The following is a 144,179-nucleotide window of genomic DNA, read 5'->3' as shown; positions in this document are numbered from 1 at the left end:
ATAAGGTAGTCTTAGGGTTGATCACGGGCGAATGGCTTGTGTTAGCACTTAAATGATCCTGACACCATGCTTGATATTGTGTCAGGATGATCAAACCACATTATTTCTATTACTACATTGAAATATATAATGAAATAATTTAACTCACCATAATGCAGGATCAGTGGGAACCCTGAGCTTGTCACTTGCCACCAGATGCAGCGTGCCACCGTTGCCTGCCTCCAGATGCAGCGTGACATTTGCCACTGTCGCCTGCCACCAGATGCAGCGTGTCACTTGCCAGGTCGCCTGCCAGCAGATGCAGCGTTTCACTTGCCATGTCGCCTGCAACCAGGTGCAGCGTGTCACTTGCCACATCGCCTGCAACCAGATGCAGTGTGTCACTTGCCACGTCGCCTGCAACCAGGTGCAGCGTGTCACTTGCCACGTCGCTTGCAACCAGATGCAGCATATCACTTGCCAGTCACCTGCCACCAGATGCAGCTTGTCACTTGCCATGTCGCCTGCCACCCAGATGCAGAGTGTCACTTGCCACCAGAAGCAGATTGTCGCTTGCCACCAGATGCAGCTTGTCATGTGCCATATCCCCTGCCACCAGATGCAGCTTGTCACTTGCCACCAGATGCAGATTGTCACTTGCCACTGTCACCTACCACCAGATGCAGCTTGTCACTTGCCACGTCACCTGCCACCAGATTCAGTTTTTCACTTGCCACCGTCACCTGCCACCAGATGCAGCTTGTCACTTGCCACTGTCACTTGCCTCCAGATGCAGATTGTCACTTGCCACTGTCACCTGCCACCAGATGCAGCTTGTCACTTGCCACTGTCACCTGCCACCAGATGCAGCGTGTCACTTGCCACTGTCACCTGCCACCAGATGCAGCGTGTCACTTGCCACTGTCGCCTGCCACCAGATGCAGCGTGTCACTTGCCACTGTCACTTACCACCAAAGAGAGGGCAGGGAGAGAAAGAGAGGGGGGAGAGATAGAGGAGGAGGCAGGGAGAGAGAGGGGAGGTGGAGAGAAAGAGGGGCTGTCGGCTGCTTTTTTAATCTTCGCACCTTAACATCCCCTCCACAGATGCAGCACACTGGCATGGAGAGAGGGGCAGGAGAAGGGATGTGTGTGACAAGCTCAGGCATGCTGGACAGAGCAGTGTGTGGATCCCCTCCTTCAAGGACAGTAGCACCGAGTCGGCTACCCGCACAGTAACACCAGGGATGATCAGGAGGATGGAGCGGCAGCGACTGTCGGAGGACTTCTGTTCTCACCCACCACTTACTGTATCAGACACTTATTACAGAGCCAAAGGAAGTGCTCCAAAACCCTGTTGGCTCTGTGATACAGGTTGTGGATGGGCCGGCAGAGAGAAGCCGCCTGCAGCTACAGCAGCAGCAGCAAAGAAGTCTGAAGTTTCCTGAACCCTGAAGCTCCAAGCACATGCGCCGTGCCTCTCTTCCGAATGCCACCGTGCCTCTCTTCCACATGCCTCCTGTGCCTCTCTTCCAACATTGCGCCCATGCCTCTCTTCCACATGCCGCACACCCTACCCTCTGGCCCAGTCCACTTCTAATTTGCCGCCCCTATCAGAGTGCTGTCTGGGTCCAATGGACCCACCGGGACCCATGGTAGGGCCGGCCCTGGCTATATACTGCTGATGCGAAAAGGTATTTAGCAGTTTATATTTACTACAATTATTGCATTTCCATGTTCTGTGTACTGTGGGAGACCAGATACAGTGAATGCAGGGGCCTGGGTTTAGTAATACTTGGAGGACATGCTCATGCTCAATACCCTCTAGTTCTTCTACTCTTTTCACAATCGATGTGTAAGGGTGGGGTGCGTGTTGTAATAGGCAGATGATACCTCCTCCATATGATTGAAGGCTCTAGAACGATTGGGCTAAAGGACTTTTATGGTACAGCATGAACTGACAAACTCTTATAAAAAAATTACATCCATTTGATTCTAATTAACTCGTTGGGCGCCAAGTGTGGGTCACATAGGAGGTCTACCCTGGGGTGGGTTCTTTTGGGCTACCCAAGGCGATTAACAGGGTAATTAATTATAGCACAGGGGTTACACCTTGCCTTAAGGCATGCTCATCAATGCTGGGACCAGGCAAGGGCTGCCGTCATATGAAAGTTAAACATTAAGGCAGTTCCCTAATTCAGAGATGAGCCACTTGTGTGCAGTGTTATATGCAGATTTCCTCCAAAGATAGTGTCCCATCTCCTACACATTTGAACAGGTGCTTGTGTTGCATTGAGAGGGACACGCACAGCCTATGCCCACTCCACAAGTCACAGCACCCCGTTACCTCACTCCCAGTAACAGAATCTGGTCTTACAGACCACCTAGTGCTGACCCCATAGGTGTTCACTTAACTCTCGTTCCTATCTACCCAGTGATCAAGCCATAACTCTCCGTAACGCTTGCCTGCTCCCGGGGACTGACGGAGATGGACAGCTAGGGAGGGAGCCGTAACACTGGACCCCCTGGCTACTGGAGAACCTGTCACCTTACCAGGTACCATGCCAACGACTGATTGCAGTTTAAGGCTCCATGTACACGGGACGCTGGAAATGGCCGTTTAGGAGCAGTTGGGCGTTTTTTTTAGAAGCCCCTGAACCCATCTACATTTTATCTTATCTGTCCATGTACACCAGGTCGTTTGCGGTCGTTTGCGTTCAGGGACTTTTTTTAGAACGCAATTATTTGCATTCGAACGTGTGTTTCCCGGCGTTTCAAACGCAAAAACGCGACCGAACGCGTCTGAACGCGACCGAACACGATGACCCGCGTTTGGCGTTCACGTTTTTCCATTTTAAAGGGGAATAATTTTTTTGACCTCTAGGAACGGTTCTAAAAGCAAACGGCCACAAACGCCCGCTAAACGCGGGTACAAACGCGACCGAACGGACGTTTCAAACGTCCTAAAAATTCCAGCATTCAAAGGGACTTTTAACAACGTCCCGTGTACATGGACCCTAAATTTTTATTGTTGTGATGTTACTAAAACTTTTGCGTGCTGTAGTAGACTCAGACCATTGTATAAGTGCCAGGACCCTGCATGCACCCCTTGAGTAAATTAAGACCAGGCTTTGTGCTGTTAAACAACTTTTACTGAAAGTTCAGCATGGCAAGTATTAAAATGGCAAAACATCCTTTTACCTCAGCGTACCTGCACAGATAAAGTCCTTATAGGTCCTCATGGGTAAAGTCCATAGCTGGCATGACTTCACTTGACTGGAGAAGTTCATGACTTGGATGTATTCCGAAGGCCAGTGCTTCATAGACGAACTGCAAGTCTCTGCATGTCCTGCAAGGTTCCTATTCTTAGCACATGCTCTCTTGAGACCTGATCCTCTGCCTTTTATATATCACAGGACAGGAGGCTAGACCCCAAAAGACCACAAACATGAGCAGGGGATGCAAAGCAGAATTAACCCCCCTCCTCAACCTGGGAAACCAAACTAGTCTGGCTAAAATGAACACAATAGGCAGCCTGCCCACAAATTAGACATAGGCTGTTCCTTTCTTTCCAAATTGAAATTCGGACAAAGTTTTCGTTATTCAGAATTTCCGACGTATCCAAATGACTAAATTACAATAGTAATGTTTTAAAAGAATCCAAAAAAACGAACCAAAATTTAGATGAAATTCGATTTGAATTTGAAAACAAATTTGAATCGAATTCGAAAACAAATCTCAATCAAAATCGAATTCGAAAAATTAGAAATCGATTTTCTAAAAAAAGAATACAATAAAATAGAATATAAAATAATAAAGCAATAAAAAAAAATGAAAGAATAATAAAGAATAGAAAAAAGTTTAATAAAATAAATAAAATAGAACATGACCGCCTTCTAAATTCGAATTTGAATAGAATAGATTAGAATAGAATCCAAAACAATGGAATCCAAAATAATAGAAAATAATAGACTAGAAAGAGAGAAAATAGAATAGAAAAACAATAGAACAGAATAAAATATAAAGAATATACCCATCTTCAGAAATTCAAATTTTGAATAGAATGAATTTGAATAGAAAAGATTAGAATAGAAAAAAATAGAAAAGAATAGAAAAGAAAATAAGAGAATAGACTAAAAAATTATTGGAAAACAATTATATAGAATAGAATAAAATAGAATATCACCGTTATATTCTTTCTATTTTATTTTATTCTATTCTATTGATTTTTTTATTCTATTCTATTCTTTTCTATTATTTTATATTCTGTTATCTTCTATTCTATTCTAATCTTTTCTATTAAAATTTGAATTTATTCTATATGAAATTAGAATTTTGAAAGATGGTTATATATTCGTTTTTGTTCTATTATGTTCTATTGTTTTTCTATTCTATTATTTTCTATTATTTTCTCTCATTTTCTAGTCTCTTCTTTCTATTCTATTCTATTATAATCTTTTCTTTTCAAATTCAAATTAATTCTATTTGAAAGTAGATTTTCTTTAGATAGTTATATTATATATAATACAAAAGACTAGAATAGAAAAGCAATAGAATAAAATAGAAAGAATATAACAATTATGCCACATCAACATTTGTCACAGTGTACCATTGTTCCATCAACATCTGTCACAAGGTGCCACCAGTACCCCATGCACATTTGACACAGTGCACCAGTGCCCCATCTACATCTGTTACAGTGTACCAGTGCGTCGTCAACATCTGTCACAGTGTACCACCAGTGCCCCATCTACATCTGTCACAGTGTACTCTTGTCCCATAAACATCTGTCACAGGGTACCACAGTGCTCCATGCACATCTGTCACAGTGCACCATTGTCCCATCAACATCAGTCACAGAGTACAAGTGCCCCATCAACTTCTGCCAATGTGTACCATGGCCCCATCAATGTCTGTTACAGTGCACCGGTGCCCCATAAACCACTTGCCTACAGTGCAGTTTCACCCCCTTCCTGCCCAGGCCAATTTTCAGCTTTCAGCGCTCTCACACTTTGAATGACAATTGCGCAGTCATGCTACACTGTACCCATATGAAATTTTTATCAATTATGTCACACGAATAGAGCTTTCTTTTGGTGGTATTTAATCACCTCTGGGTTTTTTATTTCTTACAAAAAAAAAGAAAAAAACAGAAAATTAAAAAAAAAAAAAAAAGTTTTTTTCATTTTCTGTGAGTACATTTTGAAAATAAATACATTTTTCTCCTTCATGTGCGCTAATAAGGTGGCACTGATGGGCACTGATAGGCTGCACTGATAGGCTGCACTGATGGGCACTGATGAGGTGGCACTTATGGGCACTGATGAGGTGGCACTGATGAGGAGGTACTAATATGCCGCACTGATGGGCACTGATAGGCGGCACTGATGAGCACTGATAGGCGGCACTGATGAGCACTGATAGGTGGCACTGAGAGGCGGCACTGACAGGTGCCACTTATGGTCACTGACAGGTGGCACTGATGAGCAATGATGGGCAGCACTGATGGACACTGATGGGCAGCACCATCAGTGCCCACAATTAGTGCCCATAGTGCTGCCAGTCAGTGCCCATTAGTGCCTAGGTGAGCAGGCACTGATGGGCACTGACTGGCAGCACTATGGGCACTGATTGTGGGCACTGATGGCGGGCACTGTGGGCACTGATGGTAGGCAGAATTGGCACTTTATTTACATTTTGGGTAATCAGGGCACTGATGATCAGTACCCTGATTACATGTCCTTGTCTCCCCTGTGAGGAGGAGCCGCTGATCGGCTCTCCTCGCCTCACACAATGACAGTGTGAGGCGAGGAGAGCCGAATAACGGCACTTCCTCATTTACACAAGACCGGCTGTGATTGGCTGAACAGCTGATCACATGGGTAAAGAGTCATGTCATTGACTCTTTACCGAGATCGGGATTGCGCCATGTTGCTAGGACAGGGGCGCACGAGAGAGGCTGTTCTGGTGCGCCGTCATATGATGGCGTCCCAGAACAATAGCTACACCGCTCCGTCGTCATTTGGCGGTGGTTAACATCTGTCACAGTGTACTATTGTCCTATCAACATCTGTCACAGGATTCCCCTAGTGCCCCATACACTTCTGTCTCAGTGCATCAGTGCCCCATCAACATCTTTCGCAGTGTACCGGTGCCCCCATCAACATCTGTCACAGTGCAGAATATAATCCAAAACAATGGAATCCAAAATAATAGAAAATAATAGAATAGAAAAACAATAGAATAAAATAGAATAGAATAAAACAGAAAGAATATACTGTAACTTAACCATCTTCAGAAATTAAAAATTTGAATAGAATGAATTTGAATAGAAAAGATTGGAATAGAATTGAAAAGAAAAGAATTGAAAATAATAGAAAAGAATAGAATAGAAAATAAGAGAATAGAATACAAAAGCAATAGAATAGAATAAAATTGAAAGAACATGACTGTCTTCCGAAATTCGCATTTCAAATAGAATAAATATGAATTTAAATAGAATAGGTTTAAAAATGGAATTGGAAACAATGGAATTCAAAATAACATAAAATAAGAGAATAGAAAAGAATAGAATAGAATACAAAAGAATGAAATAGAATTAAATATAAAGAATACAACCATCTTCAGAAATGCAAATTTTGAATAGAATGAATTTGAGTAAAAAAGATTAGAATAGAAAATAATAGAAAGAATAGAATAGAAAATAAGAGAATAGAAAAACAATTAACATAGAATAAAATAGAAGGGATAAAACCGTTGTATTCTCTCTATTTAGTTTTGATTCCATTCTATTGATTTTCTATTCTATTCTATTCTATTCTTTTCTATTCTATTCTCGTATTTTCTATTAAAATTCGAATTCGTTCTATACAAAATTCTAATTTTGGAAGAGGGTTATATATTCTTTCTATTTTATTCTATTCTATTCTATCCCATTGTTTTTCTATTCTATTATTTTTTATTCTCTTATTTTCTATTCTATTCTTTTCTATTATTATCTATTCTATTATAATATTTTCTATTTGATTTTTTTTTCTATTTGAAATTCAAATTTCGAAAGATGGTTGTATATTTTTTCTATTTTACTCTATTTTGTTCTAATTTTTGAATTGTCAGACAGTCAGTATCAATAGCCTAATACAACAGCTGCATTTAAATGGAAAATAATTTAATAAGTTTTCACAATTGAATACTGATTCAATAATTTTTTTCAAACTTTTTTCAGATTTTTTTGAATTCGGTTGAATTTTTCTAAATAAAATTTGAAAATGAAACTAACGAAACAAATTCCAAAAACGAATGACTCGAATGTAAAGAATTTAACAAAACTAATTTATTTAAATACTGATTAAAAACTAAACAAAAATGTGTTTTTCGTCCTGCACATGTCTACAATGCTTACACCATGGTGCAGGGGCATAACTACAGGGGTTGACTGTGTGGCTCCCCTGTACACCTGAATAGGAGGGGCGGCGGGGGCAGTATGTAGAGAAATCTCTGTCCTCCTTTTTCCTCCTGTAGCTGCAGGAGGAAAATTGAGGAGATTGGTTCCTCTGTATGCTGCCCCAGCCACTCCTCCTATCCAGTTCACTTGTGTTCTGCCGTCTCTGGTCCCCCGTGTGCTCCCCTGGTCCCCCCCCACTGTGCGCCCCCCCCCCCTCTGTGCTTCCTTCCTTCTCCTGCCAGCTGATGCAGGGGATGTGTCACAATAGAGAACCAGGAAGGGGTCGATAAATATGTAATTTACCAGCTCCTTCCTTTTCTGAATGGACAGAGTCATAGTCAGTGACACTGTAAAAAATAAAGTAAAATGATAAAAAATAATACAATTTAAATACCAAAAATAAAAACTGCTGACACCAGTGGGTAAACTTCCAGGATCGCAAAGGTCACACTTGCAACCGGGCCCTGACATTCCACCACCGTGGGGAGGCCCCAAGAGAGCAGGAAGGGGGCCCACTGCAGAACTTGTGAAAGGGTCCGGCAACAAGAGTAAAGGGCCTCAGGATCAGTGGGAAGAGCCCCTAGCTTGAAAGGAAGGGCCCCGGCAAGGGGTCCGGGGGGCCCTTCATGGTTTCTTGTACTGGGGCCCTGAAGGCTCTAATTAAGCCTCTGCCATGGTGTCTTTATAATCTTCATAACGTCCTTCCCAAATCCACCATCCGTGAGTTACACCTTCTACAAGGGGTACACAGAGCAGTTTAGCAGAAATGTAGATCTCTAACACATAGAAGGTCATAGAATCCACAATAGCAGATTCTCTCTTCCAGGCCTACTTCTGATCCCCATTGCAGGCTAAAGCTCCGCTCCAGGTACTCTGGGAATCTGGGTTCCCGACCTGGCCGGCAGGGGGCAATTGGGGGGAGCAGGGACAGCTCGGTCGGGGCTGCCTGGAGGAGGACAGTCTCCAGTGGGGCATGGAACCGGCCTCTGCTCAGACACAGTTTACACCATCCATGCTGGGGGAGAGGCCTGTGCTCTGTCCTCGTCTTCATCCCACACTCAGTAGGTCAGCAGTGAGGACTTTTCACTTCTCTTTACCAGGAATCCTTTAGGCATGTCTGGGGCAGAAGTGGTGCAGCCTTTTCACGGGGGAATCAGAGCGGCCCAGGGGGCAATTGCCCCCCGGCCCCCTGGCCCAGTCCTCCCCTGGGTACGATGGATAAGTGCTTTATATAAAAATCCTACAGCTATGGTTAAGGTAAATGGGGAACTATCATCAAAATTTTAAATGAACAGGACGAGACAAGGGTGCCCTCTCTCGCCCCTGTTGTTTACTGTACCGTATATTATCATTAGAACCATTATTGGCAAAAATAAGACAAGATAGAGATATAGGTGGATTAGAGGTGGGGGAAAGATGAGCATAAGGTCGCTGCATATGCAGACATTATTTTGTTCTATATTACTAACCCCAGAATTACTCTCCCAAATATTGTAAAAGTGCTTAAAGAGTACAGTGAGTTATCGAACTTTGAGATTAATCCTATAAAATCGAAAATTATGAATATAGATATTGTGTGTGTTCCTGCTATGGGCCTCTACTTGATGTGCCACATCCCAAAAAGGAATATACAACAAAAAAGTTCCCCTAGGGGTGGGACTTTATAGGCACATATTTTTAAAAATTTTGAAAACACAGATCATAGATAAACAAGAAAGTTTTTTATTGAATACAAAAATTAGAACAAGTACAACATTAGTTGTTAATAAGTTAAAAAACAAACAATGCAAGCGATAATGTATGTATGATGAAATGACTCAACCAACAGGTCCAGGCTATCCGACGCGTTTCGAGGTTTTTTAGACCTCTTCGTCAGGGATCGTACTGGAATACTATCTGTAAGTGTTGAAAAGAGCATGTATAATATACATAGTCTTAGAAAACAACATATGCATAGAAAAATAACATTATGAAAAATATAGTGGTGATTTGCACTTACATGGTTGGTTTTCAAGGAAACAGACATAAAAGCTTGCTGGTTTTTGGTTAAAAACAGGAAAGAAGAACTACGACCCAAGCACTGCCGTGTGTTCATAGAATAGAATTTTCTCCAATGCACAAATTATAAGCACTATGTGAAATGGGGCCGATGACAAGAAAGTGCCCTCTACTTCTGAACAGCTGGAGTCCAATTATTGCTTAGCGGGATGGACCAGGCAGTCATATGCCCAAACTGCAAAAACCAAAAAATAGATGAGATATTAAAGGGGCATCATATGAGATATTAAAGGGGGTAATCATGTGCTGAATGGCAAAAATGGATAAATTGCCACAAACCACATTTTATATCTAGCTTCCTGTGGCATTAAGGCCAAGGGGTTTGTATCATATTATTATATATGCCAAAGAAAACTGTATTTGAAGAAATGAACCTGTAATGCTCCTGCGTTTTACGTATAATGTGGATTTTCAGCTGCAGAAATATTCCACTTCAGTAGTCATGTAGAGAAACGCTGAGACACCAATCCCAACTCTCAATGACTCATCATGTGTGGATGATCTCAATTCAGCAAGTAAATACACACACTTAATAAGATGTTTCCTAGAGTGACTTATGTATATAGTAACACAGTGATGATAGGCTGAAGAGACAGGTTGGGTAGAGATGGTAGATGACAGACACTTGAAAGGAAATGTTCTTGAAAGTAAGATAGTAGCAGATGGGATGCAGATAGGTTTAGCAATCATGTATGGTAGCAGATGACAGAGTAGCAGGTGGACATACAAGAGAGATCAACCCAGTGCAAGAACAGGTGGTAGTAGGCTCAAGAGCTAGCAATCTTAGATAATGCAGATGTAGTAATAGTCCTTAGTATGCAGAGCTAGATAGTGTAAGCTTTAGTATAAAGGTTATAGAGGTTTCCCCTGTGGGGTACTTATCACTAATAGCAATGTAGCAGAGGAGAGGTTCGGCAAGAGCGGATGATCCGGTAGCGGGATACAGGGATCAGCGCAGCGTGGTTCCGACAGCGAGGTATGCTTGCAAGCATGAGAGCTTCAAGACAGGTTAGCATCAAGGCACAAAGCAGTTTGAACGAACACATGTGAGTGAGAGCCGGCGATCTAAATAGCCATCCAGTCCGGCGCTCAGTGATGACAGCATCAGTCTTAAAGGTGTATGCGCACCTTACCAAAAGAGAATGGTGGGGCGCATACACTTATGAAAGAGTAATTAGGGTACCCAAAGGTACCAGAACATTACAGAACCACGGTAGACAATATGGTTAATGATAAAAATAGATATAGATATATATAGTTACATTGGGAACCAAAGCCAAGATCAAAGGTAATGGCTACAGCACAGCTGATTGTATCTCTGCAGGTCAAATCAAAACTAAAGACTTAGGCTTAATATCCCACAGGGGCTTGGACAAATTGTTGAGGTTGAATGAAAAAATCCAAAAGGCAATGCCCCAAATATAGAAAAGAAAAAGCATTCTTTTTACCTTGGAATGTTATTAGGATTAGGATCAAATGCTGCATGGACTCCTTCTCCCAGCGGTGGATCGCACAAATGATCACCGCTCCCAGAACTTTTTTGTTGTATATTATGAATATAGAGTTAAAGAAGGAGGAAGAACAAAGGCTGAAAAAATATTTCCCCTTTACCTGGGTAAAATCAAAATGAAAGTATCTAGGTATATATCTAACTCCTTTAATAAAAAATCTTTATCACACCAATTACTTACCCCTATTGAATGAGATAAAAACTAACATTAGAAAAAATGCAAATCATTGCATATCTTGGATTGGAAGGCTTAATATGGTTAAGATGCTTTTGTTACCTAAAATTCTGTATATATTTCAAATGTTACCAATTGATATCCCTGCTGCATTTATTAGGACTATTAAAACAATGTTAGGCTCCTTTTACACGGGCTTTCCGATCCGGTCCACCTGTCAGTTTTTCAGGCGGACTGGATCGGATGCTCCATGCAGCCCTATGGAGGGGCGGATGTCATCGGAGACATCTCCGCTGATACCCGCTACTATCCGTTCCTGTCCGTGAAATCCAGACGGATGGAAACCTTATTTTCTATCCGTCTGGAGGATCAGATCGGATAAAATCGAATGAAAATGGACAGGCGGTCCCTTATCATCCGATCTCCCATAGCGGAGAGCGGGGATCTGACAGCTCCGTCTCTGCACACAGAGCCTTACTGAAATACATATGGCAAGGAAAGAAGCCCAGGGTGCAGTATTCGGTTCTCACTAGAAATAAATCACAAGGAGGGTTGTCAGTACCAGACATAGAAAGGTATTACAAAGCGGTAATAATTTCACAAATGATAGAATGGACAAAGGGGAATTTAGGGAAAAGATGGTTAGAAATTGAAAATACACAGAATAACATTCAATTAGATAAAACTCTATGGATTCCACCAAAATACTGAGATACACAGCAAGAAATGCCTGAAATCACCTTCCAGCAAGACAACGACCCTAAACATACAGCCAGAGCTACAATGTAATGGTTCAGATCAAAGCATATTAATGTGTTAGTATGGCTCAGTCAAAGTCCAGACATAAATCCAATTGAGAATCTGTGACAAGACTTGAAAATTTCTGTTTACAGACACTCTCCATCCAATTTGACAGAGCTTGAGCTATTTTGCAAAGAAGAATGGGCAAAAATGTCACTCTCTACATGTGCAAAGCTGGTAGAGACATCCCCAAAAAGACTTGCAGCTGTAATTGCAGTGAAAGGTGGTTCTATAAAGTAATGACTCAGGGGGGTGAATACAAATGTACGCCACACTTTTCACATATTTATTTGTAAAATAAATGTAAAACAGTTTATCATTTTCCTTCCACTTCACAATTATGTGGCACTTTGTGTTGGTTTATCACATAAAATCCAAACAAAATACATTTATGTTTTTAGTTGTAACATGACAAAATGTAAAAAAATGTCAAGGGGTGGGAATACTTTTTCAAGGCACTGTACATGTTGCTCCTTCCAGAAATCCAGTGAATTTCAAATCTATTCCTCTGCAAAGGTCTTCTCGGCTGGGGTGTAGAACATCTCCTCTTTATGTTAGGGTGGTAAAGGGGAGGCCTTCTGTAATTCTAACACATTCCGGCCCTAGGGTGACACCTCTTATAAGTGGGCCCGAGGCCTAAGGTAACCGGTGAGGGAGAGACCACACACAGTTCTTCATAATTATAATTGCCTGGTATATTACATATATACCGTAGATTAAGTGTCGGTTCACACTATGGCGATCCGACTTAGGGGGCGACCTGTGAAGTCGTGTGCACCACGACTTTGGCGCGACTTACACGGACTTCATAAAATGAATATCTATGCAAGTCGCCTCCAGGTCGCCCCGAAGTAGTACAGGACCCTTTTTCTAAGTCAGAGCGACTTGTGTCGCTCCTATTAGAACCGTTCCTGTACCACACACTGACCAAGTCGCCTGACAAGTCGTACTAGTGTGAACCGGCACTTACTGTAATAAATTAGGACATTTCTTGTAGGCACTGATACATAGCAATGCAACAATCGTAACCCCACAGTATTGTACTGAAATACAGCTTCCACTGGAGGGTTGGTGCTTTGCTGTGCACTGAGTGGCACTGCATGGCTACTAAGGGGAGCCCCAGGTGGCTATTTCGGATACCGGGTTGCTTCCCTTTTGCAAGCGCAGTTCCTGTTCTGCCCCAGGAACCTCTCCCTGCACTAATCATTTATCTAGCCACAGGAGACCTTATATATAGGGTTCCTGCGGTCTACAGAGGCTGCATCATCCAATCAGACAGCTGGCTTCTCTGAAACCCTGATGGACTCCACAAGGGGGAATTCCCCTTACAGAAGTAACTCCATCCGTAATAATGGCACAATACTACCTACGGGACAGAGGGGAGCTCTTCACCTGCCTGCACATGGCTCCTACATAGATACGGTATGGTGAGTGTTGTCACCCTGGGACAGAGCAGGATTACCAGAATACGGTCAGGATCACCAGGTGATAACAAAGGACCTTCGAATAGAAAAGGAATGCAGTCACCATATCTGAGAACCAGTAAACTGCAATATATTGAATTTTTATTCTGAGGCTTAGATACACTTTATTGCTTTGACATGTTTTGCTAAAGAGTTCATATTGATCCTGTGACATGTAAAGAAATCACCTCTTACCCCACCCCATAAATTGTAGACATGCAGAAGAAAAGGCTAACTGTGTCATGTGAGAGTTATGTAGGACATCCCTCGAGAGAATTCCTGAGATAATCCTGCAGGGATGACTTCTTGTTAATCTTTACTTTTATCTCCTTTAATACATACAGTCAGCCTATGGTTTCCCCGCTGGTCACATGAAAATGAGATAATAGACATAACATTCTTTATAAATACTTCATATACCTTGTTCTATAGATATCAAGCAGCAAAAAAAGGTGCACATATCTTACAAAAAGAAGTCTTTTTTATGGAAAACCAAAACCTGGCACAGACACTGGCACATGATAAACCAAAGATGAAACCAACCAACTAAAGAAATATAAAGTGCGCATAAAGCCAAAGTTTGTTTTGCTGTTTTTGGAGAAAATGTGGAAGTGTTAAAACCTCTTTCAGGTTTTTATTTCTGTTTTCCAATTGGAAAGATTAACCTTCTCCATTTCTCTTCTTGACCACTGTCTTCAGTACAGAAAGTGATGGGAAATCCAACATTTTGGATTTGTCACGGAGCAGAATGTGGAGGGATTGTTTTTTTTTTCTTACAAAATTTTCAGTTTTAATATCCACCAAAAACAGAAAGGTAAAAAAAGATAAGAATATATGACAAAGATGGTAAAGGGTGCAAGCTCAAACCCGCAAGCACCCTATGGCAATGGGTATATAAATTACAAATCCAGAACAGGTACAATAGACACATCCAAAGAAGTCTTCTTGGATGGAATCTTAACCATTCCCTAACCTATTCGAAAACCTAAAAAAAAAATTGGCATACACTTAAAGTACGATATAACCTGTTGAAGGGGCCAACCCAAAATAATAATCACCAACTGCTGCCCCTTTAAATGTGAATCACATTAAACTAAGTGCAAAAAATAAATAAATTATAAAATAAGGCGCTGTCGGTGTACTATACAAATCAATAGTGATAATCAAACCTGTGAATACACAGAATATATAATAATTCAATCCAATTGTGAAAAACACTCAAAAAACCTGCAAAAAAATGCAAAAAATTATGAAAAATATAAAATACAGTTTGCATTCGATGAGTAGTGCTTTTCCATTCAATGATCCCGACCACTTTCACACGTGCTTGTTGAAAACCATCTGTGGGCTCCACCACGTGAAGTAACAAATAAATATGCTCACCAAATTTCTCTCGTCCAAAAGGACCATAAAGCCTTATCCAGTAGGGGTCACCCAGGCTGTCCAAAAGTTCTTCTCACAATGTCACCATTCCAGAGGCGTAACTAGAACCTTCAGGGCCCCGATGCAAGAAACCATGAAGGGCCCCCCAGACCCCTGGCCGGGGCCCTTCCCTTCAAGCCCGGGGCTCTTCCCACTAATCCTGAGGCTCTTTACTCTCATTGCATGGCCTTTTATTATGGTCCCGCATCAGGATCCTTTCACAAGTTCTGCAGTGGGCCCCCTTCCTGCAATCTTGGGGCCTCCCCACAGTGGTGAAATGCCAGGGCCCAGTCGCAAGTGTGACCTTTGAGATCCTAGAAGTTCACCCACTGTTTTGCTACCGGGCCCCCTGTAGCATGGGGCCCGGTAGCGATTGCAACCCCTGCAACCCCTGTAGTTACGCCCCTGCACCATTCACTCCACTCCCAAATTCCTCTCCAATGGCAAATATCATATGCACAAAAGGCAAAAAAATATATAGAATAATAGTGCGATCCTGTTTATTAAAATATATATCTCGTAACACAAGGACAAATGGTTGGCAGCTTATATAGTAGGTGCCTTGACCGGCACAGGCTCGAGTAACGTATTGTTGTATCCCACATCCCTTTTTCCAGATGACGCCAACTGATCGGCAAAATGCATTGAGGTCCGGTAACCATTGAGGTCACATCCGGTCTCCCAGTGGAACGCACGCCGGCCGGCTGAGCGGAGCAGAGCGGAGCAGAGCGACAGGGGCTGACGGATCTAGTGAGTCTATTTATGGGATACAACAAAACGCTACTCGAGCCTGTGCCGGTCAAGGCACCTACTATGTAAGCTGCCAACCATTTGTCCTTGTGTTAGGAGATATATATTTTATTAAACAGGGTTTAATCTCTGCAATGGGACACAGATGGGGAAAAAAATTCTCACAAGGGTTATAACCTTCCCTTGTTCTATCCAAAATGAAAAAAAAAGTTTTGCCTATAGTTCTACTTTAAACATTTGTAGTGGTGTTACTTTATACCCCGTAGTGTTTCACAGACCCTGGTTCTTTATATACGCCAGAACCAACATGCACACCCTTGAACAACTTCAGACCAGGCTTTGAACGGATAATGTAACTTTACTGAAAAAATTGCAGCATAACAGTTCAATATGAACAACGTCTATTTCCTAACCCTAACTACAGTAGTGGGGCTGCCCAGGCATACCTCCATGAGGTGAGAGTCCATCTTGGCATTCTCCATGGCTTGGCTGTCTCTAAAAGTCCCGGTGTCTTCAGCGGACTGCAAGGCATAGCAGTCCAGATACACAAGCAGAACAGAACCAACCAAATCGGCTAGGAAGAAGACCCTGGACCTTGGCGTTCCCCCTTTTTATAGCACAGGTAGACTGGCTAGGACCAAAAAGCCCAGGACCAGAACTTACAACAGTTAACCCTGTTGTTGTGCCTCATACCTTTGACTTTTAATAGTTCCCATCTATCTGTGGTTTGCTCAATGCAATCCCGGTTCAGGGTCCCACCAAGGGGTAATCCACTTCAGGGCAACGCTACATCTCTCTATCTATGGTCCCTTTCTGTCCCTTGACCAGTCTCCAAGGAAGAGCTCTCAGGACCCACCTCCTCCATCCTAAATATCCCAACTACGGGGTGCTCCATGGGTCAAACAACCAACACAGCACAACAAGTTAACCCCAACAATACCAGCAGACACCTGCCTACATGCTGGCTGAACAAAGAAACTAACTAGTGTATGTGGCCAGCTTTATTCTCAGTCCTGGTCTGAGACATGCTGCTCTATATGTTGTAGACTGCGGACCAGCTGAGCGTAAATAGTACAAAGTGATGATGGCTTTGGAAGAGCATGGGAAAAAAGTTTTTTCTTCTTTTTTTCAATTGCTGGTGTCCCTAATGTAGGATCCTTTAACTGTTTTCAACCTTTCGCATGTGTTCCTAAATCTTACCTATACTACAACTTTATCCATGAAGCAAAACAGTCTAGTAACCCATAGCAGCAGATTTTAGATATCAGTAAACAAGCAAGCACTGATGGTAGCAGGTTACTGAACTTACTCTTTGACTTACTAAATGTATCACGTTTCAGTTTCAGGCAGCGAATATAGTCATTATTTCAGGCACTTGGATACGAAGGACCCTGTACCCTTTACACTTGTTTATGTTGAAAGAAGAAGGGTTTCCATATTCCGAAGGTTATTTCTAAGGTTGGGTGATGGATTATAGATATATAGTTCTTTATCTATATAGATAATGCACAGGAATGCATTATAGCACGATATGGATTGAAAGGCATGCAAGTATTGAGGAATTTCCTGGAATGAGGCTGATCTCTTGAACGGTGATTTCAGAAGAGGTGGAATGAAAGGAAGTTAGGGGTCAATTCACACTGATCTTTCTTAGTGCGTTGCAATAAAACTGAGGCGCTCAAGTGCACTGTGTTAAGGACCAGGCAGTGATCTCCTCCTCAGGGACAAGACCCCTCTGCTCTAAGTCTCAGTTTATACACACTCCCAGCCACCATCTGGGCACCTCTTACCAGGGATTGGCCAGGACTGAAAAATATTTAGTTGATGTTTAGGGTCTCCCAACCCACTTTCTTCCAGAACATTTCCTAGATAGACAGGGGACATTTAACCCTGCAGGCAGTGAAACACAGAACCCATCAAAACAATCACATGAAGCTCCACTGATTACAGTGAGCCAGAACTAAATTTGCCTACAAATAAAATGCAGCTCCACTGAATACATTGAGCGAAAACTAAATTTACCCAACCTAGCACCTGTCTAGGAGGGTGCTACACATGTTGATGCATTACCCCGCTGCAACACATGTTGCAATTGCATTGGGTGAGTGCATTGGAATTCCAATAAAATGAATGGCACTGCAACACACTAACACAAGAAACATGAATTAACACACATTACGGCAACACACCACACTGGGGAGGTGTGAAGTTAATTTCTAACTCCATTTACAATGTTTTACTTTCTTGTACAAAAGTTTTTATTAAAGGAAAAGCATAAACATACATCAGAGCAAGGTATGTGCATACAATGCGAAAAATGGAACATATGAAACAGGTAGCAGCAAAACAAAATACAAACATAGGGCGTGAGCCAATCTTAAAATGCTGTAAACTAGATGGAATTTGGCAGCAAAAATTTGTAAAGCGGGGACCAAAAGTCCCCCAGTGACACATAGTGCAAGAAACAACAAGTGGAGCAATCCGAGAGTGTTCCATTTGTGCCGTTTCAGAATTATGCGATGTGGGAAGGCTGCGAATTCGCAGCCTGTTCCCGCATCGCAAACGCACCCCTGGCTGTTCACACTGCCATATGCGATATGCTGGGGGTGTCAATGAAATCTTAACGACACCGCCAGTTTGATCGCATATCGCAGTGTGATCTTTACAGTTCGCACAGGATCTGATCGCACAAGTGTGAACCACTGTGCGATCCGATCCTGATGCGGCTGCAAAAAAGGGTCCTGTGCGTCTTTGCTGCGGGTGCAGTGCAAATTTAGCCATACAAAGTGTATGGCTAAACTCGCACCGCACAGCCGATTGCATGTAATGAAGGAGCAGTGCGCTCCGACATTACATGCGATCGCCGCAGCCGCACATGTGTGAACCGGCACTAAATCAGATATAGTCATGGTCGTAGAGTACCAAGCAAAAAGAAAGAGGGATACAGAAAATACAAAGGGAAAAGAAGGGAAAGATGAAATGAAAAAGGAAGACAAACAAAGAGGGAGAAGACAATAGAAATAGACAAAGAGAAGAGTGGGGAAGGGAGAGCAGGTCCTGCAGGGCGAGCACTTGGGGGGCATTAAATGGAGAGGAGAGTGGTCTGAAATCTAGAAGGGGCAACATTCGAAATCCAGGGATCCAGTATGTTTTACTTTCATGTGGATAGAGTAAAGAAAGTTTAAAGCCTCTTTTAGGCCTTTATTTCTGTCTATGTTGGGGTTTCAGCTTTCTTCAGGGGTGCCTTCAGCATTCTTCAGGGATGCGTTGGCAAAATACCTAAAAGTTGCCCAAAAATTTTATACAAGCCATTGGGTGGATCAAGCCTGCCTTTTAATAAAAGTAGTTGTAAACCTCAGACATGAAATATGAACAAAGCATACCTCTATAGTGTGTACTTGTCTCAATTAAGAGCACTAAGTGTAATTTCTGTCTGCTGCTTCCTTCCTCTGCTGTCAGCATTAACCACTTCTGAAAAGTTTTCCTGACAACAAGAGACAAATGGTGGCAGGGGAGGGACCTGCAGCTGATTGACAGCCTCAGCTCTGTTCCTGTGAGCTGTGTGGAAGGGGGTGTGTCCCTACTGTCCAATCAGCACTTGGACCTCTCCTCACTGAGCTCTGCAGAGTGTAACTTCAGCTCTCCGTCCCCTTTTTTTTCTTGACTCTCAGACAAGCTTTAGAAATTCAGCACTTTGAATGGATGTAAAGAAGAGAAGACTGCAGATGAACAGGTACAACTTATGTAGGAGGATTTGTTTCATCTCTGCGTATCACCTCAGGATAGTCCCTTCACTGGCTTTACAGTATGTAAAGGCCCGTACACACCATCAGAAAATCGTACAAAAAATACTGCTTTTGAAGCAATCGTACGATAATTATGAAAATCTATTAGTACATAGCTTTCGTCTGAAATTTTCCTAAGGGACAAACATGAAAATTTTTCACGTACGATACCAGATCGTACATTTTTAGTTTAATCAGTACAGTTTTCATCCAAAAATGTAATACAATATATTACATCACAAATTTTTATTCTGTCATACCAGAATGTTTGTACCTTAGTAACCTCTTCATTATCGATATGGCGATTATCATGCAAAAAAAAAAGGACAATCATTCCTCCAATAATCTCATCATGTGTACTAGGCTTAAGGGTTGACAACTACTTTAATCAAAGCCATGGGCTTTCATTGTGCACCATTACAACCTTCTAGTTGCTAAAGTCCTAAAGACCAATGATGTCATCAGTTAATAAGGAGGATGTCCGACGCCTTGTTTGCTTTTTCCATTAGCACTGGAGCAAAGGTGTATTTGCTTTGGAACAATAAATCACTTAATAACATTTGGTGTCCTACATGTGTGGCTGTTGCAGCATTGTTTAAAACTATTAGTTTCATTTTTTACAGTTTATTGTAGAATGAGGTGCCTTGAGATTGTGCATGTGGCACCCTCCTAGGTAGGTGCTAGAGAGAGTATAGTTTTGGATCCTGTCTGCTTACCAGAAGGATTGCAGTTAATCTATATTGTTCTCTGACTACCAGAGAGCAGGATCTATTAGCGAGGTCTGCTCAATGTGCTCAGGTGTCTGTCTGAAGAGTGTTCACACTGGTCCAATAGGGAGGCATGTTGGACAGTGGGAGGAAACCCGGCCAATGAGTGCACATGCATTTGATACAGCCCTGTTGATTTGGCAGAGGAAAGTGCCTCAGTGCATGCTGAAATACTGTATAAAAGCCAGGAGCACATGTGCTCGGGGTCTTTGGTCTGGATAGTGGAGTCCCAGAGGGAGGGGGCAGCTGTCTCCTCCTCTGTAGAGGTGCCAAAGGGCTAGAGAGGAACTGAACCCGGAGGTCCTGTGAAGCTGACTGGAAGGGGAGACACTGAGGAATCTGATTTTGCAGTACATGTAGTACAGATCTGTGTCAAGGGGCCTGACCTGAGGGGGGTCACCCCTGCAGCTAGAAGAGTCAGTGGATGGGTGTCAGTAAAGGGGATGCTAGAGAGTATCCTGAAGATAATGTAGTTCACCAAGTCTATTGCTGGAGAGAAAAAGGAAGGAGACTTAACCCTTTCCATATATGTGGCAGTATGATTTAAGCCGTGAGACTGCTTCCACAAGCAACCTGGTGAGGCCAAGTGAGAGTTGTCCTTATCCAATGTACATAGTTCCAGTGGGAGTATCCCACTATTTCCTTCTCCAATCCAAGTTCCACAATAAATACCAAAAACCAACACCGCTGGACTGTTTATTGAGCAACGAGCCATTGGGAGTAAGAATGAATGTGTGAACTGTACCCTAAGTGACTGTGTGCTGGTAATCAGAGGAGGCCCAACAAGTCATCACACAGCAAGCCCTATGGGGACAATGCTACATGCATAATTTTAAAGGGTGCCTTGACTGAAAAAAGGTTGAGAAACACTAATCTAGATGACGTACTTTTGCTTGCTCAGTCACAAGAGACACTGGTTAAACACAGCAACAAAGTGATAATGACTCTGGAGACTTTTAGTTGGATTGTGAACTATCAGCGTCAATTCCTGTGAACGTCATTTGATTTGCACTGAATAGCTCAGATTACCCAAGGCATTACACAACACCTCTGGCGATGGATGCACAGAGAAGATCTGTTTTGAGTCACTCGGTGTCACTATTTACTCCCCACCCCATGGGCCATAGTTATAGAAGATGCCAGTGGTATAGGCTGGGGAGCATGCTGCTAGTACATAACAAAGAATATTGTGTTCAATATGATTGAGGAAAGGGCTGCATTCTGCAACAGGAAAGCTTTCAAACGCCTTCTCCTGGGTCAACTTATGCAACTCAGATTGAATAATAACCTTTATCAAGAAACAAGGAGTCATGAGGGGTTCAACCTTGCCTCAACATGTGTAAACCATAGTGATATGGGCACAGGTATGGAATACTGCAGAACATACCAGTGGTATACTTTCCAAGGAAACAAAACATACAAGCGTCTCTCCTCTCCAGTTATTTTTCATATTTCCTTGCATGGCATCAATACTAGGCTTTATTATTGCATAAACTGGCACTAATACAAGGTTTTATTACTGTGTAAACTGGCATCATTACTAGGCTTTATTACTGCATAAACTGAAACCAATACTAGGCTTTATTACTGTGTAAACTGGCACCAATCCTAGGGGTTATTACTGCGTAAACTGGCACCAATACTAGGCTTTATTACTATGTAAACTGGTACCAATACTAGGGGTTATTAATGTGTAAACTGGCACCAATTCTAGGGGTTATTACTGAGTAAACTGACACCAATACTAGGCTTTATTACTATGTAAACTGGTACCAATACTAGGGGTTATTAATGTGTAAACTGGCACCAATTCTAGGGGTTATTACTAAGTAAACTGACACCAATACTAGGCTTTATTACTGCGTAAACTGGCACAAATGCTAGGGATTATTACTGTGTAAATTGGCATCAATACTAGGGGTTATTGCTGTGTAAACTGGCACCAATTCTGGGGGTTATTACTGCTGTATAAACTGGCACCAATACTAGGAGTTATTACTGCGTAAACTGGCACCAATACTAGAGGCTATTACTGTTTAAACTGGCACCAATACTAGAGGCTATTACTGTTTAAACTGGCACCAATATTAGGGGCTATTACTTCATAAACTGCCACCACTACTAGGGGCTAGGGATGAGCTTCAAGTTCGTCGAATGACTAACAAATGTTAGTATAGGTAAAATGTTTTAGCTTGGCTGCCAGCCTAGCCTGTGTTTATCCTAGGTCGGATGTTTGATCCAGGGAGGGCTAGTATGACTCATTAGGCAGCATCTCTGATACCTCCCCCTACTTCTAGAAACTTCCAGAAGAATGGGAGGGAGGTTAATAGGAGTTGCCTGGAGTATATATGAGGGCCCTGACCAATCCCGAACAGATGGGTTGGCAGGGGGCAGCCCCCCCCAAATACCCAGGGTCAGCCCAGCTGAACTGGAGAGTTTGGATGGAAGTTGGATATGGAGTTCTATGAGGCTGTCGGGGGCCCTTGAGGGAGCTCCTCAGTCTGATGGAGGGGGGGTGACCTCAGGCCTGGGTGCTGGAGGAATCCTCTGAAAACCCAAGGAGGAGTCCTGTCCAGTAGCACGGGAGGAGGTGTGAGGACAGCAGGTGCCAGAGAGCATGTCCAGGAGATCTCCAAGGGCAAAAAACAAGTGGGCTGGTGAGTGTTACTGGTGAGAACTGAGAGGCAGCCTGAGAGGACTGGGAGCAGTCTTCGATGGATGCAGAGTCAGTCTGGGAGGACTGTGGAAGCTTAGCCAAGAGGGCTAGAGAAAGGGGCAGCTGCAGCCAGATGGACTGGTGTTGGGATCAGTAGCCACAGGAGGACAGTTGGACACTAGGACTTTGCAACACAAGCAAGGAGCCTGCAGCCCCTGCCTGTAAAGGGCATTTGCTACCAATCTGACTGAGCCCTATTGTCAGATCACCTAACAGTGCGCCAGCTGGTCCTGAGAGTTGTAGTGCTTCAAGCAAGTGCTGTGCTGGAGAAAGCTGAGGAGTGTGTAAATTGATTGTACAGAAGAAGTTGTCCCTGGAAAGGTTTTGCTAAAGTCAAGTGGGCATCCCATAATACTCTTAACCCCATCCAAGTTGAATACGCCTAACAAAATAAAAAACAAAGCTGCAAGGACTGTTTCTTGACTTCTGAGTGCTGTGGAAAATTCTGTGCCTGGCTGTGCAGGGAGGGGGATACCGTATTCACCAGTAGTACCTGCAGGGGTAGCGCTACACTAACATCAGCTAGTTAGTACATCAGCTCCTCCTGAGATGAGCCCTGCTGAGTTGAACAAAAGAAAAAAAAAAACGACTAGTGTATGAGGCTTTGAAGCAGACTTTATGGTCGCATTTGCACAACATTCAAGTTTCAAAGTTGAAAGCATTGGGACGTAGAGACCCAAATTGCAGGGTTGTCCTGGTACCTTTGTTAAACTTCAAACCAAAAGTCTCTTTAGTAGGGATGGGCCGAACATTGCCCTGTTCGGTTTGCAGCAGAACTCCTAAGCAGGGGAAATTATCTAACACAAACAGAGAACCCCACTGAAGTCTATTGGAGCCGAATAGGAAAGATCAAAAGTGCCCATTTTGAAGGCTTATATGCAAGTAATTGGCCATAAAAAGGGGGTAGGGGTCTGGGTAATGCCCTAGGGGACATGTAAAAAAAAAAAAAAAAAGATTGTTTATTCAGGAGCAGTGATCTTAATTATGCTTAAAGTGCAACAATAAAAATGAAAAATTCCTTTAAATATAGTGCTTGGGGGGTCGCCTAATGTGCCTGTAAAGTGGCACATCTGTAGGATGCATAGAACAAAACATGCTACAGCAGAAATGACATTTCTAAAGAGAAAAAAACGAGTCAAATGCTATTTAAAATAACTCACAGTTACAATTGCCGCCACCCGGATATTGAAAAAATTAAGAAAAAAACGGTGGCATTAGAAGGGGAGGGGCCTAACTTTTAATATTGGGACACTTACCTGTCCTGGAATCCAGCGATGTCGGCGATGTCGGCAGCTCAGCCGATGTTTCGGTCGGCTGTTGGTGCTGCCGCCGCCATTGCCGGTAAGGGAACCCGGCAGCGAAGCCTTGCGGCTTCACGGGCGGGTCCCTACTGCGCATGCGCGAAGCGTGCTGCACATTCGGATTGGCTCGGCGTTGGGGGAAGGAGGAGGGGGCCAAATGCCTGAGGGACAGCGCCGATGTGCTGTCTCCCAGAAGTGGGGAAGGGTACCTGTCAAAAACAGGTACCCGCTCCCCCCTCCCCCCTGAAAGGTGCCAAATGTGGCACCGGAGGGGGGGAGGAAGAAAATGAGCGGAAGTTCCACTTTTGGGTGGAACTCCACTTTAAGTTTTGGCGTGGGGTTCCCCTCCAAATCCATACCAGACCTTTCCCCACTCTGTTTTTTTTCTTCTGCAAATTTGTGTGTTCGGCAAACGGCCAAACCGGCAAATGTTCGGCCCGAACTCATGCTTGGGCTGAATCGTTCCCCCATCCCTACTTTTTAGATTCTATATAATTTAAACCAAAATATAATGCCATTCTTATGTGTATTATTTTTAACCTCTCCCTCTCTGTAGTCCTGATGAAGGGATACATGTTGACTTTACTATGTTGTCTTTTCTACGTTGTCTGTGTTGCCATTATTTGAATGATTAAAGACTTTGGACTTCTGTCTGACGCTCTTATTGACCTGACTACAAGTATAATTGCCAACATACTCAGAACACTTCTGATTGTAAAATACCTTTCTCAAGAGATGAGAAATCAAATCAGCACACACATAATGAAAATCATATCATGTTACCCAACATACACCGAAGAGACAGTGCAGCAGAACTGCACACTTGTCTCTTGGGTTAACGCAATCTCTCTGAGGTCATCATACACTGAACATCAGTCAGCCACATGACAAGTGCTCACAATTCACAATGCTGCATTATGAAACCCAGCATGACTCTACTACTTCCGTGTTTCCCCTAAAAATAAGACCGGGTCTTATAATAATTTTGGCTACAAAAGACACACTAGGGCTTATTTTCAGGGGATGACTTACTCAAGTACGGTATGTATAACAATCTACATTTATTCAAATACAGTTATGTCATCATGACGATCTTAAATTGGTTGAAACCCTAAAAAAAAAAAAATATATATATATATATATATATATATATATATATATATATATATATCCTTTAAACCAGGCATGTCCAACCTGCAGCCCGGGGGCCGCATGTGGCCCAGAACCTCAGGCAATGCGGCCCACTGCCCCCTGACAATTTTTTATTTTTTTTGCTGGGGAGGCAGCCTTGGAGGGGATCATCCACTAGTTGTGTTAAATTAGTGCTGGGGGGGGGGGGGGTGGGGGGGCATGGCGGCGTTTTATTACTTATATACCTTACTATAGTATATATTTTATATGCGGCCTGAGAAAATTTCTCTATACTCAATGTGGCTCAGAGAAGCCAAAAGGTTGGACACCCATGCTTTAAACCATGATAGACAGCACAGTGCTTCTTCTGTGTCCTTTAACCCTCTCTATGTTCTAAAAAAAACCTGGAATAAAAAAATAAAATGTTTTTAAAAAGTTTCTGTGTCTCCTGTGTTCTCTCCCTCTCTCCCCCTATCAGCTCAGGAGTCAGAATTGTGACATTCTGTAATCCCAAAAATAAACCTTGGTTAACGCATCGTAAAATTATGTAATCGGTTTTGTAAAAAGAATATATATTATACAGTGTTTCTCCTTTTGTAAATTTATAGTGAAAAACACCTTATTTACAGCGCTGCTGGGCGCTCACGTGGCTTGCCTGAGTTCTTCTTCCCTGCTCCGAGCACTGAAGAGGGAGAGGCCGCTGACTTCAGCTGGAAGGAGAGGAGATCTCCAGCGGGTCACGTGAGCGCCCGGCGGCGTGGTAAAAAAGGGATTTGCCACAATAAAGTTACAGAGGGAGACTCACTGCACATTACATAATCTTTTTACAAAATAGATTACATGTTTTTACAACAACTTTAACTAGGGCTTATTTTTGGGGTTGGGCTTATATTGCAGCCATTCCTGAAAATAACGCTAGGTCTTATTTTCGGGGTAGGGCTTATTTTTAGGGAAACAGGGTAGCTAAGGTTCATGCACATTATGCCTTTTCATGTTTTATCAGTGATCATGCATTTTCCTACACTGCCATTGTTGTGAATGGACCATATACAGTAATGTGCGTCAATGCCTCAAAAATGGACAATGCCCCACAATGCATCACATTGAACCAGCACCATTTTAAACCAGTGTACTTGCATTGATGTGCTTAAAGAGGTTGTAAACCTCCCAAAAATAAATCAAAAAAATAAAAACCTGAAAGGCAAAGGCATAATGAGCTAGTATCATGTAAATAGGGTACATAATAGCAAAACAGACAAATGCCGTAAGGATAGATACACTCATCCTGTCTGCCTGTATCTGATCCCCCTCTGATCAGATACGGGCAGACGGGATGGGTGTATCTATCCTTACGGCATTTGTCTGTTTTGCTATTATGTACCCTATTTACATGATGTGGTCATTTTTGGGTTAGCCACCCTATGGTTTTGTCTTTACATGTTCTATATATGTGTCCTTTGTCCTTTTGCTATCTTTGCAATAAAATTGATATTTTGTATATAAAACTATTACTACTATTTTTTCACTGCTATTATAGCAGCAAATGATTGTCTAAGACCTTAAAAGTCCCATTGGGGGTTCTCCTCTGGCCTTTTTTTTTTTTCGGGATGCGATCTTAACCAACTCACTATTTCACCAACCAATCCCTTTCTACTGTTTTTATTTCTGAGACTGATGGTATGATGGCAGATGGCCAGGTGGGGAGGGGGGACCCCCCCCCATCCCACTTCCCTTCCTCCCCCACCCCCCCTTTTTTTGTTTTTTTTTTCCTATTGATTTTGTCCTAAGCCATGCTATGTCACCTTCTGTGATTTTATAACTGGACTTGTCACATTACATTCTTGATTCTCCTAAATAAAGAATTCATAGAAAAAAAAATTCAGCCACAGATTACAAGGAGTTAAAGCGGAGTTCCGGGCACAGATCTCATTTTTTGATGAACATACCCCCGGGACAGTCAGGGCTAGCACATTCCACAATGGCTAGCCTCTGATCTGTCCCGGTTCGCACTTACCTGCAAGAAGAAATACTTACTTTGAAAATTTCTTCCACAGCGTTTCCATCTCTCTTGTGGGCAGCTGAAGCCGGCGCGGTCCTCTTCGGTGTCTTCTTCCGCGTCTTCTTCCGCGTCTTCTTCTCCCAGAATGCGCCGCACCGGCCCCTCTCGTCACTTCCGGTGCGGCGTCGCATTCCTAAACAGCTTCTGGGCATCGCCCGGAAGTGACGTGCGGGGCCGGTGCCGTCGCATTGATTCCTGGGAGCGATGACGTTCAGCTCCCAGGAATCATCACGAGGCAGGAAGTGACGGGGTGAGCCTCGGCGCTGGAGGAGGAAGTACCCTGAGGTGAGTATTTACGATCTTCGATTACAAGGTGAGTGTACAAAAAAAAAAAAAAAATAACTATCCAATTCCTTTTCAGGTTATGTGTAGCTAGCGAAGGGGCACAAAAAAAAAATACCGATTTTGTCCCCGGAACTCCGCTTTAACCATACAAAAACACACAGAGGGTGCACCAACCTAGTGCATTATCCTGAGACAAATCATTTTTTTGTGTTAAAAACATGGTAAGTATTATACTCACAAAAATTGCAAGTTAAAAAAGCGCATCACAAATCCCAGCTTCCAAATCCCAGCATCCAAATAGCATCAGAGTATACAAAAGAAACTGAAGACCCACGTGGGCTGACGCGTTTTGAGGATTTCCTCTTCCTCAGAGCCACATAAAATGACTATCTGCACTCTTCTTAAGTCATTTTATGTGGCTCTGAGGAAGAGTAAATCCTCAAAACGCGTCAGCCCACGGGGTCTTCAGTTTCTTTTGTATACTCTGATGCTATTTGGATGCTGGGATTTGGAAGCTGGGATTTGTGATGCGCTTTTAAAATTGCAATTTTTGTGAGTATAATACTTGACATGTTTTAAATACAACAAATTATTTGTCTCAGGATAATGCACTAAGTCGGTGCGCCCTCTGTGTGCTTTTTCTATGGTTGCAGTGTTGTAGACTTCCCCAAGTCTTTGAGGGCAGCAAGACCGTGGCTGTCCACTTTCTAGTCCATTGGAGACATTAACCACTTCCCGACCACCTGCCGCCTTTTTACTGCGGCAGGGTGGCTCTCCTGCACAAACCGACGTAGACCTACATCAGTCGCGCGCGGGAAGCTAGGGGGCGAGCGTGTGCCGCTGGCGGCGCGCTCCTGCCCCCACTCGGCAGAGGGGAAGCCGATGCATGTGTCAGGTGGCTCTGATTGCCACCTGACACCCGCGATCGCTCCCCGTTGAGAGAGAAGGACAGTCGGCTGTTGTAAACACAGCTGACCGTTCTTCTCCCTAAAATGATCACAGAGCTCCTGTGATCCTTCTATATAGGATCACAGGTCTCTATGATCATCTCACAAGCCACCCCCCACAGTTAGAATCACTCCCCTAGGCTCACATTTAACCCATTGATCACCCATAAGGTTAAGCCCCTCCCTGCCAGTGTCATTATTACAGCAGTAACAGTGCATATTTTTAGCACTGATTACTGTAGTAATGTCACTGGTCCCCCCAAAAGTGTCAAAAATGTCAGTCAGGGGTCCGATCTGTCCGCCACAATGTCGCAGTCCTGCAAAAAAAAAATCGCAGATCGCCGCCATTACTAGTAAAAAAATAAAATAAATAAAAATGACATAAATCTTTCCTGTAGTTAGTAGACACGATAACTTTTGCGCAAACCAATCAAAATACACTTATTTTATACGCGATTTTTTTTACCAAAAATATGTAGCAGAAAACAAATTAGCCTAAAATGTTAAAAAATGTAGATTTTTAAAAATTTTTTTTGAGAATGTCATATAGCAGAATAAGAAAAATATTGTTTGTTTGTTTTCTTTTCAAAATTGTCGCTATTTTTTTATTTATAGCGCAAAAAATAAAAATCGCACAGGTGATCAAATGCCACAAAAAGAAAGCTCTATTTGTGGGGAAAAAAGGACATCAAATTTATTTGGGTACAGCGTCGCACGACCGCGCAATTGTCCGTTAAATTCACGCAGTGCCGAATCACAAAATAGGCCCTGGTCAGGAAGGGGGTAAAATCTTCCGGGGCTTAAGTAGTTAAAATACACCTATAATAAAAGTTATAGACCCTTCATTTCTTTGCAAGTGAGCAAACTTACAAAATCGGCAGGGGATCAAATAGTTATTTTCCTACATATTTGTTCTTAGGTTTATATGGGTTTATATGGGTTTTAAGTGTTAAATGGTGATTGGTCTGACTAAAATAACACAGTGCCAAATCCCAAAATAGGACCTGGTGATTATGGGGGCAAATCCTTCCGGCCTTAAAGTGGTTAATATACCCATCTGGACGTCCTCACACAGGAGACTGGCTTTAAAATCTTCGCACACTGGTACAGGACGCCTGAACTTTTACATAAAATGTCGGCGGACCTCCCTTCCCTTTGCTGGCGCTGTCATCTTCATACAGGATCTCTCCTACATATCTGGTGGGATTGTCCGCGGATCCAACCCTTCTGGAGGACGATACACGCCCTCATTACCCGTATCACTACCTATACACCGGATCTCAGCCCGGCACAATTCCTCCTCCATCATTCTTCCCTCCCCCAGCGGACGTACAGGAGGTCTTTGGTCTTTCATTTGATCTCTGCCGCCAACATGTGCGTTCCATGCCTATGGCTGTCTCCCTCCCCACCCACTGTAGCTGATTGGCTGCGGAGGGTTGGAAGGATCGCCCGTATGGAAGATCTCACTTTTCAAGCTCTTGACACTCCCTCCAAATTTTATGACATTTGGGCCCCGTGGATCGATTTTGCTGCATTGGATGAACACCGTCGCCTGATGAATACTTAGTCTGACATAAGCCTGCCACACCCCACCTGCTCCTCGGTCGTCTTCCGGGGGAGTGTGCCCGCACTCCTCTTCTCCTCCCTTCCCCATTTCCGATCTCCCTTCTACTCTCCCTACCTAGCGTGCTCTCTCTATCCCTCTATCCCCTCTTTTTATGCTTTCGCTCTCTTTCCACACTGTCTCCTGACGCTCTCAGCGTCCTCCGCCCCCACCTGCTTTCCCTGAGACTCCATTCTCCCCTACCTCCTGTTGCCTACCGTACCCCTGCGCAGCGATGGGCGGTCTATATGCATGTATGGCTGGTGCGCCCCCGGCCCTGGACACAGCGTGTTCCCCATGGGGGTGTCCGCTTCGGGGGTGCCCCATCCAAGGCATTCATTTTTCTGCCTCCTGGCCGCCCCCGTCCTCACTTCCCCAGTTTGAGGGGTCGGAATTTTCCCCTTTCCTCATTACTCCCCTACCCCGTAATTCCCAATACCCCATATGATTGCACTGAACCCCATAGCACATTGGTTTCGGCCCATGCGGCTGGGATATGAACCTAAGCCGCAGCGGCCCTCCGCACTTGCAATACTATACTGAATTCTTGGCCACGTATTTAACGAGGCCGGGTCACTTTTGCTTTGTTTATGCCTCAGTATCTTCCGCAGATGGCATCTCCCTGCTCCTTGATACAGTCTATGGTTATTTTGGATGTATACTGTTATTTGTACTTGTGTCTGCTGACTGTACTATATTGCCATCACTTGTGCATTTTTATTCTTCTCAATAAAACGTTTATAAAAAAAAAATATACCCATCTGGAAGAGGCCATTTTCCTGGGCGCAGGAGGCATTGTGTTTGTGACTGTACCAGGAGGTAACAGTACTCTCTTCTATAGTTGGAAGACCTGCCTTAGGGCCCTTTCCAACGAATGCGCTTTTGCCTTCCCCTTTTGGATAGAGCTCCGCTTTAAGTAGGTATAGTAAAATTTCAACTGATAATGAGCAATTGTAGCAGAAAGAAAATGCAAATTTAGGAAAGAATCCATTATTTCTACAACTAAGGCTGAATTACAAAAGGTTTCTGTAGGTAACTCTCTAAATAGAAAAAAAAATCCAGTTTCATAATCAAATTTACTCACACTTTTGTTTGTTCTTTGAACTGTCACAATACTATGTCCTGGAGATCATCCTGAATAGTCATAACTGATAGGCCACCAAAACTATGTAAAGAGGCCAAGCAGATAATAAGAGGAGTTACTTATTAATCTCGCCCATCCAATAAAACTGGACTGTAAAATTTCCTTACAGACAAAGCAGCAAACGCCTAGACAGACTGCACTACCCCGGCCGACATGGGCAACTTCCATGTAAGACCTTTAAATACATTGTAAACTATTTTTTAACGCTTAAAACTTTGTTGTGGTCACTATCTTTATCTATATGTTACCATTATAGGCGTTATTTTAACCTCTAAAAAATCTTTGTGGTTCTTTATATGTGAATTTATTCAAATGACTGCTTGGTTAGTTATCACATTTATTATTTAATTGGGTAGAACTCTTGCCTTTGTGCTGATGTGTTTTAGGACCACGGCATCTTTTCAATTTGCTGCCACGTCTCTCCTCTACTCATTACTATGAGGTGGTGTATTCATATTCATTGTACGGGGACCACTCTCTATTCTCTATCATAAGCATTCATTGTTATTTGGTTGTTAAAGGGTGTCTGTGGGGTCTACAGAGTGCCCACCGATTTACTTTTACCAAATTAGGCTGTTTTATGGCAGATGGGTTGTGCTTGGATAGCCTTACAGGCTAAAAGATAAAAATATATCCACTTGGTGAAAGTTCTCCTTTATCCTCTATCTATCTATCTATCTATCTATCTATCTATCTATCTATCTATCTATCTATCTATCTATCTATCTATCTATCTATCTATCTATCTATCTATCTATCTATCTATCTATCTATCTATCTATCTATCTATCTATCTATCTGTCTATCTGTCTATCTGTCTATCTGTCTGTCTGTCTGTCTGTCTGTCTGTCTATCTATCTATCTGTCTGTCTGTCTGTCTATCTATCTATCTATCTATCTATCTATCTATCTATCTATCTATCTATCTATCTATCTATCTATCTATCTATCTATCTATCTATCTATCTATACAATATACACTATAGTACCAAAAGTATTGGGACGCCTGCCTTTACACGCACATGAACGTTAATGGCATCCCAGCCTTAGTCCGTAGGGTTCAATATTGAGTTGGCCCACCCTTTGCAGCTATAACAGCTTCAACTCTTCTGGGAAGGCTGTCCACAAGGTTTAGGAGTGTATCTATGGGAATGTTTGATTATTCTTCCAGAAGCGCATTTGTGAGGTCAGGCACTGATGTTGGAGAGAAGGCCTGGCTTGCAGTCTCTGCTCGAATTCAGCCGAAAGGAGTTCTATTGGGTTGTGGTCAGGACTCATTCATCCATGTCTTTATGGACCTTGCTTTGTGCACTGGTCCAAATCATTTGGTGTATTATGGTGTTGTTTTTCAGGGGTTGGGCTTGGCTTCTTAGCAGGGCCGGATTAAGAGCATCATGGGCTTGGTGCTGAGGATTTTGAAGGGCCTTAAGGGCCGTGATTTGGCATGCACCCAGAGGAGGAAGGGTGCAGCCATGCATGCCTAATTCCACATGGGATGCTGTCTCTGAAGCCCATAAACACATCCATGCATCGGCAACTGTCCCTCCTTGTCCGGCCTTCGTGCTGTGTGGGGAGGTTCTGAGGGAGCTGCCTGGGGAAGCGAGCATAGAAGCCAGACTTCTGTGTTTACAAGTGACAGAAGAGCGGTAACAGTGAATATGGCCAACCTGGGGCCTATATAAAGGTAGGGGCCTGGAGCTGCAGCTCCAATAGCCCCTACGTTAATCTGGCCCTGCTTCTTAGTCCCAGTGAAGGGAACTCTTAAGGCGTCAGCATATCAAGACATTTTGGACAATTTCATGCTCCTAAATTTGTGGGAACAATTTGGGGATGGTCCCTTCCTGTTCCAACAGGACTGTGCACCAGTGCACAAAGCAAGGTCCATAAAGAGATGGATGAGCGAGTCTGGACCTCAACCTGATAGAACACCTTTGGGATGAATTAGAGTGCAATCTGTGAGCCAGGCCTTCTCTCCAACATCAGAGCCTGACCTCACAAATGCGCTTCTGGAAGAATAGTCATACATCCCCATAGACACACTCCTAAACCGTGTGGACAGCCTTCCCAGAAGAGTTGAAGCTGTTATAGCTGTAAAGGGTGGGCCAACTCAATATTGAACCCTACGGACTAAGACTGGGATGTCATTAAAGTTCATGTGTGTGTAAAAGCAGGCGTCCCAATACTTTTGGTAATGTAGTGTAAATATATAATAATAAGCAAAGTTTATACAAATCAACAATGTCTTTTTATGGAATTTTTAATCAACAGCAGCAGGAAACTTTATGAAGTTTGTTAAAATGAACAGATAATTTGATTCTGGCCCATTAGAAATGGGCGCTAAAAACGTTAATTTAATTAAATTGCTGGCTTGATAGTATTTATTGCCATCATAATTTAATATTTATTGCTGTAATATTAGGACTTTGAGCTGAAGTTTAGGGTAGGTTTAGATTTAAGGCAGCCCATAGATGATTCATTCTTTTTTCTTTCAACTATCGGGTTGAAGGAAAAAAAAAGGACTTGATTCCCCCACCCACACATTCGATGTGGATGGGTAAATCCTCCCGCTTTGTCTTTGTAGTCTGACAGAGGGGAGACTTCCCCGCCATCAGATTACAGAATATGCTGATCAAAACTGCCAGCTACAGCCGGCGGTGCTAAATGAGCAGAAATTAACCAACAGGGTGGTTGTGTGTAAGACGATTGGTAGATTGTCTTCTGTACAACTACTCTTCCCATACATTGATTTAAATTCAGCTGGCCCCTGCCGAACTGGCCACATTTTAATCCATGTGTGGCTGGCTTAAGAATTGGATTTAGGTAAAGGACAAAAAAAATAAAAAATGTGTATTCTGATAATGCATGTACTAATACTATTCATTGATGAATTCCTTTTTTTTTTTTTTTATTTCACATGGCTTTTTAAGATTTTTTAGGGCTTGGAGCAAGATTTAACTGTGGGGGAGTGCTTACAAAATGTAATTTTTTTCTATATTTTACTGATATAAATTCAAATTTTACATATACATTGATATACTGTTAGATTTAATGCACTGAGGGTATCCAGAACTAGAGTGAATTCCAAACTGGTAGACTAAAATAGGCAATTTTGTACAGGAGAAAGTCACGTCTTTTGTCTCCCTCGCAACACAATGCCTTGTGCATGTAGACAACTGCTTGGTAATGACAGTGGTAGAGGTAGCTATGGGCTCTTGGATATTGTTACAAATCGTCCGCAATAAACAGGAATGTGTGTCCTCTACAATCACAAGTATTCTTGCCTGGCTTTTGCCTTGGATGCTTAAGAATCTCATTTGAAAGCAGTCTCTTTTTTTTGGTTGTCTGGTCTGTTTTCTCGGTAATGTTATATTGGGCAAGAAATTAACCACTTGCCGACCGCCACAAGTAGATATACTGCGGCGGTCAGCCCCTCACAGGCAAAGTAACGTAAATAAACGTCACTAGCCTGTGAGGCTCTGGGGAGCGAGCGAGCGCGCGCCGCCGGAGACGCGCTCCCGCGCGGTCACGGACCCCCGCTCGCGTGACCGGCGGACCCGATGTCCACCGGTCACTCTGCGATCGTCGGTGCAGAGGGAGAAAGTCAGGCGGCTAGTGTAAACAAGCCGCCTGTCATTCTCTTCTCCCCTGTGTAGAAACACTGATCATACGGTTCTACTATGTAGGACCGTTGATCATTGTTCCTACAGCACAAGCCACAGCCAATCACAGTTAGAATCACGCCCCTAGGGACACACACAGCCCCTCCCTCTCAAATAAAGTTAACCCCTTCACTACCAGTGTATTTTTGCAGTAACAGTGCATATGTATAGCACTGATTACTGCAGTAATGTCACTGGTAACCCCAAAAGTGTCAAAAATGTCAGTCAAGGGTCCGATCTGTCCGCCCTAATGTCGCAGTACCGCAAAAAAAAATCGCAGATCGCCGCCATTACGCGTTAAAAAAAAAAACAACAAAAATGACAAAAATCTTTCCCTTAGTTAGTAAACGCGATAACTTTTGCGCAAACCAATCAAAATACGCTTTTTGCAATTTTTTTTACCAAACATATGTAGCATAAAACAAATTGCCCGAAAATGTTAAAAAATTTAGATTTTTACATTTTTTTGGGGGGAATTTCATATAAATAAAATGTGAAAAATATTGTTATTTTGTTTATAGCGCATGATCAAAAAATCGCACAGGTGATCAAATACCACCAAAAGAAAGCTCTGTTTGTGGGAAAAAAAGGACGTCAAATTTGTTTAAGTACAGCGTCGCACGACCGCGCAATTGTCCGTTAAAATCACGCAGTGCCGAATCGCAAAATACCCCCTGGTCAGGAAGGGGGTAAAATCTTCCGGGGCTTAAGTGGTTAACATTGTGTTAAAGCGTATCTTCACCCTCTGAAAAGATTTCCCTCCAATCCACCCCTCCTCCCTTCCCCTACATGAATAGCGCTGTCTTCTTTTTTTTTTTTTTACCTTTTTTTAGTAAAAAATGTGCAGCCCCCAAGCATGTAGGCAAATTATGTGCACAGTGTTTGCTGTGCCTCTTGGGATTTGCATGCTACATATCCCAAGAGGCATCCCAAGAGTGATTTGGAGGCACGTTGGCTGAAAGCGGAAGAGACGATGGGCCTCCCAATGTCACAAGCAACAGGGTGGTGCAAGACCAAATTATGGCAGAAGACAAAAGGATCTCAGCAGGGCAACACTGGATATTCTGGGTGGGTGAGTATCTATAATGTGCACAACGGACTACCCTGTAAGCAGGGGTAAAAAAAAAAAAAATGGTGGGTCGGGTGAAGACCTGTAGGCAGGTGAAACCCAAAAGTTTCAGAGCTACAATAGTAAATGGTTAAGACAACTTCTGACAATTAGTATGAATGGGTGTGTTTTTAAGTGGAACTTAACCACTTGCCGACCGCTCACTCGAGCTCTACTGTGGCAAAGTGGTTAGTTATCGTCCAGCGACGTAGACCTACGTCGCTGGACTCCTCCCCTTGCGCGCCGCCGGAGGCTCGCTCCCACTGTATTCATTCACAGCAGGAGTCGGGCCAGGGGAGGAGCGGCGATCGCCGCTGCTCTTCCCCGATCGTTGGGGAATTGAGTTTGGAGATCCGCCCGCTTGTGTAAACAAAGCGGGCGGATCTCCTAAGTGACAGGCAGTGACAGATTGCAGGGTTCAGCATAGCTCAACCTGCGATCTGTCCCTGTGTCACTCAGTCACCTCCCCCCACACACGTTAGTAACCGCCAGGCATACATTAACCCCTCCCTCTCCAATAAAATTAACCCCTTCCCTGCCAGTGTCATTTTTACAGTAACAGTGCATATTTATAGCACTGATTACTGTAGTAATGTCACTGGTACCCCCAAAAGTTTCAAAAATGTCAGTCAAGGGTCCGATCTGTCCGCTGCAATGTCGCAGTCCTGCAAAAAAAATCGCAGATCGCCGCCATTACTCGTTAAAAAAAAAAAACACTAAAAATGACAGAAATCTTTCCCTTAGTTAGTAAACGCAATAACTTTTGCGCAAACCAATCAAAATACGCTTATTGTGATTTTTTTTTTTACCAAACATAGGTAGCAGAAAACAAATTGGCCAAAAATTTAAAAAAAATTTTGATTTTTTAATTTTTTTGGGGGGGAATTTCATATAAAAAATGTGAAAAATATTCTTATTTTTTCAAAATTTACGCTTTTTTTGTTTATAGCACAAAAAGTAAAAATCGCACAGGTGATCAAATACCACCAAAAGAAAGCTCTGTTTGTGGGAAAAAAAGGGCGTAAATTTCGTTTGGGTACGGCGCCGCACGACTGCGCAATTGTCCGTTAAAGTCACACAGTGCCGAATCACAAAAAGTGGCCTGGACGTAAGACAGCAAAATCCTCCGGTGGTAAAGTGGTTAAAGTGGAACTGTAGCAGGGTGCAGTGGCATAATATGCAAGTATGTATAGCATTATGGCAGAGTTACTAGTTGCCACTAGTATTGCCTGTAACCTCTCTGCAGCTGATCTTTTACTGACTTACAATGTCTTGTCCTGGACTATGTTTTTGCATTAAAGCTGCCATTTTGGGGCAGGGCATGTGTTTTTATGCCAACCTCAGTACAACCAACCTGCCCATAGATGGGTCGAAATTTGGCAGGCTCCTGCTGAACCGTCCGAATTTCAATCTGTCTAGAAACGATTTGCTTAAATTTTGAAAACAGCAAACAAAAGGGTAAATAAATGCTGTACATTGGTATAAAGGTAGCAGTAGCTGCAGAAACCACTCTTAAACCCTGCCCGTTGTCACCTCATTATAGTCCAGTAGTAGTGGTGGTTCCCAACCTGTGTGCCATGACATGCAAACAAAAGGGTAAATAAATGCTGTACATTGGTATAAAGGTAGCAGTAGCTGCAGAAACCAGTCTTGAACCCTGCCCGTTGTCACCTCATTATAGTCCAGTAGTAGTGGTGGTTCCCAACCTGTGTGCCATGACATAACAGGTGACGTGCCACCTGTTTACTACATACCAACCATTTTTTTCTCTCTGCCATCCATTCAACATTGGTTAATGCCATTCTTAATGCCGGTGGGGTATGAGGGTATGAAGTCCACTTATCCCCCCCCCCCCCCATGTGGAGGGATCTATACTGGACTCTACCATGCCCTCTACCCTGTTTGTTCCTCCTCTGTCCCAAAGCAGACATGGGAACTACATAGTAGCATGGATGGGAACTTAAAGTAGAACTGTGGATAGGCTATGGACATTTGAATATTTACATATTCTTAACAAGTAGTAAATTAGCTTTAAACAAGCCACCCCTGACCGGTGTAGCTGAAACCGCTGTAGAAATTTATCCTCAAAACTGGCAGCAGAAGCTATCTAGTTTTACTGCCACTGTAATAATGGCCAACCCATTTATGGCTCCAGTTATTAGATAAAATAAATCTTTGATCAAGGAGGGAGTGCACTTGATCAGATATCAGACACATATCAGAGGGTGAAACAGATGGGACGCATAGTGTTATTAGCAATAGACAGTTTAACGACAGATGGAGCAGGTGCAGACAGGGGTATGATGAAAAATGATATGTACAATAATATGTATGCACAAGGGATGGGTACAAAATATTGATCCAGGACATCTGTAAAAATGCTGGGACTGGCCCTAATAGCAAAGAAAGTTTGGTTTTAGTTTTAGTTTAGGGTGGGGCTTAATAACTCATCAGGCCTCCCCTTATATCAGGGAACCTGGCAAGGGGTCCCTTCATACACCAGTGCAAACATGGCATGATAAGCCCTGCAATTTAGCACAGCATACAGCATAAAATAAAGCAAATACCTTTCTAAATATTGAAACTTCTGGGATCTGAATACCAGGAATTCTTAATGGCCACATTATATATGGCCATTATGTGTAGCCAGGGCCAGGACAAGGGGTGGGCAGGAGGAGTGGCTGCCCTTGCCATTGTGCCATCATGTGAGGTGGAGGGGGCACTGTGAGTAGATAGTAGAAGAGTAAATGTGTTGGGAGGGGGAATGTAGGGGGTGGCAGGGGGTAAGAATAGTTCTAGCAGGGGACATTTGGGTCGAAGTGCTGGGAGTGGTGATTTCGGGGGATTTGTGTTGGGATGGGAGAAGAGGATGTTTGCTAGTGGGGGGGGGGGGGCTTGTGCTAGAGGTCATATGGTAGTGGGGGGGGGCATTTTTTTGGGGGGGGGGGGAATTTGTGCTAGTAAGGATGAATGAAGAGTATTTGTGCTAAGAAGGGAAAATTTGGGGGGGGGGGGAGTATTTAAGCTGGGAGGGGGAATTTGGAGTGGCGAGGGGGGAGGGGATGTGTATTTGGAGGGAAAATTAAAGGGTTGTGGATGTGTGCAAGGAGGGTGTTTTTTTTTTTTTTTTTTGGGGGGGGGGGGCGATTTTTGTTAGAGGGTTGAGGGATGAAGTGCTGGGAGGGGACATTTCAGCAGGGGGGTGGATTTGTCCTGGGAGGAGGGGGAATCTATGCTTGGGGGTACGCATGTAGAATTGTGTTAAATTTTGGGGGGAATTTTTACTAACATATAATACTCATACATCTTGGGGGGGGGGGGGGGCACTGTTTGGAATGTTCGCCCTGCGCTCTAGATGACCTTGTCCTGGCACTGTGTGTAGCGGCCTTGAGAAAAACTGCTACACACGGTCTGTATTCAAACTGGCATTATAACCCATATACAATTTCAGAGAGCTGAAGCCCTCCTTTCTAATTCACCTGCTCCCAATAAATTAAAAAAATAAAATTAAATTAAAAAAAAGATCTTGGTACAAGCTGCTGTATGCTGCAGTTTTAGGCCCCATTCACACCTGAGCATTCCAGAAAAACGTGACAAAACGCACATTGCGCTTGCAGTGCCATTAATACCTAATGGGGAAAACTGCTATTAATGCTTAACAGCACCTTTAATGTGGCTAGCAGACACGCCATTAATCCTTAATAGCACCCCAAACGTGGCTAGCAGACACGCCATTAATCCTTAATAGCACCCCAAAGTGGCTAGCAGACACGCCATTAATCCTTAATAGCACCCCAAACGTGGCTAGCAGACATACCATTAATCCTTAATGGCACCCTAAACGTGGCTAGCAGACACGCCATTAATCCTTAATGGCACCCCAAACGTGGCTAGCAGACACGCCATTAATCCTTAATAGCACCCCAAAGTGGCTAGCAGACACGCCATTAATCCTTAACGGCACCCCAAACGTGGCTAGCAGACACGCCATTAATCCTTAATAGCACCCCAAACGTGGCTAGCAGACACGCCATTAATCCTTAATAGCACCCCAAAAATGGCTAGCAGACACGCCATTAATCCTTAATAGCACCCCAAACGTGGCTAGCAGACACGCCATTAATCCTTAATAGCACCCCAAACGTGGCTAGCAGACATGCCATTAATCCTTAATAGCACCCCAAAAATGGCTAGCAGACACGCCATTAATCCTTAATAGCACCCCAAACGTGGCTAGCAGACATGCCATTAATCCTTAATAGCACCCCAAACGTGGCTAGCAGACACGCCATTAATCCTTAATAGCACCCCAAACGTGGCTAGCAGACATGCCATTAATCCTTAATAGCACCCCAAACGTGGCTAGCAGACACGCCATTAATCCTTAATAGCACCCCAAACGTGGCTAGCAGACACGCCATTAATCCTTAATAGCACCCCAAACGTGGCTAGCAGACACGCCATTAATCCTTAATAGCACCCCAAAAATGGCTAGCAGACACGCCATTAATCCTTAATAGCACCCCAAACGTGGCTAGCAGACATACCATTAATCCTTAATGGCACCCTAAACGTGGCTAGCAAACACGCCATTAATCCTTAATGGCACCCCAAACGTGGCTAGCAGACACGCCATTAATCCTTAATAGCACCCCAAAGTGGCTAGCAGACACGCCATTAATCCTTAATGGCACCCCAAACGTGGCTAGCAGACATACCATTAATCCTTAATGGCACCCTAAACGTGGCTAGCAAACACGCCATTAATCCTTAATGGCACCCCAAACGTGGCTAGCAGACACGCCATTAATCCTTAATAGCACCCCAAAGTGGCTAGCAGACACGCCATTAATCCTTAATGGCACCCCAAACGTGGCTAGCAGACACGCCATTAATCCTTAATAGCACCCCAAACGTGGCTAGCAGACATGCCATTAATCCTTAATAGCACCCCAAACGTGGCTAGCAGACACACCATTAATCTTTAATAGCACCCTAAACGTGTCTAGCAGACACACATTTTGTCACGCAACAAAATGCGCGAAGAACAAGCCAAAATTGACAATAGGAAAACTTGCCAAGCTCTGCATCTGAAAACGGCGCAGGAGCTTCTTTGGTACATATGTCACACATAGGGCAGCCGACATCCAACTGAATAGTCTACCTATGCTGTTGCGTAAAAAAAAATGCCCAAAATGCGCATTAGCACAAAGTGCAGATGTGAATGAAGCCTGATACAGAAGTAAGTGTCGGCCTGTATAGGCCCCAAAAATGAGCCCACATGGGTTTACCTGACAGCTAAGAATGTAGTATTCGATTGCTTGAGGAACATTAGGCATTCACAGGTAACAGAAGTAAGTGTCGGCATGTATAGGCCCCAAAAATTACCCCACATGGGTTTAGAAGTACAGGAGTGAAGGAACAAAAGGATGAAACATGAGCTTGGCCTGTATTTGTACAAAGCAACAAAAAGAAAAGTCAGTGCAGTATTGCAGTTCTCTCTTGTTAAAAAAATCAAATAGAACTTTACCTTTGTGTAACAATACACTTTTCACTAATATAATAATGTTCCTTCTTTTTTTTCCCCCTGTCTTCTGATTGAGATCAATTAACCTACTTGTTCACCAAAGTCCGTAAAGTTATTTCAAAGTTTGCAATCCAGAGGGGTCAGCCGCCAGCCGCCAGCAGGGATTATACTAGTTATGTATTAATGATATCCATATTGTGTTGCATGAGATAAATGGTAGGAAAGTACGCTACTGACCACACAGAGAGACCAGACCTCTATGCTGGTTTATTACTCATGTTTGCATAAGATTAGCCTAATATGATCATTATTCCATAAACAGAGTTCAACTATGTACCCTGCGATAAGTGTATCAAGCTGACACTGAGGAGTATCACTCTCTACAGGTTATTTTGGAAAGTAGAAACAGTTTCAATGGCTCTGTAATATGTTCCGTTGGTTGGACAGCATGACTTGACTGCTAGTTTTATCCCAAACAAAAACAGACATTATGTTAAAGTAGTCAAATAGGTCTGATAGAAAGGTGGGTGGAACTTGATCCCCAGAATCAATGCAATAGATTGCGGTTGTGCCGTTGTGGTGCTAGCCCCTGAAGTAGCCGCTGATAGATTTGAGTCCTCTGCTCTTTCCTCTGCCCTAAACAGAGCCCCACTCCAACTGACACCAACAAATAACCTTGCCTGGGGAATCTCCCGGCAGCTTCACAAGAAAAATAAATACCAGCTGTGATAAATGGAAATACCCAGGTTGTATTGGAAGCAAGAAAACAGTAAAGCAATACAGCAGTTTAAACGGTTAATCAATAGGCACAGTGAATCAATATAATACAGACAAGTACCCTTTAAAGTGTGGCCACCTATGTCCTGCAGGGCTGAGGAAATAAACAATAGCTCTCCAACTGGGAGACCACTCCTTAAGTGAGACATGTAAGGATAAACAAGAGAGCAAACTGGCTAGCTCACTTGTAGGCCCTCAGTCAGGAGAGTCTAGGTTTTAGTCTGACAAATTAGTTAGATCCCCTGCAAACTAGTATGGCTAGCAGGATAAACCCTGATTATGACGCAGTCTGAAAACTGGTTCTTCTGTCGGCTTATTTGGGGTCCTTATGTTGGCGTGCATTGTAAGATGCTGTCCCTTTAAGATTTGGAATGAAGAGGATAGTTCGAAAACAGACCCCCGCAGACGAGGGCTCCTATCTGAGCTCTATGCCCACCTCCTGTCTGCTCAGGAGACCACAACGCCCACGTACACGGCTAAGTTGGAACGGGACCTGCACATCACGCTTGATGATGCGGACTGGATACAAATTTGGCAGGCTACCAAATCGGCATCCCCAAATATTGTTGCACTCAAAACTAACTACAAGGTCCTTACCAGATGGCATTTGGTCCCAACTAGGATCTCTAAATACGTACCTCAGTACTCACCTCGTTGCTTCTGGGGATGCGAATCTCCAGGTACCCACGCACATATATGGTGGGAATGCCCTGTGGTGCGAGCCTTCTGGTCCGAAGTATACAAAACCCTGTCTACCATGTTTGGCTCCTCTCTTGCCCCTGACCCGGCATCTGCACTCCTGAATCGCAAGCCACCCGACCTCACCCATAGTCAATTTAAACTCTACCTGCAGGTCACCACTGCAGCTAAACAAACCATTGCGAAAGCATGGAAAACCCCCACGCTCAGTCACCTGACTATGCTGAACAGAGTCACCCAAGCTATGCTACATGCTAAAACGGAAGCGATTTTGTTGGACAAACTGACCCCATACGAACGGCTCTGGAGGCCTTGGATTGACAATTGCCTGCCGCCAGGCCTTGACGATAGCCTTGTACTCACTTGATTTAGCGTCCTCATTACCAACCCTATATTCCCACCTGGGCCCCTATGGAGGTTCGAGACTCTCTCCGGGCACCTGCTCTTACCACCTCCCCACGACCCTCTCCTACTCATCCTGATTTCCTCCCAGCCCCGCCATCCCCCCCCCCCCCACCCGGCCTCCAGCACACCTCCATTTAGTGCTAGCCCTCTATGACGGAGCGCCGGGACGACCCCCTATATACAGTATGTGTCACATTGTTACTTGCTACTTGTTTGTTATATGCAGCCGTTTTGTATTTCTATGCGACTTGTACTATCAAGGCATGTACCTAATTGTGACGGGAGTCACTTTGGGCATGGGGGTTGTGGACCCCAAATTCCTTTAGAGAGGTCGGGGGGCACGATGCCCAGCCTTATGGGGCTCTCTTATGTTTAAGTCACCATGCATCTGTTATGGATGCAGGGTGACCAGGAGGGTGGTGAACACTGAAAATATGGTTTGGACTACTACAAATGGGACAGTCACATTCAGGAATAATGTCTCCCTTGTAAAATGACGATGTTATTCCCTGTACAGTATGAGGTCTCTGAACAGGAAGTCCATCTCCTAATATGGTCATTCCAGGAAGTTCAATGGGGAGACGGGCTGGCTAACAATGTTGCTTTTTGTCTGAGGTGGCTTTCCATTCACCTATTGTCAGGTGTGCTAATGACCTCACCTGTTGTCTGCTAAGGGATGTATTGACACTCAGAGTAATGTGTATTGAGGGCTCGTTAGGGAACCATTGTTCTGTGTCCCTGGGGCTTCTGTCTCCTTGCACATGGCAGTCCTTCTGGTCAAGCTATCTGACCAATCACTGCTGACTCATTTTCAATTCCTCATTTGCATGGCTAAGGAGGACCAGAAGGGGAACTGCAGGTACTTTACAATTGACCGATAGGAAAGCGGTTGTTGGGGACAGGATGTTCCAAATTCTGTATAAAAGTGTGCTGTGTTCTTCCAATAAATGGTCTTCCTGTTTGAACTTACATACAGCCTGCCTGGTGTGTGTTCTAATGGATTCCGGACGGCACATAGCTGTAGTTTGGATCCCGGATCCTTGGTTGACTGAACCTTCAGACATTGCGATCTGCAAGCTGACTCACTAGAAACAGAGGAGTGTCGGGAGAGCGGACAGAGCGAGCAAGGGTCTCGTCACACTAATCTTTCAACCGCCTGTTTCTGTACCGCATTTCTTTTGCCTTTAATAAAAACCGTTTGAACAGAAGAGGATAGTTCCCTTTAAGAGGCAAAGTTGTTGGTACAGGTCACCTTAGGAGATGAGGCTGTTGACACAGTTTACTATAAGGTATAAGTTTGGCAAAAGTGCCTTCTTTTATTGGCCTAGGCCGATGTGGATTCAGCCACATGGAAAAGCAGAAAACAAAAGGTTAATTCAGTTCAGCAAACTTCAGACAGTGGTCATGATGCCAACTTAGGGTTGGCAGTATCCAGCAATAATGGGTACTGGTGTATTTGTCTCTGCTAGAGGCCAGTGCTAAAAAGCGTTTGTAACCTTGGAAAACCTGGCTGACATACAAACTAGTTGTAACTGGCAGCAAGGATGCATGGGTCAATAACCCTCTCATCCAGTTCTATTACGTCAATCAAAGAAGCGACAGGCATCCTGTGGTGGGGGGCCCCCTTTAATATTAAAGATGTGGCTGTGGTGGCTGCAGCAGACAGGTCTCCCTGAAGCAGCTCTTTACACTCGGTGTTCAGCTTGACAGTCACCTTCTCAGCTTCCCTGGCCTTTTCTGTACTCTCCAGTGCAGAACTGCATGACTTGTCAAAAGCTCTCATATATTCCTTCCTCTTGCAAAGTCTCTCTCCAACTCCCTTGTGTCTTCCCGATCTTTTTCATTTATATGCTCCCACCCTTTCTTGTTTGCTCATGGGCTTTGTAGTCTAATTTCAGCTAAACTGTGAAGAAAGTTTTGCTTTCACCCTACAATTCCCAGAAGACCCTGGATACCTGCATTAAGGAATGGCAAGTAAAAGTGCTGAATGCCACCATCTTGTGGATGAATAAAGTTCTGCATTCTCAGTAACAATGCCTAGTGTTACTCTGTACTGTGGAGAAGATAGATCAAAGTGTGTTTGGACTGAGCAGGGAGCTCACATATGCAAAAGGGTCCTAGAAGCCCTTCAGGTTAGAAAGTGGGAGTTTAAAGGATATTTATTACAATAAAATTGTAGCACCCTCTATTGTGCTAAAAGTAGTGTAGGCATGGAGTGTAGATTGTGGTAGAGTAGGCAAATTTAGTTTAGCTCAGGGCTAAGCCTGAGCTGTAGAATATGGGTCAGGGTTCAGTGACTCAGGGCTGGATAACTCACCTGGCAGCTCTCTATGGCACTTCCCCCTGGTCTGGAAGACTGTAGAAACGTCTAGAACTAGAGGGTGGGACTAAGGAGGGACTGCCATGCATATTTATGAGGCCTCAGCCAATCCCCAGTAATGGGCTGGCAGGGGGTATAGCTTACCACGTAAACAGATGTGAACCAAGCCAGCAGGGGCAGTCAGGTGGAAGATGGAAATGCAGTGCTAAGGAGACTGTCAGTGGCCCTCAGGGGTGCCCCCTAACCTGGGGGAAGGGGACCTTGGGCCGGGGCTTAGGTGCTGTATGATTCCTACTAAAACACAGAGGAGGAAGTCTTCCTGGAGCAAAAGAGGATAGAGTGAGTAGCACTGTGGGGACTACAAGGGGAGAAGACTGCCACATGTAGTCAGTCTCCCTTGAAGACAGTGGTGTGCTTAAGTCTTCAGGCCTTTCCCTAGAGATCTCCTGAGTGTGGGCTGGTAAGGAATAAGTCAGGTGGACTGGTGTAAAGGGGCAGATGCAGCCAGGTGGGTTGGCATTGCCTGAAGAAGTGTGGCGGGCTCAGTGACCACAGGAAGGAAGTCATGTGAAAGTTCAAGCTGTGCTATCGTTAAGGGACTGCGAGTTCTTGCCTGTAATAGGCCGTTGGTTAGTTGACAGTCAGGCCCTGTCAGCTCCCCTCAAGGAGTAAACCAGCAGAAACTGAGTAAGGGCTCTTTCACACGGGCGATCCGATCAGATCCGCCTGTCAGTTTTTTAGGCGGATCTGATCGGATCCTCCATGCAGCTCTATGGGGCAGCGGGTGTCAGCGGAGACACCTCCGCTGACACCCACTGCCATCCGCATCCGATACTGTCAGTGAAAACCCTATTTTTCCATCCGTTCAGTAATCGGAGCGGATCTGATGAGAGCGGACAGGCGGTCTGCTCTCATCTGATCCCCCATAGAGGGCAACGGGGGCTGAGACACCTCCCTCTCCGCTCTGCAAGCGGAGACGGAGCTGTCATCCGCCGGCTCAGCGGGGATAGCGGATCGATCCCCGCTGAGCAACACGGATCCGCCTACGGAGGCGGACCGTGTGAAAGAGCCCTAAAGGAGAAGGAACCAAGTGTGTGCAGGTGGCTGGAGAAGTGGAAGCTGTATATAGAGACTGTACATAGAGACTGTATTTAGGAAGTTGTCCCTGAATTTGTAGAACTTTTCAGAAAAAAATAGAGGTTTTGTAAAAAAAAAAAATCAGTATGGAGTAGTTTTACAAATTAAAAGTAATTTTGTTACACTGGGTGAAATGCAGTGCATATTAAAGTATTATGCTTGAAATAAAAGTACAGCTTATTCATTAAATAAACTAAGCTTCCTTTTTAAAATTGCATTTTTTATTACAAATGGAATAACAAGGATTGTATATGTTAAGAACATTTCAACTATACATGAGAACAGGTAACCATCCAACTTTCTCTCGTAATAATGTAAATGCTTTCTGCTAATATGCATTTTCAGTTATTGACAATGCTGATCCAGAAGCATATATTGCTCTTGCAGGAGCTTGATGAATGTCCTCCTGATTTTCAGGAGTCCATATCTCCATACATGAAGGGATTGTGTATTTTTGGGAGGTCGTGCTTTGTAAAACGTCTTTAATTTACACTGACACACTGCATCTCAGATCTCGGTAAAGAGCCTACTGACGAACTCTACAAAGAGCAGATCGGTAAAGCAGATCTATGCAGAATTGTATTGCCTCAGAAAGTTTTATGTAGGGTCCCAAAGTGAACCACAGGGGCCCCTCACCTTGCAAGACCCTCAGAGGGGGTGCAGTGGTTATGTATAATAAATTTAAATGACATTAAACAAGCGTAGAATTAGGTAAAAAATGATTGGTAGTAAACATAACCCCAAATGCAGCAGCCACCTCCCAACTGGAGATGGTAGTTGTCCCAAAAGTCCCTATCACTGAGGGAAAGGGAGGGCCAGAGTCAACAGAGTCCGCCTGTTGTTCATATAGAGAGCAGAGTATGTCATAACCAAACCGCAAGTTGGAAGCAAATACACGTGTACAACTTGCGGTTTGGTTATGACATACTCTGCTCTCTATATGAACAACAGGCGGACTCTGTTGACTCTGGCCCTCCCTTTCCCTCAGTGATAGGGACTTTTGGGACAACTACCATCTCCAGTTGGGAGGTGGCTGCTGCATTTGGGGTTATGTTTACTACCAATCATTTTTTACCTAATTCTATGTTTAATGTCATTTAAATTCATTATACATAACCGCTGCACCCCCTCTGAGGGTCTTGCAAGGTGAGGGACCCCTGTGGTTCACTTTGGGACCGTACATAAGGCGATACAATTCTGCATAGATCTGCTTTACCGATCTGCTCTTTGTACTTGCTAGCAATACTCTCTTTCCTCTTGGAATACCTCCCTCTGCGGGAGACCATTAGTGGCTACACCTGCCTTGCTGCTGGACTTTCATGTTTCAGACCCTGAGGCCCACTTATTACACCCGTTTCCATAAGGCCTCTTTCACACGGCCGCTCCGGTTTTTTGCTCCGCTGCGGGACTTTTTTTTTTTCACGGAGCGGATGACACTTGTGTCATCCGCTCCATATGTCCGCATATCATCCCATCCGTTTGCGGATGATTTACGGACATAATGTAAGTCTATGGGCATTGCGGATGTCAGCGGATGACACCGCTGACATCCGATTTTGCTTCCTTTCCGTTTTTTGAACGGAGGAAAAATAGGGTTCTGTTCCCTTCCAAAAAACGGAACAGAACTGAAAGGAATAAAATCGGATGTCAGCGGATGGTATTCCGTTGACATCCGCAATGCCATAGACTCACAGTATGTCTGTAAATCATCCGCAAAAAAATAGGATGATTTGCGGACATACGGAGCACCCGTGTGAAAGGGCCCTTATTGTTTCATCTGCAGAAGATTCATTATACTACGCTAATATTTTCTGAGGAATCCTGCTCTTTGGCCAAACCGGTCAAAATTTATTTAGCGTTTCAAGAAATCATTTTTTACACTCTGCCTATTTGGAAGGCATGAAGTCTGTACATTGTGTGTGTGTTTTTTCATATGCATTTTAACGTTATTCAATAAAAGTTTTTGGAAAATAAACTTCCTTTTTAAATGACGATCTGTGTTATGATAATCATTATTATCTCAATGAATTAAGAAAACGCACCTTAAAAGTCCCACGATACTTGAGAGTTGGTCTTTTTTTGTTTAAAACATATTTGCAGCATCCAGGGTAAGTGCCTGACTTTATTAAAACCATTAGATTACCAGAACAACCAGACAACTAGAATTTTTAGAAGCAGAGCTTGCTATGGTGGCCCATACATTTCTCTCAACAAAGGTTACATGCTTACTTTTGCAATGAAAACTTCTGCTGATATACCCCATAGCAGGCAGTCATGTGAAAATGGCCTAGCTATTGGTCATTTGATCTCAGCTGAAGAGGTGCATCATTATTCAAAAAGGGCCCTGTGACAGAACCCACTGTCACTGTGTGTTTTGGAGGGGACTGTGCGCAAGCCTCCTACCGACAGACTATGGGCCAGAAGATACTGGAGACCTGGGGACATGCTGGCATTGAGTTAATGTAATGTAATGCTACAGCCCTTCTTCCCCCATCCCCCCACCTCCTGTTTCTGTGTCTAATTGTGTGGATTCATGACACATAGACAATGGTCTGGACTGGATACATCTCTCCGCAGGGGGTGTGTATTGAGAGACTGCCTGTTTACGATAAGCTCATTAGGTTATCTGTAGCCTGTTTCAATGTACAAATGTTCAGTTCCCATTGGTTGTTCCTTGTCCCCTTCCCCCCTTTGGCAAGGTTAAGGGGAGTGTCCCTAACTGTATGTCTTGGAATTTAATAAACAGTTTAAGCTCTGCATGGTTAACCCTCAACACCTGTGTGGATTGTCTCGTGATTGAGGGGTTAAGGGCTGGATATGGCTTCTCCGCAGGCTGTGGGTGCGTATGGAGGACAGGAGACACAGGTCCGGCGGATGTGCCCTCCTGGGGTACTAAGATCCGTTACAGGCCCCAAACGGGTTGAACCTTCCCTTCAAAAGAACCTTCCCTTTTTTTCACTTTATATTGATAAAAATGTATTTTCCATTCTGTGTATTTCATTGACCGCAGAGGCTCATGGTGGTGTTATTCTCTTAGTTATCGTTTCCAAGAGTGCACTCAACAGGAAAGAGGACCAAAAAAATACAGAGCAAAGTCCCTCTCTCTTTCTGACATCTAAAGAGACCTTAGGAAAATCTTGTGTAGTGGGACCTATCTAGTTAGGAATTAGTATCCCGACTCTTGGTCTGGAGTCTGTTGGGAATGGAGGCCCTGTGAGCAAAGAAGATAATGTAATCGTATTGTTCCTGAGTTTTGTAGTTTGCGGTCTTCATCACACAGAGAGTGGAGTGTGAAAGACTCAGAGGAGTGCTTGACAAAATGTGGTAGGCGACAGACAGTGTAAATCGCAAGGACGATGGTCAAGACGTAGCCGTTCAAAAGTCATTAGAGTTAAGATTCCTACTAAGCATTGACAGGGACCCTATAAAAGCTTTAGCTGCATCGCCTGCCAAAGCTTTAAGGGGGATTAGTCATTAACGCAAGGTTTTTAATTAGTGTGATTCACACAAAAGGTGTGAATGGGCAGTTATTTATTTTGTATTTGTGTTTTTTTCCTTTTTTTCTTCTTAATTATGTCATTTGTATGCTGTCTCTTTAAAATATTTGTTTTACTTTTTTCCACTGTCTTTTTTTTTTCTTTCTCTAACCCACAAGAGCTATTTAAAGCAAATTGTACCCTTAAAAGCCACCTTAAAGTGGGTCTAAAGTCAAGATTTTTGCCTGAACATTGCCCAAAAAAAGCAGGCAGAGGACAAAGAACTAGTCACCAATATAGTCCTATATGGACTTACTGACTTGCCATAGCTTGTTCTGCACTGTTCCCGTGTGGAGGCAGCCATTTTGTCAGAGACAGGGCTTTGTTTCTCATGTTCCCTCATGTCAGACCCATCCCTATGATGACTGGTAAGGTATTATTCAAAAAGGAGCAGGAGAGGTGGAAAAAGTACAGATCCACTGAATGAAAAAAGAAGAATGGAGATACTTGCACTACAGGTCCTCTGGTATACCATGTCAGAGCCTCCCCAAGTCTAATTACTGGTGAGGGAATAATCAAGAGGCAACATTAGAGGTGGAGGAGCCACACATCCACAGAATGAATGGAAAAGAATCAGGAAGATTCCTGCACTGTAGGTTCTCAGGTACACCTCCCTCTCCAGCAAAGAGAACAGTGAGCAGCACAATAGTGACATCACCAAACCTCACTCCAAATCTGTTTAGACTAGTAGTCAGAGCCACCATGCCTTAGATCACAGGTGTCAAACACAAGGCCCGCGGGCCGAATGCGGCCCTCCAGGCCATTTCATGTGGCCCTCGCACCTCTCCCACAGTCTCTGCCCCCACTTTGTCTCAGTAGCCGGCAGAAGAGAGGACAAAACTCCTTTGCCAAATCCTGCGCTTCTCTGTGCTGCTGCAGAAAGGCTGGTCTTTGCCCCCCCCCCCTTCTCAGCAGTCTGCAGCAGAGAGGAGGGCAGAACTCTTCCTACCTCTCTGTGCAGCCGCAACAACACCTCCCCTGGTCTCGGCATTCAGCAGTCTCTTGAAGCTGACTTCAGCCCTCCCTCCTCTGGTCCTCCCCCAGACCTTGCACTTTTTTCTTCCCAGATCCACCTTCTTCTTCCTGGCAGTAGCACAAGGTAGGGGGGTGCATTTTGATGTAAGGAAAAGTTGGTGACTCTTGACTTATGATGGTGGGGGGGCTCCTGACATCTCATGTAAGGGTGTAAGAGGGTGTGGGGTGCTCTGGACATCTAATCTTACAGATATATCCAGCCCTTTGAGGACAACCATAATGCTGATGCGGCCCGCAATGAAATTTAGTTTGACACCCCTGCCTTAGATGATCACAAACTGCGGGTATACAGTGATGAGGTTCCAGAACAGGATTGTGCTGCTGATGTTCTAAAGGAATTCAAGACAAAAAGTAATTTTTTCTTGAGTTCAGGTCAAGTTTATTGTTGTCTGTCGATTGACCCATTTTGCCAATTTCGTTAAAATTTCAGTTTCAGATTTTTAAAACAGCTAACATGTTTAACATTGTTACAGGTTACAACATGTTATATTTATTCTTCCTATTTTTTTTTTTTTAGCCAACCATTCGGCACCATCATGATTTTGATGCAGAACGCGATGCTAAGAAAATCTACAAGGCTTGTAAAGGAATGGGTAAGTGTAGCCAATGGCTTTCTTAGCTTCCTGCACTGAATACTGAGAGCCAGGGCTTTTTTCAGCTGGAACTTGGTGGAACTCAGTTCCACCACCTCTGGCTCAGGCCCTCTGCTCCTTGCTCACCACTATTACTTGTAAACACAGAAGTCCTGCTTCTGTGTTTACAAGTGACAGTTTGTCTCCCAACGGCTCCCATAGATCTGATCTCATGAGCGGCTCCCATTTAGTGCAGGATGGGGACAAGGTGCCCAGGGTTCAGTGCAGATGCCTACACCCCCACTAGATGATCTCTCTGCAAATTAGTGAGGCAGAGTCACCTACAGTGTGAGGAGAGGTACTAGAACCAGCTGGATGTTTCAACTTAATAAGGCAACAAAAGTAAGACATGGGGAAGATGGGCGAGCTTTTCAGGAAGCGGGGAGAAGATGGGGGCAGAGGAGGGGGGTTGCATGCAGAGGTCAGAGCTGAAGAGGGATGAAAGTGAGATGAAGATGGGGGATGCAGGGATAAGTAGCTGTTAAAGAAGGCTGAACTCTGCACTTTGTATGCAGCACACCCCTAAACTCTACACTATGTACAGTACATAGCGCACCTCTGAAATCTGCATGTAGTGCACCCCTAAACTCTGCACATAGTGCACCCCTGAACTCTGCACTCTGTGTGTAACCCCCACCACTGAACTCTTCATTTGTTACCTAATGCACTCCTGGTATTTAGTGCTCCTTTAAGATCCTCCCACTGTTAGTAAAATTTAACCACACCCACCATTTGATGCAGTTTGGAGGGTGTGTATGTGGGGGGAGGAGGTGTTTTGCTGGGGTCGTGGTTGAGTTCCTGCACCTATTTTCCAGGGAAGTAAACCCTGCTGAGAGCACTGTAGAAGACGTTGTATATTCACAGCCTTAGCGATTAGGCCTGTCACACACCGTTTGACCTGATTGAACAATATCCTTTAGATTTACTAAAAGACATATGGACAAAAGTACGTAGTAGTGAGCCGCTTGGAGCCTGAGCCAGCCGCTTCAGCCCCCTCCACAGCCCGGCATTTCAGTGCTGGAAGGGCAGTGCAGAAAGCCAATGACTGACAGTCACCAGCTCTCTGCTCACAGAGCTCTGAGAACTGATCGATCAGCGGTCTTTGATCACTTGGTACTCAGTTCTAGAGCTGGTGGGGGACAAATGCAGCATTGGACCGATGCTGCATCCACCTAGGTAGGTATGATTTTTTTGAAAAAGCCCAACTTCTCTTTTAACACTCATCACCACAGTAAGAAGCTTTCTTCTCTCTGGTCACCAATGTACAAGCCACTAACCTTGGATGGACTGGTTTTAGCAGGGGTTCCCCGAGATCTGCAGATTATTTAAAGGGCTCCTTTAGGGTAAAAAGGTTGACAAGGGCTGTGCTAGAGGAACAGAGAGGCATCACTGACTCCCTGCTGATCCCTATAGATTGTTGACTGGTTGTCATGTTTTGTTATTTACAACCCAACCTAATCATGTCATAGGATCACCATTAAAAAATAGAGGGAGAGTCTACTCAGTGGTGACACAAACAGAAACATAACAGGTGTTCCAACCTTTCTTTGCTGTATCCACAATTGGAAACAAAATGCTACATACACTTTGCACTCCTTGGCTTCGTTGTTGGCTTTGGTTAATTTTACATAAGAATAACACTTTTAAGCCCCGTACACACGATCAGATTACCGAACGATCTGTCGTCCTTTTTTTGGGTCATGCTAGTCTGATGTGGAAAGTGAAGAGGTTATTTTGATTCGAATTTTCCCGTACGACAGAATTCTACTTCAGAAGTGATGTCATGTTTTGGATTGCTTTGTATGTGTTCTTTCGTCTCTGAGCATGCCTAGTCTTGCTCTTAAGATTTTTTTCCATCGAAATCTGTACTAATGAGACGAAAATCGGACGTTGTATTACGGAGGACAAAAATTTTATAGCCTGCACACCAGGATTTTGTCAGCCGAAAAGTCGGAGTTGGCTGTCGAAAGCACCATACTAACAATCCAAAAATCGGCAGATCGGTCGTCGGACGAATTTTCCCTACAGATTTTCTTATCGTGTGTACGGGCCTTAAGTCTTTCACATAATGGTTTTCTCTGTTTTCCTCTAATTTTTCTAATTAAAATGTTTTATCTGGCATCACAGGAACTGATGAAAAAGCCATTATTGAAGTGCTGGCAAATAGGTCCTCAGACCAGAGGCAAGAACTTAAGCAGAAGTACAAGGCAATGTATGGAAAGGTAGAGTAACTTTATTTTACAGCATACTGGAGATATTGTTCAGAGTTATTCTCAAAGATGTTATAAAAGTTATCTACCATGGGTACCACTCAGGGAAGACCTGTGACATTAACTTCTGGCTGGGGTGCTGTGGATGGGGTTTGTCCTTGTCCCAGGAATCCAAACTTGTAATAAAAAAAACTAATGCTGCACATCTGCCAAATCCTTTTTTTTTTTTCTTGTTCAACCTTTATTCCATTGTTTCCTGTAGATAGAGCATAATACCTCTGCCCAGAACCTACTCTTCCTCCTAATGTATTTTACCACAATAGGTGCTAAGTCAAAGGGATAAAAAAAAAGTATTTGGTAAAGCTGCAGCTTTTTATTTTACATTATTGCTTTTGCCAAGTTTGGTCAGTTTACAGCCCCACTTTGCACAATAATGAATTGCTACTTCATTCTGGGAATTCACTCAAGAAGCAGAACTGTGAATGGTTAGTGAACACATATGTTGAACTAATATTTCAGCATTTACCTTAATTTAATATGACACTCACAAATGTGCAACCTTTTCAAATTTGTATTTTTGGCATTATCTTTAGGGTCTATTTATACTATAATGCAGTGCACTGCAGTTTATGAGTTTCCTTTTGTTAAGGCGTGTTGCCTTACATAGCGCATTCATTTTGAATGAGCTCTTAACACACTTCAAAACATGAAAAATAGGCCCTGCATGATTTTCTTAAGCATTTAGAGCAGGGGCCTCCAAATTATTCAAAGAAAGAGCCAGTTTACTGTCCAGTAGACTTTAGGGGGGCCGGATTGTGGCCAGTGGGGGTAGAATATGTCCTGGACCCAGCATCAGTGAGAATAATCATGGCCTCAGGGTTGGTGGTCAGTAGGAGGAGGAATAGTCCCCCATCATTGGTGTCAGTGGGAGGAATAGTGCCCCATCATTGGTGTCAGTGGGAGGAATAGTACCTCATCATTGGTGTCAGTGGAAGGAATATTACTCCATCATTGGTGTCAGTGGGAGAAATAGTGACCTATCATTGGTGTCAGTGGGTGGAATAGTGTCCCATCATTGGTGTCTATGGGAGGAATAGTACTCCATCATTGGTGTCAGTGGGAGAAATAGTGATCTATCATTGGTATCAGTGGGAGGAATAGTGCCCCATCATTGGTGTCAGTAAGAGGAATATTGACTCATTGCTGGTGTCAGTAGGAGGAATAATGATACAAATTATACATAGAAACACTTTTTATTTTTTTTTTTTACAAAAGATTTTATCAACGTTTGGTGAGAAAACAAAGCTACAAAAACCAGCATGGAAATGTACATATAGTACACACAGGTTGGGTATGCAGATTTTGTAAATAGCCAGAAATATACAAGCAACAATAATATCCGCAGCGCTAAATCAAAAATACATGAAATAAACATACACAAAATTATTCTAAATGTCACATAAAGTGTAATCCCATAGCGCAATGTCCATGCAATTGCGTAAAAAACAATCAGGCTGAAAAAAAAACATTCCATTAAATATGCCCTGTTGCGGGATGTTGGGAAAACCAGTCAGGGATCAGCATTGCTGGAGCAGAGCAACACCCCTAGCTGCCAGTGAGGGTGGGAGCGAGGCTAAGGGTAAGGAAAGACAGGTTCTGGTGGTAGGGGACTCAATTATTAGAAGGACAGAGAGGGCAATCTGTCAAAAAGACCGTAAGTGCCGAACTGTTTGTTGTTTACCGGGCGCTCGGTTTCAGCACATGGTCAGCACATTTCAGCACAAGGACCCAGCTGTCATGGTACAAGTGGGTATCAATGACAAAGTTAGAGGGAGATGGAGAGTCCTATAAAATGATTTCAGGGACTTAGGAGCTAAATTAAGGACCTCCAAGGTAGTATTCTCAGAAATACTGGAGAACTGGTATTCGGCTATCGGCTCTTTAGTAGAGATGGACTGCACCAAGATAGGGAGGGTGCAGCCGTACTGGGAGAGAAGATGGCCAAAAAGTTAGAGGGGCTTTAAAACTAGGTGAGCAATGTTCAGCTGGCGTTATTGGGGGCATTAGCAGTAGGGTGACCAGAGATCCAAAACCCAAGGTAGGTAGGCTGACAAATTGAAAGTGCAGCCTCATAACATCTAACGAGGATATAGTATGCAACCGGACAAATTGAGGAGGCTTGTATGCCAATGCTAGAAGTTTTGCCAACAAGATGGGAGAACTGGAGCTGCTAGTGTATAAGATGCATTTTGATTTTGTGGGATTTTCGATTACTTTATTTGACAGCTCCTTTGATTGGCTGGCAACCATTCCGAGATATTCCTTTTATCACAGAGATAAAGAGGGTAAAAAAGGGGAGGGTATGTCTGTATATCAAGAACAATGTGCAAGTGATTATGAGGGACGATATCACAAATGGAGCTAGGGAGGAGGTAGAATCCCTATGGGTAGAGCTTCAAAGGGAAGGTACTATGGGCAAAGTAATATTGGGTGAACGCACTGACAAGAAACAAGGTGTTACTAGACCTACTGATTACTAACAATACAGACCTGATAACAGATGTAGAAATATGGGTCAACTTAGAAAACAGTGACAACGGGTCAATTAGTTTTGGTATAAATCATAGAAATAGGAAACACAAGGGTAATACAAGGACACTCAATTTCAAAAGAACCAACTTCCCTAAACTGCGCTCTTTGTTAGACGATATAAAATGGGATAAAATCCCAGGAACAAAGAACACGGAGGGAAAATTGGAGTGGTTTAAGAACATACTAAATAAAGGTATTGGCCAGTGCATTTCAAAGGGGAATACATTTAAAGGAGCTAAAATAAACCCTGGGTGCCTAAACTCCAATGTAAAAATGCATAAAACTAAAGAAAAGGCCTTCAAAAAAATACAAGTCTGAGGGGTCATTGGCAGCATTCCAACATTACAAAAAATGCAATAAGAAATGTAAGAGGGCAATCAAGGTGGCTAAAATAGAACATAAAAGGCACAAAGCGGAAGAGAGTAAAAAAAAAAACCCCAAGAAAATCTTTAAGTATATATATAGTAAGAAAGTGAGGCCAGAACACATTGTCCCCATAAAGGACAACAAAGGGAATCTGGCTACAAAGGACAGAGAGAAGGCTAAGGTGTTAAATCAATTCTTCTCCTCAGTCTTCACAAAAGAATTGGGGGGATACAGTAACCTAGACTGTAATGTTAAAGTTAATAACACGTCACAGGAAGCACCCTCATGGTTAACAGAAGACAGACTCAGAACTAGACCTGAAAAATGTAATATAAATAAGTCACCGGGACCAGATGGCTTACACCCGAGGGTCCTTAAAGAACTCAACCAGGTGATAGCCAGACCATTGTTCCTAATTGTTATGGATAGTCTACTGACGGGAATGGTACCAGCTGATTGGAAAAAAGCCAACGTGGTACCAATATTTAAAAAAGAGCCGAGATATGTCCCTGGGAAATACAGGCCAGTTAGCCTAACATCAATAGTCTGCAAATATTAGAGAGGATGATAAGGGACTATATACAAGACTTTAGTAATGAAAACTGTATCATTAGTAGTAATCAGCATGGATTCATGAAAAATCGCTCTTGCCAGACCAATCTATTACCTTCTATGAAGAAGTGAGCTGCCTTCTAGATAAAGGAAGGCATGTGGATGTGGTGTATCTGGATTTTGCAAAGGCATTTGATACTGTTTACTGTACAAACTAAGGTACATAGGTATGGACCATAGAATGAGTACCTGGATTAAAAGCTGGCATCAGGGGCGAGTCCAAAGGGTGGTGATAAATGGGGAGTACTCGAAATGGCGAAATGGTCTGGTGTGGAAAGTGAGGTCCCCCAAGGATCTGTCCTGGAACCAATTGTATTTGATTTATTCATAAATGACCTAGAGGATGGAATAAACAGCTCAATCTCAGTATTTGCAGACGATACTAAATTAATCAGGGCAATAACTTCTACGTAGGATGTGGAAGCCTTACAAGAAGACCTGAACAAAATAATGGGGTGGGCATCTACATGGCAAATGAGATTTAATGTTGAAAAATGTAAGGTAATGTATTTGGGTGGCGGAAATACGAACGCAAGTTACTCACTAGGCGGAGAGTCTTTGAGGGAATCTAAGATGGAAAAGGACCTGGGGGTCCTAGTAGATGACAAGCTGCTGCAAGCAAAGCCAACAGAGTACTGGCATGTATAAATAAGGGGATTCACTCCAGAGATAAAACAATAATTCTCCCACTCTACAAGACTCTGGTCCAGCCGCATCTCGAGTATGCCGTCTAGTTCTGGGCACCGGTCCTCCGGAAGGATGTGCTGGAACTGGACAGAGTCCAGAGAAGGGCAACAAAGCTAATAAAGGGACTGGAGGATCTCACGTATGAGGAAAGACTACTAGATGGACTGGTGTCTTATTTCAACCTCACTATGTATCTCTTTACATTGGTAGTCATTGAGGGATTCTTTTTCATTGGTGGTCAGTGTGAATAAAAATTGGGTAAACTAGTGCTGCTTCCAATACACAAAGCATATGAAATATAATAATATTATATATTTCGCCCCTCCCACTGCGTAAAGCAGAGGACCGCTGAGTGATGTCACATCCGGTAGTTGGAACACATGCCGCAGCAGCGTTCACCATGAATTTTACAGCTTGAAATTGCTTTTAACTTGTAAGTGTACTTGCATTTAAACTTTCAATAAATGAGACAGTATTACGCTATGGGAACCTCTCTTTTATTTCCATAATATTTCCTGCTGAGAGCCTTTGTGTCGGAAGGTGAAGGAGAGGAGTCATATCCATCCATTGTGATTTAAAAGCACTATATGCTAGCTTAAAACATACTGTTGGGGAGTGGGGATTTCAGGAGGGGAGCACAGAGTGGCACACTGAATCCACCAGAAGAATTTATCAAGCACTGGCACTTTAAAGGCACTAATGGGCTTAATTAATACACTAGCACTTTATTAAGCACTGTTTATGTAATATTATTATATTTCATATGTTTTGTATATGTGGAAGGAGCGCTAGTTTACCCTATTTTTGTAAACAACATACGAGGTACTATCACCTTCTTATTTTAGCAGCTAGGTAATTTATAATGTGTATATACCCGCGCTAAGGTGCTATATAAAGTGCTTGATGTCTGTGTCCCCCAACTTCCCAAACACACACTATTTGGGGGACACAGACATCAAGCACTTTATATAGCACCTTAGCGCGGGTATATACTTTGTACACACTTTAATAGGTCAGTGGGAATAGTGTCCCTTAAGGTTGTCCCTTTACATTGGTGGTAAGTGAGAGAGGTGTCCCCCTACAATGGTAGTCAGCGGATGAAGGGTATCCTTGAGGTCAATGAGAGAGGGGCCCCTTTGCATCTATTGGCACTTTTCCACTGCAAGTACCGGCTCGGCTCTACTCGGCCCTGCTTGGCCCGGTTTGCTTTTCCACTGCTGGTACTGCTGGTACCGCATGGTACGGTGTTGGAACGGTTCGGTACGGTACTAAAGTTAAGTGGGTGGGATAACAACGGGGTGGGTGGGATTCTCTGACCAATCAGTGGCTAGTAGTGACTGCATGCAAAGGATTGTGGGATATGGTACCAGTTTGGTACCTGTTGGAACCACAATCGAGTAGGTACTGTTTTTTCAGAGCCGTACCATACCGTACCGTCCGGTTCCATGCAGTGGAAAAGCGCCGCCGTACCGTACCGTATCGTACTGAACCGTTCCTACACTATACCATGCAGTACCAGCAGTGGAAAAGCACAAAAGCGTGCCGAACCGTTCGGTTCCATGCAGTGGAAAAGCGCCATATGTTAAATGTGAGGAATAATATGCCTTAAATTGTTGATCATTGGAAAAAGCATAATTTCATTGGTTGTCAGAGGAAAGAATGCCCCCCCTTACAGACAATAAGATCATTGGTGTAATTTGTTCTGGCAAATTATGTTGGCCCCAGAACTATGCAGGCACCATTAGATGGGGGGTGAAATTGCCACTGTTTAAGGAACCCGTAGCAACCTCGGGGGGAAAAGCCTGGTGAAGATTTGTTGCTCTAGACTAGCGGAGAAATCTCCCTATTTAAATGAAAATGATCATAAAAATGAAGGATGAAAGCATGTAAGAATATGTAAAACATTACAAGAAACATTGTTGTAATAATTTAGCAATTTATTAATTTCCTTAGATATTACCTGTAGATTTTGTTTTAAATAATTCTTGATTTCTTAGGAATTAGAAGGTGTGATGAAGAGTGAATTGAGTGGAAACATTGAGAAGACTGTCCTAGCACTGCTGGACCGACCTTGTGAGTTTGACGCTAAAGAGCTGAGAAAAGCAATGAAGGGGGCTGGAACAAAAGAGTCTGTGCTGGTTCTAATCCTGTGTACAAGGAACAACCAGGTACGGTATGGACCCAATTGGAAATGCCACAATCTTCCTAGGAGAAAGAGCTTGTGTTGATCGGCAAAACCATCTGGCTTTCAAATACATTCTGATTATGTTTGAGACTAGTTTACTATGTGCCTTGGTGGTGACTGGTGTTCTTCCAGTGTGGAAAAACGCCAGTCACCACACTAGAATGAACAAGTCCTAAGTCCATTTAAAATAAGTCCATCTACGACTGCCCAATTAGACATGTGCAGAACGCAAACATTTGTTAAGTTTTGGATAGGTGCGTTATGTTACTAATTTAGTTTTGTTAATTTGTTTCAAAATTCATTTAGTTTCATTTAGTTAAATTTCGTTTATAAATTTTCTAACGAATTCCAAATTTTCTGAACGTTTCAAATTCGGATCGGTCAAAAAATGATCGACCGATTGGAATTCTGTGTGAAGAATAGCTGGTTGTTAAGGAGTGGGCCGGGATACCAGCCGCTACGTCCTTAACAACCGATGACAGGCTTCCCCACTGACAGCTAAATGTAAACAAAAGAATGCTCCAGGTGTAGATCCAACGTCAATCACTATGCCCAACGCAAACCTGGAACTGAAAAAAGTTAAAAAAAACTCCAGTCTCGTCGAACTGCTCCGATCCATATTTTGGCCGATTGGAATTCGGATCGTTCCGAAAATTTGGAATTCGTTAGAAAACAAATATACAAAACAAAATTAATGTAATTTCAACTAAATGTGTTGCTATTTCATTTGGAGATTTGGATACATCCGAATCTCTGAATAACCAAATATTACCTTGAATTCGGACTGAAACAAATTGCACGTGCCCAATTTCCCCACAGAATTAACGGCACTGACACCATGTTAATGGAAGAGAAAAAATAAGAGATCTACTGGCAGAATCAACACATAATACAACTTTTACTAGAAGGGTCCTTTCACGAGCTTTCCGCCTGGCGGACTCTGTTTTGCTCAGCGGGGATCGATCCGCTGATCCCCACTGAGCAGGTCGATGACAGATCCGTTTCCGCTCACTGTGCAGAGACGGACCTGTCAGAGCCCCACTCCCCTCTATGGGAGATCTGATCCTATCCAATCCTCCAGATGGATGGAGAATAGGGTTTCCATCCGTTTGGATTTCAACATGGATCGGATCGGATAGCAGCGGGTGTCAGCAGACATGTCACTGCAGACATCCACTGTTCAATAGGGATGCATTGAGCATCCGATCAGGTCCGCCTGAAAAACTGACAGGCGGACCTGATCGGAAAGCCCGTGTGAAAGATTCTGCTAGCAGCTCCACTTGTCAGCACTCTGGATCCTCTGCAGCTCAGCTCCACACCTGGTTCCTTAGGCCGACCGCCTGAACCACCTTCCTTACACCTGCAGGAGGAGAGACAGCCGTCCACCTCCTCCTGGGACTTTGCTCCCGCCAAAAGACACCCTGTCACATGCTCCCTCAGAATTTATTGCCAATCCCAGGATGCATTGCAGGAATGCCCTCCCACTGAGACAGCCATAAACCCTGATGTGCTACTGGATAGGTTTCCTCCACTGTCCAACAAGCTCCCTCATTGGATACAGTGGGGATACTCCCTTAGACCCACTAAATCACACCTGAAAACATGTGACAGGCAAAACTAACAGATCAGGCTCCCCTGATAAGCAGAAGGAGCAGTAGATGCTTTTACCCAGCACCTACCTAACTCGGAGGGTGCTACAATTACATACAGTATATTCACATCAGTCCCTGCCTTCAAGGAGCTTACAATCACACATGCATACAGGTACACATATAGTAGGACCAATTTAGACAGAAGTTTATTAACCTACCAGCATGGTTTTTTTTTTTTTGGTCATCTTCAAATTTTCAATATGTCAATCTCTCTTTTCCAGCAAATACGCAACATAAAAGCATCCTACAAAAGGCGTAAGTAAATTTTTCTTAGTTTTAAATGCCAGCAATTCTTTTTTTTTTTTTATATTTGACACATTTTTTATTTTTCCTTAGTGTTCGACAGAGACTTGGAAGACGATGTAAAAAGTGATACCAGCGGATACTTCAAGAAGATTCTGGTGTCACTGCTGCAGGTAAATTATACCAAACCGTTTTAAGATGGCAGAAATTTGTCAGAATGTTTCCGGGACTAGCACTACAAAAGGTCTTTGCTCTTAATGGGAATCTGGGATGGCCCAAACATTTTAACTTAACAATAGTCCAAGCACGTTATGGTGCCTACATCTTCCATGTGATCATAAGGAACCCTTTGGATTCTAGGCTAGGGTTATCCATGGGGTCTCAACTTATACTCAAGCCAAGATTAAGCCCTACTGGTTGGTGCTAAGCCCCATTCATTAACCTAAGCCTCTACTGCACACTGAAGTTCTGACAGTTAAATGACAGGGGGGGGGGGGGGCGGGCGGGGTGCAGTGCTATGAGTAGGTGGCACTTAACCTCCCTGGCGGTATGATTCTTTTGGATTTTAGGTGCTGAAAGCGGTACCATTATTTTGCATGTAATTCTTGTGAATGAGCAGCCCAAACCAACTGTATACATTTAATATATATATATATATATATATATATATATTATGTATACATATAATATATATATATATATATATATATATATATATATATATATATATATAATGTATACAGTTGGTTTGGGCTGCTCATACACAAGAATTACGTATATATATTTATATATATATATATATGTGTATATGTATATATATATATATATATATACATATATTTACATAAAAAGTACAGTAAAACTGCAGGAAAGGGCACTGGGGGGCAATGTAATGTGATTTTTTTTAATTTTGAATGATATCAGTGTGTTTGGTGTGCTTTACATTTGAATTTGCCGCCGGTTCCACCCCCCGGTGGACGTCACATCGCCGGAGACGGAAGTCGGGGCTCGCAGACAATCGGGAGGAAGCTCCGCCGCGGCATACCGCCCGCATTCTTCAATGGATCCCGGAGAAAAGGTAAGTAAAACCTCTACCAGGATCCAGCGATCTTCCTAGCGCTACCCTGAGTGTGGCTCGGGGTTAGCGCTTTTGGCTCTAAAATCTAACCCCGAGTCACGCTCGGGAATACCGCTAGGAAGGTTAAAGCCCAACTTCCAGGAAACTTGACAATTTCACCTTGCAGTGGAGGCTGCACCCCCACTGCAAGGGTTAATTACTCATTTAGGTCTAGGTGTCATGGAGAAGAAGATTTAGTCTAGGTTTACATGTATGCGGCTGTGCTTGATGCCGGTAAGTTTTGTTTTGCATTTTGCGTTTTTAAACCCGCGTTTGCATGCAGTTTTTGTTTCTCTTTAACACGATGTGTATAGCTGGTTGCTGAGGAGCGGGTTGGGAAGACAGCTATACACAGTGTGGTTAAGAGAAAAAAAACACATGAAAAACGCATGTAAAAACAGATCACTTTGGTTTTTGGTGCAGGTCCACTCAAGTCAGGGGAGGACTGGGCTGGGGGCAGGGGAGTAATTGCCCCCCTGGTCACTATAATGCTCCTTAAAAAGGCTGCACTGCTTCTGCCACAGACATGCCTAAAGGATTCCTGGTAAAGAGAAGTAAAAAGTCCCCACTGCTGACCTACTGAGTGTGGGATGAAGACAAGGACAGAGCGCAGGCCTCTCTCCCAGCATGGATGGTGTAAACTGTGTCTGAACAGAGGCCAGTTCCATGCCCCACTGGGGACTCTCCTCCCCCAGGCAGCCCTGACCGAGCTGTCCCAGCTCCCTCCAACTGCCCCCTGCTGACCAGGTCAAGAACCTGGATTCGGCCGGTGGGTAGAGAGTACCTGGAGCGGAGCTTCAGCCTGGAATGGGGGTCAGGAGGAGGCCGGGAAGAGTGAGAGTGGGAGGGGGGCTGAATCGCTGCTCCATGGGCCTCTGGTTTCTACTTGCCCTTTGGGCCGAAAGTTAGCAGTCAGCCCCTGATTGAAGTCTATTACACGCAAAATGCAATCTACTGTGGGAAAGAAAGTCCCGGCTGAAAACCCACCGGCTGAAAAACTCATAGATGTGAACGTGTACCATAGGAAACCATGTTATATGGACTGTAGTGCGTCTCTGCAAACTGCAAAATGCACTAAAAAAATGCATAGATGTGAACGTAGGGTTACTTTCCAAACACCCATGCTGCTTCAGTGCCCAGAGTGTCTTCTCTCCCATGCTCCAGCGATCTAAGGTCCTTACGTCATCAAGACCAATGCAATGACCATAGTCCTGCATTTGACCTGATGACACAAAGGGACAGTCCAGGATGGGGGAGCGCAGTCTGCCGAGAGAGCAGAGGATCAGGTTAGTGAAATATTTTACCATTCCCTAGACCAGAGGTGTCAAACTCAATTTAATCACGGGCCGCATCAGCATTATGATTGCCCTCGAAAGGGCCGGTTGTATCTGTAAGACTAGATGTCAAGAGCATCCCCTACCCTTACATAAGACGTCAAGAGCCTCTCCAACATCAGAAGTTGAGTCCCCCACCCTCCCTTACATCACAGTGCACCTCTCTTACCTTGTGGTGCTGCTGGGAAGAAGCTGGAGGCATTACTGGAAAGCAGAAAGTATAAGGTCTAGAGGAGGACTGGAGCTCTCCTGCAGCTACAGGAGAGGTGTGAGGGCCACATAAAATGGCCTGGAGGGCTGGATTCGGCCCGCGGGCCTTGTGTTTGACACCTAGACAGAAACAAGCAGTTAACCCTTCTAATGTGGGCATAGCGCAATTGCATGGTAGAATGTTCAGATTTCCCTGAGATGGGGTTTAATACAGAATAATTTATTAATCCCAAAGGAAAATTGGGAAATTATTAATGCAACTTGATAAGACTTTTTAGCTCACACATAGCTTAATGACTCAGAGATGGGACACCTCCCTCCTCTGGCTCATACAGCCCCAAATCAGGGGCAGTCAGAAAATGATAAGCTTGTGCTGGTCCTTCTTACTAAAAAGTCCAGTACACTCTACAGACACAGTGACATTGAAGCACTTTGTATTAATTTGTTATTTCTAACAAAGATTTTCTACTGGTTATGAAAAAATATACTGTATGTAAGCATAACAGTTATATACTAGGGATCGACAGATTATCGGCAAAGCCGATATATCGAGGGCTGATATGCACTTCTCCCGATATATCGGAATCGGCCACCAAGGTAACCGATATTGCCGATATTTCGGAAAGTGCTGTACCGGAGTGATGCCTGCAGCTAGAGGCATCACCCCGGTACCGGCGTCCATAGCCTATGGTCTGCTGTCTTGTAATGACAACTGATGTGGCTGAGAAGCCCCCCCCCCCCCTCCCGCTGCCTTCCACGGCTCGCCCGGGTCACCCGTCCCACTGGGAGACCGGGGCAACCAGCCTACACGGCCGCCAAAGACCTGATCAACCCGCATTCGGCTCTGATCAGGTCTCCATGTAAAAACACAGAAGTGATGTCATGACATCACTTCCGGTACTGGCGCCAAATTTTTAAAAAATGACAGCATTCAAAACAGCCAAACTTGGCATTTTTAATGCTTTTAAGTGCAGAGGAGGGGTTTGGGGTCTTTTAGACCCCCAGATCCCTCCACAAGAGTGCCTGTGAAGTAAAAAAAAATTTAAAAAATATATATATTTTTTAAATGTATGAAAATATCGGCCAATATCGGCCGATACCAATACGAGATGACCAAAGTATCTGCAATGAAAAAACGATATTGGTCGATCACTATTATATACATGTTTAATCATAAAATAAAATACAAACCATTGCAATTTCCCTTTAAACACAAACTGTTTGTGCAGTATTTTGCAGCTTGTTTTACCTGAAAATATTATTCTGTGGTTTGTATCATTGACAATCTCAATAAAGACAAGAATAGGGAAAGAAATTCTATTAAAAACATCCCTCCAGACAGATGAGTCAGGTCCCTTTGCCTGTATTATAAGGGATATTTCCTTTCCTTTACTCTCAGGATTTCAGTCTCAATACCTAAAATAGCTGTGGTTACATTTGTCGGCAATGTCACTGTTTCGCAGAGACGGTAAATGCGCACTGGGGAACGTATAACTGTAGTGATGTAAATTGAATGTTTTTGTAACTAAATTTGCTGTGAACTCTGTGAACTGCTCTTGCTGAATTCTTAGAGTTCTTTCTGTACAGTGAAATGGGGTATAAAATCAGAGGCGTAACTAGAACCTTCAGGGCCCCGGTGCAAGAAACCATGAAGGGCCCCCCAGACCCCTGCCCGGGGCCCTTCCCTTTAAGCCTGGGGCTCTTCCCACTGATCCTGGGGCCCTTTATTACGGTCCCGCAGCGGGACCCTTTCACAAGTTCTGCACTGGGCCCCCTACCTGCCATCTTGGGGCCTCCCCATGGTGGTGGAATGCCAGGGCCCAGTTGCAAGTGTTACCTTTGCAATCCTGGAAGTTCACCCACTGGTGTCAGTAGTTTTTATTTTTTGGTATTTTAATTGTATTATTTTTTATCACTTTATTTTATTTTTTTACAATGTTACTGACTATGACTCTGTCCATTCAGAAAAGGAAGGAGCTGGTAAATTACATATTTACTGACCCCTTCCTGGTTCTCTATTGTGACACATCCCCTGCAGCAGCCGGCAGGAGAGGGGAGGGAGCACAGTTGGGGGGGACCAGGGGAGCACACAGGGGCCCAGAGACAGCAGAACACAAATGAACTGGACAGAAGGAGTGGCGGGGGCAGCATACAGAGGAACCAATCTCCTCCATTTTCCTCCTGCAGCTACAGGAGGAGAAAGGAGGACAGTGATTTCTCTACATGCTGCACCCACAGCCCTATCCAGGTGTACAGGGGAGCCGCACAGGCCCCCTGGAGCATGGGGCCCGGTTGCAATTGCAACCCCTGCAACCCCTGTAGTTACGCCCCTGTATAAAATGCAAATGAAACCTTGAGAAAGAGCGGTGTGCAGATGATATGCAGCACAACACCATGGCTACCTGCTTCTACAAGTCACATCAGCATTTGCACTATGCAGGAACCCGTGGCAGAAGATTATCCCACCAATAAAGTTGACATAGGTCTGGTAATGAGTAATGGAATATGCATTCTGGCACACGCCACTAGACCTAGACGCCAGTATTGAGCCCTGTGAGATCCAGGATGGTTAGGTGGGTCTCTACTTGTCTAGTAATGTCACCCACTTTTGAACAAGCTATTGATCATAAAAATGACCAAATGAATAAAGGAAACCTACCACTATCAGTTTCTATTTCTTGCAATTTAGGCAACGGGATTTCTTTATTTACCATAGGTTTTTCACTCTCAAAAAAAAAAGTAAAGTAAAAAAATAGCGGGAAGAGACAGGAGAGTCCAGTATAGGATGCTTTACATATGGGTAAGTTGCAATAAACCATTGGAGTGGTACACAACCTGACTTCAAGCCTGTGGAGAATATATCTGTCTCTAAGCAGACCTTTGCCTTTGTTTGTGGTCCCCAATGGAGAGAACCAAACCTTGGTCTCTCTACTTGGACTTTGTATGGGATGATTGATGCAAAAGTGAAGGAAGTGTTTGAAAACATCCCAAAATGCTTTATGTTAAAGCGGAGTTCCACTGGCTTTTGTGTTTATTAAAAGTCAGCAGCTACAAAAAGTTTAATAAACATACACTCACATGTCCCACAGTCCAGCGATTCAGCTGGGGGGAGCCTCGGTTCTCTCCGTCTTCTCCCCCCGCGGCATCAGCATCTCTAGTGTGGGCACCTGGCTGTGACAGTTTGCGGCTTCACACCTGGGTGCGCACTACACATGTGCGAGTCGCACTGCGCGTCGTGACTGGCCAGGCAATCTTCTAGGACCTGTGACGTTTCCCAGAAGATTGCAGGGAGGGAGGAGGAGAGGAGAATTTCTGCCCAAGCCGCCTAGGCGGCCCGAGCGGAAGTGGGAGCGGGTACCTGTCAAAGCTAGGTACCCCCCCAAAAAAATGACATGCAAAATGTGGCATGTCAGGGGGCCGGGACCACTTAAAGTGGAAGTTCCACTTCTGAGTGGAACTCCGCTATAAAGAGACACCTGCTATCATTAGGTTTTCATGTAGGAGAGAAAAGTAAAGAGAATTGTTGTCTTCAAAAAAGGGTTATTTATTGGAATAAAACACCATATTTATGCATTTTGTAACTAATCACCATCTTCCACACAACAGATACATAATATATAGTCTAGATATAAGAATGGGCCATTAAAAGTACATGGTGTATGTGGGGGTTAATACAGAGAGATTAAAATGAAATCATATTGTTACATTGGCTAGCAAAACAATTTAGGGAAGGTTAAAACACTTAGTTATAATGTCTTAATCCAGTAAACTAATGTTTTTATTGATAGTGTATGCCTCTGCAACACAAAGTCTTTTGGGATCTTTTCAGACTCTCTTTAATGCTCCCCTATCTGTTTGTACATACTCCCCTTTTCTTTATACCCCCTGTGCAGCATTCAGCCACCCAGGGTGAAAGAAATGTATTTTATAGAAAAGTATGTGACACCCTTTTCTCCCATGTAGTGGTGCTGGTGCTTGATGATTGGCCCATCACTGGCACATAGTGGCAAAAGTTTTCCCGGTACAGAACAGGAAACATTGGGTATATATCAATTAATGCTAAAGAAGTGTTTTAGCAGGCAGTATTTGCAGGAGAGCAAAAGGATGCACAGGGTATAACAGTAGACAGCAAGTGTAGGAGAACAGCATGGAGGGTATGACAGTGGACAGTATGTACAGGAGAGGAGTATGGAGGGTATAACAGAGGGCAGTATGTACAGGAGAGGATTGTGGAGGGTATGACAGTGGGCAGTATGTACATGAAAGGAGTATGAAGGATATGACAGTGGGGTAGTATGTACAGGAGAGGAGTGTGGAGGGTATGACAGTGAGCAGTATGTACAGGAGAGGAGTGTGGAGGGTATGACAGTAAGCAGTATGTACAGGAGAGGATTGTGGAGGGTATGACAGTGGGCAGTATGTACATGAAAGGAGTGTGGAGGGTGTGACAGAGGGCAGTATGTACAGGAGAGGATTGTGGAGGGTATGACAGTGAGCAGTATGTACAGGAGAGGAGTGTGGAGGGTATGACAGTGGGCCGTATGTACATGAAAGGCGTGTTTTGGATATGACAGTGGGACAGTATCTACAGGAGAGGAGTATGGCGGGTATAACAGTGAGCAGTATGTACAGGGGAGAAGTATGGGGGGTATTACAGTGGGCATTATGCACAGGAAAGGAGTGTGGAGGGTATGAAAGTGGGCAGTATGTACAGGAGAGGAGTGTGAAGGGTATGACAGTGAGCACTATGTATAGGAGATGAATGTGGAGGGTATGACAGTGAGCGGTATGTACAGGAGAGAAGTGTCAAGGGCATGACAGTGAGCACTATGTACAGGAGAGGAGTGTGGAGGGTATGCCAGTGAGCACTATGTACAGGAGAGGAGTGTGGAGGGTATGACAGTGGGCAATGTATACAGGGGAGTAGTGCAGAGGGGCATGACAGGGGGCAGTAGGTACAGGAGATGAGTGTGGAGAGTATGAAATTGGGCAGTATGTACAAAAGAGCAGTGCAGAGGGCATGAAAGGGGGTATTAGGTACAGAAGAGAAGTGCAGAGGTATGACGGGGGTAGTAATTAAAGGAGAGGAGTGCAGAGGGTATGACAGTGGGTAGTAATTAAAGGAGAGGAGTGCAGAGGGTATGACAGTGGGTAGTAATTATAGGAGAGGAGTGCAAAGGGTATGATGGGGATGGTATGTCCAGAAGTGGTGTGTGGAGGGTATGATAGTAGGCATTGTGTGCAGGGGTCACTGAGTACTGAACTTTCTGGCTTTGTGTACAAAGGCTCAAAGACCAATATCTATGGGACCGGTGGTTGTGGGGAGTTATGAACAGTCTTTAGAATGCAATTTTGTGGAAGGAGTGTGTGAATGCAGACTGAGTCTCTGGAGGAGAAACTGGTGAGTATGAGGGATATAGGGGATGGTCCGATTTGTGTGTGCTGGATATGGGCTCCAACTGATGAAAAGTCAGCTAGTTTGGGGTACTGAAATATGACTGGGGGAAAGACCAGTGCTCAACAAAGTGAAAGTAGGCAAAGTGACCCTATAGTGGCAAAGGGAAAAAAAACGTACCCATTATATCATATAGGATAAGAGAGCACAGGAAAGTATGTACAGGTACACTTCAACCTTAATGCTGCCATAAATATCAAGGTGGTAGCAGCGCCGGCATGTAGACAAGCACCTGGCCACTATAGCAGTCAGACGTTTATTCACCTATTTACTCTTGGCTACCAGCCTTGTAGTAGAAGGGACTCAGGGGACTGTAAAGCCTCCCAATCATTTTCTATAAGCTGGGAAACGCGGCTTCTTTCTCTGACACTTACGCCAGTACAGGACACAGTAGTGACATTGGGTTGAAGGAAGGAACCAAAAAGTGTGCAGCACAGCCATGCAAAGAATCACGACAGAGTCTCCAGCACTGAAACAGAAGGAAGGTAGGAGACACAGACTATCAGAGATGGTGTCTCCTCTACTGCAGGCTACTCACCTTGAAACTTCCAAGACAGGTTTGATTCTCCACTAAGCTTCCTAGTATTACTGACTGGTGAGCGACAACCTACAGTGGCTGTGTTTTTAATACATGTTCCTCATTACAACCAAGTAAGCTGGGGGATGTTCTCAACAAATGGGGTTGGGTGGATTGGTTCACTACAGCTATCCTGGCTGGCTTACAGATTATGAATGGACTACAGGCACCTCTTTTTCTTTTTTAAAATGAATGTTTGCCAACTTATATACAGTATAATGGTGCATTGTCCATGAACCTTACTTATAATTGACAAGTAAACAGAAATTTAATTGAGGCTAATAGCAACATGGAAGGGACAAAAACAATCCTTTTATAATTGTCCATTTTATTTCTTGGTAGGCAAATCGGGATGAAGGTCTAGAAATTAATGAAAAACGTGCTGGCGAGGATGCCCAAAGGTTATATGAAGTAAGTATTACCTTAATATCTTTGAAATGACAACGTCACACTATGACTGTATACCATTTATAGATACACTTCTAAAAATATACTGATCAAGCAATCTAGTTTGTTGTTTACCTGTTTGTATTCTTTTGCTTTTTTTGCCTCTAAATACTTTTAAAATAATTTCATTGTGATGGTCACATGACTTAGATAACGCCATCATCCACCTATGCAGCTTCAGCAGAAGAAGGGAATCAAACACAGTAGTAACATTTGCTGCCGGACTACATGTCCCAAAAGGCACTGTGATTGCCACCTTTGCAGCTTCAGCAGAAGGAGTGAATCAAACACAGTAGTAACATTTGCTGCCGGACTACATGTCCCAAAAGGCACTGTGATTGCCACAATGGTGGGGGTGGGGTGGAGGTATTGTGAAATTGTACCTAGCAAGGCAAAGTTTATCTATTTGACTGATGCTTTGTTCCTCCCTCACACAAATTACATGTGGTCAAAGCAATTTGATGATCCTCCCCCCTATTGTCCAGAGGATTAGGGTGTACATCCTCAATAGCAGAGTCAGGCATTCACGGGTTAAGTGATTGTAGTCATCACACAGCTCAGAAATTAAAGTGTATCTCAAGCCAAAGCCTTTTTTTTTTTTTGGATGGAGTAGGCACCTGTCTGATATTTTTGCCATCTGTGTCCCATTAGGAGATTTCTCTTTACTTCCTGTCCCATAGACAGGAAGTGAAAGGGATTCTCTCCAAAGTGAGGAAATCACATCTTGGACAGATGTCAGCTGAACAAGTGTCCCCATTCGAAGACTTACCTTATGTAGCACTACTCCCATGGGAGCTGCTGGTTATGGATTCCCCTGGGTTTCCCATAGAAACAACATAACAGTTTAGCATTTTCAAAGTGCTTGGTTCAGTCAGAAAACAGTCTAGGGGTTTTGTTTTTTTTTGTTGTTTTATTTGAGAACTTGGATAGGAGAAGGGATGAGTCGGATACTCCAACTTGAACAACTATGCACAATTTGCTGGGACGCCTAGATCTAGCTGAATGCGGCAAGGCTGCTGCTTCACCTTGTCACTGCAGTGAAGAGGAACTTGATGAACTGTACTACTCTGTAAATTGCTCTTTAGGGCCCTACTTGGCACCCCCTTTTTCCCTATTCTTTAGGGTTCTACACGGCACCCCCTTTAATGTAACACTTTGTGTGAGCTGGCTCCCTGATCCCCTGACTTCATTGGAGTGGTCCCCCTTTCTGGGCAGACCCTTTGGCAAATCTCCTAGTACTCACGGACACAGTTTTTCCAGAAGACTCTGCCAGCAGCTCCACCGTCAGCTCCACTGGATCCTCTGCAGCTCAACTCCACACCTGGTTCACTAGGCCGACCGCCTAAGACCACCTTCCTCAAACACTGCAGGAGGAGAGACAGCCGTCAGCCTACTCCTGGGACTCTGCTTCCCACCAAAGATGCCCTGTCACATGTCCCCTCTGCTTTTATGAGCAATCCCAGGATGCATTGCAAGAATGCCTTTCCACTGGGACTCCCACAGAAGCCAATGTGTCACTGGCGGGTTTCCTCCACTGTCCAACAAGCTCCCTCATTGGATGCAGTGGGGACACTCCCTCAGACCTAGTGAATCACACCTGGAGACATGCAACAGGCAACCCAATAGATCAGGCTCCCCTGATAAGCAGAAGGAGCAATAGATGCTTTTACCTAGCACCTACCTAGGAGGGTGCTACACTTCTATTTCTGTTTTGTAATGACAACTCAAAATTTCCCATTACTTCTAGTCCCAGTGAAAATAGTCAGCAGGGCAAATAGAATTGGTAAATCTTCTTAGCTGAAGCACACATCAATAAAAACCTGAGAGAGGTTTTAATCCTGTATTAACCACTTGCCGACTGCCGCAAGTACATATACTGCGGCAGTCAGCCCCTCACAGGCAAAGTGACGTATGGGTACTTCACTAGCCTGTGAGGCTCTGGGGAGCGAGCGCGCGCCACCGGAGGCACGCTCCTGCTCAGTCACAGACCCCCCCGTACGTGTGCCCGGCGGACCCGATGTCCGTCGGGCACTCGCGATCGTCCGTGACAGCGGGAGAAAGGCAGGCAGCTAATGTAAACAAGCTGCCTGTCATTCTCCCCTGTGTAAGAATAGTGATCATACGGTTCTACTATGTAGAACAATTACAGTAAGAATCACGCCCCTAGGGACACACATACTGTAACCCCTCCCTCTCAAATAAAGTTAACCCCTTCACTGCCAGTGTCATTTTACAGTAACAGTGCATATGTATAGCACTGATTACTGTAGTAATGTCACTGGTAACCCCAAAAGTGTCAAAAATGTCAGTCAAGGGTCCGATCGCCGCCATTACGCGTTAAAAAAAAAAACAACAAAAATGACAAAAATCTTTCCCTTAGTTAGTAAACGCAATAACTTTTGCGCAAACCAATCAAAATACGCTTTTTGCGATTTTTTTTAACAAACATATGTAGCATAAAACAAATTGGCCTAAAATGTTAAAAAAAATTTGATTTTTACATTTTTTTTTTTTGGGAATTTCATATAAAAAAATTTGAAAAATGTTGTTATTTTTGCTAAATTGTCGCCCTTTTTTGTTTATAGCGCATGATCAAAAAATCGCACAGGTGATCAAATACCACCAAAAGAAAGCTCTGTTTGTGGGAAAAAAAGGACATCAAATTAGTTTAGGTACAGCGTTGCACGACCGCGCAATTGTCCGTTAAAGTCACGCAGTGCCGAATCACAAAATACCCCCTGGTCAGGAAGGGGGTAAAATCTTCCGGGGCTTAAGTGGTTAATATATCCAAAACTTAAAAAAATAAAGTTTTGACTGTAGGTACACTTTAAGCAGCCCCATTAAAGAGCAGAGGGTTTGGGGCACACAGGGGCGAGGAGAAATTGAGTACAATGAACACCAATGTTGAGTGTGAGTACAATGTTATTGTTTAATCAGGATTAGACGCACTTATCAAAGAGAAACTGACGAGGTAAAGCTGGAGTTAGAATAATAGTCATCCAAAGTAGTGGTGGTCATTAAACTTGGGTAATGTGGAGGGCCTCTAATGTAGCTTCCAACGTCCAAAGGGACACACAGTGGAATTTGTACCTAAATTAAAGAAAGCAGATAAAGAAACCGATGCACATATTGAATTTTGCACAGATAAGAGCATTCCATTTGTTGGAGCATAAAGCAATGCATTATCACTATGACCTTTTTCATTTGCTCTCTTGTGATCTATTTGCTCAGTACAAAGCAGTAGAACAAGAAAAAACAGAATCAGTGAAAGTGGGGAAGGCTGCAATTTTAGAAAATATTTCGATAATAATAATGTCAGTGAGACTTCAGGGAAACCTTATTTTCTGTCAACTTTTTTTAAATTGGGGAAAGGCTGAAGCAGGAACAATATAGCTGTGCAGATAAACACTGCTCAAAAAAATTAAGGAACACTTTTTAATTAGAGTGTAGCATCAATCCAATTAAACTCCTGCGATATTGATCTGGTCAGTTAAGTAGCAGAGGGGGTTGTTAATCAGTTTCAGCTGCTTTGGTGTTAATGAAATTAACAACAGGTGCACTAGATGGGCAACAATGAGACAACCTCAAAAACAGAAATGGTTTTACAGGTCAAGGCCACTGACATTTTTTTCCCTACTCATCTTTCCTGACTGTTTTTCCACTAGTTTTGCATTTGGCTAGGGTCAGTGTCACTACTGGGAGCATGAGGCGATACCTGGACCCTATAGGACCCACAGGCAGTCCAACTCCTCCAGGATGGCACATCAATATGTGCCATTGCCAGAAGGCTTGCTGTGTCTCCAAGCAGAGTCTCAAGAGCATGGATGAGATTCAAAGAGGCAGGCAGTTACTCTAGGAGAGCTGGACAAGGCCGTAGAAGGTCCATTACCCATCAGCAGGACTGGTATCTGCTCCTTTGTGCAAGGATCCCTACAAAATGATCCCCAGCAGGCCACTAGTGTGAATGTTTCTGACCAAACAATCAGAAACAGACTTCATGAAGGTGGCCTGAGGGCCCAACATCCTCTAATGGGCCCTGCGCTCACTGCCCGGCACCGTGGAGCTTGATTGGCATTTGCCATTGAACACCAGAATTGGCAGGTCCACCACTGGTGCCCTGTATTTTTGACAGATGAGAGCACATGTGACAGATGTGAAAGGGTTTTGAAAAGCCATGGAGAACATTATGCTGCCTGTAACATTGTTCAGCATGAACTGGTTTGGTGGTGGGTCAGTGATGGTCTGGGGAGGTATATCCATGGAGGGACGCACAGACCTCTACAGGCTACACAATGGCACCCTGACTGCCATTAGGTATTGGGATGAAATCTTTGGACCCATTGTCAGACCCTATGATGGTGCAGTGGGTCCTGGGTTCCTCCTGGTGTACAACAATGCCTCATGTGGCGAGAGTATGCAGCCAGTTCCTGGAGAATGAAGGAATTGATACCATTGAATGGCCTCCATGCTCGCCTGACCTAAATCCAATAGAACACCTCTGGAACATTATGTCTCAGTCCATCCGCCACCGCCAGGTTGGACCTCAGTCTGTTCAGAAGCTCAGTGATGCCCTGGTCAAGATCTGGGAGGAAATACCCCAGGACACCATCCATCATCTCATTAGGAGCATGCCCTGACACTGTCAGGCATGCATACAAGCACTTGGGGGCCATACAAACTACTGAGTACCATTTTGAGTTTTTGCAATGAAATTTCAGCATAATGGACGAGCCTGCTGCATCGTTTTTTCACTTTAAATTTCGGGCTGTCTTTGAATTCAGCCCTTTGTAGGTTGATAATTTTCAGTTCCATCAAACGATGTGGCATTCTTTCATTCCCAACACATTACCCAGTCCATATCAGTATAGATATCCAGCATGATATTTTCCCCCATTGAGATTGTCACATTGTCCGAATGTTGCTAACATCATATGGCTTAGTCAAAACCATGAAGGGTGTCATGTTAAAGTGGTTGTAAACCCACTTTGATGACTTTTACCTATAGGTAAGCCTAAAATAAGGCTTACCCATAGGTGCTGTAAATATCTCCTAAACTTGCACTGTTTAGGAGATATTTACATTGCATGCAGCTGATGACATCATCGGCACATGCGCTCTGAAGAAACGGCTGCCCGTGCCGTTTCTTTAGAGCCCTGTGCCGGGACTGGGAGTGACGTCACGCGGCTCCGGCCAGTAATACAGCCGGAGTCCGCAGACCCGGAAGGAAGACGGGTGAAGATGGATGCGGCCGGCAGCAGGGACAACGCGGGCTTTGTTACAGGTAAGTGTCACATAATGTGCTAGTGTGCGATGCATACTAGCACATTATGCACTTACTTTGCAGGGGGAAAAAAAGGAAGAGTTTACTTCCTCTTTAACTAAAAAGAAAACACACCTTGAGCTCTTATGTTATAGCAACGTATTATGAGGAATCCAACTCTTCAGGATAGGCATCAGAGTCTTTAAGAGTGAAATGTGTACAATACTTTCTATCAGGGCCAGGGTGAGGAAGGAAAAGCACCAGCCTTGTGCACCATGCTTTGTGAGGTACAGCCTCTGCATCTTCTGTCTATGCAGGATGGAGCTGTCAAACTGTCAAAACCTCATCTTTGAAATTTTACAACACCATTGGGTAAAATATTGTATGCACTAAAATAGAACCTATTTTTTTTTTTTTACTACAAATATGCGTTTCAATATACCTGTGTCCTAAGAAAAAGTTGGAACCACTACCATTCGTTTCTCAAGGGTCTCTAATTTCAGAAAATTGGGAGTGGGGTGGGGTGAGGTCGTTGACTTATCTTTAGGCTTTAAACAACAGGGGGAGAGTATCAAGCTCTAAGATGATAAAACGTATTGAATTGCTGCCTACACCATAATGGCAGATTCCTATGTCAAGTAAATCAGTGATAAATAAAGGAAAGGTTTTGCTCTATTCTTCAATAATAAATACATTTGAAATATGAATTGTTAAAACTGAATTGTGATACCGAGGTGATAAAATACCAAGTGATAGAATATGTGATAAATCAATACTGTTGAAACAATGGTGAATATAACAAAGATGTTGCATTAAACTTCAGAAATTAAATAAGTTATTGAAAATGAAGTTATTAATGCAAGGTGTGGCAAATTAATAAAATATTAGGTGATATTCAAAAAAATCCTTAATAGTGATGAATCAATACTGGTTGTACAACAAGATGAATAATATAAATAAATAAAATATAGTAAAATACTCAGGTAGGAAATATTCAACAATGCAGGTTGTATAAACGTGATAAAGGATCTTCAAAAAGACAGCCAAATAAATAATGTGAGCAAATACAGTCTCTGTCCAGTAAATAGCCTAGTAAGGCAGATAGCAAAAAGGTTTAGAGAATGGGTGACTGATGGGTAGATTAGAATTGGTCCGTGATAAATCTGGCTGTGCTACATTCTTACCTTACAGCTGTAAGGTAACAGCATAAGAATCCCAAGGAAATAACAAGTCCGTGGAATCTCGATCTTTCAGATGTCTCTTCGGTATTCCCAGGGCTCCCAATAGTAGCTGGTAAAAGCAGGGTTCCTTCTCAATCCTACCGTGGATGGGTGATCCTAGGGGATGTCTCGAAGGAAGGTGGGCAAGGAGTGAGGAAGGCTCCAATAGTGTAGTATTTAAAATCGTTTTTATCCCAAACAAATATATACACTCACATATTAAAATCAGGCGATCAGAATGTAGTACACGAGCGGCCGGCTTGTCCTCCGGCAACACTTCCGGTATCTATCAGCTGCCCGACGCGTGTCGTCACCTTCACATGACTTCATCAGGGGTTGAATCCCTGATGAAGCTGGCCACTCGTGTACTACATTCTGATCGCCTGATTTTAATATGATTTTTTAACTTGTGCAAAAAAAATTCAAAAAACAGCACTGCCAGTGAAAAGGTTAAAATATAGGTTTATTATTATTTTTAGTTTTGGAAAGAATGAGGAAGGGTGAGAAGGTTAGATCTCTTGTCAGGTTAGAACCCATGTCAGTGTTTACTGCTATCTGTGCCTCACTTCCAGTCCTGCTGACAATGTTTTACCAGACAGGAAGTAAGGGAGAATCTCAAAAAGCAACAGAGACAGAAACGAGAACACTTTTTTTTCTGGAGTCAGTAAGTTAGTAACGAACAGAGAGTCCAGAGGTCAGTAGTATGCAGTAATTCAGAATGCAGGGGTCAGCAGTAAGTAATGCAGACTGCAGGGGTCAGGAGTTAGTAACGCAGGGCTGAGAGTCTAGTATAGTAGATAACAGCATTTATAATTCAATATTAAGTAGTGCAGAGTACAGAGATCAGCCGTAGGCAATGCAGAGTGCAGGGATCAGGAGTAAGTAATACAGAGTTCAGAGGTCAATAGTATGTAATGCAGAGTGCAGAGGTCAGCAGTAAGTAATGCAGACTGAAGGGGTCAGGAGTTAGTAAAGCAGGGCTGAGAGTCCAGTATAGTAGATAATACAGCATGTAGAAGTCAGTAATAAGTAATTCAGAGTACAGAGGTGAGCTGTAGGCAATGCAGAGTGCAGGGATCAGGAGTAAGTAATGCAGAGTTCAGAGGTCAGTAGTATGAAATGCAGAGTACAGGGGTCAATAGCAAATAACACAGAATTCAGAGCTCAGTCTATGTAAAGCAAAGTGAAGGAGCCAATAGTAAGTAATGCAAAGTTCAGAGGCCAATAGTATGATTGCAAATCAGTCTATGGTTGGCCCTGACCACACCTGTCCATTTGGCATATTTTAATTGAAAAATTGAAGGAGCTGGGCGGATATTTGTTGGCTGAACTGTGTCTGTATCCAATCAGATGCAGTCTCTATTTGTTTTTTTTACAGTCTGTGGTTCTGGCTGTCATAATACAATAGCCACAGTAAGAGATTTGTCCACCCATGCTGTTTAACGTGAATAGAGAAATCTGTTACATTTTTTTAGTTTGGCCCGGAAACACACATATGTGTATGGTCAGCTTAATTTTAAGGTTTTGTAAATAATGGCATTTCCCCAGCATTCTTTTCATTTGTGGAATGACTAATGTGCAGTGGTGAGTGCATTTTTCCCTTCTACTCTGTATCTGTATCCCTGACAGAAGTCAGTAGTATGTAACACACAGTGTAGGGGTTATAAGTATGTAACACAGAGTTCAAAAGTCAACAGTAGGCAATGCAGCATACAGGGGTCAGGAGTAAGTAATGCAGAGTGCAGAGGTCAGTAGTTTGTAATACACTGTGCAGGGGTTAGAAGTACAATATGTAATATATAGTTTAGATGTCAGCAGTAAGTAATGCAGAGTTCTTGGGTCAATAGTAAACATAGAGATCATTAGAAAGTAATGTGATCAACCCATTGCATGACAATTGACCAATAGATTACAATGGACCAGTTGCTTACCCCTACTCTTTAGTATTCCCCCTCACTTGCTAACAAGTTGAAATGCATGTTGCAAGTCAATAAAAAATAACCTATGGAACGGAAAATGTTGCAATTTGTGGATTTTTTTGTACTTTTACCTGCAATATTTTAAGTCAATGACAGTGTATCCTTAACCACTTCCGGACCACCAGCCACAGTTATACATCGGTACGTTGACATTAAATACCGGGGTTATGGCAGCAGATAGCTGCTATAACCCTGGTATTTTTTTACTGGGCGGGCGGTCCTCTTTCAGATAAGGGTGGTCCCAACAGCGGATTCAAAATTTTATCTATATATTTATTTTTATTTTTTTAGTGTAGATGTGAGGTTTGAGGTCTTTTTGACCCCAGATCTCACAATAAAGAGGTTCTGTCATGCTTATTTCTATTACAAGGGATGTTTACATTCCTTGTAATAGGAATAAAAATGATCAAAACATTTAAAAAAAAAAAATAATAATAGATAAAATAAATAGGAAAAAAAAAATCAAAGTGCCCCGTCCCTGTTACCTCGCGCAGAAGCGAACACAAACGCAAGTCCCGCCCACATATGTAAACGGTGTTCAATCCACACATGTGAGGTATCACTGCGATCGTTACAGCGAGAGCAATAATTTGAGCACCAGACCTTCTCTGTAACTCTAAGCTAGTAACCTGTAGAAATTTTTAAAATGTCACCTATGGGGATTTTTAAGTACCAATGTTTGTCGCCATTCCATGAGCGTGCACAATTTTGAAGCATGACATGTTGGGTATCTATTTACAATATTATCTTTCACATTATAGAAAAAAATTGGGCTAACTTTACTGTTTTCTTATTTTTTAGTCCCAAAAAATTGCGTTTGGAAGACCACTGCGAAAATACGGTGTGATAAAAAACATTGCAACAATCTCCATTTTATTCTCTAGGGTCTCTGCTAAAATATATATATATATATATATATATATATATATATATGTATATATATATGTGTGTGTATGTATATATATATATATATGTGCATGTATATATATATATTTATATATATGTATGTATATATATATATATATATGTATATATATATATATATATATATATATATATATATATAATTTTTGGGGCTTCTAAGTAATTTTCTAGCAAAAAAAATTATTTTACCTTGTAATCAACAAGTGTCAGAAATAGGTGGTTAAATATTCACTCTGTTGTCATTTTCTAGATCTATAGGTTACCCTTTGTTATAAAGACAAACATTTATCATTATTATAGGTAATCATCTTTAAAAAAAGCAACTGAGCTTATCTAATTTATTGTGCACTACATTTCCTTGGAAATATATTAAAGCGGAGTTCCGGCCTCAAAATCGAAAAAATCGATTTTGGGCCATCCGCTTGCTGAGTGCCACCTAAAAAAGAAATGGATGCTCCTGATTTTTTTTTCTGGTCACTTACCTTGTAATTGAAGAAAATATACTCACCTTCCTTCCACTTCCTCCTTCTGCGTCCGCGGCCCGCACCCTCTTTTCCGGCTTGCGATGACTCCTGGGAGCTGAGCGTCATCGCTCCCAGGAGTCAATGCGCCTGCACCAGCCCCGCTCGTCAGTTCCGGTGCAGGCACGTCATTCCCTGCTAAACAGCTTCTGGGCATGCCCAGAAGCTGTGCAGGGATGCTGTGCCTGCACCGGAAGTGACGAGCAGGGCCGGTGCAGTGCATTCTTGGACTCCGACGTCATCGAAGAGGACATGCTGGCTTCAGCTTCCCAAACCTGAGATGGCAGCGCTGGAGAAGAAATTTTAACGGTAAGTATTTCTTCTAAAAGGTAAGTGCGACCTGGGACAGTTCAGAGGCTATCCATTGTGGAATGTACTATAGCCCTGACTGTCCCGGGGGTATTTTTATCTAAATTTGACCCTCGAGGCCGGGACTCCGCTTTAATCTGAATGTCCGAGGATGTGACGCAATTGGACAAATAGAAATGGAATGTGTTTATTATTTCTCTGTTAACATCTTGTTTGTTTTATTAGGCTGGACAGGCTCGATGGGGTACGGACGAATCAGAGTTCAATGTTGTCTTGGCAACAAGGAACTACATGCAGCTTAGAGCCACATTTAAAGCATATGAGATTGTAAGTATTGAGTAACCACCTGTCCACCCATTGTATGTTCTAACAAAAAGGCTTAAATGTTTTATTCTTTGCACTTCTGGGTAAAATAGTTTGCAATGCAAAGCGACACCACTTTTTAATTTAAAACCCAACTATGGGCAGGGTAATTTAATTTTACTATCTTTTAATATATAGCACTGTCCCCGTAGGGCTTGCAGTGTGATGACCTCTTGGGTTCCAGTGGCGGCTGGTGCTCAAAAATTTTGGGGGGGGCGCAAAAAGAAAAATGTAATAGGTATTGCTTCGCGGCAAAAAACGCGGTAAAAAAATTGCGTGACTTTGAGGTCATGGTACAGGCATGGCACAGGCATGGCACAGATGAGGGTATAGGCATGGCACAGGTGATGGTATAGGCATGGCACAGGTCAATGTACAGGCATGATGGCACAGGCCAATGTACAGGCATGATGGCACAGGTCAATGTACAGGCATGATGGCACAGGTCAATGTACAGGCATAATGGATGGATGGACCCAGGCCAGGCCAGAACAGGTAGGTACAGGCAGGTCACGGTGCAAGATTTATCAAGTTACCCAGGCCGGGCCCAGACCAGAGTGTGCAGATATCATTATCATCATTGATGGATGGACCCAGGCCAGGCGAGAACAGGTAGGTACAGGCAGGTCACGGTGCAAGATTTATCAAGTTACCCAGGCCAGGCCCAGACCAGAGTGTGCAGATATCATTATATATATCATCATGGATGGCTGGAGTCTGGACCAATCTCAGCCCAGACATCAGAAATGTGGGGAGTGTCGGGGCGCATTGCTCTGCGCCCCGATGACCCCCTGAAGAGCGCCAATCGGCGCCTCTGCTGGCCGAGGGTGGGGTCAAAAACCCCACCCCCCCCATACCCAGCACTGAGTCCGGCGCCCCTAGTGGGCGAAAAATTTACATTTTTTTTTTTGTAAATCTTTCTTCGGCCGCCACTGTTGGGTTCCCCTCTGATTACCTGCAGATAATCACTAGGGGATTTTTCAAACATCTTTCCTTACTCCCGTTTGCTCTTTACTCAATAAACAGTCCAGGGGATTTGGTTTTATATTTATTGTGGAACTTGGATGGGAGAAGAGAATAGTGGGATACTCCAACTCAACTATTCATAGAAGATAAGAACAACTCTCACTTGGCCTCACCAGGTTATTTGTGGAAGCAGACACACTGCTCTAACCATACTGACACATGTATGGAAGAATTAAAAGAGAAGTTTGGGTTTCTTTTTTAATTTTTACTTATCTAAGTGGATGCAGCATCCGTCCCAAGGCAGCTCTGCACCGAGAACCCGAGAGATCGAACACCAAGCTGCTGACTGTCAGTCTCAACTCTCTGCTCTTCCCCCTCCTTGCTCATTGAAGCCCTGGGCTGTGAAGGGGCAGGGCGGAGAGATGCCGACTGGCAGATCCCAATTTCCATTGTGATAACGCGGTGCCTGGACCGACTTCTGTGAAGCCAGCAGAGAGTGGACTTCAGCCCTGTACCTCTACTTTAAAGCTTCTTGCTCTCTTCAGCAGCAGACTTGATGCAACTACTTTCTCTTCAGAACACTCTCTAGCATCCCCTTGATTGACACCCATCCACTGACTCTTCTAGCTGAAGGGATGGCCCTCTCAGGACAGGCCCCATGACACAGATCTGTACTCGCTGTAGGCAGAATCAGATCCTTTCCAGTGTCTCCCTTCCAGTCAGCTCTGCAGGACATCTGGGTTCTGCTCCTCTCTGATTCTCAGGCCCTCAAGTTGACCACCTGAGGCCGCATGGCAGGTTCTACAGAGGAGGGACAGCCATCCCCCTCCACAGCCACCCCCCTACCTCTGGAACCCTGCTCTCCAGCTGAAAGACCCCAAGCCCATGTGCCCTTGTTATTTATACAGTATCCCAGCATGCACAGAGGCACTTTCCTCACCAATCACCGGGGCTGTAATAATGCCTGTGCCCTCACTTGTCAGGTTTCCTCCCCCTGTCCAATATGCCTCGCTATTGGACCAGTGTAAAACATTTCAAACTAGCTGAGCCACACCTGAGCACCATGAGCAGACTCTACCAATGGATCCTGCTTCCTGGTAAACTGAGAACAATATAAATTTACCTGGAAATCTCTCTGGTAAGCAGAAATACCTAAAACTATACTGTATCTTCTAGTACCTACCTAGGACGGTGCTATAGATATGTTATATCCTTACCTCTGCTGTAAAGTAATTTTCTGCAGGTTTTCATCCAAGGAATGTAAAAGAGATCTTTAGATTGTCCAGAATAGAACAGTTCCCACTTTACTTCATCCCAGTCTAGACAAGTGCTGTAAGTCTCATAGACAACCACACTGGAGTCATGTCTCCACCCCATCCATTTGGCAATTCACAGAACACAACACTCATGTCTAGAAAGTGCCAGAAGTACAAGCCAAAATCTGTGTGGGACATTGGGAGGGGTAAGTGTTAGCCTTTTCAAATAGTGACAGTCACTTTAAATAACTTTGTAACAAACAAAGTGCAGCGCTCGCTTATGCATGTGTCAGTCCATTTGATGTCATAATAAGTTCACACATAAACGCTGTGTAGAGGTAACTGGTGAAACAGAAGAAAGGGGTATCCAAAAGAAACATCACCAACACCCATTCACACTGCTTCTTACCCCTTACTGTTGACCTTCACCAAGGAAGGTCAATCGAGCACTGTCAAAACAATCCTGGAATGGTATCACTGGATTAGGTTTCCGACTTCTCCTTAATGGGATGTTAATCGGCTGCCCTCAGCAGCGTTCCCAGTCTCATCAGTTGCAAAGGCACATGAAGGGGCATATAATGTTGTATGTTCCAATAAAATACTTTATTAAGTTAAAAATATTGCACTCCTTTGTTAACAGAGTGGGTCAAGCATGGAAACCGATTGTTTCCAACCAAAATGATGTCCGCCACGTCCCGGTACGCGATGACGTCGCGCGTCACAACTCCTTTGAACGTGTTTCGTCATCAATGACGACGTCACGTACCTAATGCATTAGCGCTGCACTTCGTTTGCTATTTCTGTTGTTTATATGTTACTATTCCAGCATATATGTGCCAGCAGCTAATTCCCATACTTACTGTATATCTTCTAAATTGTTCCTAACTTAGCACAGCCTATTTAGTTGTATATTAAATAACTCTGTGGTCCCTTTTCTTTTCCAGCTGCATGGCAAAAACATTGAAGACGTGATTAAAAGTGAAACATCTGGAAATGTGAAAACAGCTTATCTGACAATAGGTAAGTTCTGTTGACAAAAAATGTAATTAAATTTTTCTTAATTTGGTAAATTAGTCCAGAGAGAGAGTAGAAATGCAGAGACATGCATTGCTCTTTGGGAAACTTATACAACTAACCTTCTGGAAAGCAGAAAAGGCTTCTGGCTGAGTGCCTTTTTTACATGGTAGGACTATTAGTAAATGTCCTCCTTGCTTCAAGGTGACCAATGCATGGAATGCATTTCAGGCGGTTCCTAAAGAACTGAATGAAATTCTATCTATTGATGGTCCTGTCCGCACACCTGTCCATTTGTCATATTTTGATAGGAAAAATAAAGAAGCTGTGGTGCTGGCTGTCATAATACAATAGCCACAGTGGGAGATGCCTCCATCCACACTGTTTAACGTGAATAGAGGAACATGTTACATTTTTTTTGTTCAGCCTGCATATACACAGATGTGTAAATGGCCAGCTCAATTTTGAGGTTTTGTAAATAACTTGCATTTCCGCATATACACAGAGGTGTAAATGGCCAGCTCAATTTTGAGGTTTTGTAAATAACTTGCATTTCCGCATATACACAGATGTGTAAATGGCCAGCTCAATTTTGAGGTTTTGTAAATAACTTGCATTTCCCCAGCATCCTTTTCACTTGTGGAATGACTAATGTGCAGTAGTGAGTTCCTTTTTTACTTCTACTCAAAAACGTATCCTTGGCACTATTTAGCTTTGACTACACAGTTCTATCTGCCCAAGAGTCAATATCTATTAGTGCTAACTGTCCCTATCACCTCTTGCCCTCTCTTATCAGTCCTTAGGCTTTTGACACACAGAGGATGCCTAGAGAGCAACTTATTTGTTTCTATGGCATTGAAGCCACCCAGATCGGTGAAGCTTCACTTCTTCGATAGCGGAAGTGGTAGCAGCATCTGGTAGAGTGTCATAGTACTTACTCTTTTTAATGCTTAGCTGAATATTTCATGCTTTCTATCAGCTCTCTCTGTTCCCTTTAGAACTATTTCCCATTATGTTGGCAATCACTGTTTCTGTTTACCCTTGTATCTCTTCCCACTGACTTTCACTGCTTCCATCAGCTTCATGCAATTATTGGCAGCCATGGTGTTACCAGTTTTGCTCTTCTACCCCATTCTAGTGTCTCTCAGCTTCTTGCCCCTATTGTCAACCATAGCGTTGCCAGTTTTGCCCTTCCATCAGTTTCTAGTGTTTCTCAATGCTCCCAACTTCCAACCACTTCTGATGGACCTCACTGCTTCTATCAGTATTTTTCTGTTAACCATTGCATTTATATATTAGGCTCAATAGCCTTCTCTCTGTGACCCAGTTCAAACGCTCAGAGGAGGGATTCCCAACACTTTGCCTATCAGCCCTCCTTGTACTTGGATTTATCTTTCAAATACATAGTTAGTAAGGTTGAAAAAAGACACAAGTCTACCCGGTTCAACCATAAAAAAATAAAAAAAATAAAACAGTATTGAAAACCCAACCATACAATCCCATATACACAATCCTATACCCGCTGTTGATACAGAGGAAGGCGAAAAACCCCAGCTAAGCATGATCCAATTTGCTACAGCAGGGGAAAAAAATTCCTTCCTGATCCCTCCGAGAGGCAATCAGATATTCCCTGGATCAACTTTACCTAAAAAAAATGTTATTGCCCATTTATATTATGTACAGCTAGGAAAGAATCCAGGCCTTTTTTAAAGCAATCTAGTGAGCTAGCCAGAACCACCTCTGGAGGGAGTCTATTCCACATTTTCACAGCTCTTATGGTGAAGAAACCTTTCCGTATTTGGAGACGAAATCTGTTTTCCTCTAGACGTAAAGAGTGCCCCCTTGTCCTCTGTGATGACCTCAAAGTGAACAACTCAAACCCAAGTTCACTATATGGACCCCTATGTATTTATATATGTTGATCATATCTCACCTTAATCTCCTCTTCTCAAGAGAGAATAAATTCAGTTCCTCTAATCTTTTCTCATAGCTGAGCTCCTCCATGCCTCTTATCAGTTTAAAATTATATTCACTCATAGGTTTGTCTGAAATCTTTCAAAGGTAGTTGAAAATTAGGATCAGTTTTTCTGTTATAACATCTAGAAATAAAGATATTTAAGTTTTCATCATCAAATAACATTGTAGTATCAAGCTTAGTGTGAATCCCAGCTGTGTGGTTACAGAAACATGGGAGTATCTAATCATTGGGTTTTAATGGAGCTTTGACTTTCTTTACCACTAAAACCTTATAGATTGTAAGTTCTAATGAGCAGGGCCCTTTTATTCCTCCTGTATTGAATTTTATTGTAACTGTACTGTTTTCCCTAACATTGTAAAGCGCTGAGCAAACTGTTGGCAAACTGTATATAATAATAATAATATAAAACAATAATAATAAAATAAAATATAATAAAATAGTAAAAATATAATAAAATAATATATAATAAAATAATATAAAATAAAATATAAAATAAAATATAAAAAATAATAAAATAAAAAAATAATAATCTAAAAAATATAATCTAAAAAATATATAATAATAATATAATAAAATAATAAAAATAATAAATAATAATTAAGGGTTGGCTACTTGCCCCATGAAATTAACCTTTCGTTGGAGAAATGCATGGGCTGCCCTTGCTGATATCCTTGTGAAAAGGCCAGCTGCTTGGCTGTCATGTTGCTCTTCTAACCGGAATATTTCTGACCAGAACTATTTACAGTAGATCCAGAACAAATATGCAAATCAGAATTTCACTTGCTGCAAGCTTGTTCTAAGTTGGCTGCTGCTAAAAGAGGATAGGGATTGGGGCGGTAAAACCAGCACTCAACTGCTTTACCCCCCCCCCCCAAAAAAAAAAACAAAAAAACATTATATGTGAATGAGCCCTAAGGGTGCCGTTTCCGGATGCAACTAAGGGCTCATTCACATGTGCAGCAGGTGATATGTTGCCTCCTTTCACCTGATTTAAACCCATGATTGTCGTGAAATGCACGTGATTGTGACACGGTAGTACGGTAATTGAAGGTTTAAATCAGGTGTGAGGTTACATTGGGCCCGGAGATCTTTGACTTCTCCAATGTTGTTAAGGTATATCTCCACCTCTTTAAGGTTGCCTACCCTTGGCCTAACCTTACCCCACTCTAAAACAAAATAAAAAGTTTTGATTTGAGTTGGGCTTTAACACTGGATCAGAACAAACAGCAAGCATTAGTGGTCTCTGGTAGAAGGTCCAGTGACATGTGAGTCATACACAGATATTACACGTCTCAGGAATTCTGTTTTTGGGAATGGATTTGCTAATATGTCAGCGCAGTCTCACGCATGTTGTGCCCCCTGCCTGACCCAGTGCCTTCTCTGGAAATTCACAGAGGAATTCCACTCATGTCTGTCTGCAAATAATTGTAAATATCCAGTTAAGAGAAAATAAAAATAATTCATTCTCATCATGACATGCTTTGGGCTGCAGCAAGCACAGCATCAGTGGTGTAACAGTACAAGTAGCAGCCTGCTTGGGCGCTATGGGGCCTAGGGGTGGAAGGGGGCCATAATAGGGGGTCCTTGATGCAAACTAAGCAAAGAAAATCTGTGCATGTAGAGATAACACATCCAGTACTGTATCACCACTTGACTCCTGGAAGATTTACCCCCCTTCATCACAAGACCATTTTTTGCGATACTTTAACTGACAATTGTGCGAACGTGCGACACTGTACCCAAATTTAATTTTATGTATTTTTTTTCCCCACAAATAGAGCTTTCTTTTGATGGTATTTGATCACCTCTGTGTTTCTTATTTTTTGCGCTAAAAAAGGCTGCTGTCTTTAGTTCTGCAAAAAAAGCCACAGTTTAAAGACATTTGTATAAGGCCCTTTTTACAAGGGCGGCCTGATCATGTCCCCCTCTGGCCCCTTTTACACGGGCTTTCCGATCAGGTCCGCTTGTCAGTTTTTCAGGCGGACCTAAATGGATGCTCAATGCACCTCTATGGAGCAGCGGATGTCAGCAGTGACGTCTGCCGACACCCGCTGCTATCCGATTCGATCCTGTCCGTGAAATCCAGACAGATGGCAACCCTATTTACCATCCGTCTGGAGGATCGCATCAGATTGGATGAAAACGGACAGGCGGTCTGTTAACATCCGATCTCCCATAGAGGAGCGGGGATCTGACAGGTCTGTCTCTGCAAAGTAAGCGGAGACGGAGCTGTCATCTGCCTGCTCACCAGAGATCGGCGGATCGTTCTCTGCTGAGCAAAACAGAGTCCGCCGGGCGGAAAGCCCCTGTGAAAGAACCCTTTCAGTTTTGCAGCATTGGGGTCCTTGGCTTGAATCCTGGTCAGGAGACTATCTGCTTGCATGGGTTTCCTCCCATGCTCCAAATACAAGCTGGTAGGTTATTTGGCTGCTGTCTATATTGGTCCTAGCACAGCCTTTCTCAACTTTTTTACCCCAGAGGAACCCTAAACTAAATTTCAGGTCTCAGGGAACCCCTAGTAAGATTAGTCCATCAGGGCTGATTAAGAGTGTAACGGAACCGCCGACCCACTCTGTACTTGTGGTCTTCCGTCAGTATACGGCTTCCTCGCAGTCATGGACATAGATATCAAATCCTAGCCGCCGTCATACAAAGCTAGCCAACAACTTAGCTCATACAAGTTTTTGAAACCTTCTCCTTTATTGAACAGTTTCACACTCAATTTATACACACATGACCACATCCCCCTCCTGCTCAAATTACTACACATAGGTCAGGGTTTGCCTGATTACATTATCCTATGCAGATGAAATTGTATACAGAAACAGAATTACCCTGAACTAATTATCTGGCCCTCTGGACAGAACAATGTGAGGTCATTAACATTTAACAATGGGACAGGTGGACTTAACACAATCCACACTCCAGCTCAATAGATAGACAATAGAACAAGACTGCCAATGACAATCTGTCCGTCTACTAAATTGAAACACATGGAATACACATCTAGGTGTCACAAACTCCATGTCAACAGGCCACAGGTCTCACTGTGCAAAGTGGGATCAAATCTCCACATTTCTTGAGAGCCACCCTTGACAAATATCACTCTCCCATCTGAAGCCATCCAAACCATTCTCTCAGCGTCTGCCAAGTATCTGTCCCTCACTCCCAGTGACGATAAACACCGGCACAAGGAGAATACCTCTTGTATTGGTGGTGGTAAGCGGGAATGCCCCCTTACAGTATTGGCCAGAATTATATTGTTGCAGTCATACTACTGGCTCTGCCAAGTGGCGTTGGACCTGGAACTATGCAGGCACCATCAGATGGGAGGTCAGATAGCTGCAGTTCAAGGAACCCCTAGCTGCCACTGAAAGAAATCTAGGGTTCCACGTAACTATGGATGAGAATGGCTGCCCTAGTGCATGTGATACAGGGACATTGGATTGTAAACATCTGAATGTGGGAGAATCTCCCTTCCCTCTAACCATGTGATTAAGCTCAGTGCTGCAGCTCTGGCATGCCTTTACCATTAAGACTTAGTTAATGTGGGCATCAAAATCATGTTGATTCGCGTTTTTACCAGCCCCTGACCGGCCACCTACAAAATAACAGCTGTTCGGGTCTTTTCACACTGCTATGTTTGCAATGCTTTGTTCTGCGTTGCAGTTAATTTAACTCAGCATGCCATGCTTGGAGGTGGTTCTAGGGTTGCCACCTCGTCCTTTTAAACCAGGACACATATTAACCAGTTGTGGACCGGAAGGATTTCCCCCCTTAATGACCAGTCCATATTTTGCGATTCTGCACTGCATTCTGAAAAAAAAACAATATTTTTACATTCTGCTATATAACATCCCCCCCCCCCCCCCACTAAAAAAAATGTAAATATCTATTTTTTTTGCATTTTAGGCCAATTTGATTCTGCTACATATTTTTGGCAAAAAAAAAAATTATTTTGATTGGTTTGCGCAAAAGTTATCGCATCTACTAACTACGGGAAAGATTTATGTCATTTTTATTGTTTTTTTTGTTGTTGTTAGTAATGGTGGCGATCTGCGACATTGCAGCGGACAGATCGGACCCCTAACTGACTTATTTGACACTTTTGGGGGGACCAGTGACATTACTACAGTCTCTGCAAAGTAAGCGGAGACGGAGCTGTCATCTGCCTGCTCAGCGGGGATCGGTGGCAGATGACAGTGCTAAAAATATGCACTGTTACTGTAATATTGACACTGGCAGGGAAAGGGGTTAACACAGTGGGTGATCAAGGGGTTAAATGTAAGCCTAGGGGAGTGTTTCTAACTGTGGGGGGGATGGGCTTTTGAAATGATCACAGAGACCCGTGATCCTATATAGAAGGATCACAGGCGCTCTGTGATCATTCCAGAGAGAAGAACGGTCAGCTGTGTTTACAACAGCTGACCGTCCTCTCAGCAGAGAACGATCGTGGGTGGCCGGTGGCAATCGGAGCTGCTGGCCCCGTGCATCGGAGTCCCCGATGCCGGTGCGTGCTCGCCCCCTAGCAGCAGGCGCGCGACCGATGTCAGTTCGACCAGGAGGGGCTGCCTGCTGCAATATATCTGCGGCGGGCGGTCCGGAACAGGTTAATTACACAGGTTCTGAGGCTAATATAATGCACATAAAGCTCTAAATTCATTTAATTACCCCCTTATCAGCCTCAGAACCTGTGAAATTAATGTGTGTCCTGGTTTAAAGGGATGAGGTTGCAACCCTAGGGGGTGCCGCTTGTCACAAGAGACCATGCCATAGCCATGTGCCAACTGCAGATGTTGCAATGCAAAATCTCCCTTAATATTGGCAAAAAACAGGAATTCAGGAGATTGCAGTATCACCTGCAAACTTCCACTCAATCGCCTCTGAAAAGTAATCCACTACAGATCACTTTTCAATGTAAACCAGTAAACTCGCCACCTGTGTGAAAGAAGCCTTAGGATTCATTTGTTGCTTGCAGTGCAAAGAGCTCTTTATAACTGTGACAAACTGGACAGCTTTTTGCATACTGACATGTTAATAAACCAGCTATGTATGTATTCTCTTTGCAGTGCAATGCACTAAGGATTGTCATGCCTACTTTGCCAAGAAACTTTACAAAGCCATGAAGGGGGCCGGGACAGATGAGGACACACTGATCCGAATTGTGGTCAGCAGGGCAGAGGTAAGTGTCCATACTGTACATTGTGTGCGCACAAGTAATCCTACATGGCATTCATAGTATATATGACAGTGACAAGATTCATAAAGCAACAAGATGCAATCAATTTTTACTATAGTGATCAAACTGTTGATTTTGAGGCCATACAGATTTGTCATTTTTTTTTGCAAGAGGACAGATTTTTTTTTTATTGCTTGGTGTGGGTTTTATTAAACTGCGATCGGCCTTCCTTTACACGTTGCGGCCCTTTACTACATACAACGCTCTCCTAGGACAGCCAATTTATTAACATTTGCACTTCTCTGATAGAGAAGAGAAGGGAACGGAATATGCAGTGAATGGCCGCATTGTGTAATGTAGGTGAGATTTGAGCCACTGATCTTGCGATATCATGGACAGAAATACCACTCAATGAAAAGTGAAATGTAAAAAACAACAAAATGACAGTTAAAAAATAAAATGAATAAAAGACCTTTTTGAAAGGGACCATTCAAAATAATTTATTTATATGTTTTTTTTTTATATATCAAGAGATTCCTGTGACACTTTGTATAGCCATATGTACACTCCGTTACAATTGTCACAAAAGTGTCTCAATGTAAATAAATGCACAATTGTTTATGAATGGCATCTCATAATACATCTTTTATTACTTTATACTAAGGCCCCTTTCACACGGGCTTTCCGATCCGATCCGCCTGTCAGTTTTTATTATTATTACATTTATTTTTTAAACTTTTATTTGATGATACAAGAAGTTATGTTTATAGAGTTCTTTAGTATCTTACACTATTGAGAAATTCCTTGAGAGAACACAAGAGGGCACCAGGAGTGCAATTTTTTTAACATACAGGATTTAAGCGTAGATAAAAAATGAGTGCACTTTTAGACATTGGGGGGATTCACTAAAACTGGTGCATACAGAATCTAGTGCAGCAATGCATAATTTCCAATCAGCTTCTAAGTTTTATTGACAAAGCCTAATTGAACAAGTTGAAGTTAGAAACGGATTGGTTGCTACACACTGCTACACCAGATTCTGTGTGCACCAGTTTTAGTAAATCTTCCCCAATTCCTCCCCCAGATGCAAGCTTACCTTCATCCAGTGTAAACAGACACAGCATTGTTTTAAGTGGTTCTATACGCAGATGTTTTCTTTTCTTTTTTTTCTTTTTATATTAACGCGTTCTATGCATTAAGATAAAAAACCTTCTGTGTGCTGCAGCCCCCCCCCTCAGTCCTCCCTAATAGTTATACGAGCCCCATCTCGATCCAGTGATCCATCGATGTTGCACGTGAGCCTCGGCTGTCCAGGACTCTCACTCCTCATTGACTGAGACAGCAGCGGGTTCCATTGGCTTCCACTGCTGTCAATCAAAGTCAGTGAGCCAATGAGAAGAGAGAGGGGGCAGGGCCGAGTCGCAGAATTCATGTCTGAATTGAAACACAGAACAGCAGCTCGGCCCCGTTTCCCCCTATAGCAAGCTGCTTGTTGTGGGGGCACTCAGCAGGTGGGAGGGGCCAGGAGCGCCATTGAGGGACCTGAGAAGAGGAGGATCTGGGCTGCTCTGTGCAAAACCTACTGTCCTTAACGAGTCCCTAAAAATTAGAAGCAAAGGCTTTAAAATTAAAACGCTGAATTCTTTAAGGATGCGTGGGTTCATGCCATCTGGTCCAGGCGCTTTATCCACCCTTATTCTGTCTAAATATTTCTGGACCATATCACTTTTGAGCCATTGTGGATGATTTGGGGTTGTGGCAAAACCATCCTCATTATGGTCATGAGCTCCCCCATGCTCCTTTGTTTACACAGAGCTGAAGAAAGTATTTAATAAATTTGCCTTCTCTTTGTCCCCAGTCACCCACTCCTGATTATTTTGTAAAGGGCCTACATGCTCAGACCTGACCTTTTTACTATTAATATATTTGAAGAATTTTTGGGGGGTTTTCCTACTATCTTTTGCAAGCTGTCGTTCATTTTTGCGTCCTTGATTTCCTTTTTACATATTCTGTTATATTTTTTATAACAATTAAACAATGATAGTGTTCCTTCATTTGTATATTTTTTAAAAGCAATTTTCTTTTTATTTATAGCTTTTTTAACTTTGGCTGTGAGCCACATAGGTTTTATTTTTAGCCTTTTAAACTTATTACCCATGGGAATATACTTTGCAGTGAGTTTGCATACAGTCTTTTTGAAAGATTCCCATTTCTCTTCAATGCTCATCAATGCCAATATTCCCTTCTAGTCTAAATCCTGGAGAGCAAAATTTGCTCTCTTCAAGTTCAGTGTTTTTATGTTTCCTGTATGCGTTTTTTGCTTACAGCTAACATTACAATTAAATCATATTATGGTCACCGCTACCCAGATGTTATTTTATATGAACATTATTAATAAGCTCTGCATGGTTTGAGATTACCAGGTCCAACAGAGTGTCATTTCTAGTGGGGGCCTCAATAAGTTGTACCATAAAATTGTCTTGTAATAGGTTTTATAATTTTTGCCCTTTTAACTGTTCCAGCAGTGCCGTTACTCAAGTCAATGTCAGGGTAGTTAAAATCCCCCATTATTATCACTGTCCCAGCCCTTGCAGCCCTTTCTATCTGTGCCAGGAGCTGAGTCTCCACCTCCTCATTAACTTCCTCCCATCCGCGCTACAGCCTATATATACGGCTGCAGCGCGGACTCGAATTTTTGGGAGGCCGTTTTTAAACGGCCTCCCAGAAGCAGGCTCCCGCGCGCTCCCGCGAGCGCGCATCGGGGAGAATCTGTGTCGGCCATGTCCCTTGGACACAGCCGATCACAGATCGTGGTGAATGGCCAATCACAGCGGCCATTCACCACGTGATCGGACCATCCAATGAGAGATGATCTCATATGTAAACATATGCCCGCCATCATTGCCCACCATCAATGCCCATAGTGCTGCCAGTCAGTGCCCATCAGTGCCTGCTCATCTAGGCACTGATGAGCACTGACTGGCAGCACTATGGGCACTGAGTGTGGGCACTGATGGTGCTGCCCATCAGTGCTCATCAGTGCCACCCATCAGTGCTCATCAGTGCCACCCGTCAGTGTCCATCAGTGCCATCCGCCTGTGCCCATCAGTGCCGCCTCTCAGTGCCCATCAGTGCCGCCCGTCAGTGCCGCCTCTCAGTGCCCAGCAGTGCCACCTCAGTGCCACCTCTCAGTGCCCAGCAGTGCCACCTCTCAGTGCCCAGCAGTGCCACCTATCAGTGCTCATCAGTGCCGCCTATCAGTGCCGCCTATCAGTGCCGCCTATCAGTGCCGCCTATCAATGCCGCCTACCAGTGCTCATCAGTGCGGCATATTAGTACCTCCTCATCAGTGCCCATAAGTGCCACCTCATCAGTGCCCATCAGTGCAGCCTATCAGTGCCCATCAGTGCCGCCTCATCAGCGCACATCAGTGAAGGAGAAAATTTTTTTTTCAAAATTTACTCGCAGAAAATAAGAAAAACTTTTTTTTTTTTTCAAAATTTTCTGTCTTTATTCTTTTTTTTTGTAAAAAATAAAAAACCCAGAGATGATTACATACCACCAAAAGAAAGCTCTATTTGTGTGAAAAAAAATGATAAAAATTTCATATGGGTACAGTGTAGCATGACCGCGCAATTGTCAGTCAAAGTGTGACAGCACTGAAAGCTGAAAATTGGCCTGGATGGGAAGGGTGTTTAAGTGCACAGAAGGCAAGTGGTTAATACTGGGAGGTCTATAACAAACTCCAATAATAATCTATGTATTACGCACACCCATGTACATTTCCACCCATACTGCTTCAGACTCATCACACTCTCCATCAACTAGGTCCTCTTTCAAACTCACTTTGAGATCACTTCTCACATAGAGACAGACACCACCATCCCTCAGTTTTACCCGGTCTTTCCGAATAAGAGCATAGCCAGGAATTTTAATAGCCCAATCATGCGAAGAATGAAGCCAAGATTCGGCAATACCAATTAAATCATAGTTCTCCACGTGCACCAGAGCTTCCAACTCACCTATTTTGCTTAGCAGATTTCTGGCATTGGGAACAAACACTTAAACTTAGTGTCACCCACAGCAATATTCCACCCTTTCTTTGAATCATCTTCCAGTTTCAAGAAAAAGAAAATCTGAGACTGCAGTGGAAATCAATAGAAGGCCAAAAATAATTTTTAATTTCCCTTCTGGTTTCAATCATTGGGTTACTGGAACACTAGACAAAAGTTGAAACGATAGTTTCCTAATTGTTATCATTGAAATCTAATAGAAAGCTTTGACAATGCCAATAAATATGCCAACTTGCTAGTCTATAGACCAGGCCTGACTGGCTGAAAATGACAGACTGGGTATAAAGGTACCTTGTAAAATATTCAATAGACATAAGATAACAACTTTGCCATAAGATGCTTTATTTGAAGGCAAACACTCATCAAAGATCTCTGCAGAGCGTTTATTCGTGAAAACAATTACACTATCCTTTCTACCAATCTCTAGTTTTTACAAGAATTATTTTATTCCCTTCAGATTGATCTTGAGACCATCAAACAAAAATACTTTGAGTTGTACAAGAAGAGCTTAGCGGATGCTATTAAGTCAGACACATCTGGAGATTTTTGCAAACTACTGATAGCTCTGCTGCATTAAAGAGAAACCAGAAGATGTCGAATTTGTTCCTTCAGACTACGGAGATGCTACATGTTCATAATATGTGTTGATAGAACCCTTGGTACATTTTTATATCTGTTGATAGAACCCATGGTACATGTTTATGATATGTGTTGATAGAATCCTTGGTACATTATTATGATATGTGTTGAAAGAACCCATGATACATGTTTATGATATGTGTTGAATAACCCATGGTACATGTTTATGATATGTGTTGAATAACCCATGGTACATGTTCATGATATGTGTTGATAGAATCCTTGGTATATTATTATGATATGTGTTGAAAGAACCCATGATACATGTTTATGATATGTGTTGAATAACCCATGGTACATGTTTATGATATGTGTTGAATATCCCATTGTACATGTTCATGATATGTGTTGATAGAACCTATGTTCACTACAAACCTTTTACTTAATGCTAAAACTGGAACATTTAACTACTATATTTTAGAACCAAATAAAGGTTTTGAACAATTTTGGTGCTGTTTTTTTATTACTTTTTATCACCTTGCTCTTAAATATAAGAAGTAAAGCAAAATATTATAACCAGCTGCAGACCTTTTGTATAGAAAAAAACTTTGGGTGCCGTGGTTTACTTTCCTCACTGCAGCCAATATACCTGGCCAAATCACCAGAACAGCGGGCTCTTGTTCACTGTTGCAGCAGCACAGATAGTGATTCCTATATAAATGAAGGTTGCAAATGTTTGCCCTTCATTATATTTTAAGTATTAGAATTCAGGTTTACAGATACAGTTTGAGTAGGAGGTTTAGTGTTTAGGGGTGCTTTAGAATTAGTCAGAGGAGCTTTAGAAATTGACCTGGAAAAAGTACATAGGTTAGGCCAGGCATGCTCAACCCATGGCCTGCGGGCCAAATGTGGTTCATAGAGTTGTCTGATGTGGCCTGCGACCTCAAACCTATGGCAACCCACACAGCCTCCTTTGGGTGCATGCCTCTCTACTGAATGATTGTCGGTCCTCCATATGGGAATGGGAAGCAGGATGTCCTTCTTACTAAATAAATAACCTTATAGCATATTAAAAAATACAATAAATAAATAAATAACACCAGACAAAGAAAACGGTTTGGACAAAGGCCGCGGCTGTTTTTTTATTATTGACTTTTAACATTAACATAATAGAACACACTTTAGACTTTATTTAAAAATCACTTAACCGCTTGCCGACTGCTCACAGTATATTTACTGCGGCAGTCGGCCCCTCACAGGCAGAGTGACGTAGGTCTACGTCGCTCGCCTGTGAGGCTCTGGGGAGCGAGCGCGCGCCCGCGGAGGCGCGCTCCCGCTCCCGCGCGGTCACGGACCCCCCCGCGCGTGTGACCAGCGGACCCGATGTCCGCCGGTCACTCGGCGATCGGCGGGGGAGAAGGAGAATGTCAGGCAGCTTGTGTAAACAAGCCACCTGTCATTCTCCTCGCTGTAAAAACACTGATCACTCGGATCTAGTATGTAGATCCGTTGATCAGTGTCCTTACAGCTAGAGCCACAGCCAATCACAGTAAGAATCACGCCCCTAGGGACACACACAGCCCCTCCCTCCCAAATAAAGTTAACCCCTTCACTACCAGTGTATTTTTACAGTAACAGTGCATATATATAGCACTGATTACTGTAGAAATGTCACTGGTAACCCCAAAAGTGTCAAAAATGTCAGTCAAGGGTCCGATCTGTCCGCCCCAATGTCGCAGTACCGCAAAAAAAATCGCAGATCGCCGCCATTACACGTTAAAAAAAAAACACCAAAAATGACAGAAATCTTTCCCTTTGTTAGTAAACGCGATAACTTTTGCGCAAACCAATCAAAATACGCTTTTTGCGATTTTTTTTTACCAAACATAGGTAGCATAAAACAAATTGGCCGAAAATTTTAAAAAATTTTGATTTTTACATTTTTTTTTTGGGGAATTTCATATAAAAAAATTTGAAAAATATTGTTATTTTTGCAAAATGTACGCTCTTTTTTTGTTTATAGCACAAAAAGTAAAAATCGCACGGGTGATCAAATACCACCAAAAGAATGCTCTGTTTATGAGAAAAAAAGGACGCCAAATTTGTTTAGATACAGCGTCGCACGACCGCGCAATTGTCTGTTAAAGTCACGCAGTGCCGAATCGCAAAATACCCCCTGGTCGTTTAGCAGGAAAATCCTCCGGGGCTTAAGTGGTTAAAAACGTCCAGAACCAGCCCAGCCCCACGGCTCGGGCTGACAATAAATAACATTAGAATTAATTTATTTCCAAAAGTCTTTTATATTTTTTTAACAACCAACATTTTCCAACAACTTATTACTTCAAGTCAAAAACAATAACATCCACCAAAGCACTTTAGCTAAGGCGACAGCAAGAAGTCAAATAATTTACAAACTGGCCGCGACAAACTAGATTTTTTTTTTTTTTTTTAAATAAAATTGTGGGGGGGGGGGGGGAGAGAACAGTCCCGATAGCTCCTGAGGTGATGAAGTGACTCGGAGCCCCGCAGTCACCCTTAAATAGCCCTAGTTTGGGACTGGTTGGGGCTGGTTAGCCCCCAAGAGCGGGAAGATTCGGGCGGAAGCCGGGCTCCACGCGCTAATCTGCCCTTAGATACTGCTCCCAGAGCGGGAAACCAGAAAAAACTTCAAAAACTGCCCAGAGACCTAGCTATTCTGAGCGGGAAACTTGAATCTGAAGTAGCCCAGGTCAAGAGTTCAACCTGACCTTATCCCTACTAAGAGACTAAGCCTAATAAAACCTTATCACTGACTTATATTAAAATTTAATTTATTTAAAACCTGCTCCCATCCCATAAAGAAAATGTAGGGTTATAAAAACCCCATTTTCTCCATATGGGAATGGGAAGCAGGATGTCCTTCTTACTAAATAAATAACCTTATAGCATATTAAAAAATACAATAAATAAATAACACCAGACAAAGAAAATGGTTTGGACAAAGGCCGCGGCTGTTTTTTTATTATTGACTTTTAACATTAACATAATAGAACATACTTTAGACTTTATTTAAAAATCACTTAAAAACGTCCAGAACCAGCCCAGCCCCACGGCTCGGGCTGACAATAACAATAAATAACATTAAAATTAATTTATTTCCAAAAGTCTTTTATATTTTTTTAACAACCAACATTTTCCACCGGACAGGCAGCACCCTTGCGCCTGTCACCACCAACCCAACGCGCGGCCTGTTCAATACAAAAACTCAAGTTATTGTTTAGAATGTCCAAACCGATTTCTGACAGGTAAACCCCATCTTTCCAATAGAGCCCTTCTAAACCCCCCTCAAGCTCAGAATGCCTAAAAGAAATGACACCCAGATCCTTTAAGAGTTTTGCTAATCCCCTATTCAGGCGCTTTCTCATTTTTTCTAAAGGCTTCAAGCCCTGATATTTAAAAAATACCAGCCGCGGGATCACCTCCGAAAAAAACAGACGAGCATTTGGCAACTTTGCTTGAATAATTACCAAATCGTCTCTGATTTTAAAGAGTAAATCTAGGGTTGTTTGTTTTCCCAAGTCATTTCCCCCCAGGTGAATGATTAGTATCTCAGGGGGGGGGGAACTTAATAATTAATTTGTCAACAGCCGGGACTAGTTCAGACCAACCCATACCCCGCTTACTGAACCACAAAACCTGGTATTTGTTCCTGTCTAACCCTAGATTCTCCGTGTAGACCCTCTTCTTTGCCCGTTGATGAGCCCAATGAATATAAGAGTGTCCGAGGATCCATACAGAGATCTTGTTGCCTAGAATCAAACGAAAGTGTTAAGGCGGATATATGATTTAAAACTATCCGAAGACCATCTCCCAATCTTTTTAACAGAATCCTCATTCAAACCTAGTCTGGCTGCTTCCGTGGCAGCCCCTATACGAAAAGAGTGAGTAGATACTTTGTCAACACTTAACCCTAAAAACTTCAGACACATTTTTAAAACACATGAAAACTGATACCGAGAGAGAGGTTTACCAGATTCATGAATGAATAAAACCTCGCTCCGGGCGGGTCTTATTGAGACAAAATTTTTTAGTAGTAAAACTGGACAGACTGAAGCATTCCTGAATTCATGCAAAACTATCTGTGAACCAACCCCCAATTGATCAGTTTTGGAGTGAGCCAGAAAAATATTGACACTAGAAGCAAAATTTTTTACGTCCTGAATCCTTAAGCCGTGAAACCCCAGCCGTTTGTCTGGAATTAGTTCCGAAATTCTGAGGGCACCGAAAAACATAACCGAAAAAGCGGCTCTAAATAAATGGGCCTCGTATATTGAAAAACAAACGCTGTCTAGAACAGAACATAAGGTGACTAATAATTCTAAAGAAATGGGTTTCCTATCATCAAGCCTGAAATGTTTCTTTTTATAACCTTTCAAGGCCTGATGCACGGAAAAGAAAAAAAAACAACCCGGATGATTTTTTATTTTGCTGAAAAAAGACACTCCCGCGAGAAGCTTATTCACGTGGGACCAAGAAAATTGTTGCTTAAAGAGGGAATTTAGAAAAGATAGCACCAATATCTCCGAAAAAGAATCCTCAGGGAAACCTAAAGAATTCAGATGCTGTAGCCACAGCAACCAGGCCGATCGGTATCCAGCCAATGTTGATGGAGCTAGGGATTTACCAATGTTGTCATAAATAGCTGTCAAATCAAATTCCAGAGATGATCGGGGCAGAGGTGTCCGGCTGTGTCTGCCTTCGGTAACAAATGAAAAAATCGTTCCATCTGGAAACGAGACAGGCAATCAGCTAGAGTGTTGTCTTTTCCGGGTACAAAGGAGGCTTTCAACCAAATGTTAAAAAGGAAGCATTTTGCTACCAGATACCAGAGCATAATGGTGACCGGAGGTGACTTGGATGATAGACAATTTATGGCGAAAAGCACACCCTTATTGTCAGTCCGCACCATTATTCGCCTATTACTGAAATGCTGGCCCCACAATTCCAGAGCCACCACTATGGGAAACAATTCCAATAAGACCATGTTTCGAGTGAAACCTAGGGCTTTCCATCTGTCACACCACCCGGAAGCGCACCAATGATTCTGCCAAATTGCGGCAAAACCCTTGGAACCTGCTGCATCTGTGTAAAGCAGGAAATCTTTATCTAAAATAAACTTTTCCTGCCAAACCGTTGACCCATTAAAATGAAGAAGGAATTGCAGCCATACTAAAAAATCCTCTTTCATTTCTTCAGAAACATTTACGTGGGATGATGGGGATTTAAGCCCTGCAATTGCTGTATAGATTCGCCTAGAAAAGATCTTTCCCATAGGAATAACTCTGGAGGCGAATGCCAACAAACCTAATAACGATTGCAATTCCTTTAAACAAACCTTCTTACGCCGAATCACCCACAGCAAAGCTCTGCGAAGTTTTTAAATTTTTTCTTCAGGCAAACGGAATTCCATCCGATCAGCATCTATGATGATACCTAGAAACACTATGCAACTGGAGGGAAGAACAGTCTTTTCCCGGACCAAGGGGACCCCAAAATGATCACAAATCTGCATAAAAACATCCAACAACAAGGCACATGTGTTGGAAGAAGCGGAACCCATAAAAAGGAAGTCATCTAGGTAGTGTACCAAAAGATGAGAGCCCGAGATCTGAGTTACCACCCATTCCAAGAATGTGGAAAAAGTCTCAAAATAAAAACAAGATAAAGAGCAGCCCATTGGGAGGCATTTGTCAAAGTAAAAACAGTCTTTAAAGTAAAATCCCAATGAATTGAAGGAGCGAGGATGTATGGGTAACAGGCGGAAAGCAGACTTTATGTCTGCTTTTGCCAGCAGCGCCCCCTGACCTGCCCAACGAAGACTCTCTAAAGCGTCCTCAAAGGTGGCGTATTGCACAGACGCTAAATTTTCATCTATGTCGTCATTGAGAGAGCCATCTTTTGGGTAGGACAGGTGATGAATCAACCTGTAGGTGTTAGGCTCCTTTTTTTGGACAATGCCCAACGGTTCAAGAAATGGGCCTGCAAACCTGCCTTCTTTTAATTCGCCAGAAATTTTTTCTGCTACTATGTCCTGTAAACCAAAAACAGACTTCAAATTCTTGTGTATTGTACAACCATTCCTTTGAAAAGGTGGCAAAGGGAAACCAAAATGAAAACCTTCAATTAATATTTGTGCTTTCTCCCTGTCTGGGTACCTGAGCAGCCAGGGGAGCATTTCTGGAAGCCTCACTGTGGTGAGGGCCTTTTTGAAAACCCCCTGGCTGCTGTGAGCTTCCCATTCTTTTGAAGCACTTAAACACAGGGTGTGTGCCTGAACAGAATGCGCATTCATGCTTAAATTTACACGAGCCTGGCCACTTGCACTGAGACTCGTTAAAATTGAAGCATAAACCTTTTCTAAAGGACTGATTTCCTGGTTGCTGTGTATTGACAGACTGTTTGGGGGAAAGGACCGCTGAGGCAGAAATAGGTCCAACCACAACCCCACATCTTTCACTCCCCATTTCAAGGATGGCTGCACTGCCAGCTTTTGTCTGAATGCGACATCGTAGCTGAACCATGCCACCCCACCGAAATTTTTATAAGCCTCCAAAATCACCTCGATATGTTGGAATAACCCTACGCTTTTGTTTGGATATTTTTCGCACATGACACTGGAAAATATTAAAAAAGCTTGAAGCCAATTATTGAAGGACGCCTTCTTTCTTCCTCATCATTCTTTTTCTCAGGTTTGGAGACAAATTCTCTTGCTGAGGGTAAGAGAGACAACATGTCCACATAAACTCCTGACCAAATTTTTTCTTTCACCGCCTCGGATAAATGGTAACCAAGGGGTGAAATTTTGCAAACTATAGCTTCCCTTAAACTAGTCTCTGGGAGGTTTTGAGTTTGCGCTATCAAAAAAGCATTGTTTTCTACAGGCTGACAATCTGGTAAAACGCCGCTAGATGGCGCTGTCCAAACATTGCTGGCAGTAGGAGCAGCAGTGAAACTTTTCAAATGGTCAGATACTGATTTGAATTCCTCACACATTCTAGACATAACAGCCAACATGCCCGACATTGCTGGAGTTGAAGACTCACCCCATACAGGCAAAGCAGATGCAGGCTGACGGTTGGTGACCTCCGATAGCATTTCCCTTTGTGCAGCGGCAGTGGCCCCTGAGTGGACAGCAGCCTCTGGATCCGTCCTCGAACCCCTGTGCCCAGGGGAGTGCTGAATCCCCGACGTACCTCCAGGCGTGCCGATCTCCGACCTTCCGCTCGGTCTCCGTGCTGAGCTTCTCGGCGTGTTGTCTTCTATCCCTCCGCTCGGCCTCTTGCTAGAAGATCTGCGATGCGATGAACCAGAACTGCCGTGGATTGTGGGTGAAGGAAAGCTCTTCCGGGGTGTCCGTCTTCGTTTGGCCGGACCGGCTTCCGTACCTGACGTTGCAGATGCCACGATACTGCGCATGCCCGTCCTTCTTCCTCCACTGCAGGACTACCCAGCTCCGCCGAGGAATTCCGCCCGCTCCGTTCTTCGGCCCCGACCTCCACCGATGCCAAGTCCGCCGGTGTGTAACGCTCCTGCGTTTTACGTATGATGTGGATTTTCAGCTGCAGAAATATTCCACTTCAGTAGTCATGTAGAGAAACGCTGAGACACCATTCCCAACTCTCAATGACTCATCATGTGTGGATGATCTCAATTCAGCAAGTAAATACACACACTCAATAAGATGTTTCCTAGAGTGACTTATGTATATAGTAACACAGTGATGATAGGCTGAAGAGACAGGTTGGGTAGAGATGGTAGATGACAGACACTTGAAAGGAAATGTTCTTGAAAGTAAGATAGTAGCAGATGGGATGCAGATAGGTTTAGCAATCATGTATGGTAGCAGATGACAGAGTAGCAGGTGGACATACAAGAGAGATCAACCCAGTGCAAGAACAGGTGGTAGTAGGCTCAAGAGCTAGCAATCTTAGATAATGCAGATGTAGTAATAGTCCTTAGTATGCAGAGCTAGATAGTGTAAGCTTTAGTATAAAGGTTATAGAGGTTTCCCCTGTGGGGTACTTATCACTAATAGCAATGTAGCAGAGGAGAGGTTCGGCAAGAGCGGATGATCCGGTAGCGGGATACAGGGATCAGCGCAGCGTGGTTCCGACAGCGAGGTATGCTTGCAAGCATGAGAGCTTCAAGACAGGTTAGCATCAAAGCACAAAGCAGTTTGAACGAACACATGTGAGTGAGAGCCGGCGATCTAAATAGCCATCCAGTCCGGTGCTCAGTGATGACAGCATCAGTCTTAAAGGTGTATGCGCACCTTACCAAAAGAGAATGGTGGGGCGCATACACTTATGAAAGAGTAATTAGGGTACCCAAAGGTACCAGAACATTACAGTACCCCCCCCTTAAGGCCGGCTCCTGAAGGCCTCTGGAGCTGATTTGTCTGGGTACTTCACATGAAAATTGCGGATTAATCTAGAGGCATGTATGTCAGAGGTGTTTAGCCAGGTGTCGTCTTGGGGCCCATAGTTCTTCCATCGAACCAAGTACTGAAGTCTTCCTCTGTGGATACGAGAATCCAGAATCTCTTTTATCTCATATTCTTCTCCACCTTCAACTTGTACAGGAGGAGGAGGTGGGATAGTAGGCCTTATTCCTTGGTCAGGAACATGGGGCTTCAGTAGCGACACATGGAAAATGGAATGTATTTTGAGGTCTATTGGCAATGTAAGCTGTACTGCAGCTTTTCCAATAAGTTTCTTGATTGGGAAAGGTCCCAAGAACAGAGGTCCAAGCTTTTTGCTAGGGATTTTCAGTCTTAAATTTTTTGTTGAGAGCCAAACGAGGTCCCCGATAGCGTACTGAGGAGAAGGTCTTCTGCGAAGATCATAGTACTTCTTTTGTTGACTATGAGCGTGTGCAATGGTAGTATTAAGCAAACCCAGAGAGTCCTTTATTTGGGTAAGATAGTCTGAGGCTACTGGGTTATTTGAAGGAAGGATGCGTGGTGGAAGAATAGAGGGATGAAACCCATAGTTCAAGTAGAACGGACTCTGCTTGGTCGTACTGTGGGTTGCGTTGTTGTAGGCAAATTCTGCCAGAGGGAGAAGATCCACCCAATCATCCTGTTGGTAAGAAGTGTAACAACGTAAATATTGCTCGATGCATTGGTTGACTCTTTCAGTCTGTCCGTTGGTCTGCGGATGGTAAGGAGAAGTGAGCTTCCGCTCGATCCGTAGTATGTGACATAGTTCTTGCCAGAACTTGGAAATAAATTGTGATCCACGGTCAGACAGAAGAGTTTTTGGGATACCATGTAACTTAAAGACATGTTTCATCAGGAGTTCTGCCGTTTGTTTGGACGAAGGTAGTCTGCGAATAGCAATGAAATGTGCCATTTTTGTCAGATGGTCCACTGACACTAAGATGGTATTAAATCCTTTGGAAGGAGGCAATTCCACTATAAAGTCCAAGGACACAACTTCCCATGGAGTTTGGGGTATTGGTAGACTGCATAGTAGACCGGATGGCCTCGTAGTGTCAATTTTGGACCTGGCACAGACATTGCATGAAGAGACGAATTTTTGTATAGATGTTTTTATGTCAGGCCACCAGAATTGCCTGGTAATCAGATTAAGAGTCTTTGTCATAGCTATATGTCCTGCCATAGGCACATCATGCGATAATTCCAAGATCTTGGTGCGTATGGTAGGTGGTATGTAAAGTTTGTCGTTGTAGTAGAGGAAGCCTTCTGCATCAGTATTTAGTTGTGGTGGGGGTGAATGCAAACTTATACCATGCAAAACCTCTTCCTTCAAGGAACGGACAACTCCAATAATGCGTTTGTGAGGTATTATAGGAACGGAAGGGATTTCAAAGTAGTTTTCTTCAGTTAGTCGTGATAGTGCATCCGCCTTTTTGTTCTTATCTGCAGGTGTGTAGGTCACTAGGAAGTTAAACCTTAGAAAGAATAGTGACCATCGTACCTGTCGGTGCGAGAGAGTTTTGTTAGTCTGAAGATATTGGAGATTTTTATGGTCCGTGTATATAAGTATTGGTAATTGGGTGCCTTCGAGTAGATGTCGCCAATTCTCCAGAGCCAATTTTATAGCAAGCAGTTCCTTTTCACCCACGGGGTAATTTATCTCGGGACTGCTTAGGGATTTAGAAAAAAAGGCGACTGGATGAAGTGGTGAAGTGTGAGTTGGTCGTTGGGAGAGTATTGCTCCTACTGCCATGTTTGACGCATCTACTTCCAGAATGTATTGGAGGGATGGGTTTGGATGGCGTAGTATGGGAGCAGAAGTAAACCTTGTCTTTAACAGGTGAAAAGCTTTATTTGCTTCATCTGACCATTTGAATGGTTTTTTAATGCTAGTGAGCTGTGTGAGGGGTCTCACAATGGCAGAGAAGTTTCTAATGAACTTCCTGTAGAAATTCGAAAATCCAAGGAATCGCTGTAGCGCCTTGCGTGTGGTTGGTGTAGGCCAATCCTGAATGCAGGATATCTTACTCATGTCCATCTCGATTCCTGTTTTGGATATGATGTAGCCTAGAAAGAGTACCTCTTCTTTATGAAACAAGCATTTTTTCAGTTTCACATAAAGGTTGTGTGCAAGCAATCTCGATAATACTAGTCTTACATGTCTTATGTGTTCAGACAGGGATCGTGAATATATAAGTATATCGTCCAGATATACCACAACACAGACATCTAGTAAGTCTCTGAAAATATCGTTTATAAATCGTTGAAAAACTGCAGGGGCGTTGCATAGCCCGAATGGCATTACAAGATATTCGAACAATCCGTATCTGGTTCTGAATGCAGTCTTCCACTCGTGTCCATCACGGATTCGAATGAGATTGTATGCTCCTTTCAGGTCCAATTTTGAAAAATAGGTAGCTCCACGCACCTGCTCAATGAGCTCAGGGATAAGCGGTAGAGGATAGCGATCTTTTATTGTAATAGCATTCAATTGTCTATAGTCGATGATAGGCCTGAGACTTGAGTCCTTATTGCGGACAAAAAAGAGTCCTGCTGCTGTGGAAGAAGTGGAAGGTCTAATAAAACCTTTTTCCAAATTCTCATCCAAATAGTCTTTGAGATGGGAAAGTTCATCCGGTGAAAGAGGATAAACATGACCGAACGGCAATTTGCTATTTGGGAGTAGATCAATGCTACAATCATAGTCTCGATGGGGAGGTAGTGCTTGAGCATTTTTCTCAAGAAAAACCTCAGAGAGATCCTGATAACATAGTGGTGCAATCTCATCTGTCACCACAGACAGGATCTTCCCGAAAGACGGGAGGTTACACGTACCCTCGCAATAGCAAGAGAGGAAGGTCAGGGTCCGTTCCTTCCAATCTATGGTTGGTTGATGTGTGTGCAACCAGGGAAGTCCCAAAACAATAGGAAAGTGGGGTGAAGGTATTAGATCGAAGGTAGTGGTCTCCATATGAGACCCGTTAGTAGTGACTAGGAGTGCCTGTGTCTGATCAGTGATCGGACCAGAGGGTAAAGGAACACCGTTAATAAGACTCACTGAGACAGGTTTAAGTTTAGAAATAATAGGAACTTTATTTAAAGCAGCAAAATGTATGTCAGTATAATTTCCACAAGATCCTGTGTCAATCATGGCCTTAGTAGTAATCCTGTTCTGGTCCCACTGTAATGTTAAGCAAACAGAAAGATAAGGGTTAGTGATTGAAGTTGTCAATCCCCCTAGGAGGACATGTGAACACTCACCCTTCTTTTTGTAGACTAGGGGACAGACTTTTATCTTGTGATCCGGGGATGCACAGTACAAGCAGAGATTACCAGATCGTCTTCTGGCTCTTTCCATAATTGATAGAGGTGGGCGTATGGTTCCTACCTTCATAGGAACGGGGTCAACGGCTGAAATCCGAGAAGAACTGGATAATGGCATTCCCATTTTCTCAGCCTTTCTTTCTCGTAGTCTTCTATCTATGGTGATACTGAGTTGTATCAATGCATCCAGGGTTTTTGGCAGATCCGCTCAGGCGAGCTCGTCTTTAACGGCCTCTGATAGGCCAAGCCTAAATTGGGTCTTCAGAGATGCATCATTCCATTCTGAATCAAGGGTCCATCTCTTGAATTCTGCGACAAAGTCTTCTACAGGTCTCCCACCTTGTTTCAAGGATCTTAATTGAAGATCGGCAGTACTCTGCCTATTGGGATCATCATATAGGCTAGTGAGTTCTGCTAGGAACAAGGCATAGGAGTTGAGAAGCTGATCGCTTTTCTCAAAAAGAGAGTCTGCCCAGGCCCGAGGATCGCCTGTTAGGTAAGAAATAATAGTACAAACCTTAATGTGATCAGTAAGGTAGGTACGGGTTTTAGCAAGAAAAGTAACTCACATGCGTTTTTAAATTCGCGAAATTTTTTGCGATCGCCTGTAAATACCAAAGGAGGATTTATCTTGGGTTCAGGGGACTGAGCAGTGGTAAGTTGTGTCAGTCTAATTACCTGCTGCGACAGAGCCTGATTGTCTTCTTTTAATTCAGCAAGTGCGTGTATTAACGCAGTTACTTGCTGTTTTAATTGTGTCATCTGAGTGGTTATTTCTGCTGAATCCATTTGTGGTTCGTTCAATCTGTAACGCTCCTGCGTTTTACGTATGATGTGGATTTTCAGCTGCAGAAATATTCCACTTCAGTAGTCATGTAGAGAAACGCTGAGACACCATTCCCAACTCTCAATGACTCATCATGTGTGGATGATCTCAATTCAGCAAGTAAATACACACACTCAATAAGATGTTTCCTAGAGTGACTTATGTATAGAGTAACACAGTGATGATAGGCTGAAGAGACAGGTTGGGTAGAGATGGTAGATGACAGACACTTGAAAGGAAATGTTCTTGAAAGTAAGATAGTAGCAGATGGGATGCAGATTGGTTTAGCAATCATGTATGGTAGCAGATGACAGAGTAGCAGGTGGACATACAAGAGAGATCAACCCAGTGCAAGAACAGGTGGTTGTAGGCTCAAGAGCTAGCAATCTTAGATAATGCAGATGTAGTAATAGTCCTTAGTATGCAGAGCTAGATAGTGTAAGCTTTAGTATAAAGGTTATAGAGGTTTCCCCTGTGGGGTACTTATCACTAATAGCAATGTAGCAGAGGAGAGGTTCGGCAAGAGCGGATGATCCGGTAGCGGGATACAGGGATCAGCGCAGCGTGGTTCCGACAGCGAGGTATGCTTGCAAGCATGAGAGCTTCAAGACAGGTTAGCATCAAGGCACAAAGCAGTTTGAACGAACACATGTGAGTGAGAGCTGGCGATCTAAATAGCCATCCAGTCCGGCGCTCAGTGATGACAGCATCAGTCTTAAAGGTGTATGCGCACCTTACCAAAAGAGAATGGTGGGGCGCATACACTTATGAAAGAGTAATTAGGGTACCCAAAGGTACCAGAACATTACACGGTGCAGGTAACTTTAGACAATGCCGAAGCCAAGCATCGCCCCCAGCTTCGCCGGGACGCTCGATAATCTTCCCGAGCAGGCTCATGGTAGAAAGGGCTACAGCGCAGAGTAGTCAGACGACCCTAGAAATAGCCGGATAGATGAAGGAGGTCTTGAGGAGAGAACAGTCCCGATAGCTCCTGAGGTGATGAAGTGACTCGGAGCCCCGCAGTCACCCTTAAATAGCCCTAGTTTGGGACTGGTTGGGGCTAGTTAGCCCCCAAGAGCGGGTAGATTCGGGCGGGAGCCGGGCTCCACGCGCTAATCTGCCCAGAGATACTGCTCCCAGAGCGGGAAACCAGAAAAAACTTCAAAACTGCCCAGAGACCTAGCTATTCTGAGCGGGAAACTTGAATCTGAAGTAGCCCAGGTCAAGAGTTCAACCTGACCTTATCCCTACTAAGAGACTAAGCCTAATAAAACCTTATCACTGATATTAAAATTTAATTTATTTAAAACCTGCTCCCATCCCATAAAGAAAATGTAGGGTTATAAAAACCCAATTTTCTCCATATTCCTGGCAGCTGTTATACACTCTTCTCTTTCTTTCTTAACACACAGACATGGGGGGGGGGGGTGCCTTTAACCAAGTCGATTACATCTAGTGTCATTCATACAGGGGTTCTGAAGGGGGATTCTCAAAGTTGTGTGATACGTTTTTGGTATGCACTTCCCTGGTCTGTTGTTTTTTAGATTGTCCACAGTCCAGCCCTTGTTTTGGCAATTCAAGGGATGGCTGCAAAGGCCCTGATATTGTGAAGGCTGCAACACTATTTCGGACCATTTTTAGCTGGATACACCTGAGCGCGAAAGTGGGATTAAAAGTGATCTGGTTATTAAAAAATGTGATTTTATGATTGTGATTAAACACTAGGTAAACATCCAGAAGGGCTTGGTCCCATGGGAAATGATGATTCTGATTGTTGTTTAAAATCTTCATTATGCTTTGCAAAATAAAATAAAAAATAAAAATTCTGAACCATTTCATTTCATTGTGGCCCACGACTGGTTACCAAATCACTTAAAGCATTTGTAACCCTAATAAAAACAAAATAGATCCTGTTCCTTTAAAGCATGTTATGCAGCACGGTGCTTGTGCTGTGTAATTTGGCCCTTTCTATCACCTGAAATACCTGCTTGATCCTCCCTGGTTCTACCCGGCCCTCTTGTAAACTGACCATGATAATCATGGCTGCTGAGCCCTGACACTATGGTCAGTTTACGTCGTCACCCGCAGCTCTCCTCTGTCCTCCTCTCCCCAGTCCTCTTCCCGTCTCCCGTCCCTGCCTGTCAGCTCCGATCGCTCCCCTCCCCTCCTGCTGCTATCATAACTTAGTGTACGTGCTACAATCTTCTCTCTTATAGTAAATAATTTGCCCCAGTGTATGTGTTTTGTAAAAAATATGCCACAATATACTTTATTTTATAACGCCGCTCACGTAACCGGCTGCCTTTCTTTTCCTCTCCTCCTCCTGGCTGACATCAGCGGGGGATTCTCAGCCCCTCCCTATTTGCTGTCAAAATGAGAAAGGAGAGAGGCGGCCAGTCACGTGAGTGCCAAGCTGCGCTTTAAAATAAGGCATATACCGGTGTATTTTTTTCAAAATGCATACACTGGGTCAAATCATTTACTATAACAGAGGGGATTGTAGCACCAACGCTAAGTGGCTTAACAACAACTTTAAGTGGCCTGTGCTCTTCAAAAAATTGATCACCCCTGGGATAGGCCCTCTGACCTCACTCAGCAATGGCGGCTCTCCTTGTTCCTTTCAGTACATTTTTCATTTAAAGTGTAAATTCAATCAAAATATATTTTTACATTTGAATAGAGTGGGAAAAGGTTACAAGTCTTGTTTATTTTTACTGCTATCCAGGGCTCCATTACGGAGATATCCCCGCATTCGCCCAGGTGACAATGGTGAGGAGAACTCTCTATAAAGAAGCCCTGAAAAGCAGTAAAAATCAAACCGGGGTTCCTTCCTCACTCTATTTAAATCAAAAAAAGTTTTGTTTGGAATCTTTAGAACAGTTCTGGTTTCTGATGATTTAGGAACCCACCGCTCTTTGTGTCACATAAACACTTCTCAATGTTTACTGATCTCTCCTGGTGGAGTCATTAACCACTTGCCGACTGCCGCACGACTATTTACGTCGGCAGTCAGCCCCTCACAGGCAGAGCGACGTAGGTCTATGTCGCTAGCCTGTGAGGGTCTAGGGAGCTCCCGCGCGCCGCCGGAGGCACGCTCCCGCGCGGTCACGGACTCCCCGCATGTGTGAACGGCGGACCCGATGTCCGCCGGTTACTCGCTATTGTCAGGTGGAGAGGGAGAAAGGCAGGTGGCTAATGTAAACAAGCCGCCTGTCATTCTCCCCTGTGTATGAATGGTGATCATACGGTTCTACTATGTAGGACCGTTGATCACTGTTCATACACCTCAAGCCACAGCCAATCACAGTTAGAATCACGCCCCTAGGGACACACATAACCCCTCCCTCTCAAAAAAGTTAACCCCTTCACTGCTAGTGTCATTTTACAGTACCAGTGCATATGTATAGCACTGATTACTGCAGTAATGTCGCTGGTAACCCCAAAAGTGTCAAAAATGTCAGTCAAGGGTCCGATCTGTCCGCCGCAATGTCGCAGTACCGCAAAAAAAATCGCAGATTGCCGTCATTACGCGTTAAAAAAAAACAACAAAAATGACAAAAATCTTTCCCTTAGTTAGTAAACGCAATAACTTTTGCGCAAACCAATCAAAATACGCTTTTTGCGATTTTTTTTACCAAACATATGTAGCAGAAAACAAATTGGCCTAAAATGTTAAAAAATTTAGATTTTTACATTTTTTTGGGGGGGGAATTTCATATAAAAAATGTGAAAAATATTGTTATTTTTGCAAAATTGACGCTCTTTTTTTGTTTATAGCGCAAAAAGTAAAAATCGCACAGGTGATCAAATACCACCAAAAGAAAGCTCTATTTGTGGGAAAAAAAGGAAGTCAAAATTGTTTGGATACAGCTTCGCACGACCGCGCAATTGTCTGTTATAGTCACGCAGTGCCGAATCGCAAAATAGGCCATGGTCAGGAAGGGGGTAAAATCTTCCGGGGCTTAAGTGGTTAAAGGACAGGGAGATCAAGATTTTTCTCAAGCGAGGCCAAATCCCCAGTTCTATAAAAACTTGCTGGAAAACCAAGGCCCCAGAGTCAGGCTCACCTCACCGCCAAGGGCCAGTCACCGCCTGTGCTCTTCTAAAGCTTCATCACCCCTGGGATAGGCCCTCTGACCTCACTCAGTAATGGCGGCTCCCCTTGTTTCTTTCAGTACATTTTTCATTTAAAATGTAAATCCAATCAAAACGTATTTTTACATCTGAATAGAGTGGGAAAAGGTTACAAGTCTTGTTTATTTTTTACTGCTATCCAGGGCTCCATTACAGAGATATCCCCCGCATTCACCATGGTGACAGTGGTGAGGAGAACTCTCTATAAAGAAGCCCTGAAGAGCAGTAAAAATCAAACCTGGGTTCCTTCCTCACTCTATTAAAACCAAAAAGAAGTTTTGTCTGGAATCTTCAGAACAGTTCTGGTTACTGGTGATTTAGGAACCCACCGCTCTTTGTGTCACATAAACACTTCTCAATGTTTACTGATCTCTCCTGGTGGAGTCATTAAAGGACGGGGAGATCAAGATGTTTCTCTAGCGAGGCCAAATCCCCATTCCTATAAACACTTGCTGGAAAAACAAGGCCCCAGAGCCGGGCTCACCTCACCGCCAAGGGCCAGTCACATGTGACAATACTGAGAATAACACGGGCACATGGCTAATATTAGTATCAGCTCGCCTGTCAAGCTGTTGCACAGAACGTTTAGGAGTTGAATTCAGAGTAAACACAGTTACTGGAAGACAAGTGCAGAGGCGTGAATATGGCGTGTGCGCCTCCGAAGAGCAAAAGCCGATGAGACTGCAAGGAGGAAGCATTTATCAAGGTACATCGTGTCTGTGTTGTATAGTTACATCAGTGTATTTGTACTACAAGGTCTGTCTCTGTGTTATGTTAGAGGTCCATTTAAAACTTACTTCATGCATAATAAGGCTTTAAAGGTTTCAAAGATTAACTATAATCTATATCCATAACAAATTATGTTATTCTGATTTTGCTTGCTGTACTATATTTATATATACAGATTGTAGTTTTCATCGCATTTGATGCAATAAATCTTTGCAAGATATCACTGAGATAAAATCTAGAGGGTGAATTGTTTATAGTCCGTCAGGTAGACTTTGGTAGACTTTCACTGAGAAGAAAGAACATTAAAGCTGGTCATTTACCAGTAGAATTTCCTTCAAAAATTTGTTTTCAAAGCATTCCATCAATTTCTTCATTATTAACCACTTCTGGACCGGAAGATTTTCCCCTTTAATGACCAGCCCATTTTTTGGGATTTGGCACTGCGTTATTTTAACCACTTTAAGACTGGAAGGATTTGCCCCCTTAACCTCCCTGGCGGTATGATTCTTTCGGATTTTAGGTGCTGAAAGCGGTACCATTATTTTGCATGTAATTCTTAAGAATGAGCAGCCCAAACCAACTATTTACATATGATTTTTTTTTTTACTGTGCGTTCTTCTTTACAAGATCTCGGGTATGATAAAGTTTGAAACACAAAATCATAAATTATAATATAATAAATAACTATAAATAAGTTAAAGTATGTATGTATGTATGTATACATATAGATATACTGTATATATACATATACTTATACATATATATATATATATACTGTATATATACATATACACATGTGTGTGTATATATATATATATATATATATATATATATATATATATGTGTGTATATATATATATATATATATATATATATGTGTGTGTGTATATATATATGTGTGTGTGTGTGTGTGTGTATATGTATATATATATATATATATATATATATATATATATATATATATATTTATATTTACGTATATATATACGTATATATATATATATATATAATATATATATATATGTGTATATGTATATGTATATATGTGTGTATATGTATATATATATATGTGTGTATATATATATATATATATATATATATATATATATATATATATTATATATATATATATACACACATATATATATATACATATACACACATATATACATATACATATACACATATATATATATATATCTATATAAATCTATATATAGATATATATATCTATACATAAAAAGTACATTAAAACTGCAGGAAAGGGCACTGGGGGGCAAACTAATGTGAATTTATTTTATTTTGAATGGTATCAGTGTGTCAGTGTGTTTGGTGTGTTTTACATTTGAATTTGCCGCCGGTTCCACCCCCCTGCGAACGTCACGTCGCAGGAGACGGAAGCCGGGGCACACAGAGCATCAGGAGGAAGATCCGCCGCCAAACACCGCCGGGATACATCGCTGGATCCCGGTGACAAGGTAAGTAACACCTCTACCAGGATCCAGCGATCTTCCTAGCGGTACCCCGAGTGTGGCTCAGGGTTACCGCTTTCGACACTGAAATTTAACCCCCAGCCACACTCGAGAATACCGCTAGGAAGGGTTAATGACCACTTTTTTCAACTTGGCACTGCGTGATTTAGCTGACAATTCATGGCGCTCATGCAACGCTGTACCCAAGCGAAATTTACGTCTTTTTTTTCCCACAAATAGAGCTTTCTTTTGGTGGCATTTGATTACCTGTGTGATTTTGTTTTTTTTGCATTATAAAAAAAAAAAAAGAGCAACAATTCTGAAAAAAAAAAACAATATTTTTAACTTTCTGCTATATAACATTCCCAAAAAAAAATTTAAAAATCAAATGTTTTCATCCTTTTAGGCCAATTTGTATTCTGCTACATATTTTTGGTAAAAAAAATCCCAATAGGCGTATTTTGATTGGTTTGCGCAAAAGGTATCATGTCTACAAACTATGGAAAAGATTTATGTCATTTTTATTTACTTATTTATTTTTTACTAGTAATGGCAGCGATCTGCGATTTTTAGCGGTACTGCGACATTGTGGCGCACAGATAGGACCCCTAACTGACATTTTTGACACTTTTGGGGGGTACCAGTGACATTACTACAGTAATCAGTGCTAAAAATATGAACTGTTACTGTAATAATGGCACTGGCAGGAAAGGGGTTAACCCAGGGTTGTTTAAAGGGTTAAGTCTAGGGGAGTGTTTTCTAACTGTGAGGGGGAAGGACTTGTGAAATCAACACAGAGACCTGTGATCCTAAATAGGAGGATCATAGGCACTCTGTGTTCATTCTAGAGAGAACACCGGTCACCTGTGTTTACAACAGCAGATCGTTGTTCTTTCTCCATGGGGAGCGATCGCGGGTGCCCGGCACAACTTGTGGCCGCTGGTCCCGTAGATCGGCTTCCCTGCTTCCTAATGGGGGCGGGCGCACGCCACCAGTGGCACGCTCCCGCAAACTGTCGTACAGGTACGGCGCTTCGCGCAGCTGAGCCAGCCTGCCGCAGTATACCTGCAGCGGGTAGCCGGCAAGTGGTTAATGGGCTCAAATCAATAAATAAAAACTAGAAAAAGTGAAGGAGAAAAATGAAAACATTTTCTCGAAGAAACAAACAAAATAAAATCCAACTGTGAATGCGGTTTTTGTTCGGGAACAGTCATACTTTTTGTAATGCCCATGTGCATCCTGAAATCAAAAGCTGAATTCAAAACAATGGCATAGCACTCAAACAAAATTTTGAAGGGTTTTGCTACATTGTTGGGTTGATTTACACCCACTTTTTTTTTCAAAGCTTAAAACTATATGCAAAAGTTTTTATTTTCATTTTGGAGAGAGCAAGGGAGGGTTATAACCCCTGTCAAATTTTTTTTCACCATCTGTGTCCCATTGCGTAAATTTCCCTTCACTTCCTGTCTCATAGCTAAACAGGAGATAAAAGGACACACGGAGCGCCTCTAAGTGCAGTATTGGTTTATTCACATGGAAGCACAGAATATAGTAACTCACATTAGGTAAAGGATCACAGACTTTAGATTACTCCGGTGGTCCGTGGAGGTAGGCTGTAGAGTCCAAGTTTTCCGAGGAGAAAGATGGTGGCAGCCGATGAGACGGAGCCGGTAGATGGAAAGACCGGCCGGGCGTCTTCCAGGTTCAGCTGATGTCCGGGAACCAGGCTGGAACGCAACGTACGCCACGTGACGTCACCGGAGCTAGGAAGTGACACAGCGCGTTTCAGAGCATGCACCAAGCTCACAATGGGCATGCGCGCTCTTTGTTCAAGTGTGGGATTATATTATATTATATAATCTGTGCTTCCATGTGAATAAACCAATACTGCACTTGGAGGCGCTCATGACCCATGCGCGCGGGAGTTCATTTTCCGGCAAGGAGCTCTGAAGAGCGCATGCGCCGCTGGTGTCAGCGGCTGCATGCAGGGTGAATATCTCCTAAACCGTGCAGGTTTAGGAGGTATTCATTTTACCTATAGGTAAGCCTTATTATAGGCCTTATTATAGGCTTACCTGTAGGTAAAACTTAAAAAACTGAGTATACTACCACTTTAATTGAACAAGCTGAAAATAGAAGCAGATTGGCTACCATGCACAGCTGTACCAGGTTTTATACTCTCCAGTTTTAGTAAATCAACCCCATTATTTGTCCAATCCTTAATGGTGCTATCAAATGCTCTGGTGAGTGATATTTCTGAATTACCTTACAAATTTTTAAATTAAACCCTGCTAGTGTTTGGCCAGCTTAAAGCAGCAGGAAACAGAGCCTGTATAATGAGCACATTTGGATCCCCCATTTAAAAATATAAGACGGTTGAGATTGTTGAGAATATTTAGGTAAAATGAGCTTATTCAAACAGGTGGTCAGCCCCATGCAGCAGCCAGAAACGAGTTATCCAGGCCATAAATTGGTAGAATTCCAAACGGATTGTCTTTTGAAAATCAGAAATTTTGTGTGTTTTGTGATCCGATGATGCCACTATTGATTTGGAAATTTGACCAACCAATTCTTCAATTTCACCCCATGTTGCTACAGAAAATAATTTTTGTGGCCGGGAATCTTCTTTTCTTTCCGGGAATTTTCTTCTCTTTCCAGGAATTTTCTTTATTGTGCTCATGCGCATTTAATTTTCGATTATATTTCTTACACGATTCTCCCATCGTTGATTAAAAAATCATTTGTTTTTCAAAAAATCTCCAACACGCCCGATTACTAATGCTAGCTATGCACAATACAAAAAATAGTTAGAAAATCTGTCATTTGGACAGTTCATTCGTTTTTCAGCTAGTTAATGGGCACAAATGGGTAATCGTTGGTGATGTTTTTAAAGCCAAAAAAGGACAAGTTTGGAAAATTTCTGCCGAACCAACGATAAATTGAAAGGGTAATGTGTTTCTCATCCAAACTGCTTGCACTAGGAATATGTTACAAAACAAATGGAAAACGGGTCCATTTATGTCCTTCTAATGATTTATCGATCAGGATTCAGTCATTACATGATGGCAAAATCCTTTGCTCTCATGGCCGAGTGTTCATTATTTGAAAATTAGTTTGAAGGAAGAGAGGCTGGATTCACCCCTTTTTTATGGATAGTGTAGGACCCACTAACAATGGGGTACTTTGACGTAGTAGTGGGCTTGAGCACGATATGGCCATATGGTGGGACCAAATCCCCATTTTTATTTATGGATTGTCTCCATATTTGATAGTCATTTCTTTTGCATGTGTGCGCTATTCTTTTTTAATACACATGTTGCTTGGTTCATAGCTGCACCGGCTTTAGATATACATGTTCAGGGTTTGCTCCCCCAAGTTTTTGCTTGTTTATTATGTATTCGGTCTGACCAGACTTCTGAGGTTGAGCACCCCACCCCCCACACACACACCTGTACTCTATCAGTGTCCACTATCAAGTAGATATAGGAGGAGTCCCTTGTAGTGCATTAGCACATCTTTCCCAGCAAGGAGTGTTGTCTCCAAGGGTTAGAGAGGCTGGATTCACCCCTTTTTTATGGATAGTGTAGGACCCACTAACAATGGGGTACTTTGACGTAGTGGTGGGCTTGAGCATGATATGGCCATATGGTGGGACCAAATCCCCATTTTTATTTATGGATTGTCTCCATATTTGATAGTCATTTCTTTTGCCTGTGTGCGCTATTCTTTTTTAATATACATGTATATTATATTGCCAGCATCAAATTTGATGGCTGCACAAAAATCTGCCGTTGCTGCAGCTGACTAATGGTGCGAAATTCGAACGAAAATTCTTAGATGAGATTTCCAAAAGAAAATTCTTTTGGAATTCGACCCAAGTATGGCCAGCCTAAGGCTCCATTCACACCTGAGCTCATCATTTTTCGGCATTTTTTTGGGGCGTTTTTCAGGCGTTTTTTTACAGATGTTTGGAGGCAGGCATTGACATCTAACAAAAGTGCTTGTAATATGCCAAAAAAGAAGCTCATGTATGTTTTTGAGCTTCAGGTGTTTTGCTTAAGGCAACAAAACGCTCATATGTGAACAGGAGCCATTGAAATAAATATAATTTTGCTTGTTGGGCATTTTGAGACTTCAGAGATGAGCGTTTTAAGAGCTGAAAACGCTCAGGTGTGAACAGGGCCTTAGGGTTGAAAAGCAACAGGTGGTCTGGGCATCAGACATTCCGATACATCTGAACTTTGGCTTTTAAAATTGTAAATGGCTTTCTTTCTTACTAAAGAACTGGAGTGTTGGCCAGAGGCATTTGTTTACTTTTTTAGTGCTGCTGGGCTGTATGCAGGCAGCCCCTAAAAAGTGAATGGATAGGTATTGGTTGTACAGACTCACCCACACAGCCGAGTTTGACAGGTGCATGGACCCGAAAACAAAGCCCACTTTTTATGATGGTAATTGAATAGTGCCCCCTAACATTGGTGGTAAGTGAAGTGGTCCTTTACATTCATGATCATTGTAGCACAACTGTACATTGGTGTCAGGACAACATACAAAGAGGTTCTGGGAACTTTTAGACTTGCATGTTCAGTCAAATAAAGGAAAACTTCCAACAAGCTCAATAGCTCTGGTGAGGCATCTCCCACACAGCAAGGCTTCCCCTAATGGTCCACCCAAAAGTAGCTCAAACCACAGAAAAACAGAAAGAAGCACCAGACCAACACCAGATAAAAGAGTCCAAGATTATTTAAATTGTTGGTAAAAAAAAAAGGTATAGAAAAACATCCAACTCCTTTCGAGGACCACGCCACTCACACTCATTCTTCATCAGGGCTCAATACAGGATAAAACTTGGATGGACTCAAAGAAAACAATGACTTTACAGATCTAAGTTAGAACCAGTATTAAACTCTCTACATGGAGGAACAACTTGACAGCAGTTGCTGAGCAGCAATGGAAAGAAGTTAAAAAATAAGGCTAATTAGAGGACACATTTTTGGCATAAGAACAGGTCCGGGATATATGAAAGGAACCATTTAAAACCCAATACACTCCTAAAAACCAACAAAAACTTACTTGATTTTGCCTTCATTATTGTCTAAAATACATTTACCAAAGTTTTAAGCATATTTCCCAGTTTTAGCCAAAAACTCCCAATTTTGCTCATCCATATCACATATATGTAATGAACAGGCTCCAACCTCTGATCCCATAGTTTAAGTAGCCAATGACACCAAGCTTTTGGGGTGCCTCGTCACAGCAACAACGACACTGTGATGCACAATTGGGGCTCTCAAATATATAACTAAGGGGGAGCTATGTATCCACCATGATAGAATCCATTCAGGCCACCTCAATGGAACACTGTAGCTTCACAACCCTAACATTTAGGCACACATGCAGTTTTACTTGAAAGGAGATCCTTCTTTTGGACACTGTGCACTATCCTCCTGTTTCTACCAGGCCCCTGTTCCAGAAGGGTATGGGAAATGCCCTTTACTGCACCTACTTAAAAAGAAACTTCAACTCCCCAGTGCAAGTTTCAGTCTCCTTCGTCAATGTTGTTACTATGTCATGTCGCATTAGGTAGGTGCAGTAAAGGTGCCCTTTACATCACCTACTTAAAAATTAACTTCAACTCCCCAGCTCTTTCACCAATGTTGTTACTTTGTCATGTTGGATTAATATACCTATAAGCCCAGTGGATCCAACGTTGTACATTTTAAAAATGGGGAGGTGGGGGGGGGGGGGTTGCTGCAAAAGGTCACTTTTGAGTTAAAGCAAAAAAGAGAGCATTGGGCACATAGGGGCTAACACAATAAAATTTCCCACTTGAGCATAAGCAGGGGATACTGGGATAAGTGTTTCCAAAGCTAGTGATCAACAGTTTCCTTATCCTGGAATAGCTCTTGTTACTGCATCTCTCTGCTTCAGTCTTTAGCCTTCTGTTTTTCATGTCCCTTAAGGCTCATTTACACTTGTGTTGCCATCTGAAAAGTGATGTGTGGGGTCAGTAAAAATTCTGTTAAGCCACATGTTTTTTTTTTTACTGCCCTCCAAGAACAAGTGTAAACAACGATCAGTACAGTCTGTGGATGGGCAGGAAAGAGGGCTTGGTTGTCACTTTGACTTACACTCCTGATTATCTGTATTCTGTACAACCCTAAATCTACTGCTCCCTAGGTTGACCACATTTCCAAACTGCCATTCAGGGACACCCCTCCTTCCCAAAAAAAGGTGAGGGGGGGGGGGGTCTCTGGGTTAATGGGGAATTTGGTGGCGGGTGATTTGTCGGGCGAATGGCTGGTGTTAGCACTTAAATCATCCCTACACCATGCTTGATATGATGTCCAGGATGATCAAGTCACATTATTTCTTTTACTACATTGTAATATATAATGAAATAGTTCAACTCACCATAGTGCAGAATCAGTGGGAAACCTGAGCTTGTAACTTGCCACCAGATGCAGCATGCCACCGTTGCCTGTCGCCAGATGCAGAGTGTCACCAGCCACCATTGCTTGAAACCAGATGCAGTGTGCCACTTTTCACCCTTAGCCTGCCACTAGATGCAATGTGCCACTTGCCAGACATAGCATGCCACATGATGCAGTGCCACTTGCCACCCATAGCCTGCCACCAGCTGCAGTGCCACTTGCCACCCATAGCCTGCCACCAGATGCAGTGTCAATTGCAACCCAAAGCCTGTGACATAGCCTAGAGAAGATACACGGAGGAGTTAGGTGGAGCTAACCATTAAATCATCCTCCGCTCTGATTGTTGGGGCCTCCCTCTCCTCCTCGTCGTGACATCACTGGTTTCTAGAGGCCAGGCGGGCCGATGCTAACAACCAGTTAAGGCAATGAACCAGGGACCGGTGGTGAATAATTTAAATGAGAAGTATGGGGTTTCCTTTTTTCCCCATTTATACTTACCTAGGTGGATGCAGCATCGGTCCAATGTTGCATCTGTCCCCCGGTGCCTCTGCATTGAGAACCAAGCGCTCGAACACCGCCGATTGCTCGGTTCTGACAGATCCCTGAGCAGAGAGCTGCTGACTGTCAGTCACAGCTCTCTGCTCTGCCCCCTCCTCCTCATTGGCGCATTGAGCTGTTGAGGGGCGGAAAGCAGCCGGCTCAGGCTCTCAGTTGCTCGCTGAGAGGCTGAGCTGGGTGTCGGTCCAGGCACCTGACAGATCTGGACTGTGGTCGTGATGAGGTAGTGCCTGGACCAACATCTGTGATGTCAGCAGAGAGCGGACTTCAGCCCGCTCTCTGCTGAAAACAGATCACAGGAGTGAAGAACGATCTGCACTCCTGTGATCCATAGGAGATGTACAGCCAAATGAGCTTTAGCTGTACATCTCCTTTAAAGTGAGTCTCGGCCGGGCAAGGGTCCACCAGGGCAGTAAGTGACAGCGGCGATGCGGCACCCTTTTTAGGGGGCATCAGATCGGCCCAAGGGGCAATTCCAGGACACTGTTTTGTCCCCGAATAAAGGTGTCCGGGACCCAGGAAAGACCTGCCAAATGCGGGACTGTCCCGGGCAATGCGGGACATGTGTCACCCTACTGCTCGCCAGTCATTTAGTGGGTAGGTTCTGTCCTAGTGCAAGTTTACACACTTAATACTTGTTTAAATTGTACCTTTACTACTCTTATAGCATAGGCAGCATTGAGCAAATCCTTAAACAAAGCATTGTGCAATGGATAAAATGTAAGTTCTCACAATGTTTAGAAAAGTGTAAGAAAGAGGTCAACACTTGAAGAGAAATGTGAACTTCACAACTTTAGAAATTATAGTTAAAATAAACTTTTCATAAATTGCCTCACAAAATGTTTTATTGCAGTCATAATGTTAAGCAAATTGGAGAAGTGTATCACCTAATAAAAGGAAGTGGATATCTCTTCAATACCAAAACAGCAACAAAAAACATTTTAGCACGAAGGACAAAGATTGTTACCCTGGTCAAGTTTTTAATGCTGTGATTAAAACGGACTTTGAACAAATAATTAATTTTCCTAAATACACCCCCTCCCTACAAATATATGCTATAAATAAAATAAAAAAGATTGGTGAAATTAGTAATTAAGGGGGGGGGGGGGATTTTTTACAGTCCGGAATGATATGTAATAAGACATAAGCCAAGGAAGAGAGAATGGATAAGTGAATCCCAGGTATTTTTCAAGGTTATCTAAGGTAGAAAAGTCCTAAGACCAATTCAAGTGAGCAGAGAATTTACTAAATATTGTTTTAAAAAAAAAAAAAGCTTAAAAAAGCAAATCTGTTTCTTTTTAAAACTTAAAAGAATGTATTAAAATTTGTGTTTTTTTTCTAGGATGAAAGTGAAGCATCTGACCCACTATGGCCATCCTCACATTCAAAGCATTCCTCTTCTTACTCTGTATTAATTAATACTAAAGTAAAATCAAAGCATCAATATGGATGGCAATTCTTGCAACTCACTGCTCTTCCATGATAAAAATCTTTCATGTGACTTACTCAGAGATTTGAACAATTTGAGAGAAGCTGGTTTATTAACAGATGTTATAATTTGCACTGATGATTGTGAGTTTCCATGTCACCGCAATGTGATGGCTTCAAGTAGCCCCTATTTCAAGGCCATGTTCTGCAACAATTTTAGAGAGAGCATCCAAGAAAGAGTGACTTTATTGGGCATTGATTCAGACACATTTCGCCAGATAATCACATATGTTTACACTGGAAGTATCCTTATCACAGTTGATAAAGTATTCCATCTCATTCAAGCTGCTTCATTGCTCCAGTATGATAAATTAATGGGAACATGCTCGAAATTCCTCCAGGACCAAATGACTCCTCAAAACTGTCTAAGCATGATTTGTCTTTCTGAATTATTTAGTTGCAAAAACCTTGAAGAGAAAGCTAGAAACATGGCTTTGCAGTGTTTTAAAGAAGTGTCCCTTTCAGAAGACTTGAAGGAGCTCACTGTATCAGAATTGTTAGACTATCTTGGAGATGATGACCTTTATGGAGAAGAGGAACATGTGTTTGAGACTCTAATGTCTTGGATCAGACATGATGTCCAAGGGAGAAAGTGCTACCTTCAAGAACTATTTAAAAAAGTGAGACTTGAATATGTCCACCCAATGTTCCTCTTCAATTTCATTGCCAATGACCCCCTTATTCAGTCATCTATGTTTTGCCGAACCATGTTGGAATCTGCCTGTACAGTAATTTTTTCTCTTAACACAAACATTTCTCCAGATGTAAAGCCCATATGGCACGCCCCACGTCGCTTTTGTCATCAAGAATTCCTTATAAATGTTGGAGGCCGGAAGGACAGCCAGCAGACTACCAGAGATGTTTTGTTGTACAATGAAAAGTCCAACCAATGGCTTAAACTAGCCAAGCTTCCACTACGTCTGCACAAGGCTACTGCAGTAGGTCTGCACGGCAGTATCTATGTCCTTGGTGGGTTGTTTATGGCCAACAAGGACAAAACAGTTACTTCAGGTGTGTATATTCTTTCTCTCAAATTAAACCAGTGGCAGAAAGGAGAACCTATGCTTGTTCCAAGATATTCTCACCGAAGTATTGGATACAAAAACTATATATTTTCAATTGGAGGAATTGGTGAGAAACAGGAACTACTCAACTCAGTGGAAAGGTTTGATAGTATTTATAATTCTTGGGGGGCCATGGCTAACATGCCAGTTGCTGTCCTTCATCCAGCTGTGGCTGCCAAAGACCAAAGAATCTACCTCTTTGGTGGAGAGGATGTCATGCAAAATCCTGTTCGACTTATACAGGTAAATGATAGTCAGACAGATTATTGATGATATTTGTAAAGGTTTTTATTTATATTGTTAATGATACAGTTAGTTGTAGCTAGGCACACTCAACAGAATTTACTCTCGAACATTGTAGACGTTTCATCATACATTGAAAAGCCTTAGTTCTATGAGCTTCAGAAACACACCCAAACATTTATAGTAATATAGGTAAATTAGTCACCTTAACCACTTGCCGACCAGTCATGTTGACTGTACTGCGGCAAAGTGTCTCATTCTCGTCCATCGACGTAGACCTACGTCGCTGGACTCCTCCCCTTGTGGGCAGCGCGCGCGCACCGCCGGAGGCTCGCTCCCGCTGTATTCAGTCACAGCGGGAGTCGGGCCAGGGGAGGAGCAGCGGTGATCACCGCTGCTCTTCCCCGATCATCGGGGAATCGAGTCTGGAGATCCGCCCGCTTGTGTAAACAAAGCGGGTGGATCTCCTAAGTGACAGACAGGGTCTGATTGCAGGGTTCAGCATAGCTGAACCTGCGATCTGTCCCTGTGTCACTCAGTCACCTCCCCCCACACACGTCAGTAAGCACCAGGCATACATTAACCCCTCCCTCTCCAAAAAAATTAACCCCTTCCCTGCCAGTGTCATTTTTACAGTAACAGTGCATATTTATAGCACTGATTACTGTAGTAATGTCACTGGTACCCCCAAAGGTGTAAAAAATGTCAGTCAAGGGTCCGATCTGTCCGCCGCAATGTCGCAGTCCCGCAAAAAAAATCGCAGATCGCCGCCATTACACGTTAAAAAAAAAACACCAAAAATGACAGAAATCTTTCCCTTAGTTAGTAACTTTTGAGCAAACCAATCAAAATACGCTTATTGTGATTTTTTTTACCAAACATAGGTAGCAGAAAACAAATTGGCCAAAAATTTAAAAAAATTTTGATTTTTACATTTTTTGGGGGGGAATTTCATATAAAAAATGTGAAAAATAGTTATTTTTTCAACATTTACGCTCTTTTTTTGCTTATAGCGCAAAAAGTAAAAATTGCACAGGTAATCAAATACCACCAAAAGAAAGCTATGTTTGTGGGAAAAAAAGGACGTAAATTTCGTTTGGGTACGGCTTTGCACGACCGCGCAATTGTCATTTAAAGTCGCACAGTGCCGAATCGCAAAAAGTGGCCTGAACGTAAGACAGCAAAATCCTCCGGTGGTAAAGTGGTTAAAGTACAACTACAGTAAAGGCAAAACTTTTTTTTTTTTGTTCTGTTTTGGACAGAGTCTAAATGGATTAGAACACCTGTCAGGTTTTATTGCTGTCTGTGCCCCCATTAGGGAGATTCGTCCTCTCTATGTGACCTGTTTACCATTATCATTGAAAGTGAAAGTAAGAGAAAATCCTAAATTTTGGGTTATACCCAGAAAAGTAATAGAGGAGGAATCTTCCAATGGGGACACTAGTTCTGGTGAGCTGGGGATTCCCTTAATTTCCAGGGATTTCCTCTCCCTTCCTGTTTTGGCTATGGGACAGGAAGTGAAGGGAAATCTCCCCAACCGGACACAAATGGAAAAAAAAAATAAACTGACAAGGGTTATGACCCTCCCTTACTCTATCCAAAATGAAAAAAAAAAAAAAAGTTTTTGCCTATAGTTCTGCATTAAACCAAGCACCATGGTATAATGTAATGTGTAATGCTGAATGCTACACCTGTCCCTCCCAGGAGAACTAAAATGCTGTAAGTGGCGCATTACAGCTAGACAGCAATATTTCTCCTGCGCTCAAGTGGTATGCGGAAAGGTGAATCTTCTAGGCGGTTTTATGACACAAATGAAGTGGTCTTGCTGCCCCCCTCAGGACCAAGGGTATCCAAAAGGCACTACAAGAAAACAACAAGAGAAGGGCGCACCGACCTTGTGCATTACCACTTAAAAGTTTATTAAAATCAAAGAAGGGTGGCGTACAATATACTCACAAACGTAGCATATGAACAAGCATATAGGAAATGGGCACCGCTCACTTCCAGGACACTTCTCTACTGCTGGATAGCGTGATGGCGTCCTCAAAACCTGATGTGGCTTACGCGTTTCGAGGGAGGACCCTCTTCCTCAGAGCCAAAATCGCCACTCGAGGTGCCCATTTCCTATATGCTTGTTCATATGCTACGTTTGTGAGTATATTGTACGCTACCCTTCTTTGATTTTAATAAACTTTTAAGTGGTAATGCACAAGGTCGGTGCGCCCTTCTCTTGTTGTTTTCTTACAGCTAGACAGCCCTGTGTGCAAAGGGCCTAAATCCAAAACTTTTTTAAGTGGTAAAGGATTAAAACCTCTGTCAGGATTTGTATTGCTGTCTGTGGACCCTTTTTTAGAAATATCATCTCTTTCTATCTGTCCCGAAGACCATTGTCTCTTAGATTGAAATTGAGGTAAAAAACTAAATTTGAGATGTCACCAGAAGAAGAAGAAAGGGGAAATCTTTCAATGAAGACATCCATTCCAGTGACAACTGTCTAAGAGGACATTTTCCTGACTTTGGGGAGATTTCTTCAGACCTCCTGTTGTTTTCATGGAACGTTGAAAAGAAATCTTCCCAGTAGGTTAAAGATGGCAAACAAAAAAATCCTGGCAGGGTCTTAAGCATTCCTTCACTAGCTAAAATGAAAAAAAAAAAAAAAAAGTATTGGCTTTATGTATTTAATTTTGCCCCAATATTACTCTTTTGTGTGGGTGTTTTGCCGTCAGCACTACAGTGCTAGAACAATATGTACAGTTCATGCATTGCTTCACACATTTACTTGGAAAAAAAAATGGCTAATTAAAATTCTTGGAAGTGAGTAACAATTGTTCTCCTGTTGAGGCAAGATCTGAGTGTCCAACCAGCTACCTGCATTCCCTGTACATCCTACACACGTACGCTGAAACCTTCTAATTAAACAGTTTAGGAGCTATTAACGAATGCAACTGACGATGGAAAATGGTGAAATGCTGAGTGAGTAAATAAGTGTAGTCCAAGTCCCGCTTGTCTGTTTCTACTCCGGGTACAAAAAAGTTAATCTAAAGCTGAACTTCAGGAACAAACACGTCTGTTTAACCCTTTAGCTGCAAGAGCGGTTTTGGAATTTTTTTTTAACCACTCAAGGACCAGGCCTATTTCTGAGACTTGTTGTTTACAAGATAAAATCAGTGTTTGTTGCTAGAAAATTACTTAGAACCCCCAAACATTATATATATATATATATATTTTTTTTTTTTAGCAAAGACTCTGGAGAATAAAATGGTGATCGTTGCAATATTTTTTGTCACACGGTATTTGCGCAATGGTCTTTCCAATGCAATTTTTTGGGAAATAAATACATTTCACTGCATTTAAAAAAAAAAAACATTACAGTAAAGTTAGCCAATTTTATTCTATAATATGAAAGATAATGTTACGCCGAGTAAATAGATGCCCAACATGTCATGCTTCAAAATTGCACACGCTCATGGAATGGCGACAAACATTGGTGTTTAACAATCTCCATAGGCGACGCTTTAAAAATGTCTGCAGGTTACCAGTTTAGAGTTACAGAGGGGGTCTAGAGCTAGAATTATTGCACTTGCTCTAAAGATCACGGTGATAACTCACAAGTGTGGTTTGAACACCATTTACATATGCGGGCGTGACTTACGTATGCGTTCGCTTCTGTGCACGAGCTCGGAGGGACGGGGCGCTTTAAAAAAAAAAATTTTTCTTATTTATTTTACCTTTTTGTTTTTATTTTTACACTGTCACTTTAAAAATAAATTTTTTTGATCACCTTTAGACCCCGTTCACACTGCGGCGACCTGTCAGGCGACCTGGTCACCTGACAGGTCGCCATAGGTCACCTGCCATAGAGAAGCTGTGGACCTGTTCTAATAGGAGTGACACAAGTCGCTCCGACTTAGCAAAAGGGTCCGGAGCTTCTTTGGGGCGACCTGGAGCGACCTGCTTTGACTTTAATGTTATGAAGTCCGTGCCAGCCGCTCCGAGGTCGCGGTGCGAGCTGCGCGCCGTGACCTGTGAGGTCGCCCCGGCAAGTTGGATCGCCCCAGTGTGAACGGGGTCTTATTCTTATTACAATGTACACCCTTGTAATAGAAATAAGCAGGACAGGTCCTCTTTAATGAGAGATCTGGGGTCAAAAAGACCCCAGATCTCACATCTACCACTAAAAAGCAACAGAAAAAAAAAAACGTCATTTTTTTTATCATAAAAAAAAATTGGAGTTTTAAGGGCGTTGGGAGGAAGCGACGTACGACAGTGCTCCGGTCCTCCAAGGCCATAGAGTCGAGTGGGGGCCATCTTGCCCTCACTCGACTTCCTGCCTAGGAGGGGAAAGGACCGGATTGTTTTCCCCGCTACCGTGGCTCCGGTAAGCTGGGAAATTGACCGGGAAGCGGCGAGAGGGGGGGCACCTCTCCCGCCACCCATAAAAGTGATCCCGCAGTGAATCTGCTGCTGGGATCACTTTTATGTGAAAGAGGAGCGCCCGCCCAGTAAAAAAATACCAGGGTTATGGCAGCCATCTGCTGCCAAAACCCTATTTAACGTCAAATTATCAACGTAAAACTGTGGCAGGCGGTCTGGAAGTGGTTAAAAAAATCATTCTTAGGTCTGAAAATTAGTTAAACCCCCCAAACATATTATATTTTCTGAAAGCAGGCACTCCTCTTAGTTTCATTGAAAAATGCACAATCATTTTAGGTCACATAAATGCAATATATTGCCAAATGTTTGGTGAAATACAAAATATAAAGTTGCGGTGAGCAAATAGATACCCAAGCTTTAAAATTGGGCATGCGAAATGCTGATGAATTTCAGTTCCCTATATTTTCCATAGGTGATGTTTTAAAAGCCCCTACAGGTCATCAGTTCAGTGTTTTTCATAAAAAATTACCCTAAAATTATTGCTCACACTCCAGCATGTGTGGCGATATGTAACATAGTGGAAGCAACATTTTGTAGATGCCGCAGATTGGTGTGTTCGTGTGTTAGCGCATATGGGGTTGGGGAGGGCTCAAAAATGTTGGGAGGGGTTTCTAAGTGCTTAGGTGTAACTTTAGTTTTTTGACACTTCTTTTTTCACTAAAACTTTATAGCTCATAGGGGACTAAAAAGTTCTTATGTGACATAAACTTTTTGTGACAAGTTCTCTTTAATGAGACATCGGGGGGTATTTTAGACCCCTGATGTCTCACCTGTGCTCCATTGAAGCTAATGGAACACAGATTGTGCTCTATTAGTTGTTTCCCTAGAACACTGAAATACCATTAATTAGAGGGAAGGCATCCCAAGAGGAAGAACTAACAAAATAATTCTATGTGTGAAGAGATTTTTTAGGTGCAGACTTAAATGGGCTAATATCCATACCAGAAAATGTATATGTATTAAATCATCAAAGTTTTATTTTACAACAAATCATAAAAAAACACATAGAAACTGTTTAAGGCTGACAAAAATTGGTTCAATTTTCATTAAACCCAACTAATCAAAAACTGATACATGCTACAATTAATACATGCTATATTACCTTGTGTTCATACTCACTAATCCACTAGAGCATCTATTTTCTGTAGACTGCAAAAATCCTGGTTGATCCTGCTGTTCGCTGTCCCTCCCTCCTTGTCTGTGTCCCTGCTGCAACCTGAGATTGTGTAGACCAGCTGTTGACACCTACTGAGCATGCTCCTTCTAAGCTGTTCATTTTTTCTTATCTTGGCAGCCCATGTGATTATAGAGTCACACATGTATGCGTATACACAGTGGTAAATGACACTCCCTTCCTTTCCCTCCCTCCTCCTCCATGTCCACATATTGCTAAATACTATGGAGGCGGGATGTGAGATGGTAATTGATGGAGGCTTCATCTCCCTGTTAGTCCCAACACATCATAGACACAGGCTGGTGGGATGAGACACAGCCTGAGATCGGCAGTATGTCCTCCAGATACCTTTACAGTGTGAACAAAGTGAAAGCTATTGTCGGTCAACTTAACTCCACCTACACTGGGTTTTTGCAAAAAAATAATAAACATTTGCTTTAAAATATAGATTTGTATGAAGCTTTAAAGCACTTTGTTGCTATTACTATTTATTTTAATTCTCTATTTTGAAAGCCTTTTTTAGTGTCATGTGACTGGCACAGCACCAATCAACGCTGTGCAGACACAGATTCATACTGTACTAGAAACTCCTCCTTCCCTCCCTCCCTGAGGACAGGGAAGACCTGGGAAATGTCATGTGACCTCTGAACAGCAATGATTAACTAAGGTAGTCAGATGTTTTTTATATTAAATTAAATACAGCAGCATGATCTTTATACATAAATAGAAGGGATAATGGCAATTAAACATTGTGTGTTTAGAATCACTTTAATCCTCATACAAGATGAATACCTATCTCCACACTCTATATTCCACAGAACATCATGAATAACAAAAGATCTTGTAAAGTATAGGACGTTAATCTTGTGGATGACTCAACGCGTTTCAATACTCTTCCTCAGGAGTACAGTGGATATCTGAAATATACAACCTTCTAGGTTATACCCAATTTGCTTTAAAGCTATCACACATTTACACAATTATCCAGTATCATATCAAATGGATAACTATGTAAATGTGTGATAGTTTTACAGTTTTACAGTAAATTGGGGAAACCTAGAAGCTTGTTTATTTCAGATATCCACTCTATTCCCTGAGGAAGATTTTATTAAAACGCGTTGAGTGATCCACAAGATTAATGTCATATACTTTACAAGATCTGTTGATATTAATTACGTTCTGTGGAATATAGAGAGTGGAGATATGTATCTATCTTGTATGGTGATTAGCACATTTTGTCAGCCTTTTATGTGTTTTTTATGAATTGTTGTAAAATAAAAGTTTGATGATTTTATACATATAAATTTTGTGGTATGGATATTATTCAATTTATGTCTGCGCCTAAAAAAATCCCTCTACACATATAATTATTTTGTTAGCTAGCTTTTTCCCTAGCCAGGGAAAGCAACAATAGAAACTAGAAATTACATTTTACATGTTGCTTCCATGTTCTTTGCTGCCAGGATAGATTAGTCTACCTCCCTTCCACTTAGCGAAACCCACCATGCGCAGGTGTCGGGACTGCAGGTGAGACAGTGGAGCCCAAGAAGTCTTATTGGGATGATTCCAGATGGTTTTACTTGATGCTGGGGTACTTAGTGACGGCCTTGGTGCCCTCAGAGATGGTGTGCTTGGCCAGCTCTCTGGACAAGAAGCAATGGACGGCAGTCTGAATCTTCAAGGAAGTGATGGTGGAGAGCTTATTGTAATGAGCCAGGTGGAAAGCTTTGTGGGCGATGCCTACGAGGATGTCTTTGATGAAGGATTCCATGATGCTTATGGCCTTGGACAAGATGCCAGTTTCAGGGTGGACCTGCTTGAACACCTTGTACACGTAGGTGGCATAACCCTCCTTCCTGCTCTTATTCTTCGTCTTGCTGTCCTTTTTCTGGCTCATGGCATTCTTGGAGCCCTTCTTGGGTGCCAGGTCCGACATGGCTGGTTTAGCATGACAAGAAAGCCCAGGAAGTATGGCAGGGAGGGGTAGCACAGGGCAGAGCACAGTTTCAAGGGTCACACCTAGCGATCATACAGGTGTTCATGGGAAAGCTGGTCGGCTTGTGGAGGGTAGACACTCTCCAAGCTGCTGTAGAAGCTGGGATTGTTTGTAAAACCCATTGCTGCCACTGACTAGGGATGATCGAACGGTTTGGGTCGACCATCGGTTCGACCCGAACATTGACTGTTCAAAATTCGCCCAAAAAATGCCCAATAAACGCCTGCAACAAAAACGCCCAGGTGTGTTGTTGCAGGCGTTTATTGGGCATTTTTTGGGCATCTTTGGAGGCAGGCATAACATCTGAACTTCTGTATAGGGGTATATATATACACACACACATATATGTATATATACACATACACACATATAGGTGTGATAGGAGCGGAACCCCATCCCTGCAAATAATTTCATTAGCGCAGGGATGGGGTTCCGCTACTTTCACACCTATATGTGTGTATGTGTATATATATATATATATGTATGTGTGTATATATACCCCTATACAGAAGTTCAGATGTCATGCCTGCCTCCAAAGACGCCCAATAAACGACTGAAACAAAAACGCCCAGGTGTGAAAGTAGCGGAACCCCATCCCTGCGCTAATAAAAAAAAAAAAAGATCTTTTTTTTCTGGTTCTGGACATGCTACAGAGCTGAAACTTCACAGGTACACCTTTTAGACCCCCCAGACACTAAATCCAAAGAAATCTCTTTTTCAATAATTTTTTCAATAATTGGCTCTCTATCAAAAACGACAATTTGTAAGAACTTTTTATTGTGATTAATAGTCCCTGTGGCATGACCCAGAACCCTAGGCACTTTTTAGGGGCATTTATTTGGTTTTAGGGCTTCAAAATTATGTTTTTTGATAACCGAAGTTCGGGTCCCATTGATTTCAATGGGGTTCTGGAATCCGGACCCAAACTTTCGGGAAGTTCGGGTGTTCTGGTCGAACCGAACTTTTTAAAAGTTCGAACATCCCTACCACTGACCTGACCAGAGTTGTTAGATGGACCCAGCAGGCCGCACAGGTTGCCTACAGAAAACTACATGAGGGGACAGAGACAAGACCAGTCACCCTGCACAAGGAGAGAGAGCAGCAGTAACCAGTCTTGACCAGGACATGCACAGCCTTCCAGAGACAGCAGTTAGAAGATGTGGCTGTACGTGGTTATGCTCTAGGGGTGCATAAAGCATATGTGTGAGTAGATGTTTTTCGCAACCCCTGGTCAATAACTGAGTACAGCGGCATCTTCTAACGGCTGTACACAGGAACTGTGGGCCCTGGGAAAGTGTTTATTGAGGCCCTGGATGCTGTATGGCACCTTTAATCTCAGAACTGCATAAGCAAAAATACAAATCCATTGGTAGGTAAAACAGCTCTCATATATGTGTTTTATATGTAAATTTAGCGGTTTGCCTGGAGTCCAACTGTAACCTAAAACAAAGTAAAGATAAAATGGGACAAAAATGAAGAATAATATATACTTGTAACGTAAATAAATTCCCTGTGCCAAAAAAATAATATATGACTTAATGTAGTAAATTACACTCAATAGGTTTACCACATTGCCAGGAACACATGGTTCAGGATGGAGACCAGGGTTGTGAAGAATGTCTGTGCTCCAGCAGTGGTAATTGGCGATAAGATTATAATAATTGGAGGTAAGTTAACATGTTCAATTTTTCTGTATGCACTTACAGTAACACTAATGGGAATACCTACATTACTGAGGTTTGAACTGTAGTGGTGCTGGGAAATGTAGATGGTAACCATTAAAGATATATGGTCTCACCCAGTTGCCCGCCTCTAGATTAGACAGTACTGAGATTGATATGGGGTCAGTTCACCATCACGACCAATTTTTACATTTTTCACACACATGTAGAATTCTGCATTTGTTTGCTAGAAAATTACTTAAAACCCCCAAACAGTTATACTTTTTCTAAAAGTAGACACGCTCTAGAATAAAAAGGTGGCAGTCACAATTATTATTATTTTTTTTTTTTTTGCTGCATAATATTTGAGCAACTGTTTATCAAATCTATGGAAAAGATGGGGTGCAATTAAATAGATACCAAACATGTCAAGCCTTAAAATTTTGTATGTTATCCCTTATGTTAGAATCATGTTCGGACATAACATTGTACCTAATTGAACAATGATTACCAGCTGACAATTACTCAGATTCATTAAGTAGTTAATTTCCGTACCCACTGTAATTGTACATTTTATTATATCACTTGTTTTCCAGAATATTTACCTTACCATTTTCATGACCAGGCCATTTTTTGGGAAAAGGCACTGTATTATTTTAATTGACAATTGCGCGGTCGTGTGATGCTGTACCCAAATAAAATGTATGCCCACAAATAGAGCTTTCTTTTGCTGGTATTTGATTACCTCTGTGATTTTGTTTTTTTTTTTGCGCTATAAACAAAAAAATCGGCAATTTTGAAAAAAAAAAATAATACATTTTTTACTTTTTTATTATTTTTTTTTAAAAATGTAATTTCTTCATCAATTTAGGCCAATATGTATTCTGCTACATATTTTTGGTAAAAAAACAATCCGAATAATAATAATCAATAATAATCTGACACTAACTGACACTTTTGACGCGTTTTGGGGATCAGTGAAACGAATACAGCGTTCAGTGCTAAAAATATGCACTGTCACTGTACTAATGACAGTGGCTGGGAAGGAGTTAAACATCCAGGGCGATCAAAGGGTTAAATGTGTGCCTGATCAGTGTTTTAGTGTACTGTGGGGGAGGTGCTTTTACTAGGGGAAGGCATGGATCCATGTCCCTGCTTTGTAGGAATAGAGGATCCATGCCTTATCTACTGACAGAATGGCGATCTGCCTTGTTTATATAGGCAGACTGCCATTCTGCCTCTGTGCTGGATGATCGGCGGATGCCGGCAGACATCTAGTATAATCACAGCTGGAGCAGGCTGCCGGCGACACACATGCACGCCCAAGACTCAAAAGTGACGGATCATATACTATATACGTGATCCGGCACAGCAGTGCCACCTTGCTGCCATCAGGAGAGGACTGGGACAGGGGGGCAATTGTCCCCTGGGCTGCTCTGATGCCCTGTAAAAAGGCTGCACCGCTTCTGCCACAGAGATGCCTAAAGGATCCCTGGTGAAGAGAAGTAAAAAGTCTCCTCCACTGACCTACTGAGTGCGGGTTGAAGACAAGAACAAGCGCAGGCCAATCCCCCCCCCCAACCCCCCCCCCCCCACCCCCAGCATGGATGGTGTAAACTGTGTCTGAGCAGAGGCCGGTACCATGCCCCACTGGAGACTCTCCCCCGGCCAGCCCCGACCGAGCTGTCCTAGCTCCCCCCAACCGCCCCCGCCGGCCAGGTCGGTAACAGGGATATAGCCGGTAAGTAGATAGCATCTGGAGCAGGGCTTCAGCTTTGAATGGGGCTCAGGAGGAGGATTGGGAGAGTGGGAGGGGGCCAAGTTGCTGCACCATGGGCCTCTGGTTTGTACTTGCCCCCTGGGCCGAAGGTTGCCAGTCTGCCCCTGGCTACCGTATACGTAGGTTACACAGGCTGCAAATGCCTAAAGTGTGAATGTAACCCTGTTAAAACCATAATACAACTTATTGACAGAAAAAGTTGCATACGCCCGTGAAATGGTGTAAAAATAAGGTACCCCAAATTTTCCATAGGTGATTTTTTAAAAGCCTTTGCAGGTTATTCATTTTTTTGCTGCCATTCAGACACTGCGATACCTAACGTGGCGCAATCGCTGTTTACGCACACACTCATGCCCTATGCATGTGATTGCATTTGTATGTGTGTGAAGGTACGAGGTTGCTTCAAAAAAATATTTTTTTTATTTTTAGATATCCTATTATAGTTCACATTTTTAATGCTTTTTTCACCTACAGTAACTTTATTGCTATCACAAACCAAAACTAACCTTCTATGTGATATCACTGGGCAGGCTACAGGTACTTTATATGGAAACAAGTGCATTCCCAGTTAGCACATCAAAGAAAATACACAGTAATTAAAAAATGAAGTTATGCAACTGCACTAGAGCAAGGGCCTGGGTCAATGGGCTTTGGGCTTGTGTTGGCATCAGTTTGACATAAATTTGAGACACTTCTAAAATCATTCAATATTCATTAATGGGTGCATATGACTTGCAGTTAACCTTCTTTTGATCTGCTTTGATCTGCTTCAAGCAGGACTGCACTCCCATAGCCTTGTGTGTGAATGCAAAATCCACTTGAAGTGAACAAATGTCCATGGACAAGGACTTCTAATTTATCATGCAGTAATGTATTCTGTCCCTGTCCTAATAAGAAGGTAGATAACACATCCTCACCTATAAGTAGTACTAAACGCTTGCCACATTTTTTTATGGTAATGCATTTACAGCATTAACCTCTTGCCGACCACCTGCCGCAGATATACTGTGGCAAGGTGGTTTGGCTGCGCAAATCGCCGTACACATATGTCGCTCCTCAGGGCGATCCGTGAAAGGGGAAGCTGATGTGTGGGGCCGGCGGGGAGACAAAACGGCGGTCTGCCGTTATAAACACGGCAGACCGTTGTTCTGTCAGCAATCAACACAGGGCACCTATTTAAGAACACAGGTTCCTGTTTTGATTCCATAAGCCCATCCCCCTCACAGTTCGAAAACACCCCATAGGCACACAATTAACCCTTTAATCGCCCCTGGTGTTAACCCCTTCCCTGCCGGTGTCATTAGTACAGTAACAGTGCATATTTTTAGCACTGATTACTGTATTAATGTCACTGGTCCCCCTAAAAGTGTAAAAAATGTCAGTTAGGGGTCCAACCTTACCGCCGCAATGTCGCAGTCACACTAAAAATCGCATTTCGCTGCCATTACTAGTAAAAAAAAAAAAATAAATAAACTAAAAATTACATAAATCTTTCCCCTAGTTTGTAGATGCAATAACTTTTGCGCAAACCAATCAGTATACGCTGATTGGGGTTTTGAGGGGCTGACCGCCGCAGTAAATAGTCGTGCGGCGGTCGGCAAGCGGTTAAGAGCATCAAATGCAGCCAACGCATTTTGGGGGATACAGCCTCCCCCTCTTTAGGGCTTGAGCAGTCAATGTTAATAAAATGATGCCAGAATGCACTAGGGAATCTGTTTTAAGGCTTGGTGAAGACATAGGGTCCTTTCCCATGAGCTTTTTGCCCGGCGAACTCCGTTTTGCTCATCGGGGATCGATCCACCGATCCCTGCTGAGCAGGCGAACGACAGGCCCGTCTCCGCTTACTTTGCAGAGACAGACCTGTCAGAGCCCCGCTCTCCTCTATGGGAGATCAGATGAGAACGGACCGCCTGTCCATTTTCATCCGATCCCATCCGATCTGATCCTCCAGACAGATGGAAAATAGGGTTTCCATCCGTCTGGATTTCACGGACAGGATCGGATCGGAGAGCAGCGGGTGTCAGCGGACATGTCACCGCTGACATCCGCTGCTCCATAGGGGTACATGGAGCATCCGATCAGGTCCGCCTGAAAAACTGACAGGCGGATTGGATCGGAAAGCTCGTGTGAAAGGGGCCTAACATCTCATGACAGCACTGAAGGCAGTTGATTGAGTGTTCCACAGGAGACACTGAGGGGAGTAGTGACATAGGCTCCTGCTACCATCAGTCAAAACTGCTGGGAGGAGGGTGGAGAAGGGAGAAGGGGCAAGGCTTGCCTATGGATGCCCAGGTTTGGCTCAGGTCCTGGACAGGTGCGTGCATGCACAGGTGTCTCCATGGCGCCCAGCTAGCTAAAGTAGACACCCACAAACAGGGAGGAGGGGAAAGCTGCTTTGGGACCCCCAGGAGGAAGAGTAAAGTGACATTTTAACCGGTTGCCGACCGCCGCAAGTACATACACTGCGGCGGTCAGCCCCGGCCAGGCAAAGTGACGTATGGGTACGTCACTAGCCTGTCACTTGCTTGTGAGCCAATAGCGGGCGAGCGCGCACCCGCGGAGGCGCGGGCCCGCCCCGGCTCGTTCCCTGGGAAGTCCGTGCGTGTGACTGGCGGACCCGATGTCCGCCGGTCACTCGCGATCGTCTGCCGTGAAGGGAGAAAGGCAGGCGGCTAATGTAAACAAGCCGCCTGTCATTCTCCCCTGTGTAGGAATAGTGATCATACGGTTCTACTATGTAGGACCGTTGATCACTGTTCCTACACCAGTAGCCATGTCCAATCACAGTTAGAAGCACGTTCCTAGGGACACACTTAACCCCTCCTTCCCCAATAAAGTTAACCCCTTCCCTGCCAGTGTCATTTTGCAGTAACAGTGCATATGTATAGCACTGATTACTGTAGTAATGTCACTGGTAACCCCAAAAGTGTCAAAAATGTCAGTCAAGGGTCCGATCTGTCCGCCGCAATGTCGCAGTACCGCAAAAAAAATCGCAGATTGCCGCCATTACGTGTTAAAAAAAAAAACAACAAAAATGACAGAAATCTTTCCCTTAGTTAGTAAACGCAATAACTTTTGTGCAAACCAATCAAAATACGCTTTTTGCAATTTTTTTTACCAAACATATGTAGCCAAAAATAAATTGGCCTAAAATGTTAAAAAATTTTGATTTTTACATTTTTTTGGGGGGGGGGGGGGATTTCATATAAAAAAATGTGAAAAATATTGTTATTTTTGCAAAATTGTCGCTGTTTTTTTGATTATAGCGCATAATCAAAAAATTGCACAGGTGATCAAATACCACCAAAAGAAAGCTCTGTTTGTGGGAAAAAAAGGACATCAAATTTGTTTAGGTACAGCGTCGCACGACCGCGCAATTGTCCGTTAAAGTCACGCAGTGCCGAATCGCAAAAAACCCTCTGGTCAGGAAGGGGGTAAAATCTTCCGGGGCTTAAGTGGTTAAATGACAGGGGCTATACATAATAGATGTCTGGACCTCCTCTTCTAAAATTAAAATAATTGGGTTGATATCAGTTTAGGAAGATGCTTTCTTTAGAATTCTATTGTGTTAAGCCTAAACCCTGGTTGTTTGTTGCAGGTTACACAAGGCGAATAATTGCGTACGACGTGACAAAGAATACATTTATGAAATGCGCAGACATGAAGGACAGAAGGATGCACCACGGAGCAACTGTCCTGCAGAATAAAATCTATGTGACGGGAGGCCGCAGCCTGACTGTGGACAACGCCATTGAGGACTCTGACTCCTTTGATTGTTATGACCCTGAAACAGACACATGGTCCTCAAAGGGAAAACTGCCTAACAGACTGTTTGACCATGGCTGTCTCACCCTTCAGTGCATCCCAACCAATTTCAATAGTCAATGAGCACCCAGAACTATGCCCGGTACTACACAAGGACATTAAAGATGGTGTGAGACTATGGTTCGGGATGAAACTCAACCCATCAGTGGAACCAGCAGAAGATCTGGTTGAAAAAACGAAAACCCAGCTCCAGCCAAAATGTTTTGTCTCGGTTTTGAATAGACCTTGGAAGTTAAACATTTCTGTCAAGTTTTTCCTGCTGTCTGTGACCCTGTTGGGGTCCCAGTCTCTGTGACAATAGGATAACAAAATAAGGGGAGCAATTATCACTTCGACAGGGATACACAAAATATTTTATTAACCTGACAGAGGGTCTAACCCTTCCCTGTTTTCCTAAAAAAAATGTTTTGTTGCAGACTGTCCTTTGTTAGCTGCCAGAATATTAAAATCCAGGTTAGTGATCATTGATGGAGTAGGATGATGAAATGCTCCTTCCTGTCTGTAGCAGACTGATGACATCATTTTCCCAGAGTGCCTCTTTAAGCCTAGGCACAGTAGTAGATGTAGTAGAAGACAAGAACTGCAAATGATAGTTACCGTATATTGTGACATGTCAGGACATGTAAAGCTAATAATACGTTCACTTTGAAGCCCAGCTTGGGGTTCCCCTCCCCCCCCCCTTTTTTGATATCTGTGCAATCAGTATGTTAGATTTTTGGGTTTTTCTACATTTTTTTACTTAAATATAGTTACATAGTTTGTGAGGTCGAAAAAAGACATCCGTCCATCCAGTTCAACCTATGATGTGTGTGTGTGTTTGCTGTTAACCGTACATTGAATACCCCTGTATGTTGTGGTCTTTAAGGTGCCCATCTAATAGTTTTTGGAAACTTTCGATGCTCCCTGCTGATACGACTGCTTGTGGAAGAGAATTCCACATCCTTACCGCTCTGACAGTGAAGAACCCCCTACGTATTTTAAAGTTAAACTGTTTTTCCTCAAGTTTTAGTGAGTGGCCATGTGTCTTATTGTATTCCCTTACTCTGAAAAATGTGTTACTTACCTTTTTCTGATGTCTTCTGGGCAGTCCTGTGACATGCTTGGTCCTCTTCCTCCTGGATCATCTCCAGGTGGTGGGCAGTCCTAAATGATGTAAGGAGTAGCTCTGCCATGATGACCTTCCTGCATCAATACACTGTGACTACCAGTTGGCCTGCTCAGGGGAACCAAGCAATGGGGTCCTATCCTCAGGCTGCTGGGTTGGGTGACACTGGGCAACACTGAACCCAAAAATTTGAGGATATCTTGTGGTGAAGAAGAGGTACTAAGCGCCGGTTCACACTGCAGCGACGCTACTTTGCACCGCGACCTCCGAGGTCGCGGTGCGGCCGCCACGGACTTCATAACATTGAAGTCTATGGCGGTCGCCTCCTGGTCGCCCCAAAGAAGCTCCGGACCCTTTTTCTAGGTCGGAGTGACTTGTGTCGCTCCTATTAGAACGGGTCCGCAGCTTCCCTATGGGAGGCGACCTGCGGCGACCTGTGAGGCGACCAGGTCGCCTCACAGGTCGCCCTAGTGTGAACCGGCACTAAAGAGAACATCTTTGGATTAAGGCTCCGTTCACATCTAGGCGTTTTGGGGCGTTTTTGGGGCGTTTTTCTGCTCTAGGATCAGCTCTCAAAATGCCCAACAAGACAAATCCTATTCATTTCAATGGCCCCTGTTCACATCTGAGCGTTTTGACGCTGTATACAAAACGCCCAACGCTCAAAAAAGTACATGAGCTTCTTTTTGGGCAGATTACAGGCGTTTTCCATTGATCTCTATTCAATCTAAAAACGCCTGCACAAAAATCGCGGTAAAAAACGCCGCTAAAATCGCGGTAAAAAACGCGCGAAAAACGCTACGCTCAGGTGTGAATGTAGCCTAAATGTAAGCATTGAAGCCAAAGTTACATTTTTGTTTTAAAACATCCAGCGGGAGTTGGATTTTAACCACTTTACCACCGGAAGATTTTGCTGTCTTACGTCCAGGCCACTTTTTGCGATTCGGCACTGTGCAACTTTAACTGACAATTGCGCGGCCGTGCAACGCCGTACCCAAACGTAATTTTTTTACCACAAACAGGGCTTTCTTTTGGTGGTATTTGATCACCTGTGCGATTTTTACTTTTTGCACTATAAACAAAAAAAGAGCGTAAATTTTGAAAAAATAACAATATTTTTCACATTTTTTTTATATGAAATTCTCCCCCAAAAAATGTAAAAATCAAAATTTTTTTACATTTTTGGCCAATTTGTTCTCTGCTACCTATGTTTGGTAAAAAAAAAAATCACAATAAGCGTATTTTGATTGGTTTGCGCAAAAGTTATTGCGTTTACTAACTAAGGGAAAGATTTTTGTCATTTTTGGTGTTTTTTTTTTTTTAACGAGTAATGACGGCGATCTGCGATTTTTTTTGCGGGACTGCGACATTGTGGCGGACAGATCGGACCCTTGACTGACATTTTTTACACTTTTGGGGGTACCAGTGACATTACTGAAGTAATCATTGCTATACATATGCACTGTTACTGTAAAAATGACACTTGCAGGGAAGGGGTTAACTTTATTGGAGAGGGAGGGGTTAATGTATGCCTGGTGCTTACTGACGTGTGTGGGGGGAGGGGACTATGTGACACAAGGACAGATCGCAGGTTCAGCTATGCTGAACACTGCAATCTGACCCTGCCTGTCACTTAGGAGATCCGCCTGCTTGTGTTTACACAAGCAGGCGGATCTCCACACTTGATTCCCCGACGATTGTGGAAGAGCGGCGGTGATCTTTGCCGCTCCTCCCCTGGCCCGACTCCCGCTGTGACTGAATACAGCGGGAGCGAGCCTCCGGCGGCGCGTGCGAGCCTCCGGCGGCGCGTGCGCGCCGCCGAGAAAGGGGAGTGTCTGGCGACATAGGTCTACGTCGCCAGACGATAACGAACCACTTTGCCGCAGTAGAGCTCTAGTGAGCAGTCAGCAAGTGGTTAAAGACTATTTTGTTTTATCCTTAGAAAAAGGGCTTTTCCCTTCAAACTGTTTTAAACC

The 144,179-nt window shown here is 43.1% G+C and overlaps 2 protein-coding genes across 2 annotated transcripts; both read left to right on the top strand.

Annotated features, from left to right (window-relative positions):
- The first annotated feature begins 31,421 nt into the window (after positions 1-31,421).
- Positions 31,422-97,821, top strand: ANXA13 (annexin A13). Its single transcript, XM_082257943.1, has 11 exons — positions 31,422-31,505; positions 52,058-52,133; positions 54,300-54,394; positions 60,637-60,807; positions 62,698-62,731; positions 62,813-62,892; positions 71,755-71,823; positions 82,298-82,399; positions 85,602-85,677; positions 92,719-92,831; positions 97,359-97,821. Exons 1-11 carry the CDS (start codon positions 31,491-31,493, stop codon positions 97,476-97,478), a joined length of 951 nt encoding a protein of 316 aa, XP_082114069.1. The 5' UTR covers positions 31,422-31,490; the 3' UTR covers positions 97,479-97,821.
- Positions 97,822-114,657: 16,836 nt separating this feature from the next.
- On the top strand, positions 114,658-141,497 carry KLHL38 (kelch like family member 38). Its single transcript, XM_082259817.1, has 4 exons — positions 114,658-114,949; positions 124,776-126,228; positions 135,394-135,499; positions 140,872-141,497. The coding sequence occupies exons 2-4, from the start codon at positions 124,879-124,881 to the stop codon at positions 141,159-141,161; spliced, it is 1,746 nt and encodes a 581-aa protein (XP_082115943.1). The 5' UTR covers positions 114,658-114,949; positions 124,776-124,878; the 3' UTR covers positions 141,162-141,497.
- The last annotated feature ends 2,682 nt before the right edge of the window (positions 141,498-144,179 follow it).

Source organism: Pelophylax lessonae, assembly GCF_965119305.1.
Source record: "Pelophylax lessonae genome assembly, chromosome: 5".
Lineage (NCBI taxonomy): Eukaryota > Metazoa > Chordata > Amphibia > Anura > Ranidae > Pelophylax > Pelophylax lessonae.
The sequence above is the reverse complement of the archived record's forward strand: the minus strand, read 5'-3'. Positions and strand labels throughout refer to the sequence as shown.

Coding starts and splice junctions, on each gene's coding strand:
- KLHL38 (XM_082259817.1), top strand. CDS start 124,879: ATGGATGGCAATTCTTGCAACTCACTGCTCTTCCATGATAAAAATCTT. Junction 126,229..135,393: donor ATCCTGTTCGACTTATACAG/GTAAATGATAGT, acceptor TACACTCAATAG/GTTTACCACATTGCCAGGAA. Junction 135,500..140,871: donor TAAGATTATAATAATTGGAG/GTAAGTTAACAT, acceptor TGTTTGTTGCAG/GTTACACAAGGCGAATAATT.
- ANXA13 (XM_082257943.1), top strand. Junction 60,808..62,697: donor TGTGTACAAGGAACAACCAG/GTACGGTATGGA, acceptor TCTCTTTTCCAG/CAAATACGCAACATAAAAGC. Junction 82,400..85,601: donor CATTTAAAGCATATGAGATT/GTAAGTATTGAG, acceptor TTTCTTTTCCAG/CTGCATGGCAAAAACATTGA.